Source organism: Gadus chalcogrammus, chromosome 16 (genome assembly GCF_026213295.1).
Source record: "Gadus chalcogrammus isolate NIFS_2021 chromosome 16, NIFS_Gcha_1.0, whole genome shotgun sequence".
Lineage (NCBI taxonomy): Eukaryota > Metazoa > Chordata > Actinopteri > Gadiformes > Gadidae > Gadus > Gadus chalcogrammus.
In genome coordinates this window covers 8,798,963-8,941,125 of record NC_079427.1, presented here as the reverse complement: position 1 = coordinate 8,941,125, position 142,163 = coordinate 8,798,963, and the positions used below count along the sequence as shown (strand labels likewise).

Here is a 142,163-nt window from a genome sequence, read left to right as displayed (position 1 = left end):
ACTGAAAGTGCCACAAACTGACTGGCTAAAGGTTACAAAATGTTACACCTAGTCAAGATAGAACTTTATAGTGTTCCCAAAAAGGACAGTTATCAATCTCATTATATTGCATGCATTGTTCCAGGATCCCTTGGTATATTGTGGACATAAGGGATCAAACCAAGAAACCTTTTAGACTGGGATTCAAACACCCTAACCACTTGAAATGCATCAGCAGCATGTCATCACTCCTAATGTGACACACACACACACACACACACACACACACACACACACACACACACACACACACACACACACACACACACACACACACCTCAGCACTGGCGGCTCCCTTGTGCGCCTGTAGTTTGAGCCACTGGAAGAGGTGGTGGTCCTCACTGGTCTGCTGCCGCAGCGCCTCCTCGTTGGTCAGGTAGATGGCCTCCACGAACGCCTGGGAACACAAACACACAACACTTATTAAAGAGAGACCCTCTTGTCCCAAGCGACAGGGGTAAGTGCATTCAACAATGAAGATATAAACCCAAATATACAAGAATCTTTTCTACTGAACGTAATGCAGTACCACTATCACTGGAACACATCTGGTCCGAGGTTGTACCAAGTGCTGTGTTCAATAAGGGCCACGAGGGATGGTGGCCCCCCACAAAAGGACCTAAAGGGACCCCGAGGTGAGGTTACCTGTTCGGGAGACGTCTTCAGCCGGTCCAAAGACGACTGCTTGGCGATGTTGCCGTAGTAGGCGTAGGCCAGGTCCTGGTCCGCTGGGAGCCCCCGGTCTCCCTGGTGGTGGGCCCGTCCCAGGTGCATCAGGCTCAGCCGGGAGTCCTGCTGGGCCCCCAGCAGGGCCAGGAGCCAGGCCTGCAGGGAGCACACACAGGGCTTAGGGGGAACACTCAGTAGGATAGGCGGGGGGGATAGAGCTCGGCGAAGGGGAACATGATCATAATCAGATGATGGAGATTAATAAATTGTGTAAAAAATGTTTTAATAGATAACGTTTTAAATATTGTAAATAGGAAATCCGTTAGCATTAGCCTAGAAAAATATAAATTGTATTTCATATACAGCTGTTATAATGGAAAATAGAAGAAAATACAAATTATATATATATTTTCAACATGGATAAGATCGACATATGCTAACTCTCGATTTTACAATCCTATTTGATATCTCACCAACCCCGACCCCCAACACACCTTGGTGGGCTGCCTGCGGACTCCGAGCCCCGCGTTGTAGAGGACGGCCGCCATGTGGAGGGAGCGGTTTTCTCCCAGACAGCCGGACTGGAGCAGCAGCGGTAAAACTCTGCTGACCGCTTCAACCTCGCCAGATTTCTCTAGTTTGGAAAGTGCTAAAGAATAAAGTGCTTTGCCCACCGATGCCAGACTGACCTCTGACCTTCCTCCTGCGTGAACGGGTAGAGTGAATTAATTATAATGTACATCTGTCACACAAAGGAAATCATTGCTCAACTTTGTCAATCCATACCATGTTTTAAAGACAGTAGTTTAGCTACGTTTGCAGCTTGACGTCTCTTGAGTGTACCAGCTTCCCATGGTTCACAGTGTGTCTTTAATAATCGCATATTTTTCGTACCTTCATAGTAAAAATCGCCAGAATTTCTCTCTGAAACACACCATAAGTAGAAGTTGATATTGTCATTTGGAGAGTACACATTTTAAGTTACGTTGGCTCCATCTTATGGCCGTTATTTGCAATACACTACCAGCTTCTGCTTCTTGTTTGGCCACCAGAGAGTACCCATTGATTGTGTCCCTCATGTCATTCTGAAGATTTTGACAGGTGTTCAACCACCTGGTCAGGTTTAAATGGTTGAGAAGATAAGGAATATCGACTTCATCCTGCAAATGACGAAACACATCATGAATGGTGTAGCAAAAATTCCACACACAATATTGACATAGCTGTGTAAATACCATACCTTGCTGGTTGAAGGTATTGTGTTTCGGTGATACACCACAGGACCATAATAACCATCAACACCTCTCATGAATTTTCCTCCTCCAATCACAAAATACCCCTCTGTGTCATCCAGCACTACAGAATGCTTGAAACTACAGAAGACCAAGACAACATAAGACTCTTACAATAAGTAAATTACCGGTAGTCAGAAGAAAGAGAAACAACAATATATATCTTTCGGTACATAGAAATAAGTGCCGAGAACTAACAATCGCTAAGTTAACCCATTTCCTGAATACAACACGGATAGCTAGGATAAGACGCTACACAATGTTACTATTTTTAAGAACAACCCTGCTGTTGACTTCTATTTAGTCAAAAGCACAAGTTGTGCTTTTTCAAGTTGTGAAGGAGAAGGTAGGGGATGGACTGTGATAATGTTAAGACAAAGAACCTTTGAGCCATTGAACATCTTCCCCACTATATCCTTACCCTCCTGGTGTTCAACCACAAATAGATTATATTTATATAAAGCTCATTATATTCCACATTGGGGCTAAAGTTGTTTTAGAATAGTTCATACAGAGACAAAAATATTAAATTATCGTACGTGTATTCTGTAGAATAAACACTTTTGGAATGTCCGTCCGTACACGCCATGTTGATGGAGGCCTGGAGGATCAAAAGGAAGGACAAAGAGTTAACATCTTAAAATCATCCACCATCACCACAGAAACCCATGACGGGGAGAGGGAACCCACAGCACGGCCACGCAGTACCACCCTCAGGTGACACCACTGGCGTAGAGGAACAGTGAACAGACTGAGGAACGCCGAAGATTCCCCCGCTTCTCCGTTCATCTGGAAGTGGAGCTGACCTGCAGACATCAGAAGGGAGATAATCACGTCACTCGAGCTAGTGTGAGTTGGTGAAATAACATGCAATTCTTTTCAGCCGTTACCTTGCCTGAAAACAACAGAAGATGCCAATACTTCAAAAAGAGTAAAACTCTTGGTACCAATTTTATCCTTAAAGCAGACACTTTTATCCAAAAGGAAGTGAACAGTGAATTCTGATACGCGTCATTAAGAAGGTAGGTGGTTAGGATGCCTACTGGCAGGCTGCAGAGTGTGGACATTTTTGGATGGCACCCAGACACACTCGGACCTGACCACCACGACACCATTGCCTTTACCTTTCCGTGTGAGGAATATAACGGGGGTGACGTAGTTGTTGTCAGAGTCTATGTGATGGAAGACGCTACACATTCGTTGGTCACAGTGGCTCATCACAAACAGCCAAACGGAAAACATACACCTGCCAACACACAACAACCAATGAGCCCTGGTCAGTTGACACAGATTCAGTCATGATTCAGTAGTGGTAGACGGGATAGTTTTTACTTCTCACCATGGATAGGAGACGCCGTTGAGGCGAGTGTTCTCTAGCACCTCACTCCTGTAGACGCCCAGGGACTTGGTCAGCCCAAAGTTCTCCCCACTTGAGGCATATATGGAAGAGAGGAGGTTCACCGTCTCTGCGAGCGAAGGACGTATGTTAAAGGACTCGCTGCTAAACACACCAAACACCTTCTCAGAACAACGGCTAATGTTCTGTTGAGCACATATTGTCCAGGACTAAAAAAATGAATTGGCTTAAAATGCAATCTTGGAAACAAACTCACAGATTAAACTTCAATTGCCCAAACGGTTGTATTGAAGATCATGTGTGTGTGTTCACTTGTCTTACCTTTCTCCTCTGTGCACTGGGAGTGTACAGGGTTCCAAGCCAGCTGAATCATCCGTGAGCCCCAAGAGGGACAGATGTCGTGCTTTTTCAGGGGCCTACTGAGAGGGGGTACGGACTGCAACTCGGCCAGATCCTGCACCAAGACCGCCCCATCCTCACCCTCTGATTGGCCGGGCCGCCGGAGTGAGGCCACCAGGATGCTGCTCTGAACCCAGTGGGTCCCTGGGATTATCCCGTCCCCTCGGTACACCAGCCAGTCTGGGAAGCCCAGCTTCACAGCTCGGACCCTGGGTTGGCCGGGGTCGCAGCGCCAGCGGCCCAACCGGTACGTGGCGTTCAGGCCATCGTCGAAGGTCACCAAGCAGTCCACACGTACCAGCGCATGGCCGTCACAAGAGTAGCGCACCCTCAACCGCTGACCGTTTACAGGCTCTTGAGGGGGGTTGAGGAGGGCCACATTGTCCACCCCCCAAGCAAACTGTTTCACCAGGAGGACAACGTGAGGAGCAGAAGACACACCAACAAATCATGGAACGATTACCCCCGCGTGGTTTGAATTGTAAGCATTGATGGAAGGTTACCTACCTGGAGACTGATGAGAAAGTGCACACATTGGTACAACGTTGGGTAGCCCATGGTAATCCAAATTGCTTGTTTTCCTTTACCTCAAAACTATTATTAAAGTGTAGACTATGGTTCCAGGCACAACATAACAAATACAATAAACTCAAACAAATAAACAATCAGCTTAAAAACACTTAATAGGATAAAACTGTTCAGTCTACGCTTGCTGGAACATTACTTCACAGAAAAGAGAAACACTGGAGAACAACAGAAGCTCCAGATCCGGAATTCATCCTGCCTCGCCTAATTGGAACAAGTGCTTGGGTCAATATTGAACCATGCATCGCTCCACCCTGCTCCTCCAGTTTGAGCACACATAAGCTTTAGAAGGTGCAACCAACTTCAGAGACGGGATGAGCTTTCTGTTCTCAAAAACACGCACAGATCAAGGATCAGTCTTTTGAGCTTCATTCAAGCTTTTAAACTAACTCTGACCCTCACACTGGCCATCTGATTAGTCATGTAGAAATGAACAAAAATAATAACAATTTATAACATTGCTTTTTTTACAGCAGTTAAAATAAAGGGTCATGATTTTGTCTATGTGCTCAAAGAGCTTATTAGTCGAATAAAGCACAGCCCAAAAATGTGTTCAGATCCCTGCTAGTGAGTGGAGACACTCCATCTCCTGGACAGGTGTGAGGAATCAAGACACTGATCAACAGGATGATCACAGCAGTCATGGAGAAACTGATCAAACGAATGATCCCAGCAGGTGCTCCTAAGATGGTAGACACCTGGGTGTGCCACTCCGAATTGTAGTTTTTATTTTGTGCCTTCAAGCCACAGATGCGTCAAGTTTGGGGGGATGCGCAATTGGCCTGATGACAGCAGGAAGGACCACGAGAGTTGTGCGTGCCATAGTGATAGCTGCTCATTTCAATTCTGCTTCAATTGTGTGTGCAGATGAATATCTTCCCCAATCATGTGAAACAAGACCTTATTTTCCTTTAATATATGTGGACAATGGACTGATTTCCATATATAAACTATAAACATAAAGTATAATATGTGCTCATATATGTTCAGTGTAGCATGTGAAGACCATTAACAAAACCATCTCGTGTTTCATTCAAAATAGTTTATTGCTATCATGCAGGAGTGCCATAAAAGTCGTGAAACATTACAGAAGATGCAAAATTATTGTTTTTTCTCTGTACAAATATATGTGTTCATAAATAAGCTCAAAAGGAGAGGAACAAAGAGAGAGAGAGAGAGAGAGAGAGAGAGAGAGAGAGAGAGAGAGAGAGAGAGAGAGAGAGAGAGAGAGAGAGAGAGAGAGAAAGAAAGAAAGAAAGAGAGAGAGAGAGAGAGAGAGAGAGAGGTGTAGGGACCCAATCACTCCTCGAACCCAACCCAGGTTTGGACAACATGTGGACATGCATCACCGTTTATAGTGCATCAAGATTATTATTATTAGACGGGGCGCACACAGATCGACACACACTCACGGGACACTTATAGCTTCGTCGTGCAAAAAGAGGTACAAATGACGTTTATAAAGTTGTCGTTTTTCACCATTAGGAAATGTGTTGTTCTCAGCTGTTGGTTAAGCTAAAATTCTTAAACAGTTCTTTCCGTCCATACCATCCGATTTGAGAAAACGAGCCAGCCATGGAGGACTCAACGGTGTGATTTGCAGCACTTGTGGGTTGTGTGGATGGGAGAATCCGAGTCAACAGACCTTCCCCCATTGGTCTCGTCTCCCACTACAGGTCACTACTCATGGTAACGATGCATAGTGCTGTTCTGGTATCAAACTGCCGGAGAAATACTGGCCCAAATATCCTGCTGTGGTCTCGTCTGTCTTGTATTACAAAGTTCTGCTGTTTTTTTTTGCTGATTCTCATGTAGGTAAACATTTTTATTGAAAGCGACACATCTGACGAACTACATTAATACCCTTTAACTGACCCATGACAGTGCTCTCCCCTTTTAAAAGAGAAGCAAAAAGCCGCCCTTAAGCTCACATGTATGAAGCTTTCTTTTGTTCCCTGTGAAATAAAGCATATCAAGCTATACATGGAAATATATTATTTAACATCGATATTTCAATAATAGCAGTTTGGCACTTCAAAATTATTGGCTTATTTTTTTAAGCCAGCTTGCATGTTCCCGGAACAACCTCTAGAGGTCGCGTTTGTACATGTATGGAAATAATATCGTTTTTGTCACGTTGAACCTGCCACTAAAACACAATTAAAACAATTGGTATTTAGCTTGGCAATAATACTCGCTACAAGCGTGGAGGGGAAATCATCATGAGAAGGTCATTCATTTTGCACACTTCCGTGGAGTATACGTTGAACGTATGCGATATATGAAGTGACGTCAGTGTGCTCAGGAGGGGAGGCCCTCGTGTTTGTTTTCAGCCCTTTAGTGGCCCCGGCTCCTCACTGATTAACGCTGATCATCGCTGCTCTCAGGACAAACCTCCATGCCTGCCTAAATGACCCTGACAGATAAACGGGGGGAGCAGAACAGTCTGCCAACTGCCCACACACATACACAAAGCCTGTGGCACAGTACCCACACTGGAAGAGTTATAACCCCCACCAAATAAATCCTGTATTAAATTAATCGTCTAATTTTTTATGGACTTCAGCTTGTAGGCTGTATAGTAACATGGCATTTATTACGTCCAAGTGTATTTAAAACCCGATCACAATACTGAGAACAAGGCCTCCCGGTCCGAACAAGGCCTCCCGGTCCAAACGTGGCCTTATTAGGCCTACCTGGCAAACCCCCCAGTAGAAGATCATTAACTTAAATCCTTGACTGTGAAGCTTGAACTGCACTCCGCTGGCCTTCGGATATAAAAGCAAGAGCCAGACTGAAATAAAAAAAGTTTACCCTCTCAGTGAACCAAAGGTCGTATTCAGGGGAATGGTTTCTCACTTTCAATTTTCTAATCCACACAGGAACAACGTATTCATATATTTGGTTAAAATGCTCTTATTTCACGTCTGTAAATGATATCACTTAATAAAAACACACAGGGCCAATAATGGTTGGGAGTGCTACCTGGGTGACACATCCTTATTTAAGGTTGTAGTCCACATGTTCACTTTATCAAATGAGTCAGAGTGACTACTGGCAGTTACAAAACCTCCGACCTCCTCAGTTCATCATAGCAGTAGTAAACTTCATACATAACTCGAAATGTGTCGTTTTCCTCCTCTGGTGAGAATGTGAATTGATATAAAGCTGGTAACCTCCGTTGAAAAATAAGTATCCACACAGAAACCACAGAAACAAATTGAAGCCTAGCATAGTCGTGAAGGCTAAACAGTCAGTCGTAAAGACAAAAATAAGGACAAATAAAGGCTATAGAGTGAGGACTTAGCTGACTGGGGGGACGGAAGAACCAAGCGAACACCGAAAGCTTCCAAGCATAAGCCAAACAAAGGTCAAAGGTCAAGACATGCAAACCCATATCGAACGGAGCACAAGAATAAGGAAAAGAATAAAGACTAAACATCAGGACATTTGATTCCCTTGGATTGACTGGCACCGCTTCCTGCTGAATAAATAGTACTTTACATTCCGATATACACAGCCCTGCCCTGGGATACACGGAGGCGACGGAGGAAAACCTCACACTGCTGTCAGCTGCTCCCACAGTTCCTTAAAAAATCAGAACCCAACGGAAAAAGACGCAAACGGCCACATATCGTGCCCCCAATCCTTTTGGACCGTTAAGAAAAAAACTAAGAACGGTAAAAACCCAACAGAAAACAGGACGACAACGAACGGTCCCAAAACGACTTCAAAAACATTCTCTCAGTTCTCCCTTGGCCCTCGACGTCAACAACATCATCGTTATTATTTCTTCTGCTTCTTGAAGATCTTGAAGGTGTGTTTCTTGCGGCTGGCGACGGAATCCGTGTCTTCGCCCGTGCTGCCGCTGTCGTCCTCCAGGGGGCTCTTCTTGTTGGAGAGCTGGGGGATGCGGCTGCCGCCCCTGGCCGCCGCCTGCTCTCCGGTGGGGGACGGGGTGTCAGGCTCCGTGGAGTTGGGGCTGAAGGAGCGCGACGACTCCGACACCGACATGCTGTGGATCTCGCCCAGGCTGGCCGACTTCTCCATGCCGTACAGCCTCTTCATCAGGATGGGGCTCCCGGAGACGGGGGGGGCGTCGTGGGGCCCGCCGCCGCCGCCGCCGCTCAGCGCCTCGTAGGCGCGGTTGCCGCCGTTGGGCGTGTGGGCGTGCAGGGCGGACAGGCCCTCGGCGTGGGGGGCCAGGCCGTGCATGAGGAGGGAGGTGGGCTTCACCAGGTGGGCCTTGGAGCCGTAGATGGCCAGGCGGTCGCCCACTTGGGACAGGGACAGGGAGGAGTCCGAGTCAGAGCGGTTTAGATCCCTGGGAGGAAGGAAGGAAGGGAAACGAGACGTTCGGTCACATTTGGAAATAGACATTAGCAAAAGGCGATTAAGTGGTGATCAACCCCCATGCCAAGCCCACGCTACGTCTACTCCGAGGCCGCTGGGTCTCCTGCCAAGCATTTAACGCCCTGGGGACAGCCGCTACACGGTAACTCCACACTCGCTGTTAGACTGGCAGGCGGTTGGGGAGGCACTTTTAAAATGGGAGTCAATGGACTAGACTAATAATAAAAACAACGATGAGTGATGGGGGAACCACAGAATGAACAACGGGAGCAGGTAGGCTGCAAAGCTAGGGGGACAGAAGATAAAGCCTTTAGCAGATAGATAGCCCTGGAGAGGGAGTGCAGACCCAGTGAAGAACAGACCCCGTAAAACGATCAGAACCCGCTGACACAGAGCGATGACATCACCAGCGTGAAGCAAACAAACAGAATGAAAGAGGAAGGGGGGGGGGGGGAGGGGGAGAGGGGGGGAGCAGCACCCACGCACATGCGACGGACGCGGTGACGCGTGTGCAGAGGGGTACCCGGAGCCACCGTTAGAGCCGTCCTGCGAGGGGAAGTCTGGGATGGCGTCCAGCGGCCTGAAAGAGGCGTGAGACAGATGGGAGGAGGGGTGTGAGAGGGGCCCCCCCACGGAGCTGGGCAGGCAGGAGGAGGAGAAGGAGAGGGGGGAGAAGGGCGGAGGGCTGTAGGCGGAGGAGCAGACGATGGTGGGATGAGACACGGCCGAGGACAGCGGCGGCAGCGCCAGCGCCTCGAACTGCCCGAAGGACTGGCTGCGGGACTGCCTGAAGGTGGCCCTTGGCCCCCGGGACGGGTGGTGGGGGCCCTCGGCCTGCTGGGGGGACTCTACCAACCTCTGGGAGCCCATGGCCAGGTGGGGGTCCATGTGGCGCTGGCGGAGGGCCATCATACTGGGAGCTGTGGGACAACAACAACAACAACAACAGGGGTTACACACCGCTTGGCGACACACACACAAACGAGGAGAATCACCGCAGGTGGGGATGAGGAAAACCAGGCAGAGGTTTCAGTCGGTAAGGGAGCGTGGCAAAGATAATGTCCAATAATTAACGAAGGAATTAATTGTTTCTTTTTTAGGATGATTGTATGTTTTATAATAATTACAATATCATTATGTTTATTTGAGTTCTTTCCAAGACCCCCATAGCGCTTTACATTGTGTGTGTGGGGGATATTAGAACTGGATTTGTGCTTAATTTGACTGAAATCCCATCACCTGCGTTTCACCCATTATTCCTACGATGAACATTGCAGGGTAATCAAAAAGATGGAACTTTGAATTAAACAAATGATATACCCCTTATTATATTGGGTTCCACTTAATGCAGGGAATGTACAAAAAAAAAAAAAGAGTCATTGTGGGATTAGATAATCGAAAAGAAAAGTGTTATTACAGAATTAACACCAAGAAAACGGAAAGGAAAGGGCCAACACATTGAAGTGCCCAGGGGGGGGGACTGAAAGAGTAATCAGACACTTCCATCAGACCAAACACTGCTCCTTCTATTGCCGCTTGCCAATTAGTTGAAAACCTGCCCCCCATTTCAGCCAATCAGGAAGCAGAGCTCGGGCCATCTTTTATTTGAGACCAGAGCGAGCTCTGCCCATGACGTTCCTTTAGATATCTGGTTACTCTTTGTTCTTGGTTTGTGCAAGCAGGTAGCCGAGGTGATGGTAGTGGCGAGGGGGGGGGGGTTCAGATCAGATCGCCTCATAGCGAGCGTTTCCCGCTCAGCGGAGTCGATACAGGGTGGGGTCCAGGTCAACAATATATTTTAGGTGGTGGTGGTGGTAGTGGTGGTGGTCTCAAGCAGAGAGAAGGAGACATTTGTGTCGGAAGAGAAGCGGGGGAGCGATTTGTGGCGGTGCCAGGGTTTTTGCAGCCCAGAATCGTTTCACTGGAGCTGCCCGCCTGACCCCGGGGGGCCGCAGGCGGCCAGCCCAGTGCTCTGGTGGCAGCCCGGTGGGGTCTGCAGCGGGGCCCACGACGGCAGGTGGAACCCAGGGGCCTGAGAGGTGGTGCGGGCAGAGGGGGAGGAGGAGAGGCGGGGCGGAGAGAGGGTGATAAGCTTCATCGAGGTGTGGTTCTTTAAAGAGACGTGATGGTACTCACTACTGTGGTGGGGGGGGGGGAGGGGGGCTGAGCCGTGCTGCTGTAAGTCAAGTCCTCCTGAACCGGGGTCAAGCCCTGACCGGCAGCGCTCCCGTCACACCGCGTGTGTTGTGTGGATACTACCAACTATCAGGGTTACGTTTAGTAAGTAAGCTTTCCTTAGGAACTCATTACGGGCTGATTAGACGATCAGTGTGTGTTCTGCATTTTGGTTCATACATCTATAGAACTGGAGTGTGTTGTGGGGGTGGAGTCGTTATGGGGTGCACCTTTTGCCGATAGCAATTGCTCAGACACACAAACACTTCAAACACGCGAGCACAACGGGATCAGATTTAAAGCATGTATATTTCAGAATTTCATTTGCAAAAACGACAAGCATAAGACAGCATCATCGTGAGCACAGGACTTTGTATCGCATCACCTCGACTGAAGAGCCGAACACAGGGTTTGCTTTATCCCGAACGTAACAACAAGTAAACACTCCACTGGAGATGTGTAAAAAAAAAGTGTGACACAATTTCGAGAAATTACAGTTCACACATTACACACTGAACAAACATGATCCCCCCCCCCCACCCCCACAGAGCAGCCCCTTTAGCAACGGGGAAGGGGAGGAGTACCAGCACATAGTGGACCACAACAAAAACACAAAACCCCCGGGTGGGAATCCTCAAGACGGCAGGTTTTTGGATTTCCCCTGGAGGTGCTTGGTGTTTTTGGTGAGTCTCCGGCTGAGCCCCAGTGACTCGCTGGAGGAACCCTTACATTGCAGGGTCCCGGGGGGCAGGATGTCCTCGTCCATGTCGTCCATGTCCTCCGACATGAGGAAGTGCTGGGGCGTGGCCCGGCCGCCCTGGAAGCTGGCGTCCAGGTTGAGCGACGAGGCCAGCGTGGGCAGGCCCGGGTTGCTGACGATGGTGAACCCGGTGAGGATCTCTATCTGCTGCCAGCGGTGGAGCCTCTCCCGCAGGGCAGCCGTCACCTCGCCCAGCGCCTGCCTAAGACCAGGGAGGGGGAGGGGGGGAGAAGGAGGAGAGAGAATGAGGAGGAGAGAGAATGAGGAGGAGGAGGAGGAGAGAGAATGAGGAGGAGGAGGAGGAGGAGGAGAGAGAATGAGGAGGAGGAGAAGGAGGAGAGAGAATGAGGAGAGAGAATGAGGAGGAGGAGGAGAGAGAATGAGGAGGAGGAGGAGAGAGAATGAGGAGGAGGGGAGGAGGAGGAGAATGAGGAGGAGGAGGAGAGAGAATGAGGAGGAGGAGGAGGAGGAGAGAGAATGAGGAGGAGGAGGAGGAGGAGGAGGAGGAGAGAGAATGAGGAGAGAGGAGGAGGAGGAGGAGGAGAGAATGAGGAGGAAGAGGAGAGAGAATGAGGAGAAGGAGGAGAGAATGAGGAGGAGGAGAGAATGAGGAGGAGGAGGAGAGAATGAGAGAGAATGAGGAGGAGGAGGAGAGAGAATGAGGAGGAGGAGAGAGAATGAGGAGGAGGAGAGAGAATGAGGAGAAGGAGAGAGAATGAGTCGAAGGAGGAGAGAATGAGGAGGAGGAGGAGGAGGAGGAGAGAGAATGAGGAGGAGGAGAGACAAAGAGAAGGAGGAGGAGAGAGAATGAGGAGAAGGAGTAGAGAGAATGAGGAGAAGGAGGAGAGAGAATGAGGAGAAGGAGGAGAGAGAATGAGGAGGAGGAGGAGGAGGAGGAGGAGGAGGAGGAGGAGGAGAGAGAACAGGGGCATCAGCCTTGGTAAGTGGGTCATGTGTGAGTGGAGGAAGGCTGCGGTGAAACCACAAAGGAAGTGTGGATATCTTATATCGATAAGTTGCTGCAGGAAGAGAAACTGGTGGGGGGAACTTGCAGCCATGAGAGCACCTCCATTTTATTGACAGTTTAAAGTTAAAACTGTGAACTATAACTGTAAACAGATTAAACAATGTATTCTTTCATTGTACATTGAAACAGCCTTGTGGCCCAGCAGAAACAAATTGTATTCTCGGTAAAAACCAGGGCATGCCGCAAACACTATCTACTATGCTGAATTCATTTAAACTCATACGTCATGTGTTTTATCGTGTAGTGTCCGCTACCAGGGCTTCCCTGTCATAGACACATAAAAGATTGCTATTTAACTGATACAGCCTTCCATAAAACTAAACCAACCCCACCACACAAAACTTCCCTTTGATGCAAGGAGTGACTGGTAGCATTAGCACCGAATTTGACAAACAGAAACCCTTCCGGTACTGGGTGTTTGCCCCCCTGACTAGCCTGTACTATTGTAGAGTAAGAGGAAGAGCAAATGATGTTCAACACGATGTAACAGGTATGCAATCAGTACAAATAAATGTGACAGCGGCTCAAGCGATTACAATACCAGATTTTCTCATTCCATCTTCTTTAAGTTGTATAAATTGTGTATACAACTTAAAGAAGTTGTCTAAGTATTTTATCAGTTAAAGTTCCAGGTGGAGGCTTACTTTGCTGACAGGATCTTGTGGTCCACGTCATCCAGAGAGGAGCTGTGGGCCACATGGAACGTCCCAAACAGAGTGTTCCTCTTCTTCTTGATCTTCTCAGCCTACAGAAGGCGACATTCCCAAAAATTTGTAAAAAATGCAGCACAGCTAAAACCAGAGACCTCTCTCTCTCTCTGTCACTCGGTGGACTTACTCCTTCTTTGGCGAGCAGCAGCTGTTTCTCTGCGTTCTGCTTCTTGATGTTGTAGTACTGCACCTCCACCTCATGGGTGAGCTGCAGCCACTTCTGCAGGGACTCTGGGGGCGACCAGCTCATCCTGGACTCCAGCTCCTTCTCCGCCTTCTTCAGAGCCATGCGGACCTACGCACACACACCCGAGGGAAGGTTCAGCCTTTAGCTCATTTGTAGCCTCTTATACCCAAAGGGGCTTCCAGTGGCCTCCACGTTTTCAACACGCGTCGTCAGGAAGCAGGTCGTGGGTCGGAGTGAGGCATCTGCTCATGGTGCCTACCGTGGCTGCACACAAGGGGGATCGAACACACTACCCTCCGCCTATGGAGTCCCAACACCCGGACCACCCTCTCTCAACAAGCTCAACAGCGTTGAGGGACTTGACAGTGTGTTAACAGTGTGCTAACGATGTTGACGGTCCGCTTGATCGGATGCTAACCATATGTTAATACACTTTGATTCAACAGGTTTTTGTGCTACTCTCTGATCAGCAACCACCCTGGGTACTAATGAAATTGTGATACGATTATTGTCCCAATGTCAACAAGGCAGTCATCATGCAACGGCAAGTCTGTCCAACTAAACTTGTGAATGACCTGTTCCAAACTCTCCTGAGTGACATGAGGAGGGAAACTGTTGAAGAATGTCAATTTAAATCTCAATGCTGCAGTGAAACTCTCAGGTAAAACAGTACCGCAGGCTATACCGTCACAATACTTCTCTGGCTAGCTCCCCTGCAGTGAAAATGAAAGCTGCATTGCTCCTTTTCACATTAATGACATCCTCAAATTAGTTTTTAAATCAGGTGCAGTGCAAACATTGAACAGTTGATTGCCTGCAGCACACACAATCACGCCCAACTGCACTCAAAACAGTTGAGAGCCAAGAATATCTTCCTTTAGAAAAAAAGATTCATTACATATATAGCTGCTTCTATATTGTCGCCCTCAGCAGGGAGTGAAAAATGTATACATATTTCAGTTCATCTAGAATCCCCGCTAAGAAGGTACATAGGGACACAGGTGTCACTTGCCATAAAGTAGTGTTTCGACAACAAGAGGTTAACGAGATAATCTAACAAGTGTCTGCTTCAGGTCAATTATTTTCAATTGTTAAAACCAACAGCTCCATATATTGATTCAATGACGTCTACGGTACCCCTAGAACGTAGCGTATTTTAATGTTACCACAACGATAATAAAAACGTCAAAAACAATGTTGACCCCAAAATAGGCTGTTCCCATTGAGACCACATTAAAATTCCTCCATTTCCTCTAAATACTGTTGAATTGGTCATTCATGCGCACACTCTAGCCGGAGTGGTTCGCCGGGTTGGAGTTCAGTCACATTCCTCTAAAACTGACGAGCAGAGAGCATAGTGCATTGGTCACTGTTAGGTCGTGCCGGACAGATAGATCACAATAATACATGTGTCCAACATCGCTATAAACTCGAAACGACCGGCCAGTTTCCAGAGGCCTTTCAAGAAGGCGTGAACGATGACTGTATCCAGTCTTCAAAATAGTATGTGGGGAAAAAAACCTCAAACCTTCCTTAAAGGGGAAAGGTCAGGCTCACTTTTTACTAAAATAACCGATCGTGAATAGCTAGAGCTACTACATTATAAAATAGACGGTTCCCCTTTAACTGTGAACCAGGTGGAAGCGGCGCTGTAGGTTCATTGTGGTAGTCCGTGAAAACCGAGCTCCATGCAACACATGTTGCCAGGCTGCCAATGTGGGCAGCACCCTCACTTCCTTTCCCTGCCAGTTCCCTAATAGACAAAGAGTTGAGTGGGCGTGTTATGCAACGTCCCATCTGAGAAAAAGCCTAAACCTGCTGTACGAATGACCCAGGCCGGAGAGACATATGCCGCACAGCCCAGCAGAGAGAGACACAGAATATACTTGCTTCAAGACGAGATGGTTAGCCCCGTGGTCTCTTCACTAGACGACACCTCCTCCCCACACCTCGACAAACACACAATGTAGATTTCCGTTTAAAGAAAGCAGACGTCTCTTCCTGTCACTATCCCCCGCTATCATGATAAGGAACCAGGGCGTAACAGCACGGCGGCAGGGCCGACCAGAAGCGGTACCTGGTAGTGCTGGGCGATTGATCAAATTTTGGTCTTGATTTCGGTTTTAGCGTCAAACAATCACAAAACTAATATAATCGAGTTTTCGATTATTATTATTTTATCTTTAATTAAATGTTTTATAGAAAGTGTATATGAGCTGGATACATATCTGTACATTAAATTAAATTTGAAGATTTTCTATTTAACCATTTTGTGTATTTTTTTAAGGCGAAATTTCTCAATTCTTAGTATTCGGATGCACCCTTTGTAACTAAGTATATACTATTTCTCTTCAGTGTCTACTACTTGACCATTAATGTAGTACGTTCTACAGCTTTGCGTAGAACGCCTCCGAACACTTCCGAACACCACCGAAACGCCACCGGATGTTTGGAGATTACGTATTTCCCCTCTGTGTGCTACACATCAGATGCCGGCAAAATTAAAGTCGCCTGTGATAATTGACCCTAGCTGGAGTCGCTGCTGGTGGTGCCGGGTCAGCCATCTAGATTATTTTTTCTTCTTCTTCGGTTACCAGACTCCGGCTAAATTGTGGGATAGCGAAGTGACCTACCGTTGTATACTGTGGCGGTAGTACGCATTCGGAAACTTTTTGCCTGCTACACAATGCGTACTGAGCATTCGGGAGCGCTATATTTGTGACGTACAACAAAATGGCTACTATATAGCAGTCAAGTATGAGTATTCAGAGGCAGCCAAAGTGTTTATGGGAGAGACATTTTGGGCTGAATAAATACGTCATGTTTTCAAACTCAAAAATAATCGTTTGAATACTCGTGATTTTAACCAAAATAACCGTGATTATGATCTTTTGTTCCATACTCGAGCAGCCCTAGTACCTGGTCCAGCTCCTCCTCTGCATACTTCTGGCGGCTCAGCTCGTTCTCGGTGCCCTCCCTGAGCCCCTTGAGCCGCTGGGCCTCCTGCTTGGCCGAGTTGATCTCGTCCCTCAGCTTCTGCTCCAGGTTCACCTTCTCCACCTCCACCGTGCGGTGCTCCTCCTGGGCGATCTGCAGCCTGGGGGGGGGGGGGACAGACATAGAGTCCGGTCGGTAACTCCCAGAGTCTTGTATAAAATCGAAACTCTCCCGCTCTCTCTGTTACTCTCTATCTCTCTCTATGGATCATAGGGGTTGGTGAATCCGTTTCCTAGATGTTTGTAACATAAATCTCTCGGCGATTGTCCTACTTGTCAAGGTACAAAAAAAAAAAAAAAAACGTCATGAATTGCCACGATTAATACTGTTAAAACTAAATAAGCTGGTAACCGATCAGTAACTCCCAGAGTCCTGTACAAAATCGAAACTCTCCCGCTCTCACTTTCTCTCTCTCCCTCTCAAAAACATTACGTGGTTAATGAATAAAAAGCTGTTGAATAAGGCGTGATTAAAATCAAAAAGGTTTTGTTGAATAGGTTTTGGATGAGGATAAACCACTCTGGATCTCAGTTTTAATACTTTGTTAAAACTGAGGAAGCGGAACCGACAACTCTTGTTCAGAGTTGTCCTGCTCTATAACCAGCTGGGACACGCAAGACAGCAACATGGAATCAAAGAGTCATGCATTAGAAAGGCAACCCCGGAAACAATAGCTAACGTGTAGAAGGCAAAGAGCACTGGACCGGTTCCAGGAAGCGGCCTGAACCCAGGAAGGAGGACATGAAGACACAGCTGTCAGCCCACTCAGGTGAACCCGAGTCCTGAACCACTCAGTATCAGGTGAACCCGAGTCCTGAACCACTCAGTATCAGGTGAACCTGAGTCCTGAACCACTCAGTATCAGGTGAACCTGAGTCCTGAACCACTCAGTATCAGGTGAACCTGAGTCCTGAACCACTCAGTATCAGGTGAACCCGAGTCCTGAACCACTCAGTATCAGGTGAACCCGAGTCCTGAACCACTCAGTATCAGGTGAACCTGAGTCCTGAACCACTCAGTATCTGGTGAACCTGAGTCCTGAACCACTCAGTATCAGGTGAACCTGAGTCCTGAACCACTCAGTATCAGGTGAACCTGAGTCCTGAACCACTCAGTATCAGGTGAACCTGAGTCCTGAACCACTCAGTATCAGGTGAACCTGAGTCCTGAACCACTCAGTATCAGGTGAACCTGAGTCCTGAACCACTCAGTATCAGGTGAACCTGAGTCCTGAACCACTCAGTATCAGGTGAACCTGAGTCCTGAACCACTCAGTATCAGGTGAACCTGAGTCCTGAACCACTCAGTATCAGGTGGTCCGGTAGTAGCATATTTAAACCAGCCAGTATCTCGGGCACTATAGTAACATATTTAAACCAGCCAGTATCTGGGGTACTATAGTAACATATTCAAAGTTAAAACATGTTACTACAGGACCACCGGATACTGCCCTTTTTGAATTTCAAACCAGGCAGTATCCGTTGGTCCTGTAGTAACATATTTTAACCAGGCAGTATCTGGGGTATTATGGGAACATATTTAAACCAGGCAGTATCTGGGGTACTATAGGAACATATTTAAACCAGGCAGTATCTGGGGTACTATGGGAACATATTTAAACCAGGCAGTATCTCCCGGCCTGTATCAAAAATATCTGGTGTTAGTACATACTACACGTGAACCTCTTAAGATGGCGCAATATTGCGCCATCTTAAGAGCGAGATCTTAATATCCCAAGATTGAGATCGAGACATTAATAAAAACTAATAAACTGCTAACAAAAATAAATAAATCCCGGCAAAAAGTGGTATCTTGTTCATTTTTGGAGTGTTCAAATGTAGTTTACACTAAAATATACCTCAGGCCCTGTGAATAGTGGGGAATAGCCCCACTATTCGCTTTGCCTTAGGCTAATGATTGTTAAGTCAGGGCCATCTTTCCCCCAAGGTAATCTAGATAACCCGAGGAAACAAACATACATAACGGAGTCAAGTACTGCTTAACCACCTGAAATAGTAACATCAAATATATCAATGTCTACAGATCTTGTCTAAGGGTGAAAACCACTAGTCTGTGCAAATTAAAGTAAATGTTTTCAGAAGCAGAGCTCAGCAAAATAGAGACAAAGTAGAGCAGTGTTGTGTCTTAGTCACCGGGGAGGATGGGCTCTGGGTCCCGTTATGCTGACAACAGGACTATAGTGAGCAGGGCAGTGCGCACAGGCCTGCTGTAAGATGATCCAAGCGGCTTGCTATGGAAAATGTGGCATGAGGACAGTCCTGCAAACGCTCCCAACTCTGACCTCTGCCATTCTCCAGCTAAAGACTTGAAAAGCTCTCAAAAGGGCCACAACGGCGAGCTCGGCGAAAAGAACAGCACTGAATGGCAGGTTTCACGTTACTCAATGTCCTTCTGCACAGTTTATGACCCACGGCATCACTGGCTGTCATTCATCCACCGCGTTCCCTGAACACACGACTGCCAATACATGTAAAGAACCACATGTATGCAACGGACAGTTAAGATGGTGCATGCCGTCTGCCTTTCTCTGTCTCTCTCACGGTCTCAATCTCCCCTGTTGTATCACTCTCTGGCCGTTTTAACTCTCTCTGGCTGTCTCACTCTCTCTGGCCGTCTCACTCTCTCTGGCCGTCTCACTCTCTCTGGCCGTCTCACTCCCTTCAGATGTATTCCCCTCTGCAGCAGTCTCACACTCTGCAGCAGTCTCACTCTCTGCAGCAGTCTCACTCTCTGCAGCCGTCTCACTCTCTGCAGCAGTCTCACTCTCTGCAGCCGTCGCACTGTCTCTGGCTGGCTTCCTCCCTCCGGACCTCTCACTCTCTCTGGCGGCAGGTCATAGCTGCAGGGTGAATTAGCACCGGAAGGTGACATGCTGGGTGGGTCACGCCAACACTCGGTAGTGCTGGAAAGAAAAGGCACCAAAGGGAACTACAGTTTTCCTCAGGCCCTCCTCCTCCTCCTCCTCCTCCCACCCCCTGGGCCAGGCCACCCGATACGGACACACAATCGACTTGAAGGCCTGGAAAGAGAACAGCTGGCGGCATAGATCAGGAAGAAAGACCCGGCCACAGACAGAGGACAAGCCCTGTCTCAAACACATTGTAAACAGACCAATAGGACGGAGTACCCCCCGCACGCCCGCCGCCCGCCTGCCAGCAACCCCCACCCCCACACACAAACACGAGTGAGTGCACACTTGCACAAGAGAGAATTGCCAGCTACTGTTCCACTCAATGGTATACATTTCATAATGTCAAGTGTGGTGTCATTTACAACATTTTTGGACCAACCCAAACTTCAGGCTTCAAAGTCTGGCCTTGTATTCTTAAATGTGTGGACCTGATCCATCATTGACATGGGAAAATGTGGCCCATGTATAGTATACACTGGATGCGTTAATCCATCCGCCATTTCAAAATACGATGATTCATGCATAATTAGTCAAAGAATGGTCAGATAAAGGTCATGTGACCACACCACAATGACCATCTGCAGGTTGGATAGAAGAGAGTGCATGTCCCGGTTAGGGCATCAAGAGCCATTCAGAAGCACATCAGGAGGGGGTTGTGAGGACCACATGGTCCACAGACCACAAAGCAGGCCTTTCAACGCAATATGAGAGAAAGGAAGGATCATTGGATGATGAGTGTTGTTCATCAGCAAGAATACAAATGTCTGAAGCAACCTCGCGTCTGTTGTTGTTATTGATAAAACTGAAATGAACACCACAAAATCTGGTTGAAACTCAATATGACCATGTGCCAGAGACTGAAGCAAAAGGATCCATTAGGATGAATAAAAAACAACATAAATCATCGCAGTGAATTAAAAAGCTATTGTGGCAACATAATACACCCGAGTTTTGATGAATGACAGCATGTGTGTGTGTTCGTGTGATTGGAGTATGTGTGTGTGTGTGTGACTCCACACTTTGGCCGATGATACTGATAATAATCACTGTATACTATTGTGCAAAATGAATGTCTGGCCGTCAAAACCGCATTAACCAGCAGCAGTGTCTGATGTGACACTCTTGTGACACTGTGTTGTTTTGTCATATTGAACTATGCTTTTAAAAACAAAAACTCCTGCTGTTTAAATGTGTGTTGGAGAAGAAAGTGGCTGAAATAAAAGGTTTGTGTGTGTGTGTGCATTGGTGTGAGTCGGAGGGCCAGAAAACATACTTTTGTGTTTCTCTTCCAAACGGTGTTTGAAGTTCCCCATTCATCCCTAGTGTAGAACCAATGATTTGCATTGACGTTTGTCAAGGGCCCAATATAAAAAACAAACTCCCAGATGAAGTCAATTGAGATCATTCATTAACATTACACTGAGTAGAGTGAGCGTGCCTTTCTAGGACAGTGAATTCGTTCATCTGGATCATTATACGTGTCTCCCCAGGAACAGAATCCTGGATGGTTACGATAAACTACAAACAAAGATAAATTGTCGTGTTGACAAATCGCTGGGGCATGGCTTCGTTAGGCTGGTTTGTTTGGGCTGTTCATTAAAATGAGGTGAGTCAGGGGTCAGGGACGTGCTGCAAAAGTTTGTCTCGTTGGGCCGAGTGCCCGCCACACACTGCGGCGACCCAAGCCCAATGCAGTGCTTTGGTCCAAGGCTGACATTTGTCTGCCAATTCCATTAAGTTTGAAGCGTATCGGTGATGCTAGCCTAGCACTGTTCTCAAGCACCTGGGCTGAAGGACTATCTGGAACGCATAGACCCCAACCAAAGCCTTGTTTTCAGGTTTCAAGGTGCCTTTAAAGTGAATTGGTTAAATTGCTCTAGAGAAGAATTATAATAATAACTGCCTCCACATAAAACAATCCACTTTCTCATTTATCGATCAGTATGCAAGTATCTCAATACACTGTTGTCAGATGAGATCGGCTGGTTCAATTGGGCCGCTAGACAAGACAAGATTTTAAAATCACCACATCTTGGATGCATGGATGAAACGGCCATCTCAGAGAGGATCAAGAAAACTGGTACGTTTGTCATGAAGAAATTACTAAGCGTGCCTGCCATAGTCTATATTACAGAACCTCAGACGGCTTGGCAGTAAATAATTGCAGTAATGCAGCCACCTGCATTATACCAAAGCTGTACTCCATGAGATGCAGGCAGCATATATATCTATATCTATATCTATATATGCCACACAGGGTTCAAGTCAACAGAAAGGAAGTGAAGCTGTTCTGTGGTCGGCCTCAGTGGTCTCAGCGCCACGATCAATCCTGTGTTTGCACGTACGAGGAAAGGTGCAGCCCCGTCAGCCTGACTGAGCGTGGTGTGTGGACGACCACAGGCGCTCCTTACTTCTGCTGCAGGTCGTGGAGGCTCTGCTCAGCCCTCTGCAGGCCCTCCAGGTCGGTCATCATCTTCTTCATGTGGTCCTTGGAGTAGCGGTTCTGGATGAAAGCAAACCAGCAGCCGCCCATGCCGATCACTATGGAAACCACCAGCATGAAGTCCTTCAGGTGGTTGTGCCTGTTCACTGGGATGGGGGGGGGGGGGATAAAGGGTGTGTTAGTTTAGTATGACACCGTAGAGCACAGCTTCTTCCTTATGTGGCATGATCGCTAGAAATGTGGACGTAAATTAGCCAGCGGAGTGTGGACATAACTTAAGTCACAGAAGCTACGCACACCAAGAAGGTCACTGACGAGTTTGGGGCTCCACCTGATTCCAGCTCAGCGGTGCGTCTATTTCAGGGGCCGGTGGCTGCTAATGATCAACAGCCCGTTAATGACCAGCGGACAGGAAGTGAGCGGGACACGGGGAGGGAAGGTGGAGAACACAAGCCCGACTTTGCCGTCCCGCGTGTCCTCTGAGCAGCTGTGGATTGAGGGGCCAGTGTCCCCTGTCATAATGTCACCAGGAAGGGACTCACGGTTGCTCAATTCCTCACGCTCCCAGCCAGCCAGGCAGCAGCCAAAGCCGTTTAGAACCAGTCTCCACCGCAGCCTCACATACAGTTCATTCAAAAAACATACTCCATTCACAGAAAACTGATTATACATTTAAACAAAACGGATGTTGCTGTGTCGAAATAATTGCATCTCCATCACAGTGCGGATGCGTTACGCATGCAGGCCTCACAACAGGGTACTCTGACGTTTCCGGTGGGCATTTAAACGGTTTGTGGTGAAGAATAGGTGGCCCGTAGCAATAGTACAGACGAAACCTTGATGCTTCGAAAGGTCCAGAGAGACCAGTCACCATTTACTCAGAAAGAGTAAATGTTATGATCCATCTCAATTCAAGCTTTTAGCACAAGAGTGCAGCCAAACGTCTTCATTTGTGGCTGTCAAACTAGTCATCTTGGCACCGACCTTGACTTCATACTTCTCTCCAGTATATTAAAGTATATGAAAGGACTCTCTGAAGGAAGAGTCACACAAGGAGTGACCAAGCACAGGTGGTTGCTTTGAAGGCCAACCGTTAAAACTAAACATTATGTCTCTGCAAGTGTGCTGGAATGTCACTAGCTCGGTGGTCCAGGGGCCGTTGTTTATATCAGTATTCATTTCCATAGTATTTACATCAGCAACAAACAGCAAATCACAGTACAAATTGGTGAAAGCAGCAGGAGTGAGCCATGGGCTGGACTGAGCCATGCTCTGAAGATGGTGGGTTTGGATTCAGCTTCTCCTTTAGATCTTGTAAAGGAGCACAGTGGGGAGACAACCGCAGATTCATGGCAGTAGGAGAACTTCAGAGACATTTTCTCCAAACATTCCAACACAATCTAGAGGAGAAAGACACTCTCCCTTTCATGTAAAAATGCCTAGTGCATCTTTAGCAAGTGCATTTTGAAAGCTACATGCTAGCCGGCCCTCTACCGTTTTATTTCAGTTGCAATGCACATACTTTGTTCCCTCATAAACACTGCATGGCTGTCTCTTCGAAATGCCCTGTAGACAGCCTGAACTGACGTCTAATTAACCATCACAGACAAAAACAATGCGTTTGTGTTCCTCTGTGTGTGGTGAACGGCTCAATTAGTTGTTAAAGAAAACCAAATCAAAAGGCACCCAGCTTGGCATTGCTCTTAACCATTACACAAGTGTCCACTTCTGGGGGACATTAGCATACATCCATTGTGAGAAGTGTCTTAACATGCTGTTGCTATGCCCAGTCAGCCCATTAGACAGCTGAAGGGCAGCTCCCTGCATGTGAAGGGCTGTCAAAGCCAGACTTTCCTCTTAAATGGCTGCTCTGGCAAGCACCCTTAAACAAAGGACCCATGCAATTTCCAGGACACTAAACACACTTCCGTTGATGAGACACGATCTTCTGAATGTCTAGGGCTAATAATGCGTGATTCATGTACTTACACCCTTGTTGTCATGATTGATAAAAAAAAAATGGATCCTGCTACCTTAACACAATGCTAGCCAAACAAACCGTGCCCAATTCCCTGTCTTGCCTCGTTATCCGGGGAAAAAAACAATCCCCCCCATTATTTCTGAATCACTACATTGGCTTTGCACAAACATGCCCCGTCACATGAGGGGGTGCCAGGGAGAGGAGCAGTGGAGCGGCGGGCTCAGGAGGGGAGAAACCTGACCGTTCACATTCTTCCGCGGCAGTGAGGAGACAAGGCGCAGAGAGGTGTGTCCAGAATAGAAATCAACCCGCCACTCCACTTCCTGGAGTTTAGAGCGCGAGCCTCTTGAGCTAGCGCCTGAGCTACAGGTGGAAGTGCAGAACTTTTTTTTTTTTTAACCACATAGCATTTGTTTTTTGATGCCGTGCAGGCCGCATTTCAACCATTTCCCACAGCAGAAATCTTTATTTTTTTATCGCAACCATTATCCCAGTAAACATCTCTACTGGGAGCCACCACTGTACATGGCCTTTCAGACTCTTCTGCCTTGCTTTCAATTCATTAGTTCCCTTGGGCTTAGGAGGAGCAAGCTGTATTTATTTTTTCAGATAGAAATTTTCGAAAGTGTAATTCGAGAAATAATAATGACCTGGCCAATTCCTATTGTGTTTGACTTCCAAAGGAACCATCCATTGAATAGATTCCAGTGTGCGTGACCTTTTGCCCATATGCTCATACACATTGGAGCGGGATCAGAAGGCTTGTGGACTAGGTTTTGTACTGCATCAGAAAAGCACACAAGTCTTGGTTTTACTGGCACAAAGGCTGTTATGAAACCAATGTACAAATTGGAGGAGCTATTTAGTTAAGTTAGTGTTTTCTTTCTGGATGGCCATTTTTTTTCCAGAGTCAGTCAGCAAGTTAAAACTGACTTCAAAATGCTTGTTGCAAATATAGGATATTTATACACGATGACACAGGAAATGGTTTGCTTGCATACTACCAAATACAATGTTACAATACTGTTTATAGTACACATTCAATTAGTAAAAGGACACACACACACACACACACACACACACACACACACACACACACACACAACCACACACAACACACACACACACACACACACACACACACACACACACACACACACACACACACACACACACACTTTGTAAAGTGGTTTGAGCTCACGGCCATAACCGCAGTCGTTCAGGTGGTTCAGGTTTGTCGTTCTTTAGTCTCTTATCGTTTGATACATATCTTGTCAAGTGTGATGGCATGATTGTGTTCACCACAAACGTCCTCAGGGAGGACAGTATATAAATAAAACTGAATCTAAATAGATCCTATCTATTCTAACATAACTAGCGCCGTGCTACATATTACCAATTGAAATTTCTATAGAATTAGCGTACATTAAGTCGACAACATCAAACTTTCGCTCTCCCCCGCCTGTACAACTCATATGGTTTGCAGTGCACCAGTTTTGGCAGAGCAACTGTTCAACAAAGAACCCCTTTGTGCAGCGCCGTACAAGAGGGAGGGACATATTTGGTCTTTCATTTAACAGTCAGCCATCCATAAGACCTTCGAAACCTGTCAGAAGTTGCTCAGAGTTAACAGTATTCCACCCTGCCCTCACCAGGCATTACAGTAACAGCAAGAGACGATCGTCTAAATCAGTCATACTCAAGTAGCGGCCCGCGGGCCTTTTGTGGCCCGCGGGGTGTCTATTAATGGCCCTCGAGCTGTTTTGAAAAGTTGTTTTAATTATAAAATAAAAAAAAATAAAAAAAATAAAAAATCGTGCTGGGCGCTCTTATTTTGAACCCGCGCGCCGCAATCTCAATACGAGGCTGGGGGTTGCAACGATAAACAGATAGCACTCCAGCCCACAGACCGCTCCAGCCCTCCCAAACTCGAAGTAGACAGTCCATCTCAGCAGCAGTCAAGGCCGATTTGGGTCGTTTTAGACGCAGAGACGTAAGCACGTAATTTTACACAAGGGTATTGTTTAGACAAGTTTTGATTTACGGTTCCTTTAAGGTTCCTTAAGGATTGCGCGTTGTTGCAAGGGGATTCTCCCGCCAGAACAGTAGGGGGAGCAATGAACGAATCTGTGGGCGTGGAAGTGGAAATCGCTGGCTTGTTTATATTTATAAATATCATAATTCGTTCTTGTGTTTTCTTCTTCTCCTTCTTCAAAATTCTTCATTTGCTTCCGTCACGGCCTTTTAAAAATGGCGCTATTATGCTGTAAAACCGGAAATGTGAGACTCCTGAAAGGATGTGGTTAGCTGGGCCAATCACAGTCTTGCGAGCTGCGTAGGGCCGTAGTGTTTTAGTCGCATAGTCAGGAATTTTGGCCGACGCACTTAAGCACGTAAGGGGGATATTTTACCAGCGCAAGGGGGGGTTATGTATCTTACGTGCTTACGCGTTACGTCTAAAACAGAGCATATATCGGCCTCAGTCACACGTATACCGATCGGCCCCTTGAGTCACTGAAAATAAAATGTGTGGCCCCTCATAATTTCTACTTGAGTACCCCTGGTCTAAATCATCCATTCCCATATCCATAGGATGCAGGCAAGTATCTAGTAAGTAGTTTGGACTGTTATTGAAATATTTATTCGTGTTCCGCCCTGAGAGGGCCAGGATTAGTGTGTGTGTGTGTGTGTGTGTGTGTGTGTGTGTGTGTGTGTGTGTGTGTGTGTGTGTGTGTGTGTGTGTGTGTGTGTGTGTGTGTGTGTGTGTGTGTGTGTGTGTCATGTAAACTCACTGAGAGGGGCTCCAAAGAGGACGGTATCAAGGGATTTGAGCTGCAGCTTCTGCACATGGCTGCGGTCCAGCATCTTCAGAACAGCCAGGGTCAGAGTGGCATTCTTCACCGCTAATCTGGGAAAGCAATAAAAGAAGGTGACATTTTAAATGCTTTGACACTTGAAAAACGCAGACCCCTTTTTTACTATGAGGATTTTCTTATTTCAATTGACGCACTTGACCACACGTTTCACAATTATATTCAAGTACCAAATTTATTTTTGGCTTGTAGTCATATTTTTAGGTCTAATTTCCTCCATCTTATATTCAAAGTACAAGTAAAAGTTGTATTCATTATTGTTCCACGTGACATCTGCAGCCAAGTAGACTCACACCATGACCTGAATGACCAATGTCATATCTCATGTTCCTGGGGCTTTCTGAGGCAGTGGAAAGGGGCTTATAGAGTGAAGCCAGGCCTGTGATGCCCCGGGTTAACAGCCCGGCCCACCCCACCACAGCGCACCCCTCTAGGCTTCCATTCAGCCAAATGGAACCAGTGACCTCAACACTTCCTGTGCTAGATACCATCCAGTTCATGTGGTTGTAAACGCCTTACAACTCATATTCATGATAAAAACGTACGTAGTACCAAGCAAGTATGGTTCAAGATTGCGTATGCTTAAAAAAAAATGTGTAGCTATTCTACTGCTAAAACTCATCAGCAGATTTGCTAAATAAATAATTGCAGCAAAGAGTCAGTTGTTTTTATTACTATGCATTTCCTTTTGAATGGAATGCTGGGCTTCATAGTTTTATGAACGACCTGCACAGACGGGCAATACTAACCTAGACTATTCCATCGGTAGCACATTGAATTGAAAAGCAGTGGAGTTTGCAGATTTTATACACAAATTGAACAATGTCATATAACAACACCTGTATTACAAGACTTACCTTGGCATGACGCTGCCATTAAATTGCATCTTGCGAAATACTTCCACATACTGCGGCAGTTCCACGCATGTGATCAACCATTCCACCACTTCATCCAAAGTCCAGTTGTACACTGCAAGACATCAACATACATAATGGCTTTAGAAAAAGGGGGTTGGGGACAGTTCAACACAATGCTATGGAAACGGTACTGCACTCCAGCACACATCATCACATACAAACCAATCTGTGAACCGACTCAATAGTTTAAAAGCATAGCAGAGTTTAAAGCTCACTCAAATAAGGACACCAGCTACATAAGCCGTGGTATCAGCCTAACAGAACAGATTACCACTGAATGCCATAAATATGAATCACTATGTGGAGCAGTCAGCAGCACGCAGGCAGTGGTGGAACAACAACCCGTGTTTGCTCTCCTGGTTTTATACACTGCAAGCTGTAAGAGCCGGCCAGCCCGTAGCCTTGATCAGGAAATCCCTCCGAGTCCTGACAAGCTGCTGCAATGCAGAGCAACACGGCCTTCACAACTACAGGGGGGGTCTTGCAGGGGAACTGGAGGGAAAACCAGCGCTGGCATTAATTTAGGGTCGGGGGGGGGGGGGAAACACAGCGGAGTATACTCAGACTCCACTCTGACAGAGCAGTTTCGATAAGCAGCAAGCGAAACAGGAGGGGTATGTGATGTGTCGTGTTGTCTAGGAGTGTGTGCGTTGTGTTGACAGGTTCAATGAAGCCCTGCCCGAGCCGAGAGAGCGCTGGGGATAAGACGCACGCAGATAGGTTTCCTGCCTACCACCGGCGTGTTTTTTAGCTGTTGCTAGCTGATACACCACTTTGCTGTTGTGCGAGTGGGATGATTATATAAAAGCGGGCTCCAAAGCATAGACAACATCAGCCTTTCGAGAAACATTGCAGAACTTCAGGGTGGGTGTTCTCCGAAGCCCGCGGCGCCGCATTGAGTTGGTTAGCGTCTGGGAGGTGTTTAAAAGCACAATAGAAAAACAGTGACGGCTTTAAAGCATCAAACACATGGGCTGAGCCTGAGCACATCAAAGTGAGAGGCAGCCCTGCAGAGAGCAGGGAGGCAGTGAGCCGATGGCGGCACCAGTGTCTCGGTGGGACGGTACCTTCTGAGCCCTTCCACGTCTTCCACAGGTCCTCCACGCTGATGAACTGGTCGTCCCCGTGGAAGGTGTTGTGCTTGGCCTTCGGGTCATGGTAGTTGAGGTCCTCCCGAAGGAACTGTGAGGGGGGTTGGGAGAGAGGGGTGGGGTGGACAGGAAGCGGAGGAATGAGGGCGCACTCACACTAGGCCATCTGTACCGTGCCCAAGTCCGTGTCACACCTGTACCGTGCTCAAGACTAGATGGTTTGGCTGGTGTGAGCACGCCAACCGTACAGTTCAATTCCGTGGCCTGAGCACACTTGGGAGAGATGTGCTCAGGCCACGGTGCAGATGCTAATGAGCCGACACGCGCACACGCACGGCTACGCAACCTGAGCTGGATGACGTATAGTCCGATGGGGCCCTTCTTTAAGTTAAACAATAAACAATCCATGACGGCAATGACGGCAAGCGGTTCACGTTGGTTGGTGCGATAGGGAAGTTGAGTTTTTGATCACGCTTTGGCGCCGAACGTGACGCCATCCCTTTCGTTCCCAAGCCTGAGGCTATCTGCATCCCTCGAATAGCATGGCAGGGTTGCCATGACAACACTGTCTCCTATCCATGTCCTGGGGACAGCTGGTTTGCGGCGATCAGCCAAAAAGGGATGAATAACGATGACTGAAATGATTGTAAACCTAGACATATACGTCTCACACACACTCTGATTTGAACACAGGGACTCAGTGTTTTTGAATAGAATGTGGCCATTTGTTGGTCTTTGATACAGCGAGCCCTAACCCTATACATTAAATGGGACAATAATGTTTGAGCCTCTTGTGGATCCTGCACAAATAGAAGTCTAAGTGGTCTGTGTGGACATGCCCGTCAGAAAACGAGGGTCATAAAAACAGTATAAATAGCTTAACCGCCTAGGACTGTTGCTTACCCATGTATAATGAGGACATCCGGGCGTGTCTAGTAATGCCTCGGTCTGAATTGCGTCACAGCCGTGGTGACGTGACTCAAGTTTGCTGATAACAAAGCTCTTGCCCCGGTCTCAAATTTATTGAATAGGATGACTCACGTGAACTCAAGTAGTAAGGGAGTTATTCATTTTGCAGCAATCTTGTTTCTAAAGGCTAGAGGAGTGGACGGACTAATAGCGGAATGATTTGAAAAGTATTCCCGTTTGTATTTTTTATATCCCCTGTCCTACAATACTATGGGGTAGGACAGAGGTTGTAGAAAATGTACCCATCAAATGTGTACATTTGACGTGATTATTAACGATAATAAATTGTTCTTTCCTTATTGGATAATATAAGCCTAATGTTCTTCTTAAGTTAATGATTAGATAGACAAAGACACCCATTAGCCTCTAAGAGTGGTTAGAACCCCTGACACATAATTTAACCTGGCTTCTCCAAAGGCAACAGGAAACTAGACGGAAATCACAACCTACATTATTCAACAGGCAGAGAGCATTGTCTTTAAGAGCTACTTGGCATTGTGGGCCTTCCATGTCAGTGATCACCACCAAATAGCAACATGTGTGTGAGTAACATTGCACTTGAGGGTTATCTAGAAGTCAAGTGGGTCATTGAATGTGCACAAAGGGTTGAGATTGGAGAGCAAAGGGCCTTCTTCCTCTGTCTTCCAAAGGGTCTAGAAGGGGCACAAGGTCTCTCAGCTGCTACTGGGAGTGACACAGCAGAGCTGAGCTCCAATTGAAAGGGACAGCAGCAGACCGCCTGCAAAGGTTTACATGGCAGCACAATGGGATGTATAGCACATGCTGTAAAAGTAATGACTGGTTTTGTTAAAGATAAAGTTTGTGAAGTTAAATCCAAGTTCATTTCGTTTTAGAGTTTGTGAAGTTTGGTTCACACTAAGCTGTATGATGTATTAGATGCCACTGAAAATATTGTAGATGTACTGGAATTGTTTCATAAGAAAATGAAGGGACTTGTATGGTAGAAAGACCATGAGGTTGGTAACACACTGGCCAAGATCAGTCGACAGAGGCCACTAAACAATGCAGAGGAAGTTAATTGTTGACTACCAAAGGAATAACTCAATCAGGACAGCGCTGAAGCAAGTGTAGGATAATGGTCCACTTCCTGTGGGACATTCACAGGGCTATACATTACAAACCTTGTTCATCGTGCTTAGTGATGGCCTCAGGTGAACAACGATTGCAGTCATATCAATGACTTTCTACATTTTTATTATGATCTGTAAACGGCCGCTGTTGCTCCAACCCGAACACATGATGAAGAGCCTTGCTAGCCACTCACCCCGTCCGTCTCCAGCACATCCACGTTCCCGTTTGCGTCATCGTCCATCTGCTTGTGGATGCTCCGGATGGCTTCGAAGCTCAGGACGGCGTTCTCTTCATGGCAAATGAGCGGATCGATGCGGCACAGTTCTGTTGGAAGATACAAAATCATAAAACTTTTTTTTTCGGAACACACACACACAGCTGATGACAGATGGGTCCTTAAAGATTTGGTAATGTCTCGCCATTTAAAGATTGGTCAGTTACTATTCTCTACCAATTCTGGAGTAATAAAAATGTTTAACCTTAACAAAAACTTTTCTTTTTAACAAAAGAAAATGCACTATTTTGGATATTAGGCTTGAGATGGAAGAGGCTATTTCACAATGGAACGTCCCTGGGTGAAAGCAATTACTTGACAGACACTAATTGGACACAGCAGCTGAAATAAAGTGCACAAATCAATCAGTTTAAGGATCGTTGCTGCTGAAGCAAGATCAGGTTACATTCAGATCCATGTTATCAGAAGAGGAAGGTAGAAATTAGACCTGGTGTGTGTATTCTAACCAAGAAAGTACTTGAATCATGGTGTCGTTTTACACCATTTGATATTTTGACATTATATGTTCTTGCAAGCAGCATTAAAGATTGAAAACGATAGATTCATATCACATTAAAACATGCATAGTGAGGTGTACAGAATAGATAAGAGGCCGTAAGAAAGATGTGAGACATTTAGGCTTAAAGAACCACACCTTTGTCATCAGATTACTCACGTGCATTCAACTGTTTCTTTACAATGTCTGAAATATGTGAGTTTCTAAATGGCAAACCTTTCCCACTTTTGAAAAATTTCAACAAAGTATATAATGGTTTTTTCCCGGCTGTCGTCAATTCTGAACTGATTCTTTCTTTTTGAAAAAAGAGGACGTAGGGAAACAGGAAGATTGATTTGATGGTGGGCACAATTATCTAGTCTGTTTGTTTGGATAAAGCATTCCTTCACAGGACGCATGTTGTTGTTATGGAGATGACAAGGTTGTCGAATACAGATTGAAATGTGACCCAAGTAAGTAGGATCATTTCAAGTAATTTTAAATCTTGTCTGGCCATTGCAGCACAGTGTTCCTGTACATGTTTTGGAGACCCAAAGTTTCTGTTTGCTCGGAAATTCCTGTTCACCTCTAGCTCATAATGTCAACTGCTGCGACAATAAAGAAGGGACTACCCAAGTTTCAGGAAGTCAGCACTTGCTTTCTCTTCCCCTATCAGAGGCCCATCACAGGGCTGGCATTATCCGGATTATGAATCCCACCAGCAGGGCCAGTCAGACATCAGTGTGTTCTCCAATTTCTCCTCAGGGTATTGATGTGAGCAAATAGGTTCCTGCCTTTCAGGACCCAAGGAAATTAAAGTGCATGTTTCAGGTTCCTCCAAACTGTTACAGGCGGAGATGTACATCCTGCCAGAAGTTTGTCAAAGGGGCTGTGTAATGAGTGAGCTTTTCATGATGTGATAGTTGATGACTTTGCTGCTGGAATTTTGGCAAAGTCACAGTCCACAGTACTGAGTCCTTCCTTCTCTAAATCAAACCATTGAGATTCTCTGATAAAGTAAAATAAAAAGACATCTATATATTTGTAAAAAACAAACTTCACAGGCTAGTAAACCTCACAGATATCACGCAGCCAAGATAATATAATGTTACTCAATGGCCATGTCTGCAGACCATGTTAATAACAAATGACTCCCGACCCAGTGCAAAGGATTATCTAAGAAGTTAAAAGGCTCCGCTGCACTGCAGCAAGCAGTAAGGCCACAGACTACTACAAAGCTCTTCAATACCAGCTTTATCTTCTTAATGAGAGGAGAGATATGTGCCTTCTGCTTAACCGATGCAGCAAAAAGACCTAGATATTAAGCAGCAACGAAAATCTTTTAATGAATTACTTAATACATGTTTAGATGCATGCCTTCACATTTCAATATCAGGAGATAGGAGGATTAAAGGATGATAGTAAACTCAACCTTACTGGCTGTCCACTCTATCAACTTATGCACGAGATCTCCATTGACACTGCTATTCTGTTAGTTATTTGCATCTATTGAAATATTATGCTATTCTTTGACTCTTGCCAGGGGTCGGATGCAGTGTGTCAAATGCAGTGCTGCCTTTCACTACTTCTGCAATCCCCCATTCAAAAAACAAGTTTATTAATAGTGCTAAGGTACCTTGGTGGATAGCTGGATAGTTCTTATTCCAACCCACGAACAGTACATTTGGTACAGTACAACAAATATACGGTATCAAATGCCCCAATCTGTTACGCATGTACCTGACAAGCAAGAATGTCAACATTTGCCTGCCATTTAATTTCCAAAGATTTTATGTCTACCTCCATATATTTGGAGAACAATACATGTTATGGCCGGCCTAGGAGAACCAGCCATGACCATGGATGTTGTCCCCACCCTACTCAAATTCCCTCAAATAAAGGGAAGGTTTGTAGCAAAAACATTTGGACTTCATTTTGAGGGACGGTCAAGTATTTTATTATGCACAATAGCATCCTGGAATAGGCACAGTGCTTGGCGATGAAAAAAATAATAACTTTGTAGCCCATTGCAAAGTCACCCTAGCACAAATCCACTTCCTGAAAACAAAGAATGGCAACTGCTCCAACTGAACAGTGGGAACAACGCTAATTGTAACAACTCCAACTGACTCAGTTGTTCATTAGTCCAAACCATTGAACTAGCTAGCTGGGCCCTCTTGACTCTGTGCCACCATCTCTTATAGGACAGGGCTTAACAGAGAATGTCTGCATGACTATTCTCAGTGTGGCTACATTTAGAGCCTCGACAATGTAATAGAAGTAATGCAATCTCTTTAGTCTGGTGGTTGCCCCCGAGAAACGAATACTACACGAAACAAGTTACTCAATAGTTGAGTCATTATTGGTGCTTACCGCCTCCATTGTCAGCATGGTGATGGTCCGATGAAGATCCACTGCTCTTTTCGGGCAAACAGTCCCCAAAGACACACAAGCATATAATCCATAGGGTCACCAGTTTGCTGAACTCCATAACTGATGTTTGCTGGAAAAAGAAGAACAAGTCGTTGAATGGCAGTCACTGATTGTCTGACAATGCAAAGATACCAAGCCTGACTGCCAGACATAAACCCATGCAGATCACATCATGTCGATGTGTCCTTCCTGCTTCCCTCAACCCTGCAGTTCCGCAACAACGTTACCCAGTTGCAGAATATAATTAAGGGTTATATAAAGACCAAACAAACAAACACTGTTGTATTATTTCTGCATTTAAAAATCGACCCCGTGTCACAGTAAATCGTGATACGGTATGACATTACATGAAAGCATACCACACGCACACACACACACACACACACACACACACACACACACACACACACACACACACACACACACACACACACACACCACACACACACACACACACACACACACACACACACACACACACACACACACACACACACACAAAAGTGACAGCTGCCTAAACAACACTGCCATGTCCTGCCAGACGCCGACGTCTACCATGCTAACCCCTGGTTAGCCAACGTTACACACACACACCGACAGCCAACGATATCGTTTTCTTCCCATAGTATATTAAAGATGCGATACGATGACATCCACGGAGCACCGCTTCCTCTTACGGCAATGTTTCCCTGTTTAAACGGGTTAGCGTGTGGCTGGCCACATTTCCTCTATCAGATGCTAGCCAGCGACACCGTTCGCTAACCTGAGTAACGCAAAGGGAGGTAAGTTGGGGGCTACCGTTGCCTCTCCGGGCTGCTGTCCTCCCCCCGGGATGGCCGGCGTCCCTAGCACTGTTCCGTCATCCAAATGTGTGCTCTGTAATAATATAAATTAAATTACCTGTCATACACCCGCGCCAAGTGATCCGTGAGCTCAGCTCCGTGTTAACATTGCTGCGGATGATGATGTACTGTGGTCTGGAGTGACAGCGTAGCGGACTCCACCTCCTACTGCTGCTCTCCACCTCCTCCTCCTCCTCCTCTCCCCCTCCACCACCGAGCGGCTACCGGGCGGGCGAGAAATCCGCAGAATGCCGAGCGATCGTATTAAAGAGAGGGAGCGTAACGGTTACACCCGCCCTCCTGTCTCTGAGAACCTGTTCAAAATTGAAAATCACCGGGGAATCAACCTTTTGTGTCTGACTTGTTCAGACATATTGTGTTTTAATCATGACAAGATACTTTGATACCAAGTGGTCTGTTATTAGTTCAGAAGTCTCACAAATCCCACTTTAGATTAATATCTAAATTCTGAAGGCAGTCAGTCAAGGCGGCGGTAGAGTGTGTTCCCTCTTTTTAATAAAAGGCGACAATGGGAGAATGAAGGGTTTTCTTCTTCGCTTCTCTATACTTGTTTTGGCAGCGCTCCCCCCGCAGGATGGGGGTGGAGCTAAATTGTATAATCTCGGCATTCACCTCATTCTTTACAACTACGCCACCTGCGGGATTCCCTCGGTAGTCGGTCTAAGTAATAATAATGGTAAATACAGGCCTATAACCTTTTTATTCCACATTAAATCATGATCTTCAGAAAAAAACGAAGTCAAAACGACCTTTATGCGACCATGTCGTAGCAAACAGTTTTGTATTATTAATTGCAATGGCAATAGTCTGGTAGGTAAGGAGTAGAGAGTTTCATGTTTTATTTAAACCCTCTTTGACCTCGACCTCCGAACCCTAACCCCAAACTATTTAAAGTTTCTCCCAGCCCCATGTTTAGACTTGGCTTTGATATATTGTCAGTCCTTCAACTATAACACAGAAACTGCTTAGATAGGCATTGTCATCATTAAGCTATGTCAAACGATACATATGACAAGTAAAGTAAATAAATACATACAAATGATATCTTCTTGCTTGGGGAGGAAATTAAGTTGTTTTTTTCTTTCTTTTTTGAAGCTTCAATAAATCATACAATCGTTTAGTTTGCTGTCGATTTGGCTCAGGCCAGTCTTCATTTGAAAAAAATATTGGTTAAGTGGATTTAAATGCACAACGGTGTAATCCTTCATTTCTCAATTGAGAGAAAATAATACACTGAAACAAGTTTATTTTCATTTTATATATAAAGGCTATATATATAATTGTTCATTCATTTTTTGGGGGAAAATAGAGAACTGGTTTAATAACTTTGCAGAGGATGAATTTGACTGACACAAAAGTCCAAAACCAAAACATTGTTTTTTAAACCAAGGATGAGCTAATCCATAATCTTACACAGAAAAGAGTCAGAAATCCCACATGATTTGAAAAGTTACTGTTGTATTTACCATCATTTACCAGTAGTTATAAACCTAAGAGTGGTTTCAAATCGGATTGTTTAAAATATGACATATTATATATATATATATATATATATATATATATATATATATATATATATATATATATATATATATATATATATATATATATATATAAATAATATGTCATATTTTAAACAATCCGATGTATATATATTTATAAAGAACATCACTTTATTTTTGGTGAACCTCATTTTTTTTATATTAGGCCTATATAAAAGGTCACATCAGTTATCAAGAGCAGACAGAATATCCACAAGGGGCATTTCATAGCAACTGGGATGTTTTTCTGTCATCTTGTGAAAGATTGAAGGGACTTTCCTCTATTATAATATTGTCACTGAACTGGATGATTTGATGACATAATGGACCCAATGCATAAACAAATGGCTGATTCTACATCATCTCACTAATTCCTTCTGAACAGATGTGAGTATCTAAGGTATATATTGACCAGTGAACTGGCATGACTTGTAACCTGCGGTCCTCCAGTCAGAAGACTTTATCCTCATTGGGTGAAATGAGAATGAGCTCCCTGTTCTTGAAGTCCCATACAGCTGTGAGGTGGAAGGCCATGTTGGTCAGCACCACCAGATACTCAAACAGAGCAAAGAACGTGTAACCTTATGAACAGCAGGGAGAGGGAAAATAAGAATCACAGATTAATTAGCTGCATCTAAATCAATTTTTGCATAACCAACATAATATTTCTCTGTTTTGATTTAATTTTAAATATTTTTATATAGATTCTCAGCGATACATTTTGAATAAAAGTACACTAATATACTTACTTCCTTGTTCACAATACAAGTTGTGTTTCACGTAAAAGTACACGGCGAAGGCGCAGAATGAAATATTGAGGATTAAAAGACGAACTTTCCAAAGGTAAGACTTGCTATCCTGTAATAAATTAATAAATAAAACCACATTTAGAATAGGTTATAGGCGTACATTATATTGAGTTAAGAAAATAGGCTCTATTACTATTCTAATTTTAAAAAATATACAAAAATACTATTCTAAATACAAAATAAATGCACTGTTAAAAAAGTTATATTTTCATGTAATTTAAGTTGTATACTTGAATTAATGTTGAAGGGTTTCAAATAAAGGGCGTTACCTCTGGGTTTAGGGAAAACTTCTTGATGGTATTCCATAAGCGGCAGGTGATAATCATGTAGATGATGGAACTTATAATAAAGAGCACAAAGCCCTCCTTGTGTACAACTGAAGGTTCAACCGGTGATAGAGGGGATAGAGGGAATACATTTTTTATTACTTTTTTGTTTCTACAATCAAGCAAGACAAATAAAAAAAACATGCAAGATGCACACATCTCACACACAATCAACAATATATCAACAGTAAAGTAAAAGCGATTGTGTACCTTACTGCAATTGGGACAGTCTTGAAAAGACATACAAACATGTATCATTGATTATATGTTTTAAAAATAGACAGATATGGGTTTACTCACGGTATTTCTCATTGGATGACACATAAGTAAGTAATAACAGACCAAAGTTCTCCGAAATTGAGAAGGCCACATTTAGGAATACAAGCGAACTCTCTGGGAATTTGGAAGAGAAATGGCCCTTGTAAAATCGAAAGTAGGTGAAGGTCACCAGAAAGCGAGGTGCTGAGTGCAGACCGATGCAGAAACGCCAGATATTGCCCTCCGGTTCCAGGCTTATTGCTGCGCTTATCGATGGCAGATAATTAGGAACCTAAAAGCAGAACACAACATGATCAACGGACGTTCATTGCACTTTACGGCAGGCCTCATTGTAACAGTTACCCTGTGTGATCAGTGAAACAAAGAGAAGTTTATTGTGGGATGATATTACCTGACAATGAGTGCCAGTCGAGTCTTCAAAATGAAATATAGAGGATATTAAGACGCACGTAGTGAGGCCAACCAAAGGTAGAAACACAGTGCCCAAAACACAGGTGCTGAATGAGATTCTGATGGCCGGAGGTCGCTCATAGCCCAAGAAAGGGGAGACTTGTAGCATTCTGGATGGGAATGGATCAACGGGATAGGCCTACCTACATTTAAGCCATATCAACGATTATGTCCCGTTTTGACTGATTTGGTCAACGCTCAAGCATCGATCGGTTCATTCACTGGGGCCGACTATTCGAATTGTCAACAACGGCGTGTCTAAACCCAGCATGCGTTAAACTAAATTATTTTTTTAATAATGTAATAAATGCCTGACAATAACACCTGCATTCCTCTCCTATCTCTCGGACGGAAGCTGAGAGGAGAGAGTGCCGGTACCCGGAAGAGGACGATACAGCCAATCCAAGCACAGAGATCAACATGCATGGATGGGTAGCCTATTCAAATGTGTGTTTTCAATAAAAACGATGTCTCCTCCTTCACAACCAATAAAGCACCATCCAACGTTGCCTGGATTCTCCGACGGCATGGTCAAATGTTACAGGGGATACCGGGCGTTGTCCTTGGTGCTGAATCTGTTTCCGTTATAAAGGAAACACAGAGACTATTTATATTTGTACTTTGTGGCTCCGGATCCAAGTCCACCATGTGTGGGTATTATGTGGCTATTTGAATACACGATTAGAGTTGCCCTGTTGTGTATGTGCTCAGTGCTCACTCTCACGTCAGCGCATCTGTTCACTACCCTGCCTGCCCTATTTTATCAGGCGCTCACTGGGGAGGAATCTGGACCTGGCAGAGTAGCGGACTTCATTCACACTGCATGACTGAAATACTATAATCACACTTTTATTTTTAAATTAACCTGTTCAAATGGTTTTAAAGTCGACATAACAAGATGAAACTATGGAGAATTCAGACTTCCCTTAAATTGCTTCTGTTTGTCAGTGTTTTACCAAGTAAGTCTCCTTTCCAATTGTTTTTAGTATTTTTCGCCTATATATAATAATAATAACGCAGTTATACAAAATAATGATATTCATTAATTGGCGATTTTCTTTCGAAATTACCTGATGTGAATCAGTCTAGAGAATAAGATGTTTCATGATGAATATAAATGGAAGAGTGTCTCAGTTTACTATCATTACTATGTATTAGATGGATTGCGATAAGTGTAATGATAATTATTATTATCAGTGTAGAAGCATTGCAGGTGTAATTTTGTATACATGTATGTATGTCTTCTTCCTATTCCCCTCAAATGCCTGTAGCAATGGAGGATTGACATCTGGCTTAACCGAATCCACAATGAACACTGACAACATTACTTTGATGTTTGTAGCTCAGAAAACAAAAGAAAATCCACACCAGCCTCCCCAGCCATAGGTAGAAATAATAATTCCTTTATCAACCACATATCAGATAAAAAAAAAATGACACAGTCAAATTTCACAGATTCGTGCATCAATCCAAAACAAATCTGAAAACACACAGTATAGCCTTCACAAAACCAATTTTTTCATTATAAGTGCCCGATATGAGAGGTGTAACCACACCACAGTACAGCTGATGTTAATCCTACAGCAGGTGATGTGTCAGGGGTGTATGTTGCTATAGGCGTGGCATTATTGATACAGTATGTGCTGGATGGATTAGGGTCAGGTCAGAGAGGAGCCATGCAACACATGTCCGCTCACAGACATATAGAGAGCAGATGAGATACTACAACGGCTCATCAGGCCACATGTGCTTTATCTCCTAGAGCGGGAGATCGGGGAAATCCCCTGCCCATCTGTCTCTAAACATGCTCTCTCCATCACCGCGTTCCACCACCGCATCCTTTCAGCTACAACAGAGAAAACTCCCAGTCCTATGACGTCATCACATCCTCATCATCCTCACCATCATCATCATCATCATCATCATCATCATCATCATCCCTATAATCATCATAATCCTCAACGACACAATACAGAATGTAGCCCTGCAATTTAATCTGTATTTACATTTGCCTGTGGAAATGCACGTTGTTCCTTTATCATGGTCCAATCCATATTAGTGTCATCATTAGAAGCCTTACATCATCATCGTTGTTATCAATACAAATAGTTGCCAGTTTTAGTGAGAATGAAGTGGATTAGGTGGTTCTCTTCATAATGGATGGTTACTAAAGGAAAGATTAACATGGACCAGGACCAGAGAAGCCTTCAGCCATGTCTCTCTCCTCTCCCCCACTGCCTCAGCATGTTGGACGGCCAATGGGAAGTATGCGCAGAAGCTCCTGACAGACCTGTTCGCCAACTACACCAGTGCACTGAGGCCAGTTGAAGACACCAACACCATACTGAATGTGACCCTGCAGATAACTCTGTCACAAATCATTGACATGGTACTGAAATATACATATACATTACATTGCATTTCCATATTGTATAAAATATAGACTCACGCCTGTTATTTGATAGGCTCTCTTGTCATTTTGTGTAATCGGAGAGGAACGATAGTCTCATGGCTAGGGTGTATGCCGCCCAGCGTAGAGGTTCGGTGTTCATACCCCAATGCCATCGCTATCATCCAAGACATGTAGTAAGCTTAATGTACATTTAAGTCACTTCGGCTCTATGGCTAACTGAAATTGTAGTACAGCATGATGTGTGTGAGTACTGTGCTTCTGTTAATGCTGTCCCATCCTTTGTAGGATGAACGCAACCAAATCCTGACAGCATACTTATGGATACGCCAGGTGTGGGTCGATGCGCATCTCAGCTGGAGTAAAGACGATTATGATGGACTCGATACCATCCGTATACCTAGTAGTTATGTATGGAGACCTGATATAGTCCTATATAACAAGTAGGTCGGACTGGTATCGGGTAGATCAAGGGAAACGCTTGCTAGCACTGTAGTAGTGTGGTACCTCTTTATTGTCATTGTAAAGGCACAAGCTGAACATTTCTTGAAGCCATTATTCATGGGAAATGTTCAGACCACCTTCTGCCTTTTATACACCAGTTTCGTATGTTAAAAAGATTAATTATTAAAAAATAGGTCATGAATGATGATTCAGCTGCCGAATTGAGAGGAAATGGAAAATATCTTAGCTATACTAAGCTTAGCCATTGCTTTCAGTTGATTTCAGTTTAGGGGTTGAGGTTGAGGTTAATTTAGAAGATTTATGATGTATTAGCTCAAACATTGATGTAAATGATGGGAAGAAGGTAAATATACTGTAAGATACACATAAAAGGCAGAAGCAACCCTGGGTCGTGAGTACAACTCTTCAAAGAAGGTTGACTCAGGTCCTCAGTTGGTGAACCTGTGCCTTTACAGATATTGATCTAGAGACCCATTCGACCACATTCTGTCCTTTGGCCGAATGTGAAAAAAAAATCCTTTGGTTTGTTCTAGAAGGGTTTTCTCTTTATTACAGCGCAGACGAACACTTCACGGGTTCCATGGACACCAATGTCGTGATCCGCCATGACGGTCAGATCATGTGGGACTCGCCGGCCATCACCAAGTCCTCCTGCAGAGTGGACGTGTCCTTCTTCCCCTTCGACGCCCAGCAGTGCCGTTTCACCTACGGCTCCTGGACCTACAACGGCAACCAGCTGGACATCCAGAACGCCATGGAAAGCGCAGACCTGGCCGACCTGGTGGAGAACGTGGAGTGGGAGGTGGAGGGCATGCCGGGCAAGAGGAACATCATCCAATATGGCTGCTGCGCCGACCCCTACCCCGACGTGACCTACACCCTCATGCTGAAGCGGAGGGCCTCCTTCTATGTCTTCAACCTGCTGATACCGTGCGTGATGATCTCCTTCCTGGCCCCGCTGGGCTTCTACCTGCCTGCTGACTCCGGGGAGAAGGTTTCCCTGGGGGTCACTGTGATGCTGGCCCTCACAGTCTTCCAGCTGCTGGTGGCAGAGATCATGCCCCCCTCAGAGAGTGTACCTCTTATTGGTAAGGAGTGATGCCAAGTGCCCTCAGAGAGTGTACCTCTTATTGGTAAGGAGTGATGCCAAGTGCCCTCAGAGAGTGTACCTCTTATTGGTAAGGAGTGATGCCAAGTGCCCTCAGAGAGTGTACCTCTTATTGGTAAGGAGTGACGCCCAGTGTCTCGGCCTCGGAGAGTGTACCAGTTAAGAACGCTGGGAGCTTTTTGTGGGCCTGGTATTTGTGGGCCTGTCTTAGTGGGCCTGATGTTTTACTTGCCACCAAACAAAGCCTTCCAGGTATGCTGTTGACGGCTAAAATCATGTTGACAGGCAAAATGCAGAAAAATCCTAATTTCAGTGGAAATATTTCTAAAGAAAAATACCATTTTGTACACGTGAGCAACATGGGGTTCAAAACAAAATCTTTGATCATTAATAATACCCAGATGTGTAGTTATCCACCAGCTCAACATCAGCATCCCTAAGAGGTGATTACAGGCCTAGGATTCCTCATCTAAAATCAACGACCATTTCTTTTTGTTGTTTGATGATTTTTAACAACTGGATATCACATTTGTCCTGAACAGGAAAGTATTACATCGCAACGATGACAATGGTAACCACCTCCACCGCCCTGACCATCTTCATCATGAACATCCACCACTGCGGCCCTGACGCCAAGCCGGTACCCAAGTGGGCCAAAAAGGTCATCCTGCAGTACATGGCCAGGATGTTCTTTGTCTACGAAGTAGGGGAGAACTGCATGACGCCCCAGCCTGAAAAACAGGAACCGGCTCCGCCCCGTTCGACGAGGACCACGCACTGGGCCCAGAACGGGCAAGCCGGCCCATGCAGAGAGAACCCCTCGCTGGGCACGGAGGGAGACCGGGACGCGGAGAGCGCCCAGGGGGAGGAGGACACCGATCAGACGAGCACGCTAGGCTCGCTGGGTACGAGCCCCACCAACCGGTACACCAGCTGGAAGAATGGCGTTTTCCAGAGCATGGACTGTGGGGGCTCCCCTAGCACCCGGATGAGGAGCAGGAAAGGGGGAGTGAGCGACGGGGAGAACCGCGAGAGAGAGGCGGCCTGCCTGGAGCCCCAGCTCCTGCAGAACATCGAGTACATCGCCAACTGCTACAGGGAGCAGCGGGCCACGCAGAAACGGACCGGGGAGTGGAAGAGAGTGGCCAAGGTGCTGGACCGCTGCTTCATGTGGATCTTTTTCATCATGGTGTTTCTTATGAGTCTACTTATCATGGGCAAAGTTGTGTAACAGCTGGCAGATTCTGTTGAACGATTTGATAATATGATTCCAAATGTTCAATATCATAGTTATTTTTATTTTTTTTAAACCAATGTAATTTTAAGTTGAACATTAGCTGTATCTACACCCACATTTCCATTCTTCCTCACATACCTTTATTTACCAATGTGTAGCACTTAATATATTGCCCATAGGGTCTGATGGTCGAAATGCTTTGTACAGAATAATTTAATGAACTTAAAAATAAACATGTCAATCATTGTGTTGTAAACAATAGGATATTAGAATTGCTTTGCCCATAATGCCACTATAAAGGAAATCATCCATCATGTCGTCAGTAGTTAGATCTTGAAATCACCACTAGAGGGTGGTAGAGAATAAGGTATGTGCACCCCTGTAGCAGCATTGCATTTATTTCACACTGGAGTATAACGTTTAAACAACTGGGCCACCTACGACCTCATCCCTATAATCATGATAATACTCAACGACACAATACAGAATGTAGCACTACAATAATAGGCAATAATATAATATATAACTATAATATATAACTATATAAAAACGGCTATTTCATTTGACTTTTTTTCACATATTCATACAGTGCAATTTCACTGGACATGCTTTTAAGCAGGGGCGATTCTAGGCACGGGCGAACGGGGCACGGGGTGCCAATTTTTCATGACACGTGGGGGACGCCATGAGCAGTTAAAATAAGAAAAATCGCGAAACGGTTTTCTATGATGTATCATGACATTGTGTGGGGAATTGGCATATTGGCGCCCCCTCTGGCTGCAGGCGCACCTGCTTGTTGAGGATGCGCACAAACGGACTGAAACCAAGGGCATTATTTTGCGACGAGAAGCCCCTCGGTTCGTATACCTTGCGCGATGGGCAAGAGCACCGATTAAATATTCACGTGGACCTCTGGAGCACACGCGCACTTCTGACCTGCCTCCACCTTATTCTCTTCAGAAGTTCCTAACTTTATTTTAATAAAGTATGTATTGTTCAGCATGATTCAGTCTACGTAGTAATTTTGGGTTACGTCTTCCTACCAAAGCTGAGACCAAACTTACGCCCTTGACTGAAACCCCCACTGAAGTACGCAGGGCGATGAGACAATAATATATTATTATTATTATATAATGTAATATAATAATAACATTATTATATAATAAAATATAAGAAAATATATCTAAAATATAGACTCCAGACTATATTTATATGTAGTTATCTGGGAGTGCATATCTAAATCACAAACTAGGCCTGATGGTCCAAGCCCTGTTATATTGTGTTTATAATATTACTATTACTATAGTACAATTTAGTAATTAAGACGTTTATCTCCAACGTGACTAACTTATTCAAATTCAGGTGATCATATGGTTAGACATCTGATCAGTGGTGTAGTCTATTTTATTGTAGTGGGTATACTGTGATGATTCCCTCCCAGCCTCCTACAAACCCGTCCCACCGGTAGGTGTACGTGTGTGGCGCTTATGGGGTGTCGCACCACACTCACCCGCTGATTTAAGAGTATAACGATTATCAACAATCATGGAAAGCTGAGTAGGTCTATCAGTTTTAATAACAGTATGAACAAATAGAAGACAAAAATGAAAAGTTGTCCTTTGTATGTCTATAGTAGCAATAGCACATGCTAAACAAGGACAAAATCGACTCAAAATAATTTAATGAACTGTTTACAACCATGGCTAACCAGTGCATGAGAAGGAGATGACAGGAGACTAATGTTTCACTCTTTCAATTGCTCTAATTTGAGCTCTTACTGTTGTTATCTAACATACCATACAGTAATTGAATTGTGTAAAAGTGTGAAATTACTGCACCTAAAAAATGACCATGAATTAGCTATACTCTCATTTGCATAATGATTAACATTATGAATTTCAATTGTGTATACCAACTGTATGTTGGCTGACATTTAGCTAACTTTTTTTCCCTCCACTCTATAACCAAGGATGCCTGTTTTTAAATTCCCTAGCCTGACACCCAGTCCGAAAGGCTGGCCAGGGGTTCTCATCTAAAAGTAACAAGGAGATATAAAGTGGGATTAAAACATTGTCTTCTGTTGACTACTTGTTATGTGGTTTACACATTAATATGGGAGGACTGGACACACACACGCACACACACGCGAGAAGGAGGGGCTCGGCCCGCCAACTAACGTGCAGAGATGCAGGGGCAGCTTCGCGCTTCATAACAGAGACAGGGCAGAGCGCGAGCGCGCAGGGGGAATTTTATGAATGGTGAAGGAGATAACTTCACCTGCTTAGAGTATTTTATTGCAGTTATACCCAACCGGTATTTGCGAAAAATAAAAACAGAAGTGAAAGATCTGTCACAACTCCATTGATACGTATCCGTGCACATTTTTAAGTGGGTATACGCAAATCCTGGTGCGTTCCTAGTGGGTATACGGCGTATACCTGCGTATCACGTAGACTACACCACTGCATCTGATCATATGGTTAGACTTGGTTGGACATGGTTAGACATCTTGCTCAAAATGGCCCACAGGTAAGCTGCAGACATTTGGGGTTGAACCCAGCAGCGGACAGACAGAGGAGATGAACCTGAAGTTGGCTGTGCTGTACTTTTGATCGGTTATCTGCATGGTAATTGTTGATGTGTGTGAGGGGGTAGGTGCTTGTGTCTGGGACTCAGCACCTCATCAATCGGGGGGTCCTTGATCAATTGACAATATCAGCACACACAAATGCCCCTCATCTCCAATGTTTTAACATTAGAAACACAACACAAAAACAACCACAAGGAACGTCCCATTATAAAACATGTTAAAAAGATGGAGTGACCTTTCTGCCAAACACTTGCAGTATCTTATCACGCAACGACCTCGTTTGAATTGCATATATAACTGGATTGAGATTAGCGGGAAGGACGTGGAACAGGATGTAGGCGATCTTCCTGAGGTCGGGGTAGTCGGGGAAGCGGTGCAGTATGATGGTCAGGAAGCCCGACCACAGCATGATGAGGTAAAGCACCAGGTGGCTGGCGCACGTCTGCATGGCCTTGCTGTTCAGCTCCTTGTTCTTGCGCATCCAGCACGCCAACGCTATCCGGAAGTAGGTGAGCGTTATGCAGAACATGGAGGAGCTGAACAGCGCCACCGTGAAGAACAGCCCGTAGATGTTGTTGACGGACACGTCGTCGCACGACAGCTTGAACAGCGAGGCGTTGTCGCAGTAGGCGTTCTGCACCAGCGCGCGGCAGCGGCTCAGCCGTACCGTCAGGCCGATCAGCACGGACACCAGCAGGACGGACACGGCCCACGCCGCGGTGGACAGCCACGCCACCGTGCGGGTGGTCATGAGGGAGCCGTACCTCAGTGGGTGGCAGATGGCCACGTAGCGGTCGAACGCCATGATGATCAGGATGAGGTGGGAGGCCGAGCCGAAGGTGTGGCTGCAGAAGGCCTGCGCCACGCACTGGTTGTACGTGATGAGTCTCTCGGTGGACACGATGTCCACCATGAGCCGGGGCAGCAGCACAGTGTTGCCTATGAGGTCGTTCACGGACAGGTTGCAGAACAGCATGTACATGGGCTGGTGCAGGCTTTTCTCGGTGACGATTAGCGTGACCACGCCGATGTTGGAGACGAGGATGAGTAGGTAGACGAAGAGAAGCAGGAGGGCCACAGGGTAGGTGAACTGGGGGGAGATGTTGAAGCCCTGGATCTGTAGGATGTCCTTTGTGATTGAGTTGTTGATTTCCATGCTGATTTGGAGGGCAACAAAGAAACCTATGCACAGATTTTCGTCAGAGGAGAGATTATTATGCATAGCAACGGAGAAAGTCAGAGAAGAGCCTAATTTTCTTTGTTCTAATTAGAACCTCTTCACAAATTGGCAATTGAAAGTGATTTATGCATGTAAGAATCTTACACTTAGTCAATCTACATGATTTTTTCAATAGGATATCATATAACATAAAAACGATGAATACCTATGAATGTACTTGCTTTCCTCACTGAAAGACTACCAACAGCAGACCGCACAATTCTGGAAACACTGGTAGAGAAAGAAAAATAAGGAAAGGTGAATAAATAAGAATGCATTCTGAACAGAACCACAAAACATACGCATCATACTTCATATCTTGTCATATCTCATATAATAAACCACAACGATCCCAATCCATATGTTACCATACAACAACAAATAAACACCAGACTATACTGGATGCAGATGGAGGAGGTTCTGACTCCAACCAAAGGGAGTTACCTAGCACTACCTACTCAATAATGACGAATCCCTGTGATAAAAATGTGAACAAAAATCTCATTCAATAAACAATTCTGCTAAATGACTAGCTAATATGCAACGCTGGTAACAACTAAAGCCATGCAGTCACAGGGGTACTTGGTTCTCTGATTACATGCGAGCCGTGGATCCAGTAGGGGACATGCCAAGTCTGAGGGCGACCGGACTGGTGACCCCTTTTATCCGTGATGAAGGGGTCCTCCTCCTGGCTACCGGAAACAGCTGTCAAAGGTTACCAGCTCCAGGACCGCCAGTCCGAGTGCTTAAAGAAATGAATGGCTGATCTGAGATCTATAGTGAGGTTTATTATTGATAATCAATCAGCAGGTGTCAACATTTCTATGGGGTGATGAGATGAAAGTATTTGCATGTATATGTATATGTCCATGTATAAAAGTGTCATGGTAACATTTTACAATTAGGGTACAATAATTAACCATTAATTAACATAAGTTGATGCATTGATAAGCATTAACTAACTAAGTTTACTTATGGTCTGGTAATCATTTACCAATGTTGGTGTTTATTCATTAATATACCCTTATTTAAAGTGTTACCAATTACATTATATAAATCAGATAAAAGGAATAAATTAAAAGCTGGTTGCACATTGACCTTGAGATGATTCAATATTCCACGTGCCCTTCTGATTATTCCAAATCTTCCGTTATTGTAAACAATTCCAAATAACATACCATCACCAATGATTACACTTACATAAGAAATAATACACATTAAAAAAACATGCAATGGTTTAAATACTGCTCCTGTTTCTAGCAGTAGTAGTAGTACATCCTATTTCAGACTGACCAGGAATACTGGAAGAATGCTTTCTGTGAATGAGCTTTGGGTGATCTTAATCCTTCCTGGGTGGTTGGTGTGGTCATTTTCCCATAAGAGGAAAATCAAAAGACTAACCAAGGGCTCAAATCAATTAAGACATTTAAACCTATTCAAGCCAAGGTCCACTGTGTCCATTTCCCTGGAGTGGGCCGATTAGCTCAGCCCGAAGGCCAATTTAACCGTCCACATGTTCAAAAGGCCCACATGTGTCCACTTCAGTCCCATGTCGTCCAAACTGCACTGGTGTTTCAATTACTATTCAATGAGTTTCACCTAAATGTCATTCCTTTGGTGAAGTTAAATGTAAAGCTTAGAAATGTGGATGCAAAAGGAAGAAAAAAAAATTAAAATCTTGTTAGTTACGATTATTTTGCCCAATATTGTTATTGCGATTAATTCATTGCGATTAATGGATTATCAATTACATTTGCCAACCAGGCAAATATTTCACTGTACTGTTTCATTTTATTTCCACTGGTGGAGATTCCTCAGACCCTTGATGGACAGTCTAGACATCTAGCGGCCCTATCAGCAACTCCTGTGATTTGATGGAGCGCTTATTGCTGAGTTGTAGCAGTTTGTAATTTTACATAAATATAACAGGAATACAAAATCAGATGTATTTTTTACTTTTTTATTGATAATACTTATGCGTTTTAAATTTTTTGGAATAATACGGTACTTAAAGTTTGGCCCATTGATTTTGTTTGCCTGGAGAAGAATATTTGCACTCAGTTTTAGTAATTTTCTGTGTAAAACATACATTTATAGGCTTTGCCGAAAAGTGTGTCTTTTTATAATGTTAGTTAAAATGTGAACAAAAGGACAACTATTTAAATATACTTCAGAACATATAAACTGTATAAAGTTTCAAATAAGTAAAATATGATTTTGTGGCCTCAACAACAACCCTTTCACGACTTCGACTGAGTGACACTTTTCATGAACAACATTGTGCTAAACCTATTAACAACACAGGGCTTTCCGGAGCCCCAGGGAATAATTAACGATGGGAGGATAATAACACATCATTTAAAACTCCCTCTAAGGGACTCATTATTAACTGTGGTGTTTTTCCCTCATAAGTAATGATCCCAATCCTTTGGACGGATGATGACAGGAGGCCAGATCTGAGATGATTGTATCCCTTGGCCTCAAGACAGTGTCAAAATAACTATGTAGCAAACAAGACGGCGGAACATATTATTCTCCCAGGGATTTAGATGGATAGTCATCAGTCAACTCCACAGGGGGTAATCACCAGGAGAAGTTTCATCACAAGGAATTTTGGTGTCACAGTAACAGTTTGTTTTTGTTTTCAGAGATGATTATTTGTCGCAGAGGATTGTAAAGTGTGATAGAAAAATAAAAGAAAAAGAAAAAGATATGAATCATATCATTTGATCATATATATCTCTTTGGATACCCCAAATGTCCTTGTGGTGAAGGGACAGGAAGGTTTGAAAACCTTCCTGTTTATGAAAACCTATACATTTTAAGAAAAAATATTGTTAGAAATTTAAATCTATAGTAATCTATTTTGATTTCTATATCTCTTCCATGTTTCCTGCCCTATTTCAAAATATATTTTTATTTAATTTTAGAATTATTTAGGAATTTGTATGAATGTATGAATAAAAGCGAAGCAAGTTAGCAACACCCATATAACCTCTATGGTCATTTATTGTTTCTGCAGAACAGGCAAAACAGGCAAAACAAATAAAAACAGTTTTACCAAAAATGGTAATAAATAACCTTGACGAAAAAATAAATGCAGTATAACTACAGAAGTCTCTGCTGGAAAGAGAGAGCTCATTCGGCTGGCATTTTGTGATGCAATGACGCGGTACTTCTTGCGTGTACTGGAAGAGATTGTATTTAGGCAAGGCAAGGCAGGTTTATTTGTATAGCACATTTCATACAACAAGGCAACCCAATGTGCTTCACAAGTCAAAAAAAAAGGATGGTCCTTGCATACAAATAGAAGTTACAAAAGCAATAATAGTAGCAAGTAGATAAGAATAATAAGAGTTACAATTAAAATGTAGTAATGTAAGTAAAAACATACAATCATAGAGAACATGTTAATTAAAGGCATCTCTGAACAATTTCGTTTTTAGTTTGGTTTTAAAAGTGGCAACAGTGGGGGCTGTTTTAATATCCAGAGGTAGTTGGTTCCACAAACGGACCGCATAGTTACTAAAGGCAGCCTCGCCCTGCTTAGTACGGGCAGAGGGTTGAACCAGCATACAAAGCTCTCCAGATCTAAGAGATCTGGTAGGGCAGTAGATTCTGAGCATATTTTTAAGATAAAGGGGTCCCTGGTTTTGAAGACATTTAAAAACAAGTAATAAAACTTTAAAATCAATTCTAAATGATACTGGTAACCAGTGTAGGAACCTTAGTACGGGTGTTATATGATCTCTTTTCTTTGTTTGTGTAAGTAACCTGGCTGCAGCGTTTTGAATAATATGAAGGTGTTTAATTGTTTTTTGAGGTAGGCCGGTGAAAAGACCATTGCAGTAGTCGACCCTACTAGTAATAAAGGCATGAATAAGTTTTTCTTGGTCGACATATGAAAAACATTTTTTCAGTTTAGAAATATTTTTTAAGTGATAAAAAGCAGATTTAGTGACTGACTTGATGTGGCTGCTAAAAGTTAGGTCACTGTCAAGAATCACTCCTAGGTTTCTAACAGAATCAACTGCCTTAAAACTCTTTGTATTAAGTTGAACAGCAAGCTTATTTCTTTGGTTCTCCTTACCAAAAGTTATCACCTCTGTTTTCTCAGTGTTTAGCTGTAAGAAATTTTGGGACATCCAGGTGTTGATATCAGTGAAACACTGATAGAGAGAGTCCATGGGGGAGAGATCATCAGGAGATAAAGACAGATAGATTTGGGTATCATCAGCATAGGAGTGATAAGAGATGGAATGCTGTTTGATGAGCGCGCCAAGGGGGAGCATGTATAAGTTAAACAGAAGAGGGCCGAGAATCGATCCCTGTGGGACGCCACAGGATAAGGGCATAGGTTCTGACTTAAAATTCCCAATAGCGACGTAAAAACTTCTATTTTCTAGATAAGACCTCAGCCAGCTAAGAACAGTTCCAGAGAGGCCCACCCAGTGTTCCAGTCTATGTAAGAGAATATGGTGGTCAACAGTATCAAAAGCTGCACTAAGATCTAAAAGCATAAGGACTGTGGTTTTACCTGCATTGTTGTTTGTGCGAATGTCATTTACTACCTTTATGAGGGCTGTTTCAGTGCTGTGACGTTCTCTAAAACCTGATTGGTAGAGGTCAAAGCAGCAAGTCGCAGTCAGAAAGGCAGAAACTTGGGTAAAAACTACCTTTTCTAATACCTTACCTATGAAGGGTAAGTTTGATATGGGCCTATAGTTGCTGGGTGTTGATGCGTCAAGACTGGCCTTTTTAAGGAGAGGCTTCACCACAGCTGTTTTCAGGGACGTGGGAAAGATTCCAGTCTGTAAGGAGGTGTTAATTATTTGTAGAATATCGGCTGAGATGAGGTGGAAAATAGTTTTGAAGAACTTTGTTGGCAAGACATCTAACTCAGATGTAGAGGAACTTAGACTTCGCACCGTTTTCTCAAGAGTGTCAAAGTTAATGGAGTTGAAGTCGGACAGGGTTGTAGCATAATCCTTACTAGTTGGCATTTCAGCACGTATAGCAACATATGGTTTGGAGGTTATTTGGTTCCTTATGTTGCTAACTTTCTGAATGAAAAATGTTGCGAATTCATTACATTTTTCAATAGAGAAAAATTCGGGTATAAGCTGAGAAGAGGGGTTGGTTAGCTTGTCAATAGTAGAGAAAAGAGCCCTTGTATTGTTTATTTTACTGTTGATAATGTTAGAGAAGTAGGATTGCCTTGCTGTCTTAATTACTGAGTTGTATTTATAGAGCATTTCTTTGTGGACGTTGTAGTCACAATTGAGGTGAGATTTGCGCCATTTCCTTTCTGTTCTCCTACATTCCCTTTTTTGTGAAGTGACCAGTGGGTTCTTCATCCACGGTGCCTTCTGTTTACCAGATAATGCTTTGACCTTATATGGAGCAATTTCATCAATTATCTGAGTCATAACCAAGTTAAAATAATCTAGTAGGCCATCTGCTGTCTGTTCTAATGGGTTAGTTTTTACAAAGGTGTTAACACATTGTGAAGGCACATTCTTAAATGTCACACACACACACACACACACACACACACACACACACACACACACACACACACACACACACACACACACACACACACACACACACACACACACACACACACACACACACACACACACACACACACACACACACACACAAATATACTGTACATACCAGGTCAAGGGACAAAAAGAAAAGTAATACATTTAAATAGCAATGAAAAACGGATCACATCAAAAACAAAAGTAACCCGAAAGTAACTAACACATTTTGAAGTCTCCAAACAACGGTGTTGAATGCTGAATCAAGGGAAATTGACAAAGGTTAATTAAATGTAAAGTGTGTAGAATTTAGTAGCAACTAGCCAGCAACTGAATCCCCCCCCCCCACCCCCTCCACCCACACACACTCTAACAACTAGGTTGAAGGCCCATGCTGGCCTGTATTATGTAATGTGCCAGTAGATATTCAGTTTTGTGGAACTTTTAGATTTTTGACAGCTCTAGCCTGCAAATTAATCAGTTTAACAAATCCCAATCCAGTACTTTTGCCATAGTCACCATGACCATCACCGGACATGTTGCAGGTCATGGTGGAGGTAACCAGCCTGTGCTGGTTCATGTTAATGTTGTTGAAGGATGGTCAATTTTCTGGCCTTCTTCTTTTCAACAACACTTTCTTTTCAAAAACAGTCTGTTTTCCCGGAGGACTTGTCAGAGGATGACGACAAGCGTCGGATTGCTTAATACAGTGACAGTCAGTGTAACCCTCACAGTGCCTGTCCGTCTTAACGGTCGCTCTGCCACATTTCTTCACTCGGTGAAGATTTGAATTTCTAAATGTTATTTTAACCATTTTTCCTGAATTGTGATTGCTAACTCCTCTGAAGCTGTCGTTTTTTTTTTTCCAATATATATATTTTTTTGCTCAATATGGAAAATGAATCCATGAGTGTAATCAATGTAGTAAGTCTGGACCCGTTCTATATTCCACCACGAGGAAGGTACCCCATATTCTTCCTGGGTGTCATGATCTATCTGTTTGCCATATTCTGCAACATGACCTTGCTGGCTCTTATCATATTCGAGAGGAAGTTGCACACTCCCATGTACTTCATCCTGTTTAGCTTGCCTCTCAACGACCTGGTGGGCATAACGGCCATGCTCCCCAAGGTGCTCTCCGACATTGTCACAGGAACCAGAAAGGTGCACTACCAGCTGTGTGTGCTGCAGGCTTTCCTCCTCCACATGTACGGAGGGGGAGTCCTGTTCATCCTGGCCGCCATGGCGTTCGACCGCTACATGGCCATCTGCAGGCCCCTGAGGTACCGCTCAGTGATGTCGGTCCGAACCGTAGTGTCCATCATCTGTCTGGTGTGGGGCCTGGACTTCGTCCTCATCCTGTCCCTGTTCGTACTGCAGACCCGGCTGCCCAAGTGCAGGACGGCCGTGATGAACGTGTTCTGTGACAACCCGTCGCTGCTGAAGCTCTCGTGCGGCAACACCGCGCTCAACAACATCGTCGGCCTGCTCACCACGGCCGCCATGCAACTGCTGAGCGTGTCCGTGCAGCTGTTCTCCTACATCAGGATCCTGGTCGCGTGCATCGGGTCCAGGAGGTCCGAGGCCAAGACCAAGGCCATCAACACTTGCATGTCCCAACTCATCATATTCTGCATATTCGAAATCGTGGGCACCTTCACCATTTTATCCCACAGATTCAAAAACGTCTCGCCTGACTTGCAAAAGATAATGGGCATGCTGATATTCCTTGTCAACCCTATTCTGAATCCCATTGTCTATGGGCTGAAAACGAGTGAGATTAAGAACACACTACTGGCACTGGTTAAAAATAAAAGAACAGGCTGAGGCAGGATTGATACGTGTTGAGGTGAAGAATACACACTTTTTTGGTCAGATGTAGGAACCATTCCTATGTTCATTATCAACGCATTCTGCTGCTACTTGACTAATCTCCTCCTTTCCATTCAGATTTACGTTGTTTGTAATCCACTTCATATCAAAGTCATATCAGTGTTTCCTTTCCGAAAATTATAAGACATGGTCACATGTACACTGATAATCTCACGGCAACCAGTGGACATAATAGATGAAAGAGAAATGTTGCAAAGGTTGTATAAAATATGACAAACAATTGCAAGGTTTATAAAACGTGCTGTTTAAATGTAATTATAACAGGAAAATAACATGAACCATTGTGATGGGCATATGCTCTCCTGCTGTTGGCAGGTTGTTTAGAGGCAAGGTAAGACAGACAAGGCCCATGGGCCATGACACCACACCACTTCACACAAACACAGAATCGTGGCACTTTCTGGGCATATTCTAAAGCGAAATTGTCCAACTTCACAAAACACTACATTATTAGTAGATTGATAATAGCAATACATTGGCTGTATTGTAAGTGAGTAATAGGGGAGTTTACAACAAATTGTTGCTAGGTTGTACTGTATTGCATGGATCATGTCATCTTTCCCAGAAACTCTTCAGAAATATCACATCATACATTTTGAAGGATAATTTATTGATGCATTATTTCTTCCCCACTAAATAAAGAGTGCTAAGGCTGATTTGCATATTGTGTGTCTCTGACCTAACTGACAAACATCTCTGTAAATCTACCTAGCTGACACATCAGATGTATTTGTACCTTCTTTGGGAAATAAATAGACAGACAGAGACACATATTGCCTTTTGTGTAGGAATATTGAGTGATACTGCGGAAAAACCTTCCTTGGAAAGGAATATATATATTTATATATATATAAATAGATATAGATATAGATATATATAGTTATAGATATATATAGATATATAAAGGACACTGTTAAATAAATCACCAAAAATGTGGTATGGTTAAAGAGTGGTATTAGAGTGTAATAATGTAATCGCCATTGCTTGCAACTTTTTAACTTTACTTGTGAGGCTTTATTTAACAGTGTCCTTTATATATATATATATATATATATATATATATATATATATATATATATATATATATATATATATATATATATATATATAAAGGACACTGTATATATATATATATATATATATATATATATATATATATATATATATATATATATATATATATATATATATATATATATAAAGGACACTGTTAAATAAATCACCAAAAATGTGGTATGGTTAAAGAGTGGTAATAGAGTGTAATAATGTTGCGTGCAACCTTTTAACTTTACTACTGTGCTTTGGTGAAAAATGGCCAACATACACTCTAACTGTGTTTAAAAAGAGGTTATCTATGAGACAGAGTATACGGTTAGCTAGAAAATGACGAGGATTGTTTTTATCTGACAACATATTGACCAATAACGTTTTCATAAAAATGTTTCAAGTGAAAGTTATTTTGAGCCAGCCTTAGTAAGGTAGATTGATAATGAAATATATCAATAAATTAGGTCTCTATTGGATTACTGTTTTCTCGTCATTACTCTGAAGTTAGGAGGTCAAGGGGATATTGACGACATCCTGTCTAGGCAAATTATTTTACATATTTGGAATAATGTACTGGCGTTACAGAGTGAGTATGAAAATAACATGCCTCGATCAAAACCACAAATAACACAAAAGTAACCCAATACTTCTGTTCATGGATGTGTGTGTGCAATAAAAGCAAAAACATTCAGGAAAAAACAAAAACAACGATTTTTATTTTGTGATAAATATGCTTTACATCTTTCAATTCATCCAAATTAACCTGCCCTGAGCCCGAATGAACTGGCCCTTAGCCTCCATTAACTGACCCTCACACCAAATTAACTAACCATAAAAAATCATTAAGCTGATCCCAAGGCAATTTAATGTCCCTAAGGCGGAATACCATTGGGCGTAACTTTCGATAATGGCCCATAAAATATCTTCCAATCAGCCCTCCGGTCGCAATACTGCAACCCAGTACCTGGTTGCTAAGCAAAAGGTAAGTTGCTTGAGGAAGGAGAGAGAGAGTTCAGCAATGATTGCCACACTGAGTCTTGAGGAGTTTTCAAATTATGTTACTGTTCTGTTGCCTGTTAGACTCTATTTAAGTTACTAGTGCAGTGTTCGGAACAGGTCGATTGCTTAGCGTCTGGTATTGCATCTTTCAGCTTTATTGTTTTCCACTCATCCAAACATCTTCACACTTCACACCCGTCATGTGTGAAATCGATCGGGTGAATGGTTGTCGAGAAATCAAAGGAAAGACAGAGACTCCTTCTGTTAAGTTAGATGATATCATATTGTGTTATATTACTTTATTGTTAGTCCTCATACTGATATAATATCCTAAACTGATATTGCTTCTTGTTAAGAACCTTTTTTGCTTGTATTTCTTCTAGGAAAAGCCCGTTCTTTGGCATCCAAAAGCATCCTAACGATGAACACAAGTGATCCACTAGGTAACTGGGCAATACAACTAACACTACAGTCACTAGACCTACCGCCTGGCCAAGAATACCCAGTGTTTGTCGTAGGTACTCTGACGTATATAACCATTTTGTTCTGCAATACACTGGTGTTTGCAACGATTGTCTTCACAAAGAGTTTGCATACGCCCATGTTCCTGCTGCTGTTAAACCTACCAATAATGGACATGATTGGAGCCACTGCTTTTCTACCACAGCTTGTAACCAGCATTTGGACCAAGAACCGCTCTATTTCCTACCCTGGGTGCCTCGTTCAGGCCTTTCTCATTCACCTCTACGGTACAGGGAACTTAATCTTTCTAACAGCCATGGCGTATGACAGATATGTTGCCATATGCTTGCCCCTTAGGTACAACTCTATCATGACTCCAAATAATTTGATGAGACTCATCATTTCCATTTGGTTTGCGGACATTCTGTTTTTCACAGTCTTGTTTTCTCTAGTCACAAGGTACAGTATTTGCAGGACTAAAATTGTGGATATTTACTGTAACAATCCATCGATGACAAAACTACTCTGTGAGGACACAAAGGTGAATAACTACTTTGGCTTGGCTTCCATTGTCATATTTCAAGGTGCCCCGCTGGTTATAATAATGTACACATACATCCAGATCTTGCTGACTTGTGTGATGACGAAGCAGGCTGATGCGAGAGGGAAAGCTCTCCAAACATGTGGAACACATCTGGTGGTTTTTTTATTCTTTGAATTCAATGCTGCCATCACTTTGATCTCTCACAGATTTGAGAGTGTGTCCCCATACCTGAGGAGAGCTGTGGGTGTATCAATTATTATATTTCCCCCAGTACTCAATCCACTTATATATGGATTAAAGACAAAAGAACTTCTGAAAAGCATGATTAAAATGTTTAAACGAGTGAGGTTACCCAGAAAATGACAAGGATTGTTTTTATCTGACAACATATTGACCTATAATGTTTTCCTTAAAATATTTGCTGTGAAAGTTCCTAATGTCCTTGCGTTTTTTAATTCTTTTTCACAAATCCGTGGCAATGCAAAGTGCAATATAATGTTTATAAATAATCAATAGGATGACTTCTATAGCCTAACTTTAGTTTTAGCTTTTCTTTGAATTAGTTTTCTGGTTCAAAATAAGTCAAAGCTATGCGTTATCTTTAATGCCCAGTGTCTATATATATATATATATATATATATTTACGCTGTGGTGTGTTGGGGAGGCAGCACAACCAAGAGGGACTCCTCCAGGCTTGACAAGCTCATCAGGCGGGCCGGCTCTGTGGTCAGCTTCAAGCTGGATTGTCTGGTGACAGTGGCAGAGGAGAGAACCACAAAGAAGCTTCTGGCCATCGTGGATGACACCAGCCACCCTCTGCACACTGTCATCAGCAACCAAAGAAGCTCCTTCAGCGACAGGCTCCTCCTCCCCAGATGCCGCACCAACAGACTAATGAACTCCTTTGTCCATCGTGCCATCACACTCCACAACTCCGCACTTGGAGGGAGGAGGGGGGGGCAGCAGGAGGTGTACAGTGGATAAAGGGAAATAGAAATAGGATAGACTGATCGAGCTTGCATAATCTATTCATTTATTTATTGCTACACACTCCATTTATTTATTAACATAAATAAGATATAATAATTGCTGCTAACATCTGCTGCTGCTTCTTCTTTTTAAAATGTAGTTATTTATTTATACAATGTCTTGTTGCATTTTAGCTTGTGTTTTTCTTGCTTGTTTATGTGTCTTGTCTGTAATACCGCTGCTGGAATTTTGAATTTCCCTTGATAATAGCAATACATTGGCTGTATTGTAAGTGAGTAATAGGGGAGTTTACAACAAATTGTTGCTAGGTTGTACTGTATTGCATGGATCATGTCATCTTTCCCAGAAACTCTTCAGAAATATCACATCATACATTTTGAAGGATAATTTATTGATGCATTATTTCTTCCCCACTAAATAAAGAGTGCTAAGGCTGATTTGCATATTGTGTGTCTCTGACCTAACTGACAAACATCTCTGTAAATCTACCTAGCTGACACATCAGATGTATTTGTACCTTCTTTGGGAAATAAATAGACAGACAGAGACACATATTGCCTTTTGTGTAGAAATATTGAGTGATACTGCGGAAAAGCCTTCCTTGGAAAGGAATATATATATATATATATATATATATATATATATATATATATATATAGATATAGATATATATATAACTAGATATAGATATAAATATATATAGATATAGATATATATAGATATATAAAGGACACTGTTAAATAAATCACCAAAAATGTGGTATGGTTAAAGAGTGGTATTAGAGTGTAATAATGTAATCGCCATTGCTTGCAACTTTTTAACTTTACTTGTGAGGCTTTGGTGAAAAATGGCCAACATACACTCTAACTGTGTTTAAAAATAGGTTATATATGAGACAGAATAACATCAAAAGGCACCAACCATAGCCCAAAGTAGGGTGACCATATCCAAACAAACCAAACCATCTCTGTAAAGCTACCTAGCTGACACATCAGATGTATTTGTACCTTCTTTGGGAAATAAATAGACAGAGACACATATTGCCTTTTGTGTAGAAATATTGAGTGATACTGCGGAAAAGCCTTCCTTGGAAAGGAATATATATATATATATATATATATATATATATATATATATATATATATATATATATATATATATATATATAAATAAATATATATAGATATAAATATATATAGATATAGATATATATAGATAGATAAAGGACACTGTTAAATAAATCACCAAAAATGTGGTATGGTTAAAGAGTGGTATTAGAGTGTAATAATGTAATCGCCATTGCTTGCAACTTTTTAACTTTACTTGTGAGGCTTTGGTGAAAAATGGCCAACATACACTCTAAACATGTTTAAAAATAGGTTATATATGAGACAGAATAACATCAAAAGGCACCAACCATAGCCCAAAGTAGGGTGACCATATCCAAACAAACCAAACCATCTCTGTAAAGCTACCTAGCTGACACATCAGATGTATTTGAACCTTATTTGGGAAATAAATAGACAGACAGAGACACAAATATGCGTATATATATATATATATATATATATATATATATATATATATATAAAGGACATTGGTAAATAAATCACCAAAAATGTGGTATGGTTAAAGAGTGGTAATAGAGTGTAATAATGTTGCGTGCAACCTTTTAACTTTACTTGTGCTTTGGTGAAAAATGGCCAACATACACTCTAACTGTGTTTAAAAAGAGGTTATCTATGAGACAGAGTAACATCAAAAGGCACCAGCCACAGCCCAAAGTAGGGTGACCATATCCAAACAAACCAAACCAGTGAGACAAAGGGTATGTGCGTCCCCATACCTGAGAAGAAATGTGGGTGTATCAACTATTATATTTCCCCCAGTACTCAATCCACTTATTAAAGACAAGTTATTTGGTTAAAGACAAATAACTTCAGAAAAACTTGATTCAAATGTTAAAACGAGTGAGGTTAGCTAGAAAATGACGAGGATTGTTTTTATCTGACAACATATTGACCAATAACGTTTTCATAAAAATGTTTCAAGTGAAAGCTATATTGAGCCAGCCTTAGTAAGGTAGATTGATAATGAAATATATCAATAAATTAGGTCTCTACTGGATTACTGTTTTCTCGTCACTACTCGGAAGTTAGGAGGTCAAGGGGATATTGACGGCAACCTGTCTAGGCAAATTATTGGACATATTTGGAATAATGTACTGGCGTTACAGAGTGAGTATGAAAATAACATGCCTCGATCAAAACCACAAATAACACAAAAGTAACCCAATACTTCTGTTCATGGATGTGTGTGTGCAATAAAAGTAAACATTAAGGAAAAAACAAAAACAACGATTTTTATTTTGTGATAAATATGCTTTACATCTTTCAATTCATCCAAATTAACCTGCCCTGAGCCCGAATGAACTGGCCCTTAGCCTCCATTAACTGACCCTCACACCAAATTAACTAACCATAAAAAATCATTAAGCTGATCCCAAGGCAATTTAATGTCCCTAAGGCGGAATACCATTGGGCGTAACTTTTGATAATGGCCCATAAAATATCTTCCAATCAGCCCTCCAGTCGCAATACTGCAACCCAGTACCTGGCTGCTAAGCAAAAGGTAAGTTGCTTGAGGAAGGAGAGAGAGAGTTCAGCAATGAGTGCCACACTGAGTCTTGAGGAGTTTTCAAATTATGTTACTGTTCTGTTGCCTGTTAGACTCTATTTAAGTTACTAGTGCAGTGTTCGGAACAGGTCGATTGCTTAGCGTCTGGTATTGCATCTTTCAGCTTTATTGTTTTCCGCTCATCCAAACATCTTCACACTTCACACCCGTCATGTGTGAAATCGATCGGGTGAATGGTTGTCGAGAAATCAAAGGAAAGACAGAGACTCCTTCTGTTAAGTTAGATGATATCATATTGTGTTATATTACTTTATTGTTAGTCCTCATACTGATATAATATCCTAAACTGATATTGCTTCTTGTTAAGAACCTTTTTTGCTTGTATTTCTTCTAGGAAAAGCCCGTTCTTTGGCATCCAAAAGCATCCTAACGATGAACACAAGTGATCCACTAGGTAACTGGGCAATACAACTAACACTACAGTCACTAGACCTACCGCCTGGCCAAGAATACCCAGTGTTTGTCGTAGGTACTCTGACGTATATAACCATTTTGTTCTGCAATACACTGGTGTTTGCAACGATTGTCTTCACAAAGAGTTTGCATACGCCCATGTTCCTGCTGCTGTTAAACCTACCAATAATGGACATGATTGGAGCCACTGCTTTTCTACCACAGCTTGTAACCAGCATTTTGACCAAGAACCGCTCTATTTCCTACCCTGGGTGCCTCGTTCAGGCCTTTCTCATTCACCTCTACGGTACAGGGAACTTAATCTTTCTAACAGCCATGGCGTATGACAGATATGTTGCCATATGCTTGCCCCTTAGGTACAACTCTATCATGACTCCAAATACTTTGATGAGACTCATAATTTCCATTTGGTTTGCGGACATTCTGTTTTTCACAGTGTTGTTTTCTCTAGTCACAAGGTACAGTATTTGCAGGACTAAAATTGTGGATATTTACTGTAACAATCCATCGATGACAAAACTACTCTGTGAGGACACAAAGGTGAATAACTACTTCGGCTTGGCTTTCATTGTCATATTTCAAGGTGCCCCGCTGGTTATAATAATGTACACATACATCCAGATCTTGCTGACTTGTGTGATGACGAAGCAGGATGATGCGAGAGGGAAAGCTCTCCAAACATGTGGAACACATCTGGTGGTTTTTTTATTCTTTGAATTCAATGCTGCCATCACTTTGATCTCTCACAGATTTGAGAGTGTGTCCCCATACCTGAGGAGAGCTGTGGGTGTATCAATTATCATATTTCCCCCAGTCCTCAATCCACTTATATATGGATTAAAGACAAAAGAACTTCTGAAAAGCATGATTAAAATGTTTAAACGAGTGAGGTTACCCAGAAAATGACAAGGATTGTTTTTATCTGACAAAATATTGACCTATAATGTTTTCCTTAAAATATTTGCTGTGAAAGTTCCTAATGTCCTTGCGTTTTTTAATTCTTTTTCACAAATCCGTGGCAATGCAAAGTGCAATATAATGTTTATAAATAATCAATAGGATGACTTCTATAGCCCAACTTTAGTTTTAGCTTTTCTTTGAATTAGTTTTCTGGTTCAAAATAAGTCAAAGCTATGCGTTATCTTTAATGCCCAGTGTCTATATATATATATATATATATATATATATATTTACGCTGTGGTGTGTTGGGGAGGCAGCACTACCAAGAGGGACTCCTCCAGGCTTGACAAGCTCATCAGGCGGGCCGGCTCTGTGGTCGGCTTCAAGCTGGATTGTCTGTTGACAGTGGCAGAGGAGAGAACCACAAAGAAGCTTCTGGCCATCGTGGATGACACCAGCCACCCTCTGCACACTGTCATCAGCAACCAAAGAAGCTCCTTCAGCGACAGGCTCCTCCTCCCCAGATGCCGCACCAACAGACTAATGAACTCCTTTGTCCATCGTGCCATCACACTCCACAACTCCGCCCTTGGAGGGAGGAGGGGGGGGCAGCAGGAGGTGTACAGTGGATAAAGGGAAATAGAAATAGGATAGACTGATCGAGCTTGCATAATCTATTTATTTATTTATTGCTACACACTCCATTTATTTATTAACATAAATAAGATATAATAATTGCTGCTAACATCTGCTGCTGCTTCTCCTTTTAAAATGTAGTTATTTATTTATACAATGTCTTGTTGCATTTTAGCTTGTGTTTTTCTTGCTTGTTTATGTGTCTTGTCTGTAATACCGCTGCTGGAATTTTGAATTTCCCTTGATAATAGCAATACATTGGCTGTATTGTAAGTGAGCAATAGGGGAGTTTACAACAAATTGTTGCTAGGTTGTACTGTATTGCATGGATCATGTCATCTTTCCCAGAAACTCTTCAGAAATATCACATCATACATTTTGAAGGATAATTTATTGATGCATTATTTCTTCCCCACTAAATAAATAATAATAATACATTTTATTTATAATGTGTGTTAAATTTATTTAAAGAGTGCTAAGGCTGATTTGCATATTGTGTGTCTCTGACCTAACTGACAAACATCTCTGTAAATCTACCTAGCTGACACATCAGATGTATTTGTACCTTCTTTGGGAAATAAATAGACAGACAGAGACACATATTGCCTTTTGTGTAGAAATATTGAGTGATACTGCGGAAAAGCCTTCCTTGGAAAGGAATATATATATATATATATATATATATATATATATATATATATATATATATATATATAGATAGATAGATATAGATATATACATAAAGGACACTGTTAAATAAATCACCAAAAATGTGGTATGGTTAAAGAGTGGTATTAGAGTGTAATAATGTAATCGCCATTGCTTGCAACTTTTTAACTTTACTTGTGAGGCTTTGGTGAAAAATGGCAAACATACACTCTAACTGTGTTTAAAAATAGGTTATATATGAGACAGAATAACATCAAAAGGCACCAACCATAGCCCAAAATAGGGTGACCATATCCAAACAAACCAAACCATCTCTGTAAAGCTACCTAGCTGACACATCAGATGTATTTGAACCTTATTTAGGAAATAAATAGACAGAGACACAAATATGTTTATATATATATACATATATATATATATATATATATATATATATATATATATATATATATATAAAGGACATTGTTAAATAAATCACCAAAATGTGGTATGGTTAAAGAGTGGTAATAGAGTGTAATAATGTTGCGTGCAACCTTTTAACTTTACTTGTGCTTTGGTGAAAAATGGCCAACATACACTCTAACTGTGTTTAAAAAGAGGTTATCTATGAGACAGAGTAACATCAAAAGGCACCAGCCACAGCCCAAAGTAGGGTGACCATATCCAAACAAACCAAACCAGTGAGACAAAGGGTATGTGCGTCCCCATACCTGAGAAGAAATGTGGGTGTATCAACTATTATATTTCCCCCAGTACTCAATCCACTTATTAAAGACAAGTTATTTGGTTAAAGAGAAATAACTTCAGAAAAACTTGATTCAAATGTTAAAACGAGTGAGGTTAGCTAGAAAATGACGAGGATTGTTTTTATCTGACAACATATTGACCAATAACGTTTTCATAAAAATGTTTCAAGTGAAAGTTATTTTGAGCCAGCCTTAGCAAGGTAGATTGATAATGAAATATATCAATAAATTAGGTCTCTACTGGATTACTGTTTTCTCGTCATTACTCGGAAGTTAGGAGGTCAAGGGGATATTGACGACATCCTGTCTAGGCAAATTATTTTACATATTTGGAATAATGTACTGGCGTTACAGCGTGAGTATGAAAATAACATGCCTCGATCAAAACCACAAATAACACAAAAGTAACCCAATACTTCTGTTCATGGATGTGTGTGTGCAATAAAAGCAAACATTAAGGAAAAAACAAAAACAACGGTTTTTATGTTGTGATAAATATGCTTTACATCTTTCAATTCATCCAAATTAACCTGCCCTGAGCCCGAATGAACTGGCCCTTTGACAAGGATTGTTTTTATCTGACAACATATTGACCTATAATGTTTTCATTAAAATATTTGCTGTGAAAGATCCTAATGTCCTTATGTTTTTTAAGTCTTTTTCACAAATCCGTGGCAATGCAAAGTGCAATATTATGTTTATAAATAATCAATAGGATGACTTCTATAGCCTAACTTTAGTTTTAGCTTTTCTTTGAATTAATTTTCTGGTTCAAAATAAGTCAAAGCTATACGTTATCTTTAATGCCCAGTGTCTATGGTCGGTTTTTGAGCTCACCCCTTCAATAATCACTATGAACATTGCAGCACAAGACAATTCTCTGTTTTATCTAATTTATTAAAGGCTGAGAATGAAGACAACTTTTGCACAAATCACATTAAGACTGATTAAAAAACCTGCATTATTATAAAACAGTTATATCCTTTGTCCAATTTTGATATCTTTGTACGAGAATTAAAAAAAGTTCGGAAGATATTGGGTATTCAAAAGATATTCACACTCAGAATAACGGCGATCTGATGTGGGGAACTAAAGATCATAGGTATAACCCAGGGTACTATCCTATCTACTATCTACTATCACGACTCACTACAATGGGTGCCCGGTCATTCAGCTGTTTAGCACCCAGGCTCTGGAACTCCCTCCCCCCACACATAAAACAGTCAGACACCATTACAACCTTCAAGTCACAACTCAAAACTCACCTGTTCAAACTCGCACACAACGTCTAACGTGATTGTTTGTTTGTTTTGTTTTGTCTTGTTTTTGTTTTATTTATTTTTTATTTATTATGTTTATTTATTTATTTATTTTTTTTCCCCACAATTTCTTGTTTTTTTTTAAACGATGTATGATGACTATATGCTCTGTAAGGTGACCTTGGGTGTCTTGAAAGGCGCCTCTAAATTGAATGTATTATTATTATTATTAACCTGGGTCCCATCCTCTTCCCTTGGGTTCCCTTCGCAGGGTTCTGTCATTCACTCACATATACCGCCTCTGTAGAGATAACACACAACAAATTCAGTTTTTTCACATTCTGAAACCCAGTTTGCAGCTTAAATATTTGTGCAACCGACACCTCTCTGTTGATGTCAACACCCCACCTACAATTCATTCTGGACAAGACTGAGCTGCTCTTCCTTCCAAGGAAGGCATCTCCCATCCACAAGCTCTCCATCCACAAAGAAGGCCAACAAGGAGTTGGTCCAGGCTCTTGCCATCTTGCATCTAGACTTCGGCAACTCCCTTCTGGCTGGTTTGCCTGCATGCTCCATTCGTCCTCTAGTGCTCCTCCAGAATGCAGCAGCCCGGCTGGTCTTCAACCTACCCCAGTTCACCCACACTCCACCACTCCACCGCACCCTGCACTGGCTACAAGTGGCTTCTCGACAACGATTCATCTACGGTACTCTCCTAGACTCGAATGAGTCCTGTGTGTCTAGCGGTGTATATCTGCTGTCGTGAAGGGCTTTCCAAGGAAGGCTTTTTCCGCAGTATCACTCAATATTTCTACACAAAAGGCAAATTACAAAGTACCCTGTCCTACACAAAAGAATAGCTAAAATGTAATCAAACCAGAGATATATCATGCTTAATTTATTGACCCAGAGCCACACCCCTTAATTAGCCCACATTTTCTCAATTTGCCCATGTCAATCAGTTAATCACTAACCGCCCCGCCACAGACTACTTAAGCAAGACCTGTGACCACACCCCTTTCCTTTGTTCAGAGACACTAAACACCGAGAGCTTTTAGCCCTTAAACTTCTTGTGTGCATATACTGAGCAATTTGAGTTTATTTTGTGTGACTTCTGTTATGTAATCGCATAAGGCTTGTTAAATTATTTATTATTTAACGGAATTGTGGCAATGAATTGTGGAGCTGATTGTTGTACTTTATGCTTTCTTCCTAGAAACCAAACAAATCCTAGCTAACTACCTACCTCCACATCCTACCTAACTACCTACCTACCTACCTACACACATCCATACAGTCCTGCTCGCACCTTTGGAAATGAATGCCTGTAAACCTTGGAACTCGGACTGGAAAACCCTGTGTTCTCAACGACATCCCCATTGTTCTAAAGCCAGCACTTAGACATTCCTAAAAAACTCCTCTTCATGATCCTTCGAGCCGAAACACTTGGTGACCAATGGAGCCCATTCAGTCCCTGCCGTCGCTGCTCGAGACCGAGCGCCCACGCCACAGACAATTTAAGCCAGACCTGGGACCACACACCTTTCCTTTGTTCAGAGACACTGAACACCTTGCTTTGAACTCCTTGGGCCCTATCTTGCATCCGGCGCAATTTACTTTTTACACTGACGCATGTGTCGTTGCTAGTTTGCAACTGGCGCAGATCGTTTTTTTCCCTCCACCGCCACGCGTCGTTAAATTAGGGAATGTTCTTGCGCCCCGAGGGGTGCTTTGGCGAAAGATGGAGGCGTGTTCTGGCGCAAACGTTCCTTGGTGCTATTTTGCAGTTTCAGAAAGCAATTGCGCCACAAACCAGGAAATACCTGGTTTAAAGTCAGTGGCGCATTGTTCAGATGCTATTTTAAGGGCGCATGCATAATGTTGGTTGTGCACCTCGAGCATACACTTTGCTTCTCTCATCTACCTAGCCACACATTCTTGGTAAATTATTTGGGAAAGAACAGCTGATGCAGCGGTAATAAGTTGTACTTTTAAATCAATGCATCTGCAAACACCGTAGAGCAAACACATATTTTCTTGACACAGACATCGTGTACAAGCCCATAACTTTTAGGATTGATGAGTATTTGATTGTGAGAAACATTGTTTTACCGCGAGTTAGTGTTAAAAAGAATGAATGAATGCGGGCGCGCGTGTGTGTATGTGTAAAATAATCAATGAATGCGGGCGCGTGTGTGTGCATCCATCTGTTTAAACACACGCAAACTAAACACGTAACGCATAATACAGTCCATGTCAATGTATATTAATGGGGGGACACATGAATATTAGGAACACAAGTCGATAACGATAATGCATACAATACTGGTAAGAAACAATGTTTGTTAATGTATTGCGTACGCCATTAAATAGAACCACAGTTACCGCATATCATATATGTGTTAGTCAAGTCAAGTCACTATTTTTAATATAGCACATATAGCACACAAAACAACAGGAGTTGACCCAAAGCGCTTTACATTTGCAGAAGTCAGGGTTGGGCGGGACAGTTGTTGAAAGGGGATACACAGGTCTTGACAAAAAAAGGAATGCATAAAATAAGTAGAAAATAAGTAGAAAGAAAGCAATAAAAATAGTAAGTACAAGGTTAAGGGTGTTAAGGGTTGTTAAAAGCAAGAGTGAAAAGGTATGTCTTTAAATTGGACTTAAAACTGGCAAGGGTGGTAGAGGACTTGATGTGGGTTGGAAGGGGATTCCATAGGTTTGGGCCAGCAACAGAGAATGCTCGGTCACCTTTCGTTTTAAGACGTGTACGGGGGGACAGATTGGAGCTGTTTTGTGGATGACCGGGTCGACCTTGAGGTGGAGTGTGGGGAAAGCATTTCAGCAATATAAGGGGGGGCTGAGCCACTAAGAGTTTTAAAAACAGAGTAAAATCAATAAAATAAATTCTAAATTTGACAGGTAGCCAGTGCAGCTGAGCCAGGACTGGTGTGATGTGCTCTCTCTTTTTAGTGCCAGTGAGCATTCTGGCTTCTGCATTCTGGACCATCTGTAACTTCTGGATGTTAGATTGAGTAAGACCTGTATATAAAATATTGCAGTAATCAAGTCTTGAGGTGATAAAAGCATGTATGACAATTTCAAGATCACTCCGGGATGAAAGTGATTTAAGATTTGATATTACTCTAAGTTGATAAAAACTTCTGACCACACTATTGATTTGTTTATTAAAATTCAGAGAGCTATCCAGCATAATACCAAGATTTCTAACCACAGGGTGCTGAAGCTGGTGACAGATGAAGGGGGACCAAATATAATGACTTCAGTTTTGCTATCATTGAGTTGTAGGAAATAGCATGCCATCCAAGATTTAATATCAGTGAGGCAGCTATAGTTTGTTTAATGTACATGTGGTCTGAGGGGCAACAGGGAGGTAGATCTGGGTATCGTCGGCATAGCAGTGGTACTGGATGCCATATTTGTCAAAGCTGGCACTCAAGGGCAGCATGTAGAGAGAGAAGAGGAGGGGGCCAAGGATTGAACCTTGGGGGAAACCAAACTTCATGGTAGCAGAGGAAGAGGAGTAACGTCCCAACTGTCTGTCAGGTAAGAGGTGGACCAGGTTAAAACAGTGCCCTCCAGCCCAACTCTATGTTCCAGCCTCTGCAGTAGGATGTCATGATCATTAGTGTCAAATGCGGCACTAAGATCTAATAAAACTAAAATGGCGCAGGAACCAGTGCAAAGCGAGTGAGCCATTTGAAGTTTGAAATTCATGTGGTCATGCATCTGTTTCATCGGAGACTGCAAACGCGCTGTCAAAATACTCTTCAGATTCAAATGCGCTCATGGCTCTTAAAGGGGATGGGAGATGGCACTCTCATTGGTTTATTGCACGTTACGGCCAAACCACACTATGGGTAATTAGGCTACTTCAGACTAGAGCTTAGATCGGGCCCAGAAAATCAAGCCCTACCCGGCCCGAGCCCGTGCACGTTCTGTCCGAGCCCGGCCCGACCCGACACAATAACTGTAATTATGAGTCCGAGCCCGATTTCAACCCGACATTTATTTTAATACATATGTTACTTTGTACACATTTGTTACTAGGCCTACTCTGCTAAATATATATGTAAGGGATAATGTATAGAACGCCGGTCATTATCGGGAAAGTAAGCCCCGACAGGGCGAACAGTACACCGAAATGCAGCGAAGGTGTCTTGCTTCGCCCTGAAGGGGCTTATTTTCGAACGACCGGCGACGTTCTATACATAATCCCGCTTATTACACGGCTACATGCCAAAATGAAATCATAACTTCACATGGTGTGTCTTTTTACAATATATCCGTTACCAGCATTCGTAGTGTTGATCAGCAGAGAAATAATTTGTCTGCAAAGACGGTGACGTCGCTTAGCAACGGAAGACGCTGGGGTTGACAAGTCAACAGACTTCTACCCATACAAGTGAACGGAGCGTTCCACGGCATTGAAAAGATCTGTGTAATGAAGGCCTATAATATTTCTGTTAATGGCATAGATTTCTCCTCAGATTAGGCCAATAAACCAATGATAAAAAATAAATAAAAAATCGTTGATCAAAGGCCCGGCCCGACACGGCCCGAGGATAGTGGTGGGAAATATCGGCCCGACCTGGCCCGCGGTTTGGGTTGGGTCGGGTCGGGCTCGGGCTCGGGCAGAGAATCTAAACTCTACTTCAGACCAACCCTTTTTAGATTTGAGCCGAGAGTCATTTATGCGCCTGTAAAATAGCAACATCGCCATAGAACCGCACACAAAGCTTCTTGCGCTTGGCGCTTCTCACTTGCGTTTCAAACCGTTAAAATAGGGCCCCTTATGTGCATATACTGACCAATGTGAGTTTTTTAATGGTCAATGACTTTTCTTATGCAATCGTATAAGGCTTGTTAACTAAACTACTTACTATTTAAAGGTCCCATCACATGGCACTGTGAGTGTGATTAGCCTTACAAGCCATTTTGAAAATGTGCAGTTTCTGACATCACAGGTGGGCGTGTCCACCTAGATTTGTGCGGGATAGATAAGCCTACCAGCCTACCCAGTGGACTGTAGCAAACGTTGCTCATCTATCCGTCACACATCTAGGTGGACACGCCCACTTGTGATGTCATAAGGAGACGATTTTCAAAACGGATTGTAACGGCTAATCACACTCACACCTGGTGACATATCATGGGACCTTTAACGGAATTACGGATTGTTCTAATTTATGTTTGCTTCCTAGAAACCCCAGACATCCCAGCTAACTACCTACCCATCACACCTTAGCTACACACACTATCATCCTACCTACCTTCGCACATTATCATCCTCCCTACAAACACACATCCATACAGTCCTGTTGGCCTTTGGGAAATAAAGTTTATAAACCTTGGAACTCAGACTGGACAAACCTGTGTTCTCACCGACACCCCCCATTGGTCTCAAGCCAGCACGTAGACCTTCCTAAAAACCTCCTCTTCACAAAGTGTATCCCGCCAGTCGAGCTCCAGTGTTGGTGTATCTCACAAGACTATATATAATACAGGTTAAAGGGGACATATTATAACACCAGGTGTGAGTGTGATTAGCCATTACAAGGCATTTTGAAAGTGTGCAGCTTCTGACATCATAGGTGGGCGTGTCCACCTAGATTTGTGCTGGATAGATCAGCATACCCAGTGGACTGTATTAAACGTTGCTCGTCAATCAGTTATCCATCTAGGATGACACGCCCACCTGTGATGTCAGAAGCAGCACATTTTCAAAACTGCTTGTAATGGCTAATCAGACTCACGCCTGGTGACATATGTCCCCTTTAAATGACTTTCTATGTGTAAATTGGTGAGGACTTATTGCACGCACAAAAAAGCATCTACAAAACGTGTAGATTTGGCCTCTTTGAGATTAAGACAATGAGTTTGTGGGAGATAGGGAGAGGGAATCAATGAAATAAGATTTATCCACTTTAAATAGTAAAAAAAATGTGTCCCTGTATGGGTAAAACTTTGTTTATGGCATCGTTAAACTTTATGATAACATCAATCGGCAGGTACAGTTTGTCGACCATTAATATACCTGGGCAATAAAAGTCTATGCGTGAAAAACGATCCAGTAGCTTGGGGCTGGCATGAGCAACTATTCAAAGGAGCATGTCACCTTAAAAAAAAAAAGTGTTTTGGTAAAAATTGGAAACATTTTGGATAATGTATTGCCGTTAAAGAGTCATTTTTCATGAAAAATGTATCACATAATCAAAACAAGTTACACAAAAGTAATACTTTCAATACTAGACTAATGTCTAATGTGTGAGTATGTGTGTTTGTGCAATTAACTATTTTTTTTTGTGATTAATATACCTTACATTGTGCTGAATGATGAAACACATTGAACTTGCCCTAAGCCCCAATTAACTGGACCTTACACCAAATCACCTAGCCCTAAAACCCATCCAACTGGCCCCAAGACACAATTTACTGGCCTAACAATTTGTCACAATATTAATGGGCGTTCCTTTGGTTAAAGGCCAATAAAACAGCTTCCAATCAGCCCTGCAGCCGCAGTGCTGCATCTCAGTAAAGGTAAGATGCTTTTGGAAGGAGAGAGAGTATTCATCTGTCACAATGAGCCTTGAGGAGTTTTCTAATGGTGTTACTGTTCTTTTGCCTGTTAAATAACTACCAATATAGATATCCAAGTGTGATATCGATCGGGTGAATGGTTGTCGAGAAATCGGGGGATGGACGGACTCCTTCTGTTATAGTTAGATGATATCATGTTGTGTTATATTTAGGGCTGTCAAACGATTGAGTTTTTATCGCGATTTATCACATAGTATTAGTGAGTTAACTCACGATTAATTCACTCACTTATTTTTTAAATGATATTTTAAATCCATTCCAATTGAAATTCAATGAGATTATAAAACGGAATGTCATTATAATTCATACCAAATGTACTGAATAAGCGACTTCTAGTTATCTTGAGGGAGATTTATTGACTCACTCAGTGTAGGTTGAATATGAAACTTACAGAACCACACCGATTTTGGAAATGTAAACAGGCAGTTACTTAGTGCAATTGTAAAGCAACAGTTACTACAAGTGTAGTTAAATTTAAATAAGAAGCACCACAGATTTTGGAATTGTTAAATGTCATCTACTGCAAGTGTTATTGAATATAAAGTAAGTGGAACTGAAAATAAAAAAAGAAATCTGATATAAATATTCACTTTCTGTGGGCCAAATCTTGATAAATCACAAAACAATTAAACAAAATAATGTGTGTTAATGTGTTAATTTTTTTAAGCAAATTAAAATAAGATAGTGTTCATGTGTTATTATCTAGCTAATTTTAACAGCCCTAGTTAATTAATTTATTATTTCTCCTCATAATGCTATGACTGATTAACCTTTTTTTCTTGTATTTTTTCTAGAAAGAGCCCGTTCTTTGGAAACTAAAGACATCTAACGATGAACACAAGTGATCCGCTGAGTAACTGGGCTATGCAACTAACACTACAGTCATTAGACCTACCGCCTGGCCAAGAATACCCAGTTTTTGTCTTAGGAACTCTGACATATATGACCATTTTGCTCTGCAATACACTGGTGTTCACAACGATTGTCTTCACAAAGAGTTTGCATAAGCCCATGTTCCTGCTGCTGTTAAACCTACCAATAATGGACATGATTGGAGCCACTGCTTTTCTACCACAGCTTGTAACCAGCATTTTGACCAAGAACCGCTCTATTTCCTACCCTGGGTGCTTCTTTCAGGCTTTTCTCCTTCATTTCTACGGTACAGGGAACTTCTTGTTTCTAACAGCGATGGCCTATGACAGGTATATCGCTATATGCTTGCCCCTTAGGTACAACTCCATCATGAATCCGAAAACTATAATGAGACTCATTATTGCCATTTGGTTCGCAGATATTTTGTTTTTCATAGTTTTGTTTTCTTTAGTTGCCAGGTTCAGAATTTGCAGGACTAATATTGTGGATATCTTCTGCAACAATCCAGCTATGAACAAACTACTTTGTGATGACACAACGGTCAATAACTACTTTGGCTTGATTTTCATTGGTGTAATTCAAGGAATACCGCTGGTTATAGTAACATACACATACATAATGATCTTGTTGACTTGTATGATGACGAAGCAGGCTGATGCGAGAGGGAAAGCTCTCCAAACATGTGGAACACATCTGGTGGTTTTTTTATTCTTTGAATTCAATGCTGCCATCACTTTGATCTCTTACCGATTTGAGAGTGTGTCCCCATACCTGAGAAGAGCTTTGGGTGTATCAATTACTATATTTCCCCCAGTACTCAATCCACTTATATACGGGTTAAAGACAAAAGAACTTCAAAGAAGCATGATTAAAATGTTTAAAAAACTTAGGTTAGCCTACTAATAAAAAGATAAAATATTATTGCCATCAAATATCATTAGTGTGTTTCCAAAGAAAGCCACACTATTGTTATCATGTGCCTACATTTTTCTTTTTCGACCTCCCAATTTTGTGTAATTATCTGCTCCTAAAGTTTTTGGGTTATTAATATGAAACGACTACCAAAAAGTCAGTGCGCTCCTACTTTCAGAGACCAAGGATTGCAGACTTTGTTTAGCAGTCATTTTTATAATAGTACGATTTGAAATCGAAATTGAATGAGTCAAAAGCGCTAAAATCAACAACTCCGAACAACTGAGAGTTTTCAAATTGAATAGATCCATGTAAACCGGAAATGAGGAGGCCTTTTTTTCCCAGTGTGACGACAAGGGTTGCTTAAAATCGAGGTCATACCTAAGCGGCCACGCCCCCCACCCCCCCACACCCCTTTTTATAAAATAATCTCAAACCTGGTATCCGGCCAATCCTGACTTTATTTGACATGGTAAAATGTTTTGCTGACACCCCGGCACCCATAATGCTCGCCTGGAAAGTATTTTCTGTTCCTGGAAAGTTTTGGAAGACTTTGAAACGATTTTCAAAACTGACTGTAAACTCAAATTACCAAAAATGCCCCACCTTATGGTATTTTTTGATTCTCTTAAAAATGGGTTATTGCTGATTTATTGCTGATGAATACAAAAATATGATTATGCAAATGAGCATTGTTTAATCAATCACAAGTCTGCTTCAGAGAACCCCCGGAACCTGTAACGTGGTGCATAACGCTCAATCACCCAAAAATAAATCAGCCACATTATTCAATCAATCACAATGCCGCTTAAAATGGCCCATAAACTTGACCATCATCAACTTTACACAGAAATTAGTGTGCTTTTAATTTCTGCATGTTTATCCCCTTTACAATATATTTGGGTTTGTCTTTATTCATGGTTCACTAAAGAGAACCAGTCAAAACAATGAATGGGGTAGTTTGTGACAAATCAGAACCATTTATCCTGAAAATATCATAAATCAGCACTTTTTGGAATTCTTAACAATTAATGGAGAATCAAACATAGAACAAGTATATAATAAAGCAAGTATATCTGTAAAAATATGTTTTAAGATTTGGGGGAAGAGTAGTAGTTAATGCATATGACCTCAAGGCCAGCCGAAAGTTTCTGGGTACAGAATAAAAGAGTCTACAGCCTTCCTGTAAGCAGCCTTGAGCGAGAGTCCTAAACCAATCTGATTATTAACATTCAATTATTCAATGAATAATACAAAGAATCTTAATCTCTTTGGATAAAAGAGCTGTACACATCCCCACATCCACTGAATTACATACAGAAAACCACACAGAGATCCATGTGGACAACAGCAACAAACGACATGGAGTAAGACCCTGACAGGAAGACTGGGATAGACACACATGGCTGTAACACATGGTTACTCTCCCACTGTTAGTACACAGATCATGTCAAAGTCTACCCTGTCCAACAGGTCACCCCATTTACTAATTTGGATAATTTATGTCAAAGATCCGTCTATTTACTATTGAGCCATTTAGCAGATGCCTTTATCCAAATCCATTTACAATGAATTTAGATGCATGTCATTAAGGAGCAGGCAGGGGATCACCATCTTACAGAAGGATGTCTACATGTAGGCTGCGGACATTAGGGATGGAGCCCAGAACCTCTGTGTTGGGAATTGAACCAGTCTGACCATCTGTAAATGCAGCTTCATAGCTGTAGCTCTATCCTATTGGTAGCCTCTGACTTGAGTTCAGCCCCCCACCCTGGTCTGTTTGTTTTGTATTTCTCTCTTGGGTCTCCCTTTGTTTATATGATTATAAAATATCTGTCCTGGAGCACTGCATGGGCAGAACATAAATGTATTGATCATGCACGGTATCAATAACATCAATAAGATGTACTGAATAAGCAACTACTAGATCAAGTGATTTTGAGGGAGATTTATTGACTCACTCGGTCGTTGTAGGTTGAATATGAAACTTACGGAAAACCACAGATTTGGGAAATGTAAACCGGCAGTTACTTAGTGCAATTGTAAACCAACAGTTACTACAAGTGTAGTTAAATTAAAATAAGAAGCACCACAGATTTTGGAATTGTTAAATGCCATCGACTGCAAGTGTAATTGAATGTAAAGTAAGTGGAACAAAAAAGAAAAAAAGAAATCTGATACAAATATTTACTTTCTGTGGGCCAAACCTTGATAAATCACAAAAAATAAAATAAAATAATGTGTGTTAATGCGTACATTTTTATTAAGCAAATTAAAATAAGATAGCGTTCATGTGATATTATCTAGCTAATTTTAACAGCCCTAGTTATATTACTTCATTATTACTCCTAATACTGCAATAACTGATTAACCTTTTTTTCTTTCATATCTTCCCGGAAGAGCCCGTTCTTTGGAAGCAAAAGCAATCTAACGATGAACACAAGTGATCCACTGAGTAACTGGGCTATGCAACTTACCCTACAGTCATTAGAACTACTGCCTGGCCAAGAATACCCAGTTTTTGTCTTAGGAACTCTGACATATATGACCATTTTGCTCTGCAATACACTGGTGTTTGCAACGATTGTCTTCACAAAGAGTTTGCATAAGCCCATGTTCCTCCTGCTGTTAAACCTACCAATAATGGACATGATTGGAGCCAATGCTTTTCTACCACAGCTTGTAACCAGCATTTTCACAAAGAACCGCTCTATTTCCTACCCTGGGTGCATCTTTCAGGCTTTTCTCATTCACTTCTACGGTACAGGGAACCTCTTGTTTCTAACAGTGATGGCCTATGACAGGTATATCGCCATATGCTTGCCCCTTAGGTACAACTCTATCATGATTCCGAAAACTATAATGAGACTCATTATTGCCATTTGGTTCGCAGATATTTTGTTTTACATGGTGATTTTTTCCTTAGTTGCCAGGTTCAGAATTTGCAGGACTCATATTGTGGATATTTTCTGCAACAATCCAGCTATGACAAAACTGCTCTGTGATGACACAAAGTTCAATAACTACTTTGGCTTGTTTTTCCTTGGCGTAATTCAAGGAATGCCGCTGGTTATAATAATATACACATTCATCCAGATCTTGTTGACTTGTATGATGACGAAGCAGGCTGATGCGAGAGGGAAAGCTCTCCAAACATGTGGAACACATCTGGTGTTTTTTTTATTCTTTGAATTCAATGCTGCCATCACTTTGATCTCTCACAGATTTGAGAATGCGTCCCCATACCTGAGAAGAGCTGTGGGTGTATCAATTATTATATTTCCCCCAGTACTCAATCCACTTATATATGGGTTGAAGACAAAAGAACTTCAGAAAAGCATATCTAAAATGTTTAAAAAAGTGAGGTTAGCTTACAAATTATAAGATAAATTATTATTTCCATCAAATATAAATAGTGTGTTTGCAAAGAAAGCCACACTTTTGTTATCATGTTCCTATATTTTTCTTTTTTGACCTCCAAATTTTACGTACATATCTGCTCCTATAGTTTTTGGGGTATTAATATGAAAAAAGTCAGTGCGCTCCCACTTTCAGAGACCTAGGATTGCAGACTTTTCTTAATAGCGATCTTTATGTATTTTATAGTATAGTATTATTTGATATTAAAATTGAATAAGTCAATAGCGCTAAAATCAACCACTCCAAAGCTCAACAACTGAGAGTTGTCAAATTTAATAGATCCATGTAAACCGGAAATGTGGAGGCCTTTTTTTTACCAGTGTCGACGACAAGGGTCGCTATGAAGGCCTGTTGATGGTCCTGGTGATAAGGAGATGCCTCGTCAGTGATGACTCTCACGAACATGCGTAAGCGTGAGCGTCATCACTGACGTGGCGTCACAGATGGACAGGTCAACCCATTTACTAATTTGGATCATTTCTGTAAAAGATCCATCTATTTACTATTGAGCCATTTAGCAGATGCCTTTATCCAAATCCATTAACAATGAATTTAGATGCTTGTCATTAAGGAGCAGGCAGATGTTCACCATCTTACAGAAGGATGTCTACAGGTAGGCTGCGGACATTAGGGATTGAGCCCAGAACCTCTGTTTTGGGAATTGAACCAGTCTGACCATCTGTAAATGCAGCTTCATAGCTGTAGCTCTATCCTATTGGTAGCCTCTGACTTGAGTTCAGCCCCCCACCCTGGTCTGTTTGTTTTGTATTTCTCTCTTGGGTCTCCCTTGTTTATATGATTATAAAATATCTGTCCTGGAGCACTGCATGGGCAGAACATAAATACACTGAACATGCACGGTATCAATAACTTTTGATGACCGAAGTACTATCTAGTGTAACAGGTAAGATATCAAGAGGTTAGCAATGAATATTGAGCTGTTTGAAGTGTTAAATAAGATATTGTGACTTCTCTCCAGGAAAATGTAATTCCTTGACAACAAGGTAAATACAATAATGAAAATAAATGATAGCCCTGGTAACTGGACACTGGAGCTGACGATGGAATCATTAAATATACCAGCTGGCTACATTTACCCTGCTTTTGTTTTTGGGACCCTTACATATGTGATTATTCTGCTTATTATTAACCACCTACCCATCACACCTTAGCTACACACACTATCATCCTATCTACCTACCTACACGCATCCATTAAGTCTTGCTCGCACTTTTGGGAAATAAAGCCTATAAACCTTGGAACTCTGACTGGACAACGCTGTGTTCTCCCCGACTCCCAATTCGTCTTAAGCCAGCACTTAGACACTCCTCTTTACAAAGTGTATCCCGCCAGTCGATCTCCAGTGTTGGTGTAACACACTTAGACTGTATATAATGCAGGTTAAAGGTGACATATTATACCACCAGGTGTGAGTGTAATTAGCAATTATAAGCCATTTTGAATTTGTGCAGCCTCTGACATCAAAGGTGGGCGTGTCCACCTAAATGTGTGCTGGATAGATCAGTCTACCGTCATGCATCTAGGTGGACACGCCCACATGTGATGTCAGAAGCTGCACATTTTCATAACGGCTTGTAATGGCTAATAACATTCACGCCTGGTGGTATAATGTGTCCCCTTTAAATGACTTTCTATATGTGTTAATTGGTGGGGACGTATTGCAAGCACAAAAAAGCATCTACAAAACGTGTACATTTGCAATCAATGAGATTATGACCGGGTATTCGAGTTTCTGGGTATTACCGGCATTCCTTATATTCAAAGACGGTCCGTTGTCAATGGGTTTGTGAGAGAGGAAGAGTGAGAGATATTCAATAAAATAAGATTCATCCACTTTAAATAGTAAAAAATGTGTCCCTGTATGGGTAACACTATGAGTTTATAGCGTCGTCAAACGTTATGATAAAATCAGTCGACAGGTACACTTTGGTTGCCATTAATATACCTGCATGCCTACTACCATGCAATAAAAAGTATATGTGTGAAAAACATTTCAGTAGCTTGGGTCTGGCATGAGCAACTTTTCATAGGAGCATGTCCCAGTAAGGTAGATTGACCTTACAATATAAGCTGAGGTTTGTTCTATTAAAAAAAAATATTAATAAAACTTATGGTTTGATAAATATTGGAAACATTTTGGATAATGTATTGGCACTGCGTACTTTATGTTTCAGGAAAAATGTATCACATAATCAAAACAAGCAACATAAAAGTAAAACTTCTAAAAGGAAGACTAATTTCTAGTTTGTGCGTGTAAGTATTTGTGTGTTTGTGCAATGAAATCAAACATTAAGTAAACACCACTATTTTTATTTTGTGATTAATATACCTTGTGTTGAATGATAAAACACATTTTGTGTTAATTAACCGGCTATAAACCTCAATGAACTTGCCCTAAGCCCCAAACAACTGGACCTTACACCCAATTACCTAGCCCTAAAACCCATCCAACTGGCCCCAAGACACAATTTACTGGCCCTAAGGCAACACTTTGTCGCAATATCAATGGGCGTTCCTTTTGTTAAAGGCCAATAAAATAGCTTCCAATCAGCCCTGCAGCTGCAATGCTGCATCTCAGTAAAGGTAAGATGCTTGTGAAAGGAGAGCAAGTATTCAGCAATGTGTGTCACACAGAGTCTTGAGGAGTTTTCTAATGGTGTCACTGTTCTTTTGCCTGTTTAATAACTACCACTATTTAAGTTGCAGTGTTCGGAACAGGTTGATTTTATGGCGTCTGGTATTGCATCTTTCAGCTTTCGTGTTTACCGCTTATCCAAACATCTTCACACTCACCCCTTCAGTTCATTGGGGCCTCAGCAAAACACCCGTCAAGTGTGAAATCGATCGGGTCAATGGTTGTCAAGAAATCGGGGGATGGACGGACTCCTTCTGTTATAGTTAGATGATATCATGCTGTGTTATATTTGGGGATGTCAAACGATTTAGAATTGTTATCGCAATTTATCACATAGTAATGGGGAGTTAACTCACGAATGATCATATTTTTTTAATTATATTTTAAATCCATTCCAATTGAAGTTGAATGAGATTACGAAATGGAATGATATTATCATTCATACCAAATGTACTGAATAAGCAACTACTAGACCAAGTGATCTTGAGGGAGATTTATTGACTCACTCAGTGTAGTTAAATTAAAATAAGAAGCACCACAGATTTGGGAATTGTTAAACGTCATCTCCTGCAAGTGTAATTGAATGCAAAGTAAGTGGAACCAAAAAAATAAAAAAATTCTGATACAAATATTCACTTTCAGTGGGCCAAACCTTGATAAGTCACAAAAAAAGAAAAGAAAAAAATGTGTGTTAATGCGTTAACTTTTGTTAATCAAATTTAATTAAGAGTGTGGGTTATCTAGCTAATTTTAGCAGCCCTAGATATTACTTTATAATTACTCCCGTCCTCATACTGCTATAACTGATTAACATTTTTTTCTTGTATTTCTTCTAGAAAGAGCCCGTTCTTTGGAAACAAAAGCAACCTAACGATGAACACAAGTGAACCGCTGAGTAACTGGGCTATGCAACTAACACTACAGTCATTAGACCTACCGCCTGGCCAGGAATACCCAGTTTTTGTCTTAGGAACTCTGACATATATGACCATTTTGCTCTGCAATACACTGGTGTTTGCAACGATTGTCTTCACAAAGAGTTTGCATAAGCCCATGTTCCTGCTGCTGTTAAACCTACCAATAATGGACATGATTGGTGCCACTGCTTTTCTACCACAGCTAGTAACCAGCATTTTGACCAAGAACCGCTCTATTTCCTACCCTGGGTGCTTATTTCAGGCTTTTGTCATTCATTTCTACGGTGCAGGGAACTTCTTGTTTCTAACAGTGATGGCCTATGACAGGTATGTCGCCATATGCTTGCCCCTTAGGTACATGTCTATCATGAATCCGAAAACTTTAATGAGACTCATTATTGCCATTTGGTTAGCAGAGATTTTGTTTTACATAGTGTTATTTTCTTTAGTTGCCAGGTTCCGAATTTGCAGGACTCATATTGTCGATATTTTCTGCAACAATCCAGCTATGCAAAAACTAATCTGTGATGACACAAAGTTCAATAACTACTTTGGCTTGTTTTTCACTGGCGTAATTCAAGGAATACCGCTGGTTATAGTAACATACACATACATCCAGATCTTGTTGACTTGTATGATGACGAAGCAGGCTGATGCGAGAGGGAAAGCTCTCCAAACATGTGGAACACATCTGGTGGTTTTTTTATTCTTTGAATTCAATGCTGCCATCACTTTGATCTCTCACAGATTTCAGAGTGTGTCCCCATACCTGAGGAGAGCTGTGGGTGTATCAATTATTATATTTCCCCCAGTACTCAATCCACTTATATACGGGTTAAAGACAAAAGAACTTCAGGAAAGCATGATTAAAATGTTTAATAAAGTGAGGTTAGCCTACAATTGATAAGATAAGATAGATAATAGTGTGTTTGCAAAGAAAGCCACACTTTGGTTATCATGTGCCTATATTTTTCTTTTTTGACCCCCCAATTTTGCGTACATATCTGCTCCTAAAGTTTTTGGGGTATTAATATGAAAACACTAGCAATAAGTCAGTGCGCTCCTACTTTCAGAGACCAAGGATTGCAGACTTTTTTTAATGGCGATCTTCATGTATTTTATAGTATGGTATCATTTGATTTTAAAATTGAATAAGTCAATAGCGCTAAAATCAACCACTCCAAAGCTCAACAACTGAGAGTTGTCAAATTAAATAGATCCATGTAAACCGGAAATGTGGAGGCCTTTTTTTTACCAGTGTGATGACAAGGGTCGCAATGAAGGCCTGTTGATGGTCCTGGTGATAAGGAGACGCCTCGTCAGTGATGACGCTCACGAACATGCGTAAGCGTGAGCGTCATCACTGACGTGGCGTCACAGATGGACAGGTCAACCCATTTACTAATTTAGATAATTTCTGTAAAAGTTCCATCTATTTACTATTGAGCCATTTAGCAGATGCCTTTATCCAAATCCATTAACAATGAATTTAGATGCTTGTCATTAAGGAGCAGGCAGATGTTCACCATTTTACAGAAGGATGTCTACAGGTAGGCTGCGGACATTAGGGATGGAGCCCAGAACCTCTGTGTTGGGAATTGAACCAGTCTGACCATCTGTAAATGCAGCTTCATAGCTGTAGCTCTATCCTATTGGTAGCCTCTGACTTGAGTTCAGCCCCCCACCCTGGTCTGTTTGTTTTGTATTTCTCTCTTGGGTCTCCCTTGTTTATATGATTATAAAATATCTGTCCTGGAGCACTGCATGGGCAGAACATAAATACACTGAACATGCACGGTATCAATAACTTTTGATGACCGAAGTACTATCTAGTGTAACAGGTAAGATATCAAGAGGTTAGCAATGAATATTGAGCTGTTTGAAGTGTTAAATAAGATATTGTGACTTCTCTCCAGGAAAATGTAATTCCTTGACAACAAGGTAAATACAATAATGAAAATAAATGATAGCCCTGGTAACTGGACACTGGAGCTGACGATGGAATCATTAAATATACCAGCTGGCTACATTTACCCTGCTTTTGTTTTTGGGACCCTTACATATGTGATTATTCTGCTTATTATTAACCACCTACCCATCACACCTTAGCTACACACACTATCATCCTATCTACCTACCTACACGCATCCATTAAGTCTTGCTCGCACTTTTGGGAAATAAAGCCTATAAACCTTGGAACTCTGACTGGACAACGCTGTGTTCTCCCCGACTCCCACTTCGTCTTAAGCCAGCACTTAGACACTCCTCTTTACAAAGTGTATCCCGCCAGTCGATCTCCAGTGTTGGTGTAACACACTTAGACTGTATATAATGCAGGTTAAAGGTGACATATTATACCACCAGGTGTGAGTGTAATTAGCAATTATAAGCCATTTTGAATTTGTGCCGCCTCTGACATCAAAGGTGGGCGTGTCCACCTAAATGTGTGCTGGATAGATCAGTCTACCGTCATGCATCTAGGTGGACACGCCCACATGTGATGTCAGAAGCTGCACATTTTCATAACGGCTTGTAATGGCTAATAACATTCACGCCTGGTGGTATAATGTGTCCCCTTTAAATGACTTTCTATATGTGTTAATTGGTGGGGACGTATTGCAAGCACAAAAAAAGCATCTACAAAACGTGTACATTTGCAATCAATTTGATTATGTCCGGGTATTCGAGTTTCTGGGTATTACCGGCATTCCTTATATTCAAAGACGGTCCGTTGTCAATGGGTTTGTGAGAGAGGAAGAGTGAGAGGTATTCAATAAAATAAGATTCATCCACTTTAAATAGTAAAAAATGTGTCCCTGTATGGGTAACACTATGAGTTTATAGCGTTGTCAAACGTTATGATAAAATCAGTCGACAGGTACACTTTGGTTGCCATTAATATACCTGCATGCCTACTACCATGCAATAAAAAGTCTATGTGTGAAAAACATTTCAGTAGCTTGGGTCTGGCATGAGAAACTTTTCATAGGAGCATGTCCCAGCAAGGTAGATTGACCTTACAATTTAAGCTGAGGTTTGTTCTATTAAAAAAATAAATGAATAAAACTTATGGTTTGATAAATATTGGCAACATTTTGGATAATGTATTGGCACTGCGTACTTTATGTTTCAGGAAAAATGTATCACATAATCAAAACAAGCAACATAAAAGTAATACTTCTTAAAGGAAGACTAATTTCTAGTTTGTGCGTTTAAGTATGTGTGTGTTTGTGTAATGAAATCAAACATTGAGTAAACACAACTATTTTTATTTTGTGATTAACATACCTTGTGTTGAATGATAAAACACATTTTGTGTAAATTAACCGGCTATAAACCTCAATGAACTTGCCCTAAGCCCCACACAACTGGACCTTACACCAAATGATCTAGCCCTAAAACCCATCCAACTGGCCCCAAGACACAATTTACTGGCCCTAAGGCAACACTTGAACACAATATCAATGGGCGTTCCTTTTGTTAAAGGCCAATAAAATAGCTTCCAATCAGCCCTGCAGCTGCAATGCTGCATCTCAGTAAAGGTAAGATGCTTGTGGAAGGAGAGCAAGTATTCAGCAATGTGTGTCACACTGAGTCTTGAGGAGTTTTTTAATGGTGTCACTGTACTTTAGCCTGTTAAATAACTACCACTATTTAAGTTGCAGTGTTCGGAACAGGTCGATTGCTTGGCTTCTGGTATTGCATCTTGCAGATTTCTTCTTTACCGCTCATCCAAACATCTTCACACCCACCCCTTCAGTTCATTGGGGCCTCAGCAAAACACCCGTCAAGTGTAAAATCGATCGGGTCAATGGTTGTCAAGAAATCGGGGGATGGACGGACTCCTTCTGTTATAGTTAGATGATATCATGCTGTGTTATATTTAGGGCTGTCAAACGATTACGATTTTTTTTTTGCGATTTATCGCATAGTATTGCTGAGTTAACTCATGAATAATCGTATTTTTCAAATTATATTTTAAATCACTTCCAATTGAAGTTAAGTGAGATTGTAAAATGGAATGACATTATCATTCATACCAAATGCACTGAATAAGCGAATACTAGAACAAGTGATCTTGAGGGAGTTTTATTGACTCACTCAGTGTAGGTTGAATATGAAACTTACGGAACACCACAGATTTGGGAAATGTAAACAGGCAGTTACTTAGAACAATTGTAAACCAACAGTGACTATAAATGTAGTTAAATTAAAATAAGTAGCACCACAGATTTGCGAATTGTTAAATGTCACCTACTGCAAATGTAATTTAATGTAAAGTAAGTGGAACTAAAAACAAAAAAGAATTCTGAAATTAATATTCACTTTCTAAAACCTTGATAAATCACAAACAAAAGAAAAAAAATGTTTGTTAATGCGTGTTAAGAAAGCATTCATGGGTTATTATCTAGCTAATTTTGACAGCCCTAGATACATTACTTTATTATTACTCCTCATACTGCTATGACTGATTAACCTTTTTTTCTTGTATTTCTTCTAGGAAGAGCCCGTTCTTTGGAAACTAAAGCAACCTAACGATGAACGCAAGTGATCCGCTGAGTAACTGGGCTATGCAACTAACACTACAGTCATTAGACCTACCGCCTGGCCAAGAATACCCAGTTTTTGTCTTAGGAACTCTGACATATATGACCATTTTGCTCTGCAATACACTGGTGTTTGCAACGATTGTCTTCACAAAGAGTTTGCATAAGCCCATGTTCCTGCTGCTGTTAAACCTACCGATAATGGACATGATTGGTGCTACTGCTTTTCTACCACAGCTTGTAACCAGCATTTTGACCAAGAACCGCTCTATTTCCTACCCTGGGTGCTTCTTTCAGGCTTTTCTCATTCACTTCTACGGTGCAGGGAACCTCTTGTTTTTAACAGTGATGGCCTATGACAGGTATGTCGCCATATGCTTGCCCCTTAGGTACAACTCCATCATGAATCCAAAAACAATAATGAGACTCATTATTGCCATTTGGTTCGCAGAGATTTTATTTAACATGGTATTGTTTTCTTTAGTTGCCAGGTTCAGAATATGCAGGACTCATATTGTGGATATTTTCTGCAACAATCCATCTATGAACAAACTACTTTGTGATGACACAAAGGTCAATAACTACTTTGGCTTGATTTTAATTGGCGTAATTCAAGGAATACCGCTGGTTATAATAATATACACATACATTCAGATCTTGTTGACTTGTATGATGACGAAGCAGGCTGATGCAAGAGGGAAAGCTCTCCAAACATGTGGGACACATTTGGTGGTTTTTTTATTCTTTGAATTCAATGCTGCCATCACTTTGATATCTCACAGATTTGAGAGTGTGTCCCCATACCTGAGAAGAGCTATGGGTGTATCAATTATTATATTTCCCCCAGTACTAAATCCACTTATATATGGGTTAAAGACTAAAGAACTTCAGAAAAGCATGATAACATTTTTTAAAAGAGTGAGGTTAGCCTACAAATGACAAGATAAAATACTATTGCAATAAAATATCATTAGTGTGTTTGCAAAGAAAGCCTCACTATTGTTATCATGTGCCTATATATTTTTTTATACCTAATTTTGCGTAATTATCTGCTCCTACAGATTTTGGGGTATTAATATGAAACCACTGCGAAAAAGTCAGTGCGCTCCTACTTTCAGAAACCACGAATTGCAGACTTTTTATAATAGTCATCTTTAAAATAGTAATATTTGATATTGAAATTGAATGATTCAAAAGCGCTAAAATCAACCATTCAAAGCTGAACAACTGAGAGTTGTTTCGAACCTGGTAAACGGACAATCCTGGCCGTATTTGTCATGGTAAAAAAATTTACGACGTGACCCATAATACTTGCCTGGAAAGTATTTTCTGTTCCTGGAAAGTTTTGGAAGACTATGAAACAATTGTAAAAACTGACCAAAACTCAAATTACCAAGAATGCCCAAATTTATGGTATTTTTTTGATTATCTTAAAAATCGGTTATTGCTGATTTATTGCTGATTTATAAAAAAATAAAATTATTCAATTTAGCATTTTTCCATAAATCACAAGTCCGCTTCCCAGGGATCTATAACGTGGTGCATAAAGCTCAATCAAACAAAAACAATTAGCCACATTATTCAATCAATCACAATACCGCTTAAAATGGCCCATAAACTTGACCTTCATCAACTTTACTCAAACATTTAATTTCTGCATGTTTCTCCCCTGAACAATGTATTTGGGTTTGTCTTTATGCATTAAGGTTAACTTAAGAACGCCAGTCAAAAAAAAGAATGGGGTAGTTTGTGACAAATCAGAACCATTCAACTTGAAGATATTTTAGATATACACTTTTTTTTTAACAATGAATGGAGACATAAACATAGAGCAAGTATTTAATATAGCAAGTATATCTGTAAAAATTAGTTTTAAGAGTTGGGGGAAGAGTAGTCGTTGATGCATTTGACCTCAAGGCCAGTCGAAAGTTTCTGGGTACAGAATAAATGTGTCTACAGCCTTACTGTAAGCAGCATTGAGTGAGAGTCCTAAACCGATCTGATTATTAACATTCAATTATTCAATAAATACAATTAATAATCGTAATCTCTTTGGATTAAAGCGCTTTACACATCCCCACATCCACTGAATCATATGAAGAAAACCACACAGAGATCCATCTGGACAACAGCAACAAACTACGTAGAGTAAAACCCTGACATGAAGACTGGGATAGACACACATGGCTGTAACACATGGTTCCAGTCCCACGGTTAGTACACAGATCATGTCAAAGTCTACCCTGTCTAACTGGTCAACCCATTTGCTAGTTTGGATAATTTCGGTCAAAGATCCATCTATTTACTATTGAGCCATTTAGCAGATGCCTTTATCCAAATCCATTAACAATGAATTCAGATACATGTCATTAAGGAGCAGGCAGGGGATCACCATCTTACAGAAGGATGTCTACAGGTAGGCTGCGGACATTAGGGATGGAGCCCAGAACCTCTGTGTAGGGAATTGAACCATGTTTGACCATCTGTAAATGCAGCTTCGTAGCTCTATCCTATTGGTAGCCTCTGACTTGAGTTCAGCCCCCCACCCTGGTCTGTCTGTTTTGTATTTCTCTCTTGGGTCTCCCTGGTTCTCACATGATTATAAGATAACTGTTCTGGAGCACTGCATAGGCCGAACATAAATGTACAGGTCATGTATGATACCCCAGGTCACTGGACATTGGAGCTGACGATGGAATCATTAAATATACCGGCTGGCAACATTTACCCTTATTTTGTTTTTGGACCCTTACATTTGTAATTATTCTGATTATTGTTAACTACCTACCCATCACACTTTAGCTACAAACACTATAATCCTACCTACCTACCTTCACAAATTATCGTCCTACCTACCTACCTACCTACACACATCCATTAAGTCTTGCTCGCACCTTTGGGAAATAAAGCCTATAAACTTTGGAACTCTGACTGGACAACGCTGTGTTCTCACCGTCAGCCCCATTGGTCTCAAGCCAGCACTTAGACATTCCTCTTCACAAAGTGTATCCCGCAGTCAAGCTCCAGTGTTGGTGTAACAAACTCAGACTGTATATAATACAGGCTAAAGGTGACATATTATACCACCAGGTGTGAGTGTGATAAGCCATTACAAGCCGTTTTGAAAATGTGCAGCTTCTGACATCACAGGTTGGCGTGTCCACCTAGATGTGTGCTGGATAGATCAGTCTACCAGCCTACCCAGTGGACTGTAGCAAACCTTCCTCATCTATCCGTCATGCATCTAGGTGGACACGCCCACCTGTGATGTCAGAAGCAGCACATTTTCAAAACGGCTTGTAATGGCTAATCACACTCACGCCTGGTGGTACAATATGTCCCCTTTAAATTACTTCCTATATGTGTAAATTGGTGGGGACGTATTGCACGCACAAAAAAGCATCTACAAAACGTGTACCGTATTTTCCGGACTATACGTCGCTCCCGAGTATTAGTCGCATCAGTCAAAAAATGCTCCATGACGATGAAAAAAACATATATACGTCGCATCGGTGTATAAGTCGCATTTATTTTTAAACATTTAAGCAAGAACGTTTAGTCTGGAGAGACTGAATAAAATTGCAATAGCAATATAGGTGTGTCGGTCCCACTCGTAGTTCTGAGAGTATACCGAATTCAGTGACACCGGGATTCCACCGGACGCGTATGCGCCGCGGTCCTAAACCTGAGCGCACGATCGGGAGGTGGAAGTTGCCAGCGGAGGGCTCCAGTTTTCGCCGGCCAAGTCATGCGCTGTGATATGTGTGACAGATGACAGCTATGTTGCACAACATTGCAGCTAAGGCTGGGGTAGCTTTGGTTGAACCGGAGGACATTGAGGACGATGACGACGAGAATATAATTTATTCGGTGGTGCACTAGGCTTGCAGCGTTCAGTTGTAGGCCTAATAAATGACGGTGCCATCTTGCGGCCGAAGATTATGTACGCACAATTTTGGTATATAAGTCGCTTCGAAATATAAGTCGCAGGGCAAGCCAAACTACAAAAAAACCGCGACTTATAGTCCGGAAAATACGGTACATTTGCAATCAATGAGATTAAGGCCCCGTCCACACGAAGCCGAAACGGGCGAAACCGTTACGGTTTCGATCTATCCGGTTTCGAAGTATCTCCGTAAAGACGAAGCCAAGCGAAACCGGATAGATCTGTAGAAACGCTGTAGTAAACATTCCAGGCCCATAAGGGGCGCTGCTTCTGGTACACAAATCCAGAAGAAGAAGAGGCGAGCATGCGCATAAAGGCTGCCCCCCGAACCACTAACAACACAAACAAACAGCTCTTCTACGAAGGCGAACTAGATTCTCAATAAATAATGGCTTAGCAACCCAACAAGGGACATGATATGCTGCAGAACGATTACAAGCTTGTAGTCCGCCATCAACTTTTTTGTTGGGATTTCTGAGACTCCGCGGGCTTAAGAGCCATTGGCTAGGAGGTCGAGGGGTGGGGCGATGACGTCATGGTTTGCGGTTTCAGTCGGTTTCAGGCGTCCACACGAAACCAAAACGAAACCGGATAGATTTGAAACCACCTCCGAGGGTGGTTTCAGAAGTTTGCGGTTTCGGTCAGCGGATTCGCCGGCTTCGTGTGGACGGAAGGCCGAACCGTACAAGACCTTTGCGGTTTCGTCATGAAATCGGCTTTGTGTGGACGGGGCCTAAGACCGGGTATTCGAGTTTCTGGGTATTTCCGGCATTCCTTATATTTAAAGACTGTCCGTTATCAATGGGTTTGTGAGAGAGGGAGAGTGAGAGGGAATCAATAAAATAAGATTCATGCACTTTAAATAGTAAAAAAATGTGTTCCTGTATGGGTAACACTATGAGTTTAGAGCATTGTCAAACGTTATGATAAAATCAGTCGACAGGTACACTTTGGTTGCCATTAATATAACTGCATGCCAACTGCCATGCAATATAAAGTTAGCTGAGGTTTGTTCTATTAAAAAAATAAATGAATAAAACGTATGGTTTGATAAATGTTGGAAAAATGTTGGATAATGTACTGGCGTTACAGCGTAATTTATTGTTCATGAAAAATATATCACGTAATCAAAACAAGTAAGACAAAAGTAATACTTCTAAAAGCAAGACTAATGTCTAACGTGTGTGTGCAAATATGTGTGTGTGTGTGTGTGTGTGTGTGTGTGTGTGTGTGTGTGTGTGTGTGTGTGTGTGTGTGTGTGTGTGTGTGTGTGTGTGTGTGTGTGTGTGTGTGTGTGTGTGTGTGTAATGAAATCAAACATTAAGTAAACACAACTATTTTTATTTTGTGATTGATATACCTTGTGTTGAATGATGAAAAAAGTTTTGTATTAATTAACCAGCTATAAACTTCAATGAACTTGCCCCATGCCCCAATTAACTGGACTTGCACCAAATCACCTAGCCCTAAAACCCACCCAACTGGCCCCAAGACACAATTTACTGGCCTAAGGCAACACTTTGTCACAATATCAATGGGCGTTCCTTTGTTAAAGGCCAATAAAACAGCTTCCAATCAGCACTGCAGCCGCAATGCTGCATCTCGTAAAGGTAAGATGCTTTTGGAAGGAGAGAGAGTATTCAGCAATGTGTGTCACACTGATTCTTTAGGCGTTTTCTAATGGTGCTACTATTCTTTTGCCTGTTAAATAACTACCACTATTTAAGTTGCAGTGTTCAGAACAGGTCAATTATTTGGCATCTGTTTTTGGTATTGAATCTTGTAGCTTTCTTGTTAACCGCTCATCCAAACATCTTCACACTCAACACTTCACTTCATTTGGGCCTCCGCAAAACACCCGTCAAGCGTGAAATCGATCGGGTGAATGGTTGTCGAGAAATCGGGGGATGGACAGACTCCTTCTATTATAGTTAGATGATATCATGTTGTGTTATATTTAGGGCTGTCAAACGAATAAGAGTTTTTATCGCGATTTATCGCATAGTAGGCTATTGGTGAGTTAACTCACGATTAATTCACTCACTTATTGTCTTAATTATATTTTAAATCGATTCCAATTGAAGATGAATGAGATTATAAAATGGAATGAGATTATCATTCATACCAAATGTACTGAAAAAGCAACTACTAGACCAAGTGATTTTGAGGGAGATTTATTGACTCACTCAGTGTAGGTTGCATATGAAACTTACGGAACACCACAGATTTGGGAAATGTAAACCGGCAGTTACTCAGCGCAATTGTAAACCAACAGTTACTACAAGTGTAGTTAAATTAAAATAAGAAGCACCACAGATTTGGGAATTGTTAAATGTCATCTACTGCAAGTGTAATTGAATGTAAAGTAAGTGGAACTAAAAAGAAAATAAAAAATCTGATACAAATATTCACTTTCTGTGGGCCAAACCTTGATAAATCACAAAAAAATCAAATAAAAGAATGTGTGTTAATGCGTACATTTTTATTAAGAAAATTAAAATAAGATAGCGTTCATGTGTTATTATCTAGCTAATTTTAACAGCCCTAGTTATATTACTTCATTATTACTCCTCATACTGCTATAACTGATTAACCTTTTTTTCTTGTATTTCTTCTAGAAAGAGCCCGTTCTTGGAAACTAAAGCAACCTAATGATGAACACAAGTGATCCGCTAAGTAACTGGGCTATGCAACTAACACTACAGTCGTTAGACCTACCGCCTGGCCAAGAATACCCAGTTTTTGTCTTAGGAACTCTGACATATATGACCATTTTGCTCTGCAATACACTGGTGTTTGCAACGATTGTCTTCACAAAGAGTTTGCATAAGCCCATGTTCCTCCTGCTTTTAAACCTACCATTAATGGACATGATTGGAGCCACTGCTTTTCTACCACAGCTTGTAACCAGCATTTTGACAAAGAACCGCTCTATTTCCTACCCTGGGTGCTTCTTTCAGGCTTTTCTCCTTCACTTCTACGGTTCAGGGAACCTCTTGTTTCTAACAGTAATGGCCTATGACAGGTATGTCGCCATATGCTTGCCCCTTAGGTACAACTCTATAATGATTCCGAAAACTATAATGAGACTCATTATTGCCATTTGGTTCGCAGAGATTTTGTCTAACATATTGTTGTTTTCTTTAGTTGCCAGGTTCAGAATTTGCAGGACTCATATTGTGGATATTTTCTGCAACAATCCATCTATGAACAAGCTACTCTGTGATGACACAAAGGTCAATAACTACTATGGCTTGTTTTTAATTTGCGTAACTCAAGGTATACCGCTGGTTATAGTAACATACACATACATCCAGATCTTGTTGACATGCATGATGACGAAGCAGGCTGATGCGAGAGGGAAAGCTCTCCAAACATGTGGAACACATCTGGTGGTTTTTTTATTCTTTGAATTCAATGCTGCAATCACTTTGATCTCTCACAGATTTGAGAGTGCGTCCCCATACCTGAGAAGAGCTATGGGTGTATCAATTATTATATTTCCCCCAGTACTCAATCCACTTATATATGGGTTAAAGACAAAAGAACTTCAGAAAAGCATGATTACATTTTTTAAACGAGTAAGGTTAGCGTACAAATAACACATCATTAGTGTGTTTGCAAGGAAAGCCACACTATATCATGTGCCTATATATTTATATTTTTCCACCTTATTTTGCACAATTATCTGCTCACAGTTTTTGGGGTATTAATATGAAACCACTACGAAAAAGTCAGTGCGCTCCTACTTTCAGAGACCAAGAATTGCAGACTTTTTATGAGCCATTTTTATAATAGTATCATTTGATATTGAAATTGAATGAGTCAAAAGCGCTAAAATCAACCACTTCAAAGCTGAACAACTGAGAGTTGTCAAATTGAATAGATCCACGTAAACAGGAAATGGGGAGTTTTTTTGACGACAATGGTTGCTAAAAATCCCAGTCAAACCTAAGCGGCTTCGCCCCTCCCCGTTTTAGGAAAAAATCTCAAACCTGGTATCTGGCCAATCCTGTTCTGATTTGACATGGTACATTTTATTGCCTACGGGACCCATATTGCTTGCCTGGAAAGTATTTTCTGTTCCTGGAAAGTTTTGGAAGACCTTGAAACGATTGTAAAAACTGGCCGCAATCCCAAATTACCAAAAAATGCCCGACCTTATGGTATTTTTGGATTTCTCTTGAAAATGGAATGTTGCTGATTTATTGCAGATTTATACAAACATATGACTATGCAAATTAGCATTGTTAAATCAATCACAAGTACACTTAAGAGAACCCCAGGCACCAATTTTTTTTGTTGGATTGGTGCATAATGCTCAATCCAACAAAAACAATCTGCCACATTATTCAATCAATCACAATACTGCTGCTTTAAATGGCCCATAAACTTGACCTTCATCATTTTTAGTCAAACATTTAATTTCTGCATGTTTCTCCCCTGAACAATATTTTTGGGTTTGTCTTTATGCATTAAGGTTAACTGAAGAAAACAAGTCAAAAAAAAGAATGGGTTAGTTTGTGACAAATATTTAACTTGAAAATATCATATATCAACACTTTTTGGAATTCTGAACAATAAACTGAGACTCAAACATAGAGCATATTAAAGCAAGTATATCTGTAAAAATGAGTTTTAAGAGTTGGGGGAAGAGTAGTAGGCTAGTTAATACATTTGACCTCAAGGCCAGCCGAAAGTTTCTGGGTACAGAATAAAAGTGTCTACAGCCTTCCTATAAGCAGCCTTGAGCGAGAGTCCTAAACCGATCTGATTATTAACATTCAATTCTTCAATAAATAAAATTAATAATCGTAATCTCTTTGGATAAAAGTGCTTAACACATCCCCACATCCACGGAATCATATGAAGAAAACAACACAGAGATCCATCTGGACAACAGCAACAAACGACATGGAGTAAGACCCTGACAGGAAGACTGGGATAGACATACATGGCTGTAACACATGGTTACTCTCCCATGGTTAGTACACAGATCATGTCAAAGTCTACCCTGTTGTAGAATGTTGGTGTATTTTAGTGTCTATCTGTGTTCACATTTCTAGTCTAGGAACAGGCCAGTGCCTCTCACACTGATACAAGGTGTTATTTCCAACATTCCGCCATTTGTTATGTCTCAACAAGGATGAACCCACCTGGTTGTCTGGGACATAGCCAGGGCCATATATACCCTATCAAGGGTGAGAGTGCTTCTGTTCTCTTGTTCTTCATGTTTTCTTTAATATAACACTCGCCTCAACCCTTTGGTTCGGTGAGAAGAGGGTTCGACAGACAAGGAACACGTCTCAAAACTGCTCCTCAACCGCGTCCACTATAGATTATTCAACCTAAGTCTGTATCGCGCCGTATTACATCCTCGAATAAACCATCTGTTCAACCATCTTATCCAACCTGTCAAGTTGCTTTGATTTCGACTTCAAGAATTACGGAAAATACACAATGCAGAGTCTATACGAACAGTTCAGAAATAAGCTGAAATCTAACACTGTCTAACAGGTCAACCCATTTAATAATTTGGATCATTTCTGTAAAAGATCCATCTATTTACTATTGAGCCATTTAGCAGATGCCTTTATCCAAATCCATTAACAATGAATTTAGATGCATGTCATTAAGGAGCAGGCAGATGTTCACCATCTTACAGAAGGATGTCTACAGGTAGGCTGCGGACATTAGGGATGGAGCCCAGAACCTCTATGTTGGGAATTGAACCAGTCTGACCATCTGTAAATGCAGCTTCATAGCTGTAGCTCTATCCTATTGGTAGCCTCTGACTTGAGTTCAGCCCCCCACTCTGGTCTGTTTGTTTTGTATTTCTCTCTTGGATCTCCCTTGTTTATATGATTATAAAATATCTGTCCTGGAGCACTGCATGGGCAGATGAGGTGTGAGTGTATAACATTCACGCCCGGTGGTATAATGTGTCCCCTTTAAATGACTTTCTATATGTGTTAATTGGTGGGGACGTATTGCAAGCACAAAAAAGCATCTACAAAACGTGTACATTTGCAATCAATGAGATTATGACCGGGTATTCGAGTTTCTGGGTATTACCGGCATTCCTTATATTCAAAGACGGTCCGTTGTCAATGGGTTTGTGAGAGAGGAAGAGTGAGAGGTATTCAATGAAATAAGATTCATCCACTTTAAATAGTTAAAAATGTGTCCCTGTATGGGTAACACTATGAGTTTATAGCGTCGTCAAACGTTATGATAAAATCAGTCGACAGGTACACTTTGGTTGCCATTAATATACCTGCATGCCTGCTACCATGCAATAAAAAGTCTATGTGTGAAAAACATTTCAGTAGCTTGGGTCTGGCATGAGCAACTTTTCATAGGAGCATGTCCCAGTAAGGTAGATGGACCTTACAACATAAGCTGAGATTTGTTCTATTAAAAAAATAAATGAATAAAACTTATGGTTTGATAAATATTAAAAACATTTTGGATAATGTATTGGCACTGCGTAATTTATGTTTCAGGAAAAATATATCACGTAATCAAAACAAGCAACAAAAAAGTAATACTTCTAAAAGGAAGACTCATTTCTAGTTTGTGCGTGTAAGTATGTGTCTGATTGTGCAATGAAATCAAGCATTAAGTAAACACCACTATTTTTATTTTGTGATTAATATACCTTGTGTTGAATGATAAAACACATTTTGTGTTAATTAACCGGCTATAAACCTCAATGAACTTGCCCTAAGCCCCACACAACTGGACCTTAGACCAAATGATCTAGCCCTAAAACCCATCCAACTGGCCCCAAGACACAATTTACTGGCCCTAAGGCAACACTTTGACACAATTTCAATGGGCGTTCCTTTTATTAAAGGCCAATAAAATAGCTACCAATCAGCCCTGCAGCTGCAATGCTGCATCTCAGTAAAGGTAAGATGCTTGTGGAAGGAGAGCAAGTATTCAGCAATGTGTGTCACACAGAGTCTTGAGGAGTTTTCTAATGGTGTCACTGTACTTTTGCCTGTTAAATAACAACCACTATTTAAGTTGCAGTGTTCGGAACAGATCGATTGCTTGGCGTCTGGTATTGCATCTTGCAGCTTTCTTGTTGGTTCATTTGAGCCTCAGCAAAGCTCCCGTGAAGCGTGAAATCGATCGGTTGAAAGGTTGTCGAGAAATCGGGGGATGGACAGACTTCTTCTTTTATAGTTAGATGATATCATGCTGTGTTATATTTAGGGCTGTCAAACGAATAAGAGTTTTTATCGCGATTTATCACATAGTATTGGTGAGTTAACTCACGATTAATTCCCTCACTTATTTTCTTAATTATATTTTAAATCGATTCCAATTGAAGATGAATGAGATTATAAAATGGAATGACATTATCATTCATGCCAAATGTACTGAATAAGCAACTACTAGACCAAGTGATTTTGAGGGAGATTTATTGACTCACTCAGTGTAGGTTGAATATGAAACTTACGGAACACCACAGATTTGGGAAATGTAAACCGGCAGTTACTTAGAGCAATTGTAAACCAACAGTTACTACAAGTGTAGTTAAATTAAAATAAGAAGCACCACAGATTTGGGAATTGTTAAATGCCATCTACTGCAAGCGTAATTGAATGTAAAGTAAGTGGAACTAAAAAGAAAAAAAGAAATCTGATACAAATATTCACTTTCTGTGGGCCAAACCTTGATAAATCACAAAAGAATGTGTGTTAATGCGTACATTTTTATTAAGCAAATTAAAATAAGATAGCGTTCATGTGTTATTACCTAGCTAATTTTAACAGCCCTAGTTATATTACTTCATTATTACTCCTCATAATGCTATAACTGATTAACCTTTTTTTCTTGTATTTCTTCTAGAAAGAGCCCGTTCTTTGGAAACTAAAAAAATCTCACGATGAACACAAGTGATCCGCTGAGTGACTGGGCTATGCAACTAACACTACAGTCATTAGACCTACCGCCTGGCCAGGAATACCCAGTTTTTGTCTTAGGAACTCTGACGTATATGACCATTTTGCTCTGCAATACACTGGTGTTTGCAACGATTGTCTTCACAAAGAGTTTACATAAGCCCATGTTCCTCCTGCTTTTAAACCTACCATTAATGGACATGATTGGAGCCACTGCTTTTTTACCACAGCTTGTAACCAGCATTTTGACCAAGAACCGCTCTATTTCCTACCCTGGGTGCTTCTTTCAGGCTTTTTTCCTTTACTTCTATGGTACAGGGAACTTCTTGTTTCTAACAGCGATGGCCTATGACAGATATGTCGCCATATGCTTGCCCCTTAGGTACATGTCTATTATGAATCCGAAAACTTTAATGAGACTCATTATTGCCATTTGGTTCGCAGAGATTTTGTTTTACATTGTGTTGTTTTCTTTAGTTGCCAGGTTCCGAATTTGCAGGACTCATATTGTGGATATTTTCTGCAACAATCCAGCTATGCAAAAACTAATCTGTGATGACACAAAGTTCAATAACTACTTTGGCTTGTTTTTCACTGGCGTAATTCAAGGAATACCGCTGGTTATAGTAACATACACATACATCCAGATCTTGTTGACTTGTATGATGACGAAGCAGGCTGACGCGAGAGGTAAAGCTCTCCAAACATGTGGAACACATCTGGTAGTTTTTTTATTCTTTGAATTCAATGCTGCCATCACTTTGATCTCTCACAGATTTGAGAGTGTGTCCCCATACCTGAGGAGAGCTCTGGGTGTATCCATTATTATATTTCCCCCAGTACTCAATCCACTTATATATGGGTTGAAGACCAAAGAACTTCAGAAAAGCATAATTAAAATGCTTAAAACAGTGAGGTGAGCCTACAAATGATAAGATACAATATTATTGCCATCAAATATAAATAGTGTGTTTTCAAACACAGTGTTTGCAACACTTTTGTTATCATGTGCCTATATTTTTCTTTTTTGACCTCCCAATTTTGCGTACATATTTGTACGTATTATTAATAGTATTTTATTATTTGATATTAAATTTGAATAAGTCAATAGCGCTAAAATCAACCACCCCAAAGCTCAACATTTGAGAGTTGTCAAATTGAATAGATCCATGTAAACCGGAAATGAGGAGGCCTTTTTTTACCAGTGTGACGACAAGGGTCGCTATGAAGGCCTGTTCATGAGTTAATTGGCTGGGACGTATTGCACGCACAAAAAAGCATCAACAAACCGTGTACATTTGCAATCAATGAGATTAAGACCTGGTATTCGAGTTTCTGGGTATTACTGGCATTCCTTATATTCAAAGATGGTCCGTTGTCAATGGGTTTGTGCGAGAGGGAGAGTGAGAGATAATTAATAAAATAAGATTTTTCCACTTTAAATAGTAAAAAATGTGTCCCTGTATATGAGTTTATAGTGTTGTCAAACGTTATGATAAAATCAGTCGACAGGTACACTTTGGTTGCCATTAATATACCTGCATGCCTACTGCCATGCAATAAAAAGACTGTGTGAAAAACATTTCAGTAGCTTGGGTCTGGCTGCTGGCATGAGTAACTTTTCATAGGAGCATGTCCCAGTAAGGTAGATTGACCTTACAACATAAACTGAGGTTTGTTCTAATAAAAAAATAAATGAATAAAACTTATGGTTTGATAAATATTGGAAACATTTTGGATAATGTATTGGCACTGCGTAATTTTACTACTTTCAGAGACCAAGGATTGCAGACTTTTTTTAATGGTCATTTTTATGATAGCATTATTTGAGATTAAAATTGAATGAGTCAAAAGCGCTAAAATCAACCACTCCAATGCTGAACAACTGAGAGTTGTGAAAATGCATAGATCCACGTAAACAGGAAATGAGGAGGTCTTTTTGTTACCAGTGTGATGACAAGGGTCGCTATAAAGGCCTGTTCATGGTCCTGGTGATAAGGAGACGCCTCGTCAGTGATGACGCTCACGAACATGTGGAAGCGTGAGCGTCATCACTGATGCGGCGTCACAGATTGACAGGTCAACCCATTTACTAATTTGGATCATTTCAGTCAAAGATCCATCTATTTACTATTGAGCCATTTAGCAGATGCCTTCATCCAAGTCCATTTTCAATGAATTCAGATACATGTTATTAAGGAGCAGGCAGATGTTCCCAATCTTACAGAAGGATGTCTACAGGTAGGCTGCGGACATTAGGGATGGAGCCCAGAACCTCTGTGTTGGGAATTGAACCAGTCTGACCATCTGTAAATGCAGCTTCATAGCTGTAGCTCTATCCTATTGGTAGCCTCTGACTTGAGTTAAGCCCCCCACCCTGGCCTGTCTGTTTTGTATTTCTCTCTTTGGTCTCCCTGGTTCTCACATTGACATTTGATACCTCCAGGTATGAGTGTGATTAGCCATTGCAAGCCGTTTTGAAAATTTGCAGCACCTGACATCACAGGTGTGTGTGTCCATCTAGATGTGTGCTGGATAGATCATTCTATAAAGCATATCAGAACGTGTATATTTGGACTCGTCAAGGTTAAATCCGGGTATTCGAGATTCTGGGTATTTCTAGCATCCCTTATATGCACAGACCATCCGTTGTCAATTTGTTTGTTTGAGAGTGAGAGGGAATTAATAAAATAAGATTCATCCACTTTAAACAGTAATTTTTTTTTCCCTGTATGGGTAACCCTGTGAGTTTATAGCGTTGTTAAATGTTATGATAAAATCAGTCGACAGGTACACTTTGGTGGCCGTTAAGATGCCTGGGCAATAAAAGTCTTTGCGTGAAAAACATTGCAGTAGCTTGGGACTGGCATGAGCAACTTTTCAAAGGAGCATGTCACAGTAAAGTAGATTGACCTTACAAAAAATTAACTGGTTTGTGTTATTAAAAAACAACTACATGTGGTTTGATAAATATTGGAAAATATACTGGCATTACAGCATAATTTTTTTTCATGAAAAATGTATCACATAATCAAAACAAGTTACAGAAAAGTAAATCTTCTTAAAGGAAGACCAATTTATAATGTGTTTGTGCGAGTATGTGTCTGCAAGGAAATCAAACATTTAATAAACACAACTATTTTTATTTTGTCATTAATATACCTTACATTGTGTTGAATGATGAAACACATTCTGTATTAATTAATCATCTCTAAGCCCCAATGAACTTGCCCTAAACCCCAATTAACTGGACCTTACACCGAATTACCTAGCCCTAAAACCCATCTAAGTGGCCCCAAGACACAATTTACTGGCCCTAAGGTAACATTATGTCACAATATTAATGGGCGTTCCTTTGGTTAAAGACCAATAAAATAGCTTCAAATAAGCCCTGCAACCACAATGCTGCATCTCAGTAAAGGTAAGATGATTGATGAAAGAGAGAGAGTATTCAGCAATGTGTGTCACACTGAGTCTTGAAGAGTTTTCTAATGGTGTAACTGTTCGATATATACCACTATTTAAGTTACTAGTGCAATGTTCTGAACAGGTCAATTGCTTATCGTCTGGTATTGCATCTTGCAGCTTTCTTTTTTACCGCTCATACACATCTTCACACTCACCCCTTCAGTTCAGTGGGGCCTCAGCAAAACACCCGTCAAGTGTGATATCGATCGGGTGAATGGTTTTCGAGAAATCAAAGGAAAGACAGAGACTCCTTCTGTTATAGTTAGATGATATCATGTTGTTTTATATTAAGGGGTGTTAAACAAGTACAAATTGTAATCGCGATTAATTGTATATTATTGGTGAGTTAACTCACGATTAATCTATTTTTTTTATTTCTGTTTTAAATCCATCCTAATTGAAGAATAATAAATTAATCAAATGGAATGAGACTTTATCATTCATGCCATATTTACTCAATAAGCAAAAACTAGACAAATTAATTTAGAGGGAGTTTTATTGACTCACTTGGTGTGGGTTGAATATGACATTTAAGGAACACAACAGATTTGGGAAATGTAAACAGGCAGTTACTTTACAATTCTAAACCAAAAGTTACAACAATTGTAGTAAAATTAAAAAAAGCAACCCCACAGATTTGGGAATTGTAAACAGGCTGTCACTTACTCCAATTGAAACAGGTAGTCACTTCCTGCAAGTGTAATTTAATGCATATTAAGTGGAATTAAAAACTAAAAATAATAATCTATGAATGTTGACTGAAAATATCGAATTAAAATAAGATTGCGTTCATGCGTTATTATCGCAGTGATTTTAACAGCCTTAGTTATGTTACTTTTATATTGCTCCTCATACTGCAATAACTGATTAACCTTTTTTTCTTTCATTTCTTCTAGGAAGAGCCCGTTCTTTGGAAACAAAAGCTACCTAATGATGAACGGAAGTGATCCGCTAAGTAACTGGGCTATGCAACTAACACTACAGTCCTTAGACCTACCGCCTGGCCAAGAATACCCAGTTTTTGTCTTAGGAACTCTGACCTATATGACCATATTGCTCTGCAATACACTGGTGTTTGCAACGATTGTCTTCACAAAGAGTTTGCATAAGCCCATGTTCCTCCTGCTGTTAAACCTACCATTAATGGACATGATTGGAGCCACTGCTTTTCTACCACAGCTTGTAACCAGCATTTTGACCAAGAACCGCTCTATTTCCTACCCTGGGTGCTTCTTTCAGGCTTTTCTCATTCACTTCTACGGTACAGGGAACCTCTTGTTTCTAACAGTGATGGCCTATGACAGGTATATCGCCATATGCTTGCCCCTTAGGTACAACTCTATCATGATTCCGAAAACTATAATGAGACTCATTATTGCCATTTGGTTCGCAGAGATTTTGTTTTACATTGTGGTTTTTTCCTTAGTTGCCAGGTTCAGAATTTGCAGGACTCATATTGTGGATATTTTCTGCAACAATCCAGCTATGACAAAACTGCTCTGTGATGACACAAAGTTTAATAACTACTTTGGCTTGTTTTTCACTGGCGTAATTCAAGGAATGCCGCTGGTTATAGTAACATACACATACATCCAGATCTTGTTGACTTGTATGATGACGAAGCAGGCTGATGCGAGAGGGAAAGCTCTCATGTGGAACACATCTGGTGGTTTTTTTATTCTTTGAATTCAATGCTGCCATCACTTTGATCTCTCACAGATTTGAGAATGCGTCCCCATACCTGAGAAGAGCTGTGGGTGTATCAATTATTATATTTCCCCCAGTACTCAATCCACTTATATATGGGTTGAAGACAAAAGAACTTCAGAAAAGCATATTTAAAATGTTTAAAAAAGTGAGGTTAGCTTACAAATTATAAGATCAATTATTATTTCCATCAAATATAAATAGTGTGTTTGCAAAGAAAGCCACACTTTTGTTATCATGTTCCTATATTTTTCTTTTTTGACCTCCAAATTTTGCGTACATATCTGCTCCTATAGTTTTTGGGGTATTAATATGAAAAAAGTCAGTGCGCTCCCACTTTCAGAGACCAAGGATTGCAGACTTTTTTTAATAGCGATCTTTATGTATTTTATAGTATAGTATTATTTGATATTAAAATTGAATAAGTCAATAGCGCTAAAATCAACCACTCCAAAGCTCAACAACTGAGAGTTGTCAAATTTAATAGATCCATGTAAACCGGAAATGTGGAGGCCTTTTTTTTACCAGTGTCGACGACAAGGGTCGCTATGAAGGCCTGTTAATGGTCCTTGTGATAAGGAGATGCCTCGTCAGTGATGACTCTCACGAACATGCGTAAGCGTGAGCGTCATCACTGACGTGGCGTCACAGATGGACAGGTCAACCCATTTACTAATTTGGTTCATTTCTGTAAAAGTTCCATCTATTTACTATTGAGCCATTTAGCAGATGCCTTTATCCAAATCCATTAACAATGAATTTAGATGCTTGTCATTAAGGAGCAGGCAGATGTTCACCATCTTACAGAAGGATGTCTACAGGTAGGCTGCGGACATTAGGGATTGAGCCCAGAACCTCTGTTTTGGGAATTTAACCAGTCCGACCATCTGTAAATACAGCTTCATAGCTGTAGCTCTATCCTATTGGTAGCCTCTGACTTGAGTTCAGCCCCCCACCCTGGTCTGTTTGTTTTGTATTTCTCTCTTGGGTCTCCCTTGTTTATATGATTATAAAATATCTGTCCTGGAGCACTGCATGGGCAGAACATAAATACACTGAACATGCACGGTATCAATAACTTTTGATGACCGAAGTACTATCTAGTGTAACAGGTAAGATATCAAGAGGTTAGCAATGAATATTGAGCTGTTTGAAGTGTTAAATAAGATATTGTGACTTCTCTCCAGGAAAATGTAATTCCTTGACAACAAGGTAAATACAATAATGAAAATAAATGATAGCCCTGGTAACTGGACACTGGAGCTGACGATGGAATCATTAAATATACCAGCTGGCTACATTTACCCTGCTTTTGTTTTTGGGACCCTTACGTATGTGATTATTCTGCTTATTATTAACCACCTACCCATCACACCTTAGCTACACACACTATCATCCTATCTACCTACCTACACGCATCCATTAAGTCTTGCTCGCACTTTTGGGAAATAAAGCCTATAAACCTTGGAACTCTGACTGGACAACGCTGTGTTCTCCCCGACTCCCACTTCGTCTTAAGCCAGCACTTAGACACTCCTCTTTACAAAGTGTATCCCGCCAGTCGATCTCCAGTGTTGGTGTAACACACTTAGACTGTATATAATGCAGGTTAAAGGTGACATATTATACCACCAGGTGTGAGTGTAATTAGCAATTATAAGCCATTTTGAATTTGTGCCGCCTCTGACATCAAAGGTGGGCGTGTCCACCTAAATGTATGCTGGATAGATCAGTCTACCGTCATGCATCTGGGTGGACACGCCCACATGTGATGTCAGAAGCTGCACATTTTCATAACGGCTTGTAATGGCTAATAACATTCACGCCTGGTGGTATAATGTGTCCCCTTTAAATGACTTTCTATATGTGTTAATTGGTGGGGACGTATTGCAAGCACAAAAAAAGCATCTACAAAACGTGTACATTTGCAATCAATTTGATTATGACCGGGTATTCGAGTTTCTGGGTATTACCGGCATTCCTTATATTCAAAGACGGTCCGTTGTCAATGGGTTTGTGAGAGAGGAAGAGTGAGAGGTATTCAATAAAATAAGATTCATCCACTTTAAATAGTAAAAAATGTGTCCCTGTATGGGTAACACTATGAGTTTATAGCGTTGTCAAACGTTATGATAAAATCAGTCGACAGGTACACTTTGGTTGCCATTAATATACCTGCATGCCTACTACCATGCAATAAAAAGTCTATGTGTGAAAAACATTTCAGTAGCTTGGGTCTGGCATGAGAAACTTTTCATAGGAGCATGTCCCAGCAAGGTAGATTGACCTTACAATTTAAGCTGAGGTTTGTTCTATTAAAAAAATAAATGAATAAAACGTATGGTTTGATAAATATTGGCAACATTTTGGATAATGTATTGGCACTGCGTACTTTATGTTTCAGGAAAAATGTATCACATAATCAAAACAAGCAACATAAAAGTAATACTTCTTAAAGGAAGACTAATTTCTAGTTTGTGCGTTTAAGTATGTGTGTTTGTGCAATGAAATCAAACATTGAGTAAACACAACTATTTTTATTTTGTGATTAACATACCTTGTGTTGAATGATAAAACACATTTTGTGTTAATTAACCGGCTATAAACCTCAATGAACTTGCCCTAAGCCCCACACAACTGGACCTTACACCCAATTACCTAGCCCTAAAACCCATCCAACTGGCCCCAAGACACAATTTACTGGCCCTAAGGCAACACTTGAACACAATATCAATGGGCGTTCCTTTTGTTAAAGGCCAATAAAATAGCTTCCAATCAGCCCTGCAGCTGCAATGCTGCATCTCAGTAAAGGTAAGATGCTTGTGGAAGGAGAGCAAGTATTCAGCAATGTGTGTCACACTGAGTCTTGAGGAGTTTTTTAATGGTGTCACTGTACTTTAGCCTGTTAAATAACTACCACTATTTAAGTTGCAGTGTTCGGAACAGGTCGATTGCTTGGCTTCTGGTATTGCATCTTGCAGATTTCTTCTTTACCGCTCATCCAAATATCTTCACACCCACCCCTTCAGTTCAGTGGGGCCTCAGCAAAACACCCGTCAAGTGTAAAATCGATCGGGTCAATGGTTGTCAAGAAATCGGGGGATGGACGGACTCCTTCTGTTATAGTTAGATGATATCATGCTGTGTTATATTTAGGGCTGTCAAACGATTACGATTTTTTTTTTGCGATTTATCGCATAGTATTGCTGAGTTAACTCATTTTAAATCACTTCCAATTGAAGTTAAGTGAGATTGTAAAATGGAATGACATTATCATTCATACCAAATGCACTGAATAAGCGAATACTAGAACAAGTGATCTTGAGGGAGTTTTATTGACTCACTCAGTGTAGGTTGAATATGAAACTTACGGAACACCACAGATTTGGGAAATGTAAACAGGCAGTTACTTAGAACAATTGTAAACCAACAGTGACTATAAATGTAGTTAAATTAAAATAAGTAGCACCACAGATTTGGGAATTGTTAAATGTCACCTACTGCAAATGTAATTTAATGTAAAGTAAGTGGAACTAAAAACAAAAAAGAATTCTGAAATTAATATTCACTTTCTAAAACCTTGATAAATCACAAACAAAAGAAAAAAAATAATGTTTGTTAATGCGTGTTAAGAAAGCGTTCATGGGTTATTATCTAGCTAATTTTGACAGCCCTAGATACATTACTTTATTATTACTCCTCATACTGCTATGACTGATTAACCTTTTTTTCTTGTATTTCTTCTAGGAAGAGCCCGTTCTTTGGAAACTAAAGCAACCTAACGATGAACGCAAGTGATCCGCTGAGTAACTGGGCTATGCAACTAACACTACAGTCATTAGACCTACCGCCTGGCCAAGAATACCCAGTTTTTGTCTTAGGAACTCTGACATATATGACCATTTTGCTCTGCAATACACTGGTGTTTGCAACGATTGTCTTCACAAAGAGTTTGCATAAGCCCATGTTCCTGCTGCTGTTAAACCTACCGATAATGGACATGATTGGTGCTACTGCTTTTCTACCACAGCTTGTAACCAGCATTTTGACCAAGAACCGCTCTATTTCCTACCCTGGGTGCTTCTTTCAGGCTTTTCTCATTCACTTCTACGGTGCAGGGAACCTCTTGTTTTTAACAGTGATGGCCTATGACAGGTATGTCGCCATATGCTTGCCCCTTAGGTACAACTCCATCATGAATCCAAAAACAATAATGAGACTCATTATTGCCATTTGGTTCGCAGAGATTTTATTTAACATGGTATTGTTTTCTTTAGTTGCCAGGTTCAGAATATGCAGGACTCATATTGTGGATATTTTCTGCAACAATCCATCTATGAACAAACTACTTTGTGATGACACAAAGGTCAATAACTACTTTGGCTTGATTTTAATTGGCGTAATTCAAGGAATACCGCTGGTTATAATAATATACACATACATTCAGATCTTGTTGACTTGTATGATGACGAAGCAGGCTGATGCAAGAGGGAAAGCTCTCCAAACATGTGGGACACATTTGGTGGTTTTTTTATTCTTTGAATTCAATGCTGCCATCACTTTGATATCTCACAGATTTGAGAGTGTGTCCCCATACCTGAGAAGAGCTATGGGTGTATCAATTATTATATTTCCCCCAGTACTAAATCCACTTATATATGGGTTAAAGACTAAAGAACTTCAGAAAAGCATGATAACATTTTTTAAAAGAGTGAGGTTAGCCTACAAATGACAAGATAAAATACTATTGCAATAAAATATCATTAGTGTGTTTGCAAAGAAAGCCTCACTATTGTTATCATGTGCCTATATATTTTTTTTATACCTAATTTTGCGTAATTATCTGCTCCTACAGATTTTGGGGTATTAATATGAAACCACTGCGAAAAAGTCAGTGCGCTCCTACTTTCAGAAACCACGAATTGCAGACTTTTTATAATAGTCATCTTTAAAATAGTAATGTTTGATATTGAAATTGAATGATTCAAAAGCGCTAAAATCAACCATTCAAAGCTGAACAACTGAGAGTTGTTTCAAACCTGGTAAACGGACAATCCTGGCCGTATTTGTCATGGTAAAAAATTTTACGACGTGACCCATAATACTTGCCTGGAAAGTATTTTCTGTTCCTGGAAAGTTTTGGAAGACTATGAAACAATTGTAAAAACTGACCAAAACTCAAATTACCAAGAATGCCCAAATTTATGGTATTTTTTTGATTATCTTAAAAATCGGTTATTGCTGATTTATTGCTGATTTATAAAAAAATAAAATTATTCAATTTAGCATTTTTCCATAAATCACAAGTCCGCTTCCCAGGGATCTATAACGTGGTGCATAAAGCTCAATCAAACAAAAACAATTAGCCACATTATTCAATCAATCACAATACCGCTTAAAATGGCCCATAAACTTGACCTTCATCAACTTTACTCAAACATTTAATTTCTGCATGTTTCTCCCCTGAACAATGTATTTGGGTTTGTCTTTATGCATTAAGGTTAACTTAAGAACGCCAGTCAAAAAAAAGAATGGGGTAGTTTGTGACAAATCAGAACCATTCAACTTGAAAATATTTTAGATATACACTTTTTTTTTAACAATGAATGGAGACATAAACATAGAGCAAGTATTTAATATAGCAAGTATATCTGTAAAAAATAGTTTTAAGAGTTGGGGGAAGAGTAGTCGTTGATGCATTTGACCTCAAGGCCAGTCGAAAGTTTCTGGGTACAGAATAAATGTGTCTACAGCCTTACTGTAAGCAGCATTGAGTGAGAGTCCTAAACCGATCTGATTATTAACATTCAATTATTCAATAAATACAATTAATAATCGTAATCTCTTTGGATTAAAGCGCTTTACACATCCCCACATCCACTGAATCATATGAAGAAAACCACACAGAGATCCATCTGGACAACAGCAACAAACTACGTAGAGTAAAACCCTGACATGAAGACTGGGATAGACACACATGGCTGTAACACATGGTTCCAGTCCCACGGTTAGTACACAGATCATGTCAAAGTCTACCCTGTCTAACTGGTCAACCCATTTGCTAGTTTGGATAATTTCGGTCAAAGATCCATCTATTTACTATTGAGCCATTTAGCAGATGCCTTTATCCAAATCCATTAACAATGAATTCAGATACATGTCATTAAGGAGCAGGCAGGGGATCACCATCTTACAGAAGGATGTCTACAGGTAGGCTGCGGACATTAGGGATGGAGCCCAGAACCTCTGTGTAGGGAATTGAACCATGTTTGACCATCTGTAAATGCAGCTTCGTAGCTCTATCCTATTGGTAGCCTCTGACTTGAGTTCAGCCCCCCACCCTGGTCTGTCTGTTTTGTATTTCTCTCTTGGGTCTCCCTGGTTCTCACATGATTATAAGATAACTGTTCTGGAGCACTGCATAGGCCGAACATAAATGTACAGGTCATGTATGGTATCAATTACAGTTGATGACACAAGTACTATCCAGTGTAACAGGTAAGATACCAAGAGTTTAGCAATGAATATTGAGCTTTTTGATGTGTTAACTAAGATATTGTGTCTTCTCTCCAGGTAAATGTAATTCCTTGACAACAAGGAACATACAATAATGAAAATAAATGATACCCCAGGTCACTGGACATTGGAGCTGACGATGGAATCATTAAATATACCGGCTGGCAACATTTACCCTTATTTTGTTTTTGGACCCTTACATTTGTAATTATTCTGATTATTGTTAACTACCTACCCATCACACTTTAGCTACAAACACTATAATCCTACCTACCTACCTTCACAAATTATCGTCCTACCTACCTACCTACCTACACACATCCATTAAGCCTTGCTCGCACCTTTGGGAAATAAAGCCTATAAACTTTTGAACTCTGACTGGACAACCCTGTGTTCTCACCGTCAGCCCCATTGGTCTCAAGCCAGCACTTAGACATTCCTCTTCACAAAGTGTATCCCGCAGTCAAGCTCCAGTGTTGGTGTAACACACTCAGACTGTATATAATACAGGCTAAAGGTGACATATTATACCACCAGGTGTGAGTGTGATAAGCCATTACAAGCCGTTTTGAAAATGTGCAGCTTCTGACATCACAGGTTGGCGTGTCCACCTAGATGTGTGCTGGATAGATCAGTCTACCAGCCTACCCAGTGGACTGTAGCAAACCTTCCTCATCTATCCGTCATGCATCTAGGTGGACACGCCCACCTGTGATGTCAGAAGCAGCACATTTTCAAAACGGCTTGTAATGGCTAATCACACTCACGCCTGGTGGTACAATATGTCCCCTTTAAATTACTTCCTATATGTGTAAATTGGTGGGGACGTATTGCACGCACAAAAAAGCATCTACAAAACGTGTACATTTGCAATCAATGAGATTAAGGCCCCGTCCACACGAAGCCGAAACGGGCGAAACCGTTACGGTTTCGATCTATCCGGTTTCGAAGTATCTCCGTAAAGACGAAGCCAAGCGAAACCGGATAGATCTGTAGAAACGCTGTAGTAAACATTCCAGGCCCATAAGGGGCGCTGCTTCTGGTACACAAATCCAGAAGAAGAAGAGGCGAGCATGCGCATAAAGGCTGCCCCCCGAACCACTAACAACACAAACAAACAGCTCTTCTACGAAGGCGAACTAGATTCTCAATAAATAATGGCTTAGCAACCCAACAAGGGACATGATATGCTGCAGAACGATTACAAGCTTGTAGTCCGCCATCAACTTTTTTGTTGGGATTTCTGAGACTCCGCGGGCTTAAGAGCCATTGGCTAGGAGGTCGAGGGGTGGGGCGATGACGTCATGGTTTGCGGTTTCAGTCGGTTTCAGGCGTCCACACGAAACCAAAACGAAACCGGATAGATTTGAAACCACCTCCGAGGGTGGTTTCAGAAGTTTGCGGTTTCGGTCAGCGGATTCGCCGGCTTCGTGTGGACGGAAGGCCGAACCGTACAAGACCTTTGCGGTTTCGTCATGAAATCGGCTTTGTGTGGACGGGGCCTAAGACCGGGTATTCGAGTTTCTGGGTATTTCCGGCATTCCTTATATTTAAAGACTGTCCGTTATCAATGGGTTTGTGAGAGAGGGAGAGTGAGAGGGAATCAATAAAATAAGATTCATGCACTTTAAATAGTAGAAAAATGTGTTCCTGTATGGGTAACACTATGAGTTTAGAGCATTGTCAAACGTTATGATAAAATCAGTCGACAGGTACACTTTGGTTGCCATTAATATAACTGCATGCCAACTGCCATGCAATATAAAGTTAGCTGAGGTTTGTTCTATTAAAAAAATAAATGAATAAAACGTATGGTTTGATAAATGTTGGAAAAATTTTGGATAATGTACTGGCGTTACAGCGTAATTTATTATTCATGAAAAATATATCACGTAATCAAAACAAGTAAGACAAAAGTAATACTTCTAAAAGCAAGACTAATGTCTAATGTGTGTGTGCAAATATGTGTGTGTGTGTGTGTGTGTGTGTGTGTGTGTGTGTGTGTGTGTGTGTGTGTGTGTGTGTGTGTGTGTGTGTGTGTGTGTGTGTAATGAAATCAAACATTAAGTAAACACAACTATTTTTATTTTGTGATTGATATACCTTGCGTTGAATGATGAAAAACATTTTGTATTAATTAACCAGCTATAAACTTCAATGAACTTGCCCTATGCCCCAATTAACTGGACTTGCACCAAATCACCTAGCCCTAAAACCCACCCAACTGGCCCCAAGACACAATTTACTGGCCTAAGGCAACACTTTGTCACAATATCAATGGGCGTTCCTTTGTTAAAGGCCAATAAAACAGCTTCCAATCAGCACTGCAGCCGCAATGCTGCATCTCGTAAAGGTAAGATGCTTTTGGAAGGAGAGAGAGTATTCAGCAATGTGTGTCACACTGATTCTTTAGGCATTTTCTAATGGTGCTACTATTCTTTTGCCTGTTAAATAACTACCACTATTTAAGTTGCAGTGTTCAGAACAGGTCAATTATTTGGCATCTGTTTTTGGTATTGAATCTTGTAGCTTTCTTGTTAACCGCTCATCCAAACATCTTCACACTCAACACTTCACTTCATTTGGGCCTCCGCAAAACACCCGTCAAGCGTGAAATCGATCGGGTGAATGGTTGTCGAGAAATCGGGGGATGGACAGACTCCTTCTATTATAGTTAGATGATATCATGTTGTGTTATATTTAGGGCTGTCAAACGAATAAGAGTTTTTATCGCGATTTATCGCATAGTAGGCTATTGGTGAGTTAACTCACGATTAATTCACTCACTTATTGTCTTAATTATATTTTAAATCGATTCCAATTGAAGATGAATGAGATTATAAAATGGAATGAGATTATCATTCATACCAAATGTACTGAAAAAGCAACTACTAGACCAAGTGATTTTGAGGGAGATTTATTGACTCACTCAGTGTAGGTTGTATATGAAACTTACGGAACACCACAGATTTGGGAAATGTAAACCGGCAGTTACTCAGTGCAATTGTAAACCAACAGTTACTACAAGTGTAGTTAAATTAAAATAAGAAGCACCACAGATTTGGGAATTGTTAAATGTCATCTACTGCAAGTGTAATTGAATGTAAAGTAAGTGGAACTAAAAAGAAAATAAGAAATCTGATACAAATATTCACTTTCTGTGGGCCAAACCTTGATAAATCAAAAAAAAATCAAATAAAAGAATGTGTGTTAATGCGTACATTTTTATTAAGAAAATTAAAATAAGATAGCGTTCATGTGTTATTATCTAGCTAATTTTAACAGCCCTAGTTATATTACTTCATTATTACTCCTCATACTGCTATAACTGATTAACCTTTTTTTCTTGTATTTCTTCTAGAAAGAGCCCGTTCTTGGAAACTAAAGCAACCTAATGATGAACACAAGTGATCCGCTAAGTAACTGGGCTATGCAACTAACACTACAGTCGTTAGACCTACCGCCTGGCCAAGAATACCCAGTTTTTGTCTTAGGAACTCTGACATATATGACCATTTTGCTCTGCAATACACTGGTGTTTGCAACGATTGTCTTCACAAAGAGTTTGCATAAGCCCATGTTCCTCCTGCTTTTAAACCTACCATTAATGGACATGATTGGAGCCACTGCTTTTCTACCACAGCTTGTAACCAGCATTTTGACAAAGAACCGCTCTATTTCCTACCCTGGGTGCTTCTTTCAGGCTTTTCTCCTTCACTTCTACGGTTCAGGGAACCTCTTGTTTCTAACAGCAATGGCCTATGACAGATACATCGCCATATGCTTGCCCCTTAGGTACAACTCTATAATGATTCCGAAAACTATAATGAGACTCATTATTGCCATTTGGTTCGCAGAGATTTTGTCTAACATATTGTTGTTTTCTTTAGTTGCCAGGTTCAGAATTTGCAGGACTCATATTGTGGATATTTTCTGCAACAATCCATCTATGAACAAGCTACTCTGTGATGACACAAAGGTCAATAACTACTATGGCTTGTTTTTAATTTGCGTAACTCAAGGTATACCGCTGGTTATAGTAACATACACATACATCCAGATCTTGTTGACATGCATGATGACGAAGCAGGCTGATGCGAGAGGGAAAGCTCTCCAAACATGTGGAACACATCTGGTGGTTTTTTTATTCTTTGAATTCAATGCTGCAATCACTTTGATCTCTCACAGATTTGAGAGTGCGTCCCCATACCTGAGAAGAGCTATGGGTGTATCAATTATTATATTTCCCCCAGTACTCAATCCACTTATATATGGGTTAAAGACAAAAGAACTTCAGAAAAGCATGATTACATTTTTTAAACGAGTAAGGTTAGCGTACAAATAACACATCATTAGTGTGTTTGCAAGGAAAGCCACACTATATCATGTGCCTATATATTTATATTTTTCCACCTTATTTTGCACAATTATCTGCTCACAGTTTTTGGGGTATTAATATGAAACCACTACGAAACCACTTGGTCTTTCAGAGACCAAGAATTGCAGACTTTTTATGAGCCATTTTTATAATAGTATCATTTGATATTGAAATTGAATGAGTCAAAAGCGCTAAAATCAACCACTTCAAAGCTGAACAACTGAGAGTTGTCAAATTGAATAGATCCACGTAAACAGGAAATGGGGAGTTTTTTTGACGACAATGGTTGCTAAAAATCCCAGTCAAACCTAAGCGGCTTCGCCCCTCCCCGTTTTAGGAAAAAATCTCAAACCTGGTATCTGGCCAATCCTGTTCTGATTTGACATGGTACATTTTATTGCCTACGGGACCCATATTGCTTGCCTGGAAAGTATTTTCTGTTCCTGGAAAGTTTTGGAAGACCTTGAAACGATTGTAAAAACTGGCCGCAATCCCAAATTACCAAAAAATGCCCGACCTTATGGTATTTTTGGATTTCTCTTGAAAATGGAATGTTGCTGATTTATTGCAGATTTATACAAACATATGACTATGCAAATTAGCATTGTTAAATCAATCACAAGTATACTTAAGAGAACCCCAGGCACCAATTTTTTTTGTTGGATTGGTGCATAATGCTCAATCCAACAAAAACAATCTGCCACATTATTCAATCAATCACAATACTGCTGCTTTAAATGGCCCATAAACTTGACCTTCATCATTTTTAGTCAAACATTTAATTTCTGCATGTTTCTCCCCTGAACAATATTTTTGGGTTTGTCTTTATGCATTAAGGTTAACTGAAGAAAACAAGTCAAAAAAAAGAATGGGTTAGTTTGTGACAAATATTTAACTTGAAAATATCATATATCAACACTTTTTGGAATTCTGAACAATAAACTGAGACTCAAACATAGAGCATATTAAAGCAAGTATATCTGTAAAAATTAGTTTTAAGAGTTGGGGGAAGAGTAGTAGGCTAGTTAATACATTTGACCTCAAGGCCAGCCGAAAGTTTCTGGGTACAGAATAAAAGTGTCTACAGCCTTCCTATAAGCAGCCTTGAGCGAGAGTCCTAAACCGATCTGATTATTAATATTCAATTCTTCAATAAATAAAATTAATAATCGTAATCTCTTTGGATAAAAGTGCTTAACACATCCCCACATCCACGGAATCATATGAAGAAAACAACACAGAGATCCATCTGGACAACAGCAACAAACGACATGGAGTAAGACCCTGACAGGAAGACTGGGATAGACATACATGGCTGTAACACATGGTTACTCTCCCATGGTTAGTACACAGATCATGTCAAAGTCTACCCTGTTGTAGAATGTTGGTGTATTTTAGTGTCTATCTGTGTTCACATTTCTAGTCTAGGAACAGGCCAGTGCCTCTCACACTGATACAAGGTGTTATTTCCAACATTCCGCCATTTGTTATGTCTCAACAAGGATGAACCCACCTGGTTGTCTGGGACATAGCCAGGGCCATATATACCCTATCAAGGGTGAGAGTGCTTCTGTTCTCTTGTTCTTCATGTTTTCTTTAATATAACACTCGCCTCAACCCTTTGGTTCGGTGAGAAGAGGGTTCGACAGACAAGGTACACGTCTCAAAACTGCTCCTCAACCGCGTCCACTATAGATTATTCAACCTAAGTCTGTATCGCGCCGTATTACATCCTTGAATAAACCATCTGTTCAACCATCTTATCCAACCTGTCAAGTTGCTTTGATTTCGACTTCAAGAATTACGGAAAATACACAATGCAGAGTCTATACGAACAGTTCAGAAATAAGCTGAAATCTAACACTGTCTAACAGGTCAACCCATTTAATAATTTGGATCATTTCTGTAAAAGATCCATCTATTTACTATTGAGCCATTTAGCAGATGCCTTTATCCAAATCCATTAACAATGAATTTAGATGCATGTCATTAAGGAGCAGGCAGATGTTCACCATCTTACAGAAGGATGTCTACAGGTAGGCTGCGGACATTAGGGATGGAGCCCAGAACCTCTATGTTGGGAATTGAACCAGTCTGACCATCTGTAAATGCAGCTTCATAGCTGTAGCTCTATCCTATTGGTAGCCTCTGACTTGAGTTCAGCCCCCCACTCTGGTCTGTTTGTTTTGTATTTCTCTCTTGGATCTCCCTTGTTTATATGATTATAAAATATCTGTCCTGGAGCACTGCATGGGCAGATGAGGTGTGAGTGTATAACATTCACGCCCGGTGGTATAATGTGTCCCCTTTAAATTACTTTCTATATGTGTTAATTGGTGGGGACGTATTGCAAGCACAAAAAAGCATCTATAAAACGTGTACATTTGCAATCAATGAGATTATGACCGGGTATTCGAGTTTCTGGGTATTACCGGCATTCCTTATATTCAAAGACGGTCCGTTGTCAATGGGTTTGTGAGAGAGGAAGAGTGAGAGGTATTCAATGAAATAAGATTCATCCACTTTAAATAGTTAAAAATGTGTCCCTGTATGGGTAACACTATGAGTTTATAGCGTCGTCAAACGTTATGATAAAATCAGTCGACAGGTACACTTTGGTTGCCATTAATATACCTGCATGCCTGCTACCATGCAATAAAAAGTCTATGTGTGAAAAACATTTCAGTAGCTTGGGTCTGGCATGAGCAACTTTTCATAGGAGCATGTCCCAGTAAGGTAGATGGACCTTACAACATAAGCTGAGATTTGTTCTATTAAAAAAATAAATGAATAAAACTTATGGTTTGATAAATATTAAAAACATTTTGGATAATGTATTGGCACTGCGTAATTTATGTTTCAGGAAAAATATATCACGTAATCAAAACAAGCAACAAAAAAGTAATACTTCTAAAAGGAAGACTCATTTCTAGTTTGTGCGTGTAAGTATGTGTCTGTTTGTGCAATGAAATCAAGCATTAAGTAAACACCACTATTTTTATTTTGTGATTAATATACCTTGTGTTGAATGATAAAACACATTTTGTGTTAATTAACCGGCTATAAACCTCAATGAACTTGCCCTAAGCCCCACACAACTGGACCTTAGACCAAATGATCTAGCCCTAAAACCCATCCAACTGGCCCCAAGACACAATTTACTGGCCCTAAGGCAACACTTTGACACAATTTCAATGGGCGTTCCTTTTATTAAAGGCCAATAAAATAGCTTCCAATCAGCCCTGCAGCTGCAATGCTGCATCTCAGTAAAGGTAAGATGCTTGTGGAAGGAGAGCAAGTATTCAGCAATGTGTGTCACACAGAGTCTTGAGGAGTTTTCTAATGGTGTCACTGTACTTTTGCCTGTTAAATAACTACCACTATTTAAGTTGCAGTGTTCGGAACAGATCGATTGCTTGGCGTCTGGTATTGCATCTTGCAGCTTTCTTGTTGGTTCATTTGAGCCTCAGCAAAGCACCCGTGAAGCGTGAAATCGATCGGTTGAAAGGTTGTCGAGAAATCGGGGGATGGACAGACTTCTTCTTTTATAGTTAGATGATATCATGCTGTGTTATATTTAGGGCTGTCAAACGAATAAGAGTTTTTATCGCGATTTATCACATAGTATTGGTGAGTTAACTCACGATTAATTCCCTCACTTATTTTCTTAATTATATTTTAAATCGATTCCAATTGAAGATGAATGAGATTATAAAATGGAATGACATTATCATTCATGCCAAATGTACTGAATAAGCAACTACTAGACCAAGTGATTTTGAGGGAGATTTATTGACTCACTCAGTGTAGGTTGAATATGAAACTTACGGAACACCACAGATTTGGGAAATGTAAACCGGCAGTTACTTAGAGCAATTGTAAACCAACAGTTACTACAAGTGTAGTTAAATTAAAATAAGAAGCACCACAGATTTGGGAATTGTTAAATGCCATCTACTGCAAGCGTAATTGAATGTAAAGTAAGTGGAACTAAAAAGAAAAAAAGAAATCTGATACAAATATTCACTTTCTGTGGGCCAAACCTTGATAAATCACAAAAGAATGTGTGTTAATGCGTACATTTTTATTAAGCAAATTAAAATAAGATAGCGTTCATGTGTTATTACCTAGCTAATTTTAACAGCCCTAGTTATATTACTTCATTATTACTCCTCATAATGCTATAACTGATTAACCTTTTTTTCTTGTATTTCTTCTAGAAAGAGCCCGTTCTTTGGAAACTAAAAAAATCTCACGATGAACACAAGTGATCCGCTGAGTAACTGGGCTATGCAACTAACACTACAGTCATTAGACCTACCGCCTGGCCAGGAATACCCAGTTTTTGTCTTAGGAACTCTGACGTATATGACCATTTTGCTCTGCAATACACTGGTGTTTGCAACGATTGTCTTCACAAAGAGTTTACATAAGCCCATGTTCCTCCTGCTTTTAAACCTACCATTAATGGACATGATTGGAGCCACTGCTTTTCTACCACAGCTTGTAACCAGCATTTTGACCAAGAACCGCTCTATTTCCTACCCTGGGTGCTTCTTTCAGGCTTTTTTCCTTTACTTCTATGGTACAGGGAACTTCTTGTTTCTAACAGCGATGGCCTATGACAGATATGTCGCCATATGCTTGCCCCTTAGGTACATGTCTATTATGAATCCGAAAACTTTAATGAGACTCATTATTGCCATTTGGTTCGCAGAGATTTTGTTTTACATTGTGTTGTTTTCTTTAGTTGCCAGGTTCAGAATTTGCAGGACTCATATTGTGGATATTTTCTGCAACAATCCAGCTATGCAAAAACTAATCTGTGATGACACAAAGTTCAATAACTACTTTGGCTTGTTTTTCATTGGCGTAATTCAAGGAATACCGCTGGTTATAGTAACATACACATACATCCAGATCTTGTTGACTTGTATGATGACGAAGCAGGCTGACGCGAGAGGTAAAGCTCTCCAAACATGTGGAACACATCTGGTAGTTTTTTTATTCTTTGAATTCAATGCTGCCATCACTTTGATCTCTCACAGATTTGAGAGTGTGTCCCCATACCTGAGGAGAGCTCTGGGTGTATCCATTATTATATTTCCCCCAGTACTCAATCCACTTATATATGGGTTGAAGACCAAAGAACTTCAGAAAAGCATAATTAAAATGCTTAAAAAAGTGAGGTGAGCCTACAAATGATAAGATACAATATTATTGCCATCAAATATAAATAGTGTGTTTTCAAACACAGTGTTTGCAACACTTTTGTTATCATGTGCCTATATTTTTCTTTTTTGACCTCCCAATTTTGCGTACATATTTGTACGTATTATTAATAGTATAGTATTATTTGATATTAAATTTGAATAAGTCAATAGCGCTAAAATCAACCACCCCAAAGCTCAACATTTGAGAGTTGTCAAATTGAATAGATCCATGTAAACCGGAAATGAGGAGGCCTTTTTTTACCAGTGTGACGACAAGGGTCGCTATGAAGGCCTGTTCATGAGTTAATTGGCTGGGACGTATTGCACGCACAAAAAAGCATCAACAAACCGTGTACATTTGCAATCAATGAGATTAAGACCTGGCATTCGAGTTTCTGGGTATTACTGGCATTCCTTATATTCAAAGATGGTCCGTTGTCAATGGGTTTGTGCGAGAGGGAGAGTGAGAGATAATTAATAAAATAAGATTTTTCCACTTTAAATAGTAAAAAATGTGTCCCTGTATATGAGTTTATAGTGTTGTCAAACGTTATGATAAAATCAGTCGACAGGTACACTTTGGTTGCCATTAATATACCTGCATGCCTACTGCCATGCAATAAAAAGACTGTGTGAAAAACATTTCAGTAGCTTGGGTCTGGCTGCTGGCATGAGTAACTTTTCATAGGAGCATGTCCCAGTAAGGTAGATTGACCTTACAACATAAACTGAGGTTTGTTCTAATAAAAAAATAAATGAATAAAACTTATGGTTTGATAAATATTGGAAACATTTTGGATAATGTATTGGCACTGCGTAATTTTACTACTTTCAGAGACCAAGGATTGCAGACTTTTTTTAATGGTCATTTTTATGATAGCATTATTTGAGATTAAAATTGAATGAGTCAAAAGCGCTAAAATCAACCACTCCAATGCTGAACAACTGAGAGTTGTGAAAATGCATAGATCCACGTAAACAGGAAATGAGGAGGTCTTTTTGTTACCAGTGTGATGACAAGGGTCGCTATAAAGGCCTGTTCATGGTCCTGGTGATAAGGAGACGCCTCGTCAGTGATGACGCTCACGAACATGTGGAAGCGTGAGCGTCATCACTGATGCGGCGTCACAGATTGACAGGTCAACCCATTTACTAATTTGGATCATTTCAGTCAAAGATCCAACTATTTACTATTGAGCCATTTAGCAGATGCCTTCATCCAAATCCATTTTCAATGAATTCAGATACATGTTATTAAGGAGCAGGCAGATGTTCCCAATCTTACAGAAGGATGTCTACAGGTAGGCTGCGGACATTAGGGATGGAGCCCAGAACCTCTGTGTTGGGAATTGAACCAGTCTGACCATCTGTAAATGCAGCTTCATAGCTGTAGCTCTATCCTATTGGTAGCCTCTGACTTGAGTTAAGCCCCCCACCCTGGCCTGTCTGTTTTGTATTTCTCTCTTTGGTCTCCCTGGTTCTCACATTGACATTTGATACCTCCAGGTATGAGTGTGATTAGCCATTGCAAGCCGTTTTGAAAATTTGCAGCACCTGACATCACAGGTGTGTGTGTCCATCTAGATGTGTGCTGGATAGATCATTCTATAAAGCATATCAGAACGTGTATATTTGGACTCGTCAAGGTTAAATCCGGGTATTCGAGATTCTGGGTATTTCTAGCATCCCTTATATGCACAGACCATCCGTTGTCAATTTGTTTGTTTGAGAGTGAGAGGGAATTAATAAAATAAGATTCATCCACTTTAAACAGTAATTTTTTTTTCCCTGTATGGGTAACCCTGTGAGTTTATAGCGTTGTTAAATGTTATGATAAAATCAGTCGACAGGTACACTTTGGTGGCCGTTAAGATGCCTGGGCAATAAAAGTCTTTGCGTGAAAAACATTGCAGTAGCTTGGGACTGGCATGAGCAACTTTTCAAAGGAGCATGTCACAGTAAAGTAGATTTACCTTACAAAAAATTAACTGGTTTGTGTTATTAAAAAACAACAACATGTGGTTTGATAAATATTGGAAAATATACTGGCATTACAGCATAATTTTTTTTCATGAAAAATGTATCACATAATCAAAACAAGTTACAGAAAAGTAAATCTTCTTAAAGGAAGACCAATTTATAATGTGTTTGTGCGAGTATGTGTCTGCAAGGAAATCAAACATTTAATAAACACAACTATTTTTATTTTGTCATTAATATACCTTACATTGTGTTGAATGATGAAACACATTCTGTATTAATTAATCATCTCTAAGCCCCAATGAACTTGCCCTAAGCCCCAATTAACTGGACCTTACACCGAATTACCTAGCCCTAAAACCCATCTAAGTGGCCCCAAGACACAATTTACTGGCCCTAAGGTAACACCATGTCACAATATTAATGGGCGTTCCTTTGGTTAAAGACCAATAAAATAGCTTCAAATAAGCCCTGCAACCACAATGCTGCATCTCAGTAAAGGTAAGATGATTGATGAAAGAGAGAGAGTATTCAGCAATGTGTGTCACACTGAGTCTTGAAGAGTTTTCTAATGGTGTAACTGTTCGATATATACCACTATTTAAGTTACTAGTGCAATGTTCTGAACAGGTCAATTGCTTATCGTCTGGTATTGCATCTTGCAGCTTTCTTTTTTACCGCTCATACACATCTTCACACTCACCCCTTCAGTTCAGTGGGGCCTCAGCAAAACACCCGTCAAGTGTGATATCGATCGGGTGAATGGTTTTCGAGAAATCAAAGGAAAGACAGAGACTCCTTCTGTTATAGTTAGATGATATCATGTTGTTTTATATTAAGGGGTGTTAAACAAGTACAAATTGTAATCGCGATTAATTGTATATTATTGGTGAGTTAACTCACGATTAATCTAATTTTTTTATTTCTGTTTTAAATCCATCCTAATTGAAGAATAATAAATTAATCAAATGGAATGAGACTTTATCATTCATGCCATATTTACTCAATAAGCAAAAACTAGACAAATTAATTTAGAGGGAGTTTTATTGACTCACTTGGTGTGGGTTGAATATGACATTTAAGGAACACAACAGATTTGGGAAATGTAAACAGGCAGTTACTTTACAATTCTAAACCAAAAGTTACAACAATTGTAGTAAAATTAAAAAAAGCAACCCCACAGATTTGGGAATTGTAAACAGGCTGTCACTTACTCCAATTGAAACAGGTAGTCACTTCCTGCAAGTGTAATTTAATGCATATTAAGTGGAATTAAAAACTAAAAATAATAATCTATGAATGTTGACTGAAAATATCAAATTAAAATAAGATTGCGTTCATGCGTTATTATCGCAGTGATTTTAACAGCCTTAGTTATGTTACTTTTATATTGCTCCTCATACTGCAATAACTGATTAACCTTTTTTTCTTTCATTTCTTCTAGGAAGAGCCCGTTCTTTGGAAACAAAAGCTACCTAATGATGAACGGAAGTGATCCGCTAAGTAACTGGGCTATGCAACTAACACTACAGTCCTTAGACCTACCGCCTGGCCAAGAATACCCAGTTTTTGTCTTAGGAACTCTGACATATATGACCATTTTGCTCTGCAATACACTGGTGTTTGCAACGATTGTCTTCACAAAGAGTTTGCATAAGCCCATGTTCCTCCTGCTGTTAAACCTACCATTAATGGACATGATTGGAGCCACTGCTTTTCTACCACAGCTTGTAACCAGCATTTTGACCAAGAACCGCTCTATTTCCTACCCTGGGTGCATCTTTCAGGCTTTTCTCATTCACTTCTACGGTACAGGGAACCTCTTGTTTCTAACAGCGATGGCCTATGACAGGTATATCGCCATATGCTTGCCCCTTAGGTACAACTCTATCATGATTCCGAAAACTATAATGAGACTCATTATTGCCATTTGGTTCGCAGAGATTTTGTTTTACATTGTGGTTTTTTCCTTAGTTGCCAGGTTCAGAATTTGCAGGACTCATATTGTGGATATTTTCTGCAACAATCCAGCTATGCAAAAACTAATCTGTGATGACACAAAGTTCAGTAACTACTTTGGCTTGTTTTTCACTGGCGTAATTCAAGGCATACCGCTGGTTATAGTAACATACACATACATCCAGATCTTGTTGACTTGTATGATGACGAAGCAGGCTGATGCGAGAGGGAAAGCTCTCCAAACATGTGGAACACATCTGGTGGTTTTTTTATTCTTTGAATTCAATACTGCCATCACTACAATCTCTCACAGATTTGAGAGTGCGTCCCCATACCTGAGGAGAGCTTTGGGTGTATCAATTATTATATTTCCCCCAGTACTCAATCCACTCGTATATGGGTTAAAGACAAAAGAACTTCAGGAAAGCATGATTCAAATGTTTAAAAAAGTGAGGTTATCAATTAGCATACAAATGACAAGATAAAATATCATTGCAATCAAATATCATTAGTATGTTTGCAAAGAAAGCCACATTATTATTATCGAGTGCCTATATTTTTCTTTTTAGACCTCCCAATTTTTAGGTAATTATCTGCTCCTAAAGTTTTTGGGGTATCAATATGAAACCACTACCAAATAGACAGTGCGCTCCTACTTTCAGAGACCAAGGATTGCAGACTTTTTTTAATAGTCATTTTTATAATAGTATTATTTGAGATTAAAATTGAATGAGTCAAAAGCGCTAAAATCAACCACTCCAAACCTGAACAACTGAGAGTTGTGAAATTGCATAGATCCACGTAAACCGGAAATGAGGAGGCCTTTTACCAGTGTGACGACAAGGGTTGCTATAAAGGCCTGTTCGTGGTCCTGGTGATAAGGAGACGCCTCGTCAGTGATGACGCTCACAAACATGCGTAACCGTGAGCGTCATCAATGGCGCGGCGTCACAGATGGACAGGTCAACCCATTTACTAATTTGGATCATTTGAGTCAAAGATCCATCTATTTGCTATTGAGCCATTTATCAGATGCCTTTATCCAAATCCATTTTCAATTAATTCAGATACATGTCATTAAGGAGCAGGCAGGTGTTCCCAATCTTACAGAAAGATGTCTGGTAGGCTGCGGACATTAGGGATGGAGCCCAGAACCTCTGTGATGGGAATTGAACCAGTCTGACCATCTGTAAATGCAGCTACATAGCTGTAGCTCTATCCTATTGGTAGCCTCTGACTTGAGTTCAGCCCCCCACCCTGGTCTGTCTGTTTTGTATTTCTCTCTTGGGTCTCCCTTGTTTATATGATTATAAAATATCTGTCCTGGAGCACAGCATGGGCAGATCATAAATATACTGAACATGCACGGTATCAATAACTGTTGATGACAGAAGTACTATCTAGTGTAACAGGTAAGATATGAAGAGGTTAGCAATGAATATTGATCTGTTTGAAGTGTTAACTAGGATAGTGTGTTTTCTCTCCAGGGAAATGTAATTCCTTGACAACAAGGAAAATACAATGATGAAAATAAATGATACGCCTGGTAACTGGACATTGGAGCTGACGATGGAATCATAAAATATATACCGGCTGGCTACATTTACCCTGCTTTTTTTTTTGGGAACCTTGCATATATAATTATTCTGTTCATTATTAACTACATTCCCATCACACCTAAGCTACCCACACTATTATCCTATCTACCTACCTTCACACATTATCCCCCTACCTACCTAATGCCTACACACATCCATGCATTCCTGCTCAAACTTCTGGGAAATAAAGCCTATAAACCTTGGAACTCAGACTGGACAACCCTGTGTTCTCCCCGACACCCCCATTGGTCTCAAGCCAGCATTTAGACATTCCCCTTTACAAAGTGTATCCCGCCAGTCGAGTTTCAGTGTTGGTGTAACACACTTAGACTGTATATAATCCAGGTTCAAGGTGACAGATTATAACACCAGGTGTAAGTGTAATTAGCCATTACAAGCCATTTTGAATATGTGCAGCCTCTGACATCACAGGTGGGCGTGTCCATCTAGATGTGTGCTGGATAGATCATTCTATATCAGAACGTGTATATTTGGACTCGTTGAGGTTATACCCGGGTATTCGAGATTCTGGGTATTTCTAGCATCCCTTATATCCACAGACTATCCGTTGTCAATTTGTTTGTTTGAGACGGAGAGTGAGAGTGGGAGGGAATTAATAAAATAAGACTCATCCACTTTAAATAGTAAAAAAATTGTCCCTGTATGGGTAACACTGTGACTTTACACCATTGTTAAACGTTATGATAAAATCAATTGACAGCTACACTTTGGTGGCCATTATTATGCCAAGGCAGTAAAAGTCTATGTGTGAAAAACATTGCAGTAGCTTGGGGCTGGCATGAGCAACTTTTCAAAGGGGCATGTCACAGTAAAGTAGATTGACCTTACAAAAAATTAACTGGTTTGTGTCATTAAAAAATAACAACATGTGATTTGATAAATATTGGAAACATTTTGGATAATATACTAGCATTACAGCCCTCCGTAAGGGCTGAGATGGCAGAGGACAGCTGATTTGGAACGGAACAACAGCTGTTCGCTTTCACGGAGAAAAAACTAAGGAACTTCAACCTACTTAGGCCTACTAATTAACGTTCAAAAGTTAATAAATCTTCAACAAAATATGCAGATACTGTTAAAATCGGTTCCAGGGAGTATATATGGATTATTATTGTATTTGATGGTGTTTTTTTCTGGAACGAGTATTCGAATATTCGCTCGGAAAAACCAACGAGTATTCGTTGTTTTTTTATTAGGGCCAGCCCTAATGGTAATTCAACATTAAACCACCTGCGGCTTATATATGTACACATCATTCAATTTAGCTGCTGCGGCTTATACTCCGGTGCGCCTTATAGTGCAGAAAATACGGTATATGAGTTGATGTCGTCGTCAAACGTTATGATAAAATCAGTCGACAGGTACAGTTTGTCAGCCATCAATATGCCTGGGCAATAAAAGTCTATGTGTGAAAAACATTGCAGTAGCTTGGGGCTGGCACGAGCAACTTTTCAAAGGAGCATGTCACAGTAAAGTAGATTGACCTTACCAAATAAACGGGTTTGTTTTATTAAAAAAAGAAGAAGAAAGAAAAGTGGTTTGATAAATATTGGAAACATTTTGGATAATATACTGCTGTTAAAGTGTAATACTAATACATAATCAAAACAAGTAACACAAAAGTAATACTTTCAATACTAGACTAATGTCTTATGTGTGAATGCAAGTATGTGTGTGTGTGCAAGGAAATCCAACATTCAGTAAACAACTATTTTTATTTCGTGATTAATATACCTTACATTGTGTTGAATGATGAAACACATTTTGTAATAATTAACTGGCTCTAAGCCCCAATGAACTTGCCCAAAGCCTCAATTAACTGGACCTTACACCGAATTACCTAGCCCTAAAACCCATCCAACTGGCCCCAAGACACAATTTTCTGGCCCTAAGGCAACACTTTGTCACAATATCAATGGGCGTTCCTTTGGTTAAAGGCCAATAAAACAGCTTCCAATCAGCCCTGCAGCCGCAATGCTGCATCTCAGTAGAGGTAAGATGCTTGTGGAAGGAGAGCAAGTATTCAGCAATGTGTGTCACACTGAGTGTTGAGGAGTTTTCTAATGGTGTAACTGTTCGATATCTACCACTATTTAAGTTACTAGTGCAGTGTTCTGAACAGGTCGACTGATTGGCGTCTGGTATTGCTTCTTGCAGCTTTTAAGTTTACCGCTCATCCAAACAACTTCACACTCGACCATTACGTTTATTGGGGCGTCAGCAATACACCCGTCAAGTGTGATATCGATCGGGTGAATGGTTTGCGAGAAATCGAAGGAAAGACAGACTCCTTCTTCTATAGTTCGATGATATCATGTTATGTCATATTTAGGCCTGTCAAACGATTGAAAATTGTAATTGTGAATACAAGCATAGTATTGTGAGTTTACTCATGATTCATCTAATTTTAAAATGTCTCTTTTAAATCCATTCCAATTGAAGATAAATTAGATTATCAAATGGAATGAGACATTATCATTCATACCAAATGTACTCAATAAGCAAAAACTATACCAAGTGATCTTGAGGGAGTTTTATTGACTCACTCAGTGTGGGTTGGATATGACATTTACGGAACACCACAGATTTGGGAATTGTATACAGGGTGTCACTTCCTGCAAGTGTAATTGAATGCAAATTAAGTGGAACTAAAAACTAAAAATAATTATTCGATGAATGTTGACAGTCTGTGGGCATAACTTTCTAAATAAAAAACAAACAAATCGAATTAAAATAAGAATGCGCTCACGCGTTATTATCACGTTGATTTTAATAGCCCCAGTTAAATTATTTTATTATTACTCCTCAAACTGCAAAAACTGATCAACCTTTTTTTCTTTTGTTTCTTGTAGGAAGAGCTCGTTCTTTGGAAACAAAAGCAATCTAACAATGAACTCAAGTGATCCACTAAGTAACTGGGCTATGCAACTAACACTACAGTCGTTAGACCTACCGCCTGGCCAAGAATACCCAGTTTTTGTCTTAGGAACTCTGACATATATGACCATTTTGCTCTGCAATACACTGGTGTTTGCGACAATTGTCTTCACAAAGAGTTTGCATAAGCCCATGTTCCTGCTGCTGTTAAACCTACCATTAATGGACATGATTGGAGCCACTGCTTTTCTACCACAGTTTGTAACCAGCATTTTGACCAAGAACCGCTCCATTTCCTACCCTGGGTGCTTCTTTCAGGCTTTTCTCCTTCACTTCTATGGTACAGGGAACCTCTTGTTTCTAACAGCGATGGCCTATGACAGGTATGTCGCCATATGCTTGCCCCTTAGGTACAACTCTATCATGATTCCGAAAACTATAATGAGACTCATTATTGCCATTTGGTTCGCAGAGATTTTCTTTTTCATAGTGTTGTTTTCTCTAATTGCCAGGTTCAGAATTTGCAGGACTCATATTGTGGATATTTTCTGTAGCAATCCAGCTATGACAAAACTACTCTGTGATGACACTAAGGTCTATAACTACTTTGGTTTGTTTTTCACTGGCGTAATTCAAGGCATACCGCTGGTTATAGTAACATACACATACATCCAGATCTTGTTGACTTGTATGATGACTAAGCAGGCTGATGCGAGAGGGAAAGCTCTCCAAACATGTGGAACACATCTGGTGGTTTTTTTATTCTTTGAATTCAATGCTGCCACCACTTTGATCTCTCACAGATTTGAGAGTGTGTCCCCATACCTGAGAAGAGCTGTGGGTGTATCAATTACTATATTTCCCCCAGTACTCAATCCACTTATATACGGGTTAAAGACAAAAGAACTTCAGGAAAGCATGATTAAAATGTTTAAAAAAGTGAGGTTAGCCTACAAATGACAAGATAAAATATTATTGCCATCAAATATCATTAATGTGTTTGCAAAGAGAGCCACACTATTGTTATCATGTGCCTATATTTTTCTTTTTCTACCTCCCAATTTTGCATAATTATCTTCCTCTACAGTTTTTGGGGTATTAATATGAAACCACTACCAAAAGGTCAGTGCGCTTTTACTTTCAGAGACCAAGGATTGCAGACTTTTTTTGATAGTCATTTTGATAGTATTTTATAGTATAGTATTATTTGATATTGAAATTCAATGAGTCAAAAGCGCTAAAATCAACCAATCCAAAGCTGAACAACTGAGAGTTGTCAAATCGAATAGAACCATGTAAACCGGAAATGAGGAGGCCTTTTTTTTTTTACCAGTGTGACGACAAGGGTCGCAAAAAAGACCGGTTCATGGTCCTGGTGATAAAGAGACGCCTCGTCAGTGATGACAATCACGCGTGTTACCGACAGCGACCGATCATGTGCACTGCATTGGGAATCTAAAAGTTCTTCACATCAGATTTTTTTTATCCCATGAATACCAGTCAGAACTAAACAGATCTTAGTAGAATCAGTTTCAAGTTCGAACCGCCTTACTAGCCTTTTGCTTTTATTTATAAGAAGCACATTGTATTGCCACTGTATAGAAGGCTACACTTGCCCTTATCTAGAGCTGGTTTACCAGTACACAACGTTTAAAACTGGGCAAAGTCCATGCCAACAGACGGTGACAACGTCAATCAGTAATCGTATGTGATATGATGGTGGATTATTTTATATTGAGTAAAATTTCACGTTCTTCCATGTTCATGCACGTCACTAGTAAACCATACGTCACCAACTGGGCAACTCTGTTGGCCCCAGTTGATAAAAATCTGGCCCCAGTTGCCGAACGGAAATAGAATCATAAGCGCGTCATGAGATGTCATTCACGAGAATGTTCCGATGTTGCTACAATGTTTTCCCCATAATTCCAATCGAGGTGAACGCGCCATAAATCATGGTCAAACCTTAGCTGCCTCCTGCCCGATTTTATGAAAAAAATCTCAAACCTGGGATGCGGCCAACACGGACCTTGTTTGACATGGTAAATTGTTTTGCCGACGGGACCCATAATGCTCACTTGGAAGTATTTTCTGTTCCTGGAAAGTTTTGGAAGACTTTGAAACGATTGTAAAAACTGACAGTTAAGTAACCATAAAAGCCAAACCTTATGGTATTTTTTTGATTCTGTTAAAAATGGTTATTGCTGATTCATGCAAAAATATGATTATGCAAATTAGCATTGTTCAATCACAAGTCCGCCTCAGAAAACCCCAGGAACCAGTATCGTGGTTCATAACGCTCAATCAAACAAAAACAATCAGCCACATTATTTAATCAATACCGCTTCAATGGCCCATAAACTTGACCTTCATCAACCTTACACAGAAATTATTGTGCTTTTAATTTCTGCATGTTTCCCACCTGAACAATATATTTGGGTTTGTCTTTATGAATTAAGGTTCACTTAGAAAACCAGTAAAAAAAAAAAAGAATGGGGTAGTTTGTGACAAATCAGAATCATTTACCTTGAAAATATCATATATCAACGCTTTTTGGAATTCTTAACAATAAATGGAGAATCAAACATAGAGCAAGTAAATAATAAGCAGGTATATCAGTAAAAATGTGTTTTAAGGGTTGGGGGAAGAGTAGTAGTGGCCGAAAGTTTCTGGTTACAGACTAAAAGTGTCTAAAACCTTCCTGTAAGCAGCCTTGAGCAAGACTCATAAACCGATCTGATTATTAACATTTAATTATTCAATTAATAATACAAATAATCGTAATCTATTTGCATTAAAGCGCTGTACACATCCCCACATCCACTGAATCATATGAAGAAAAACACACATAGATCCATGTGGACCATAGCAACAAATTACATGAAGTAAGACCCTGACAGGATGACTGGGATAGACACACATGGCTGTAACACATGGTTATGTCAAAGTCTACCCTGTCCAACAAGTCAACCCATTTACTAATTTGGATCATTTCTGTCAAAGATCCATATATTTACTATTGAGCCATTTAGCAGATGCCATTATCCAAATCCATTTACAATGAATTCAGATACATGTCATTTTTAATCAGGCAGGGGATCACCATCTTACAGAAAGATGTCTACATGTAGGCTGCGGACATTAGGGATGGAGCCCTAAACCTCTGTGTTGGGAATTGAACCAGTCTGACCATCTGTAAATGCAGCTTCATAGCTGTAACTCTATCCTATTGGTAGCCTCTGACCTGAGTTCAGCCCCCAAACCCTGGTCTGTTTGTTTTGTATTTCTCTATTGGGTCTTCCTGGTTCTCACATGATTATAAAATAACTTTCCTGGAGCACTGCATGGGCACAGCATAAATTTACAGATCATGCATGGTATCAATTACAGTTTATGACATAAGTACTATCCAGTGTAACAGGTAAGATACCAAGAGGTTATCAATGAATATCGAGCTGTTTGAAGTGTTAACTAACATGTTCTGACTTCCATCCAGGAAAATAAAAAAACTAAGAACATACAACAATGAAAATAAATGATACCCCTGGTCACTGGACATTGGAGCTGACGATGGAATCATTAAATATACCGCCTGGCTACATTTACACTGTTGTTGTTTTTGGGACACTTACATATGTAATGATTCTGTTTTGTAATATATTAGTGATTACAACAATTGTCTTCACAAAGAGTTTGCATTCGCCTATGTTCATCTTGCTTTTAAACCTGCCTGTACTGGACGTAATGGGAGCGACTGCTCTTCTCCCTCAGCTGTTACACAGTATAGTGTCAAAGGACCGCTCTATTTCCTACCCTGGGTGTTTTCTCCAGGCTCTGTTGATTCACATCTATGGTTCAGGGAACTTCATATTCTTAACTGCGATGGCCTACGACAGATATATTGCTATATGCTTGCCTCTTAGGTACCACTCTCTGATGACGTCAAATATTTTGACGAGAATCATCGTTGTTGTTTGGTTCGGTGTCATCTTTATTATTACAGTGTCATTGGGTACTACTACAGAGTTCAAACTATGTAGGAATAATATAGTAGATATATTCTGCAGCAATCCCACTTTAGTGAAACTAGTCTGTGAAGACACCAGCGTCAATAAAAACTATGGCATATTCACTATCATATTAGTCCAAGCTGGACCAGTTATCATAGTAACATACACATACATCCAGATATTGTTGACTTGTATGAAGAATAAGCAGCCAGATGCAAGAAGCAAAGCTCTACAAACATGTGGAACACATTTGGTGGTTTTTTTATTCTTTCAATTCATTTGTATCATCGCTTTGATGGCTCACAGGTTTGAAAGAGTGTCCCCGAACATCAGAAGGGCCCTGGGTGTATCAGTAATCATATTTCCCCCAGTACTCAATCCACTTATATATGGGTTAAACACAAAAGAACTTCAGATAAACATGATTAAAATCATTAAAAGAGCAAGGTTAACAAAAAAATAACTAACTAAACCAGACACAATTCCAATGCACCTTTTTGAAAATATAAAGATAAAATTATCATCAAAGGTAACTTAACATCCTAAATGTTTTGGAAATATTTTCATAATGCAGTCTCATTGCAAACATATTATTTCATGCTTCAAAGTAATTAATGACTTATTAATTAATATTCATGGTCTTTTGTAATTAGACATACTAGGGTGCAAAGGTGAAAGTACACACAAATATATTTCCTGGTATGGTTTATTCGCATCGGGACATTTCAGACACATAGACGTACAATTTTTCTGATGTAATTAATACATTTCTTGCAATATAGTATTTGTAGATCATGCTAATTAGGAAGGTGAGGAAGGTGTCCAATGTTTTTGTTCATTATTCTTTTATTTTTTTTCCTAATTTTTCAATTTGATTATTTTAAGATCAGTTTAAGGCAAATTCTCTGTTTAATGTTTGTAATAATTGTCCTAACATAAATATCTATTTCATATTAAAAATGTGACGCTTAAATTGGATGATTTGTGAGTCTGTGTACGTCAGTTGTTTCGTTGTCATTGAGAACAGTATTGAATAAGTGAGTCTTAATCCCACTCTCCTGGGTGGCAGGGAGGCGGGTTTCTATTCAGCCATCAAGCAAATGAACCCAAAGAATTACATTTTTTACTTCAAGTTTGGATTAACAACAACTACATGGATGTGAGTGTTACCACATTTGATCATGAGAGTTTATTTGAAAAGGAAACTGATGATAATTCTATAGTGAACAATATATATTATAATTAATTATAATTCAATGCATTTATATAGGGCTCCTCTATGGAAGCATTTGGACTTGACCATGCGCAACCAATAGAAGACGATTACTGTAACGCGATGCACCACTGACCCACTAGAGCATCCGGTCAATTTTCAAAATAAAACACAATACTCAGCTCATGTAGCTTCACATCAACATTATTACGTCATGACGTAATAATCAAAGGGTCTCAGAGGGGGACTCTCTAAATCGACGCCACTTCGACCTGGGCGGGACTTTACGTCCTACGTCACGTCACTCGCTATGGGTGTGCATGTGTGCGCATAGCCGTCACTCGCGATGGGTGTGCATGTGAGAAAGGTTTTGGCTTTAGTGTCTATGGGTTGGTAATAACGGTTCTGATTATTTTTCTGATGGAAAAGTGGTCTTTTATTTCCATAATCTTTGTTCAGTGAACGCATAAACCCGTTTGTTAGTTAGCAGTTAAACAAAATGCGATCTCTTTGTTTACAGTTACCAACGACCAACTGATGATTGGGGGTTAGATTCCCTAGTGATGCAAGGTTTTTTCTTTAATTTTGGACTGCACACACATCGCGAGTGACGGATACTCGCACAATGTACACACATCACTGTCTTTACAATTTCTAGGCAACCGAAGTTGAAAGATTGTCAAGTGGTTAACTGTTGAATCGCATGTACTAAGACCTGATGGGTTAGTGGTAAGATAACAACTCATTAACGCGGGGATAAGGGGTTCGATTCCTTAATGAAGCTAACTTTTTTCTTTCATATTGGACTGGATGTTTGCATGCCATTTTGCGTAACTTGTAGTTTATGATGAAGAAATATTTCTTACAATAACAAAGTCCAAAGTTTTGATGACTCCAGTAGGAAACCTGAGATACCTAGAGAAATGCGTGAGTGCTCACAAAACCTCAACAAGTCAGCAGTGTGGTACAGGGTGATCATTTCTGATATACAGTACAAAAGCTGAAACTATTAGCCAGGAGTGGGAAAGATGCAGACGCAGACGCAGACGTGGGAAGCAATAAGACGCACCAACACACAGTTGCCGGTTGCAAAATGGTTCAGAGTTTAATATAAATAGTTAGGGTTAGCTGGTATGGCGTTATCTGGTATGGCTATAGTCTAATATTAGCTTAGTTCGTGTTGTTTCGTCATGTTAATCGCTAGTAATAGTAAGTCATTTGTAGAAATATAGCCTATCATCACAGACTGTAGGAATGTCACCCACCCTCCATCACGTACGACACTGACGCTCGTAATCTGTAGTGCAAGGGAGTTCGTGCACAGATCCCTGAGACAAACGGCTACGCGCACACATGCAAACCCATATCAAGTGACGTAGGACGTAAAGTCCCGCCCAGGTCGAAGTGGCGTCGATTTAGAGAGTCCCGTCTCAGAGGGTCGGCAACATGGACGACGAGAGACTCATTGTCGAAGTTCAGCAACATGAAGTAATTTATGTACCAAATCATCCTTTTTATAAGGAAAATGTCAGAAAGGACAAAGCGTGGCATTTAATTGCAATAGTTTTGGGAGTGGAAGGTGAGTACATTAGGTTTAGGATTATCGCTTGATCTCGTGATCTCGCGTGAATACGGCTGGCTCGCAAGGCAGCGCTACGCTGCCGTTACGCGCCCGGTAGGAATGGACGCAGGGCAGAGGACGCAGACGTTCCGCGGCGTGTACGCGTCCGGTGGAATCCCGGTGTTACGGTATAGGCTGCAGTATAACTTTTACAGAATTTGAGAAAAAAACAAAACGTTACAGAAACAATAGGGCCAAGCAGCTTTGCTGCTCGGACCCCAAGGCAAAAGATACATCGGGTTTAGTGGTGACCAGGGACCTTGACCCGCTCGTAAACCAATAAAAAAGGGGTCAACGCTGAATTCATACAGAACTGTGAGGGACTTAACCGAGTAACCTGCGTCGGAACGGGGTAGGAGCCGAGCCGAGCACCTCCGTGAACGACGACCGAGGTTGGTCCCGAGGGGCGTCCGACACATGGCCGTTTCTCAATTCGCATACTTGTGCGTGCTCGTGTGCTCGTGGACTCGTGAAACGTCATCAGTCGTTGCCCAAGCACTGTTCCAATTCGAAGTACGCACAGAGCCCGTCTACGAAGAGCCTGGGCACTCCCTATACGCCCCATTGTACCGATTTTGGTTGTAGTTCCATGAGACATCCACTGGGGGTGATCGCGGGCGAGTCCAGATTGAATGGGAGTCTATGGCGCTAAACGGCTAATTATGCCTCTTTCACCTGCTTGTCGTTGAAATATCGCAAATTTTATTGTAGATTCCGCAAGTTCAATATAGATTATGGTTCAAAAGTCAAATGAGTGAGTACTTATGTCCTTTCGATTTCTTACAGTTTGGGCCGTTGTTGGCCAAACACGCTAGCATTCTGCTAATGAATGCTGATTAGTCAGGGACGGACTTGCGACTGATTACGACAAGAGACCCCTCTTGACGGCATCTGAAGCTGAAGAGCATTCAGAAACGTGTTAACTCAATTTTTGCGTACTGTATTTATATTTTCCTGCAGACCCTTTTATTTTTTAGATAGTATGTATGGTGAAAGTACATGGCCATGAATGGAATTTCTTCCATTTCTTGTGTTCAATGTTCAATGTGTTATATACATGGTAGGTAGGCTACGGTATGACCACCTTAAATAATACAGTCAATATCCCGCTCAATATCATTTAATCTGTCATTGTCTATTTTTCGAAAATAAAGATAGTTTAAAAAAGAAATGCCTCTTAAATGTGCAATGATAAACTGCACTTACAGTGGAAACGGATTGTCCGTCTTTTCGTTTCCCAAGGACAGAAAAAGGTAACGTTCTTGCTTGCTCCTGTATGAATGGTCCTAGGCTACTTCGGAGCCCGGGTAATATCGCACATGGCTTATTCAAGTTGCGTGCTAGACATTCTCTAAAGTGTCGAGACTCAAGCACTTAACTTACCTTAACCGATTGTTCCATACAAATGGTTAGTTAACGATTTAACAACTTCAACATCTGCTATTACAGTCGTTATTTTTTTGTAGGACTTGGGCTAATGACCTTGCACAGAGGGAAAACCATCTACACCACTTGTCATTGATTTCTATGCATTCACTGATCTTTACAGATGGGTTTGTTTTAAGCCATTGAATATAATTGCTCTGCCATGCAACACATTATAAGCTACACATGTTTGTTAAATGAGAAATATGGTCTGGGTCACATTGAAACAGTAACAGTTGTATAACAGTAATTATACAAACATTATACCAACATTGCAACAGGCAAGTTTATTCAAACATCACACTAACAAGAACACAATAAGAACAGTAACTAATAAAAAAAAAAGATAAATGATTTAACAACACTGAACATACAGAGGCAGGGGAAAAGGACAGAGGAAGAAGACTTGTCCGTTGTCACAGCATCAAGGTCCGACTGTAGAGATCAAGAAAGGAAGAGGCATGAGGAGAATAACAGAACACTGCTCTCTAGCAGATTCTTTACTGATGTAAACTAAATTGATGCAGTCTTAAAATTATGATTCTAATCCAGGTTTCTATTTTAGGAGAAAGAAATGGCTCATAATCGTTACTAAAAAAAAGCTTTATCATCGGCACTAGTGAGGATTAGAAAAAACACTCTCTGTAAGTAACATAGCCTACATATGTAAAACATTCGAGCATTTCTTTTTTTTACATTAGCTCACTAAAACTCTGTAACTAGGGTATTAAGCAAAAAAAAGCCTTACCTCCAACAGCTGGTGTTATCGTTGCGGGAAAAGGGAAGTGCTTTAGAAACTGCCGTAAAGCAGTACCTCTGACAGTATTACATTATTGAGTGTGTGACGTCATCGCATGTTTTTAACGCCTTTTTAGAACAGATACGTGACCTTAAAAAATGCAATATTCAGCTGAGTTTATTATCTTAGCCCCACCCTTTGATAGCAACTTCCAAATTACTTGACAAAAAATTACATCGTGAGAAAAGTGGATTCTGAGGATAAAACCCCGTTGGCTCCCATTCATTCTGGACTCGCCTACGAGCGCCCCGCGTGGTCAAAGATTATTACTGCAACCAGTCCAGAACTAACCCGCGAGTGGCAGTTCTCCTCATATTAGACATTCTCTGGTACGCATCAAGCGAGTACTGTCGTAAAACCCGGAAGTGTTCTTGATGCGTGCTCGATCTCGCCGTTTCACCACCGAGCATGCATCGTAGGTGGCTCGTGTGTACTTGCAACCGCTATAAATCCCAGGATGCATTTCGCACTTGCAGCAGTACGATGGCGGACAATATGGAGAAGACGCACAACTGTAGCTTAACTTATATATATATTTATATAATATATAATATAATAATAATAATAATAATAATATAAGATAATATATAAATATATATATATAAAGTCGTGTGTGTATAGCTTATACACATGACAGGACACGCATATCTTTTCAATTTTTATTCATTCAGAATATTTACATACTATTTGAAAATGAAAGAGGCTGGGATTTTGTTTTATATCATTTGTTTATATTGTTCAGTATATGCCTAAATGAGGCCGTAGCACAGTTAACGGACGAGCAGAAGTGGTGACGTCATCGAGTCCGCTGCTGTTCCAATTGCAGGTACGTACTCGCGTGCTCGCAAGTCTGTGCTTGAAGTACGGACTTGCCAAGTACGTACTTGCAAGTCATCGAGTCTGTATTACGCGTGCTAGGAATTGACCTGACACCGACACGGCTGCAGTGTGTCGCACCACGTATAGTCCCTAATCACCGCGGGTTCCGTGAGAACGCTCGTCACAACACATGGATCCAAGTACACAGACCCTGTCCGAGTCTACTGTCAAAGATCCATCTACTTTGAATAATTTAGCAAATTAATTTATCCAAATCCAGTTACAGTGAATTCAGATACAGGCAGGGGTTTGCCATCTTACAGAAGGATGTCTACAGGTAGCCTGCGGACATAGGGACGGAACCCAGAACCCCTCTGATGGGAGTCGAAACCTAACTATATGTAATTTCAGCTTCATAGCTGTAGCTCTTCTGATTGGGTAGACGCTGACTTGAGTTCAGCCCGCCTTCCTGGTCTGTTTGTTTTGTATTTCTCTCTTGGGTCTCCCTGCTTCTCCCATGACTAATAAATAACTGTCCTGTAGCACTGCATTGGGCATAACATAAATGTACTGAACATGCATGGCGTCAATTATAGTTGATGACAGAAGTACAATCAAGGATAACAGGTAATATACCATGCAATGAATATCGAGTTGTTTTAAGTGTTAACCAAGATATTGTGACTTACTTAACTTTGATTCAACTTGAAATGCTTTGATTTTTTTCTCTCTAGGAAAATTCAATACTTTGACCATTAAAACCATACAATAATGAAAATAAATGATACCCATGGTCACTGGGCATTGGAGCTGACGATGGAATCATTAAATATACCGCCTGGCTACATTTACCCTGCTTTTGTTTTTGGGACCCTTACATATGTAATTATTCTGTTTTGTAATATACTTGTGTTTACAACAATTGTCTTCACAAAGAGTTTGCATTCCCCTATGTTCATCTTGCTGTTAAACCTGCCTATACTGGACATAATGGGAGCCACTGCTCTTCTCCCTCAGCTGTTACACAGTATAGTGTCAAATGACCGCTCTATTTCCTACCCTGGGTGTTTTCTTCAGGCTCTGTTGATTCACATCTCTGGTGGAGGAGACTTCTTATTCTTAACTGCGATGGCTTATGACAGATATATTGCGATATGCTTGCCTCTTAGGTACCACTCTCTCTTGACGTTCAATGTTTTGATAAGAACCATCGTAGGCGTTTGGTTATCTATCATCACTATTATGGGAGTTCTGTTGTGTACTACTACACAGTTCAAATTATGTATGAATAATATAGTTGATATATTCTGCAACGCTCCCTCTTTAGTGAAACTAACCTGTGAAGACACCAGCGTCAATAGAAACTATGGTGTATTCACTATCATATTTGTCCAAGCTGCACCAGCCGTCATTGTAACATACACATACATCCAGATATTGTTGACTTGTATGAAGAATAAGCAGTCAGATAGGATAGGGAAAGCTCTCCAAACATGTGGAACACATCTGGTGGTTTTTATATTCTTACAATTTATTATTATGCTCACTGTGATGGCTCACAGATTTAAGAGTGTGTCCCCAAACCTGAGAAGGGCCCTGGGTGTAGCATTTATAGTATTTCCCCCAGTACTCAATCCACTTATATATGGGCTCAACACAAAAGAACTGCGGAAAAACATGATTCAAATGGTTAAAAGATTAATTTTAAAGAGCCAGTTAACCCACTGATTCAGATGGAATTTGAAAATATGTGATTTTAAAGATGCCTTTTGGCCTGAGAATTACGTTATGAAACACGCCAACTTCATGATTTTTTACCGAGCATAACATTTTTCTTTTGTTTTGTTTTAGGGAGAATGACGAAAACATAGAATTTTTCCCATTTTCTCTAAATTGGGGACTTATTTCAATAACAGTGATAAAAAGGCATAGATTGACGATCATATGAGACAAATTGCATATAAAACAAAAATAAATGGTCTGTGTTCGCTTTGTTTTATGTTTGACTTAAAGGGGACATATTATACCAACCCTATTAACCAACCCTACGATGGGCTATCGGTTCACATCAAGGCTTCGAAAGCATTGGCATGATAGCTTGCATCTATTTTAGTAAAGTATTTTTTAGTATGTATTTTAATGTGTCATATGTGTGTGTGTATGTTGGATGTGAGTGGGACATCTGATTCCATAATAAAGATTTATTATACCACCAGTTGTGAATGTGATCAACAGTTACAAGCCGTTTTGAAAATCTTGGCATTCTGACATCACTAGTGAGCGTGTCCACCTAGATGTCTGTTGGATAGATGAGCAACGTTTGCTACAGTCCACTAGGTAGGCTGGTAGACTGATCTATCCAGCACACATCTAGGTGGACATGGCCACTAGTGATGTCAGAAGACACCGATTTTCAAAACGGCTTCGAAGGGCTAATCACACTCACACCTGGTGGTATAATATGTCACCTTTAAAAATAAACTACTAAACCAGATACAATTCCATTGCCCCTTGTTTATTTTGTTGAAATATATCAAGACATTATACATCAAAGGTGACTTATGTTCTAAATGTTTCTGGAAATAGTTTCACAATGCAAAGCCTCATTCGGAACATAATATTTTATTTTTAGAGGTGTTCAATAACTTATTGATTCGTATTCATGGTCCCTTTAATTTGACTAACTAGGATGAAAAGGTAGAAGTACAGACAAATATATTTTCTGGTATGGTTTATTTGCATGATCCATTCTAGACACATACACATACAATTTGTCTAATTAATTATAATATAAATGTACACGTGAATAGATAGCATGAACAAATTGTATTTAACTTTGATGACTTTGATTTGATTGATGACTGTTATTGGTTTCTTGCATGTTTACAATTCGATTTAAAGTGATAATTAACTTAAAGCTCAGTTTAAAAACAAATTATATGTTTAGTGTTTGTTATAATTGTCCCAATATAAATATGTATTTCAGATTAAACATATGACCTTAAATATGAGGATTTGGGAGTCTGTGTATATCAGTTGTTTTGTGGTCATTGAGAACAGAATTTAATAAGTGGGTTTTAATCCTGCTCTCCTCTGTGGCAGGGACAACTGTTTATATTCAGCCATCAGGGCAAATTAACACCAAAGACTTAAATATGTTCTTCTTCAAGTTTGGATCAACAAGAACTACATGGATGTGAGGTTTACCACATTTGATTCTGGCTGTGTATTTGAAAATGTTACTGACAATACTACTTTAGTAAATAGTATATAATATACAGTTATTAATAATCAAACATGATTAATACATTTTTATAGTACACTATCAAGACACACAAAGCGCTTTACAGAGTGAGTGTTTTTGGAAGCATCAAAAATAAAAGAGACTTTAAACTCGATGAGCTGGGCGACGGTACCATTAGAAAATGAAAGACACTTTTTCAGTCAATGTCATGATAATGTCAGTGACAGCTTGAGGGCAGAACAAAGCAACAACTGGTAGCAAAAACGGAGAGGAAAAAAAAACATCCAGCTCTGCCATCTTGCTGTCTTTTTAAATTCAAGATTTAAGTGTTGTCTGTTGTAGTTATGGGTATGTGACTACTATATGTCATATCTCCGTAATCAAATATTGGGGAACTAGGGGGAACAGGTGAATGATCTTGGACCTCTCTTGAGCTAAGAGAGTTATATTATGAACAGAGACAATCCCACAGATAAGATAAGAATTATTAGTTAAGTTAATGCCTAACATCACTTTAAAATATGGGATGAATCATACTTTTTCCCACAATTCTGTGTGAAGGTATAGTCGTAAGCTTTATTTACATAACGGTAGCATTATAGAACTGGCCATATTTTACATACTATGTTAGTTGTAAAGCAAAGTATTAAATAATCCTTCCGTTAAACATACTTTTTTAATTGGAGTACAGCAATGTGACATGATTTCGAAAGCATGTTTGTTCTCCTTGGATGGTATTCTACCATACTAGGGTAAACTCATTGCCATGTCGGTGTTTATTTTACGGCATATTGAGGTTTGGAACTAAGGGTCAGATTCTTAGTGAAGTTGTTCTCTACAGCTCAACAACGCCACTGTATTTTGAGATTAAGACACGCATGTAATTCATTTTAAGGTTAACTACAGGGAGAAAAATATAGGAATCTAGGAATATTTGATAATGTGTCTGAACTTTGGACAATTTCTTTTATACCCTCGGTAAAAACTGTACTTTTTTGTGAGATAAAAAATTGAATACATATCAAGAGAAAAGCTCCTAAAAACAACATTTAAATAATAGAAAGGGATTCTATAAAAAAGTATGAGGTTCAGTGAACACTACTCGGATAGACACACGGCCGCAAAATATGGTATCTCTCCCAAGGTTAGAAACCAGACCCTATCAGAGTCTATCCTGTGTTCCAACAGCTCCACCCATTTACTAATTTGGTCAAACATCTGTTTATTTACAATTAATTAATTTAGCACATGCTTTATTCCAAATTAATTTAACATGAATTCAGATACATGTCATTAAGGAGCAAGCAGGGGTTCGCCATCTTACAGAAGGATGTCTACATGTAGGCTG

The 142,163-nt window shown here is 40.7% G+C and overlaps 22 protein-coding genes across 24 annotated transcripts in view; 18 read left to right on the top strand and 4 right to left on the bottom strand.

Annotated features, from left to right (window-relative positions):
• The window catches only part of LOC130405550 (protein sel-1 homolog 3), a 9,547-nt gene extending 4,473 nt beyond the window's left edge, over positions 1-5,074 (bottom strand). The window contains exons 1-12 of the mRNA XM_056610703.1: positions 4,264-5,074; positions 3,679-4,156; positions 3,340-3,466; positions 3,125-3,246; positions 2,691-2,806; positions 2,540-2,601; positions 1,949-2,081; positions 1,733-1,868; positions 1,495-1,632; positions 1,203-1,411; positions 685-864; positions 317-436 (exon numbers count right to left, since the gene is read on the bottom strand). Coding sequence (XP_056466678.1) covers positions 317-436; positions 685-864; positions 1,203-1,411; positions 1,495-1,632; positions 1,733-1,868; positions 1,949-2,081; positions 2,540-2,601; positions 2,691-2,806; positions 3,125-3,246; positions 3,340-3,466; positions 3,679-4,156; positions 4,264-4,314 — 1,872 coding nt within the window. The 5' untranslated portion in view covers positions 4,315-5,074. The remainder of the gene's footprint in view (positions 1-316; positions 437-684; positions 865-1,202; positions 1,412-1,494; positions 1,633-1,732; positions 1,869-1,948; positions 2,082-2,539; positions 2,602-2,690; positions 2,807-3,124; positions 3,247-3,339; positions 3,467-3,678; positions 4,157-4,263) is intronic.
• A 306-nt stretch (positions 5,075-5,380) lies between these two features.
• On the bottom strand, positions 5,381-35,082 carry stim1a (stromal interaction molecule 1a). Of its 3 annotated transcripts, none has more exons than XM_056610928.1 (13): positions 34,952-35,082; positions 33,992-34,121; positions 31,042-31,172; positions 28,764-28,878; positions 27,637-27,748; positions 26,699-26,814; positions 21,894-22,071; positions 16,473-16,650; positions 13,494-13,661; positions 13,301-13,401; positions 11,599-11,831; positions 9,218-9,614; positions 5,381-8,665 (listed from the first exon to the last, which is right to left on the bottom strand). In XM_056610928.1, exons 2-13 carry the CDS (start codon positions 34,107-34,109, stop codon positions 8,128-8,130), a joined length of 2,385 nt encoding a protein of 794 aa, XP_056466903.1. In that variant the 5' UTR covers positions 34,110-34,121; positions 34,952-35,082; the 3' UTR covers positions 5,381-8,127. The 3 variants fall into 3 exon arrangements, with proteins under 3 accessions (XP_056466903.1, XP_056466901.1, XP_056466902.1); XM_056610926.1 differs by having other exon boundaries at positions 5,382-8,665; positions 9,551-9,614; positions 34,952-35,081; XM_056610927.1 differs by having other exon boundaries at positions 8,564-8,665; positions 9,181-9,614; positions 34,952-35,080.
• Positions 35,083-36,905: 1,823 nt separating this feature from the next.
• On the bottom strand, positions 36,906-38,428 carry LOC130406490 (post-GPI attachment to proteins factor 2-like). The gene is made up of 5 exons (XM_056612093.1): positions 38,261-38,428; positions 37,891-38,140; positions 37,534-37,640; positions 37,205-37,313; positions 36,906-37,036 (listed from the first exon to the last, which is right to left on the bottom strand). Exons 1-5 carry the CDS (start codon positions 38,426-38,428, stop codon positions 36,906-36,908), a joined length of 765 nt encoding a protein of 254 aa, XP_056468068.1.
• Positions 38,429-39,217: 789 nt separating this feature from the next.
• chrna10a (cholinergic receptor, nicotinic, alpha 10a) lies at positions 39,218-43,644 on the top strand. The gene is made up of 5 exons (XM_056611984.1): positions 39,218-39,278; positions 40,563-40,708; positions 41,018-41,172; positions 41,750-42,282; positions 42,845-43,644. The coding sequence occupies exons 1-5, from the start codon at positions 39,218-39,220 to the stop codon at positions 43,531-43,533; spliced, it is 1,584 nt and encodes a 527-aa protein (XP_056467959.1). The 3' UTR covers positions 43,534-43,644.
• Positions 43,645-46,099: 2,455 nt separating this feature from the next.
• LOC130406107 (olfactory receptor 52N5-like) lies at positions 46,100-47,342 on the bottom strand. The gene has a single exon (XM_056611499.1). It carries the CDS (start codon positions 47,283-47,285, stop codon positions 46,347-46,349), a length of 939 nt encoding a protein of 312 aa, XP_056467474.1. The 5' UTR covers positions 47,286-47,342; the 3' UTR covers positions 46,100-46,346.
• Positions 47,343-53,788: 6,446 nt separating this feature from the next.
• On the top strand, positions 53,789-54,777 carry LOC130406614 (olfactory receptor 3A3-like). The gene has a single exon (XM_056612278.1). The coding sequence runs from the start codon at positions 53,789-53,791 to the stop codon at positions 54,722-54,724; it is 936 nt and encodes a 311-aa protein (XP_056468253.1). The 3' UTR covers positions 54,725-54,777.
• Positions 54,778-57,257: 2,480 nt separating this feature from the next.
• On the top strand, positions 57,258-58,205 carry LOC130405360 (olfactory receptor 52H1-like). Its single transcript, XM_056610421.1, has one exon. The coding sequence runs from the start codon at positions 57,258-57,260 to the stop codon at positions 58,203-58,205; it is 948 nt and encodes a 315-aa protein (XP_056466396.1).
• A 3,696-nt stretch (positions 58,206-61,901) lies between these two features.
• On the top strand, positions 61,902-62,849 carry LOC130405359 (olfactory receptor 4D1-like). Its single transcript, XM_056610420.1, has one exon. It carries the CDS (start codon positions 61,902-61,904, stop codon positions 62,847-62,849), a length of 948 nt encoding a protein of 315 aa, XP_056466395.1.
• A 10,762-nt stretch (positions 62,850-73,611) lies between these two features.
• Positions 73,612-75,961, top strand: LOC130405358 (olfactory receptor 1509-like). The gene is made up of 2 exons (XM_056610419.1): positions 73,612-74,543; positions 75,886-75,961. The coding sequence occupies exons 1-2, from the start codon at positions 73,612-73,614 to the stop codon at positions 75,959-75,961; spliced, it is 1,008 nt and encodes a 335-aa protein (XP_056466394.1).
• A 1,033-nt stretch (positions 75,962-76,994) lies between these two features.
• On the top strand, positions 76,995-77,949 carry LOC130405357 (olfactory receptor 1509-like). The gene has a single exon (XM_056610418.1). It carries the CDS (start codon positions 76,999-77,001, stop codon positions 77,947-77,949), a length of 951 nt encoding a protein of 316 aa, XP_056466393.1. The 5' UTR covers positions 76,995-76,998.
• A 3,565-nt stretch (positions 77,950-81,514) lies between these two features.
• On the top strand, positions 81,515-82,462 carry LOC130405356 (olfactory receptor 1509-like). The gene has a single exon (XM_056610417.1). The coding sequence runs from the start codon at positions 81,515-81,517 to the stop codon at positions 82,460-82,462; it is 948 nt and encodes a 315-aa protein (XP_056466392.1).
• A 3,602-nt stretch (positions 82,463-86,064) lies between these two features.
• Positions 86,065-87,044, top strand: LOC130406607 (olfactory receptor 1509-like). Its single transcript, XM_056612272.1, has one exon. The coding sequence runs from the start codon at positions 86,097-86,099 to the stop codon at positions 87,042-87,044; it is 948 nt and encodes a 315-aa protein (XP_056468247.1). The 5' UTR covers positions 86,065-86,096.
• Positions 87,045-92,585: 5,541 nt separating this feature from the next.
• LOC130406604 (olfactory receptor 1509-like) lies at positions 92,586-93,653 on the top strand. The gene has a single exon (XM_056612268.1). It carries the CDS (start codon positions 92,703-92,705, stop codon positions 93,651-93,653), a length of 951 nt encoding a protein of 316 aa, XP_056468243.1. The 5' UTR covers positions 92,586-92,702.
• A 4,298-nt stretch (positions 93,654-97,951) lies between these two features.
• LOC130405355 (putative gustatory receptor clone PTE01) lies at positions 97,952-98,887 on the top strand. Its single transcript, XM_056610416.1, has one exon. The coding sequence runs from the start codon at positions 97,952-97,954 to the stop codon at positions 98,885-98,887; it is 936 nt and encodes a 311-aa protein (XP_056466391.1).
• A 3,514-nt stretch (positions 98,888-102,401) lies between these two features.
• LOC130405354 (olfactory receptor 1509-like) lies at positions 102,402-103,314 on the top strand. Its single transcript, XM_056610415.1, is given in 2 exon segments — positions 102,402-103,081; positions 103,083-103,314. Coding segments are annotated over 2 exon segments (912 nt in total).
• Positions 103,315-106,894: 3,580 nt separating this feature from the next.
• LOC130406605 (olfactory receptor 1509-like) lies at positions 106,895-107,874 on the top strand. Its single transcript, XM_056612269.1, has one exon. The coding sequence runs from the start codon at positions 106,927-106,929 to the stop codon at positions 107,872-107,874; it is 948 nt and encodes a 315-aa protein (XP_056468244.1). The 5' UTR covers positions 106,895-106,926.
• A 5,061-nt stretch (positions 107,875-112,935) lies between these two features.
• On the top strand, positions 112,936-114,003 carry LOC130406603 (olfactory receptor 1509-like). The gene has a single exon (XM_056612267.1). It carries the CDS (start codon positions 113,053-113,055, stop codon positions 114,001-114,003), a length of 951 nt encoding a protein of 316 aa, XP_056468242.1. The 5' UTR covers positions 112,936-113,052.
• Positions 114,004-118,214: 4,211 nt separating this feature from the next.
• Positions 118,215-119,229, top strand: LOC130406612 (putative gustatory receptor clone PTE01). The gene has a single exon (XM_056612277.1). The coding sequence runs from the start codon at positions 118,294-118,296 to the stop codon at positions 119,227-119,229; it is 936 nt and encodes a 311-aa protein (XP_056468252.1). The 5' UTR covers positions 118,215-118,293.
• A 3,514-nt stretch (positions 119,230-122,743) lies between these two features.
• Positions 122,744-123,673, top strand: LOC130405353 (olfactory receptor 1509-like). The gene has a single exon (XM_056610413.1). It carries the CDS (start codon positions 122,744-122,746, stop codon positions 123,671-123,673), a length of 930 nt encoding a protein of 309 aa, XP_056466388.1.
• Positions 123,674-127,581: 3,908 nt separating this feature from the next.
• Positions 127,582-128,644, top strand: LOC130406606 (olfactory receptor 1509-like). Its single transcript, XM_056612271.1, has one exon. The coding sequence runs from the start codon at positions 127,697-127,699 to the stop codon at positions 128,642-128,644; it is 948 nt and encodes a 315-aa protein (XP_056468246.1). The 5' UTR covers positions 127,582-127,696.
• A 2,565-nt stretch (positions 128,645-131,209) lies between these two features.
• On the top strand, positions 131,210-132,157 carry LOC130405352 (olfactory receptor 10A3-like). The gene has a single exon (XM_056610412.1). The coding sequence runs from the start codon at positions 131,210-131,212 to the stop codon at positions 132,155-132,157; it is 948 nt and encodes a 315-aa protein (XP_056466387.1).
• A 6,185-nt stretch (positions 132,158-138,342) lies between these two features.
• LOC130405351 (olfactory receptor 10A3-like) lies at positions 138,343-139,299 on the top strand. Its single transcript, XM_056610411.1, has one exon. It carries the CDS (start codon positions 138,343-138,345, stop codon positions 139,297-139,299), a length of 957 nt encoding a protein of 318 aa, XP_056466386.1.
• Positions 139,300-142,163: the final 2,864 nt, after the last annotated feature.

Excerpts from the sequence above, each read along its gene's own strand:
- LOC130406612 (XM_056612277.1), top strand. The coding sequence starts at position 118,294 with ATGAACACAAGTGATCCGCTGAGTAACTGGGCTATGCAACTAACACTA.
- LOC130405357 (XM_056610418.1), top strand. The coding sequence starts at position 76,999 with ATGAACACAAGTGATCCACTGAGTAACTGGGCTATGCAACTTACCCTA.
- LOC130406605 (XM_056612269.1), top strand. The coding sequence starts at position 106,927 with ATGAACGCAAGTGATCCGCTGAGTAACTGGGCTATGCAACTAACACTA.
- LOC130405353 (XM_056610413.1), top strand. The coding sequence starts at position 122,744 with ATGCAACTAACACTACAGTCCTTAGACCTACCGCCTGGCCAAGAATAC.
- LOC130406606 (XM_056612271.1), top strand. The coding sequence starts at position 127,697 with ATGAACTCAAGTGATCCACTAAGTAACTGGGCTATGCAACTAACACTA.
- LOC130406604 (XM_056612268.1), top strand. The coding sequence starts at position 92,703 with ATGATGAACACAAGTGATCCGCTAAGTAACTGGGCTATGCAACTAACA.
- LOC130406107 (XM_056611499.1), bottom strand. The coding sequence starts at position 47,285 with ATGGAAATCAACAACTCAATCACAAAGGACATCCTACAGATCCAGGGC.
- LOC130406490 (XM_056612093.1), bottom strand. The coding sequence starts at position 38,428 with ATGCTACAAGTCTCCCCTTTCTTGGGCTATGAGCGACCTCCGGCCATC. Across the intron at positions 37,641-37,890 it reads GTCATCCAATGAGAAATACC|TTGTACACAAGGAGGGCTTT; the intron begins GTGAGTAAACCC and ends TTGAACCTTCAG. Across the intron at positions 37,314-37,533 it reads AGTTTTCCCTAAACCCAGAG|GATAGCAAGTCTTACCTTTG; the intron begins GTAACGCCCTTT and ends AATTTATTACAG.
- LOC130405351 (XM_056610411.1), top strand. The coding sequence starts at position 138,343 with ATGAAAATAAATGATACCCATGGTCACTGGGCATTGGAGCTGACGATG.
- LOC130406607 (XM_056612272.1), top strand. The coding sequence starts at position 86,097 with ATGAACGCAAGTGATCCGCTGAGTAACTGGGCTATGCAACTAACACTA.
- LOC130406614 (XM_056612278.1), top strand. The coding sequence starts at position 53,789 with ATGGAAAATGAATCCATGAGTGTAATCAATGTAGTAAGTCTGGACCCG.
- LOC130405359 (XM_056610420.1), top strand. The coding sequence starts at position 61,902 with ATGAACACAAGTGATCCACTAGGTAACTGGGCAATACAACTAACACTA.
- LOC130405356 (XM_056610417.1), top strand. The coding sequence starts at position 81,515 with ATGAACACAAGTGAACCGCTGAGTAACTGGGCTATGCAACTAACACTA.
- LOC130405355 (XM_056610416.1), top strand. The coding sequence starts at position 97,952 with ATGAACACAAGTGATCCGCTGAGTGACTGGGCTATGCAACTAACACTA.
- LOC130405358 (XM_056610419.1), top strand. The coding sequence starts at position 73,612 with ATGAACACAAGTGATCCGCTGAGTAACTGGGCTATGCAACTAACACTA. Across the intron at positions 74,544-75,885 it reads AAAATGTTTAAAAAACTTAG|AAAACCACACAGAGATCCAT; the intron begins GTTAGCCTACTA and ends AATTACATACAG.
- LOC130406603 (XM_056612267.1), top strand. The coding sequence starts at position 113,053 with ATGATGAACACAAGTGATCCGCTAAGTAACTGGGCTATGCAACTAACA.
- chrna10a (XM_056611984.1), top strand. The coding sequence starts at position 39,218 with ATGAAACTATGGAGAATTCAGACTTCCCTTAAATTGCTTCTGTTTGTC. Across the intron at positions 40,709-41,017 it reads TGTCACAAATCATTGACATG|GATGAACGCAACCAAATCCT; the intron begins GTACTGAAATAT and ends CATCCTTTGTAG. Across the intron at positions 42,283-42,844 it reads AGAGAGTGTACCTCTTATTG|GAAAGTATTACATCGCAACG; the intron begins GTAAGGAGTGAT and ends TGTCCTGAACAG.
- stim1a (XM_056610928.1), bottom strand. The coding sequence starts at position 34,109 with ATGGAGTTCAGCAAACTGGTGACCCTATGGATTATATGCTTGTGTGTC. Across the intron at positions 13,662-16,472 it reads CAGAGGAGGAGCTGGACCAG|GTCCGCATGGCTCTGAAGAA; the intron begins GTACTAGGGCTG and ends GTGTGTGCGTAG. Across the intron at positions 11,832-13,300 it reads CACAAGATCCTGTCAGCAAA|GCAGGCGCTGGGCGAGGTGA; the intron begins GTAAGCCTCCAC and ends CCCTGGTCTTAG.
- LOC130405360 (XM_056610421.1), top strand. The coding sequence starts at position 57,258 with ATGAACACAAGTGATCCACTAGGTAACTGGGCAATACAACTAACACTA.
- LOC130405352 (XM_056610412.1), top strand. The coding sequence starts at position 131,210 with ATGAAAATAAATGATACCCCTGGTCACTGGACATTGGAGCTGACGATG.